This window comes from Diceros bicornis, chromosome 38 (genome assembly GCF_020826845.1).
Source record: "Diceros bicornis minor isolate mBicDic1 chromosome 38, mDicBic1.mat.cur, whole genome shotgun sequence".
Classification (NCBI taxonomy): domain Eukaryota; kingdom Metazoa; phylum Chordata; class Mammalia; order Perissodactyla; family Rhinocerotidae; genus Diceros; species Diceros bicornis.
Window position 1 is genome coordinate 12,307,810 of NC_080777.1, and position 121,896 is coordinate 12,429,705.

At 42.9% G+C, this 121,896-nt stretch overlaps 2 protein-coding genes and 1 non-coding gene across 4 annotated transcripts; all 3 read right to left on the minus strand.

Moving 5' to 3' along the window:
* Positions 1-37,348: 37,348 nt before the first annotated feature.
* LOC131399605 (U6atac minor spliceosomal RNA) lies at positions 37,349-37,471 on the minus strand. Its single transcript, XR_009217164.1, has one exon. It is a non-coding gene; the product is annotated as a U6atac minor spliceosomal RNA (small nuclear RNA).
* A 9,300-nt stretch (positions 37,472-46,771) lies between these two features.
* On the minus strand, positions 46,772-78,522 carry MTARC1 (mitochondrial amidoxime reducing component 1). The gene is made up of 7 exons (XM_058533673.1): positions 78,103-78,522; positions 74,551-74,724; positions 64,085-64,247; positions 62,751-62,891; positions 55,743-55,804; positions 55,581-55,652; positions 46,772-48,260 (listed from the first exon to the last, which is right to left on the minus strand). The coding sequence occupies exons 1-7, from the start codon at positions 78,372-78,374 to the stop codon at positions 48,134-48,136; spliced, it is 1,011 nt and encodes a 336-aa protein (XP_058389656.1). The 5' UTR covers positions 78,375-78,522; the 3' UTR covers positions 46,772-48,133.
* A 5,300-nt stretch (positions 78,523-83,822) lies between these two features.
* MTARC2 (mitochondrial amidoxime reducing component 2) lies at positions 83,823-121,616 on the minus strand. Of its 2 annotated transcripts, XM_058533675.1 has the most exons (8): positions 120,999-121,613; positions 115,820-115,993; positions 109,000-109,165; positions 107,159-107,299; positions 92,571-92,632; positions 92,414-92,485; positions 91,099-91,253; positions 84,590-84,670 (listed from the first exon to the last, which is right to left on the minus strand). In XM_058533675.1, exons 1-7 carry the CDS (start codon positions 121,268-121,270, stop codon positions 91,127-91,129), a joined length of 1,014 nt encoding a protein of 337 aa, XP_058389658.1. In that variant the 5' UTR covers positions 121,271-121,613; the 3' UTR covers positions 84,590-84,670; positions 91,099-91,126. The 2 variants fall into 2 exon arrangements, with proteins under 2 accessions (XP_058389659.1, XP_058389658.1); XM_058533676.1 differs by lacking the exon at positions 91,099-91,253 and having other exon boundaries at positions 83,823-84,670; positions 120,999-121,616.
* Between the last annotated feature and the right edge of the window lie 280 nt (positions 121,617-121,896).

Genomic DNA, 121,896 nt, shown 5'->3' on the forward strand with positions numbered 1-121,896 from the left:
AGCCAAGAAGAACTGAGAGAGGGAGTCTTGCTGTCAACATCTGACCTTCTGTGTGCGGCTGGGGCTCATGGCCGCCCGTTGCCAACTTCACTATTGCTCTATTTATTTCCAGGGTTTTGTTGCTCCTGTTGAAAATCATGAGCCTTAATTTAATTTTTCCTTCACTGCTCGTTGCCTTTTATTTGCATAATATTGCATAATGTGAATGTATGATAATATATAATTCCTGAATTGATGGGCATTTCCTAGGTTTCCAGTTGTTTTCCACTATGATCCATGATCACTTCTGCAATAAGCACTCTTGTGTGTTGGTCTTTATATACTGGTTACTCGATTTTTATAAAAGAGATTTCCCAAAAGTGGGATTGCTGGACTAAAGGGGATATATATATGTGCACACACATACATATACATGTATATCCATATCCATATATAAATTACGTAAGTCATGTCAGATTGCTTCCTCAAAAGACTGTGTCACATTTCCACTGTCAGTTACAACATTGTTCTTCTTCCCCACATCCCCACCGGCAATAGATGTTATTGGTCCTTTTCACTTTTGCCAATATGATGGATATATAAACTGATATCTCATTATTATCTCAATTTGCATTCCCCTGACGTCTGGTAAGAGTGCCCGAATCTTCTGCTCTCGCACACCGTAGACGTTCGCAGTCTTTCACTTCTGCCACTCTAATTGGTAAAAACACAATAACTCTTCAAGTGCACCCCTGTTTCAACATGCCCTTGTCAGGAGAAATCTCAAACCCCACAGGCCCCCCACACTAGCCTGAAGCCTCTTCTCTCTCCAGCATTCAATGCACAGGCTTCGTTGCCTCCCACCTTTGGTGTCAGACTGCACAATCAGAATTCCATCAGTGGCATAAGACTGTGCCCATTGCACATGTGCAAATGAAAAGAAATCCCTCTGTTTATACTCAGCTGTCTGTGCACCATTAAAAGTGAATCACCCCAAACATTTAAAATATTCAACAAACTAGGTACAGCTTGGAAAACAGGTCTAGAAAGGCATTTATCCAAACCATCTAACCCTCTGCTCTTACCCTCGATCATAAGACCTTTTGCTAATGCAACTCCAGAGTGGAGTCTATTTCGGTTACCGGCAGAGCCCCAACTCCAGCTCCATGACCCTCTGGCTCTGAGAAGGCCTCTCAGATTCAAATGTTTCCTCCTTTCTCTGGTACCCACGGCACCTCTCCCCACCCCACCCATCTTTCCACAGCAGCCACGTGTGATGGAGAATTCCACAGGAAAGGTGGCATCTGAGGTCCTCAAGAGACAGCAGCCCAAGAAGCTTGGGAGTGGGTTTTAAGAGGCTTCTATGCAGGCGCCCAGAAGCAGGCGTCTCGGACAGCAGGGAGCCGCAACGCAGACATAGCCTGGCCTGTTATCCCAATCAGCCGGGAGGTAAAAGATTTCAGCTCCCTCTCCCTTCCTTTGCCTTTCTTTTCCCTCCCCTATAACATGTACAATTTAGTCATCAAGGGCATGGAGACACTTCTTCGGAAATTTCCCTTAAAATATACCGACCTCCCTGGTTCAGAGTCTCTTTGTTTCATGCCCAGATAGATAAAAATAATGAGTACTGAGGACCAGCACTCTGCTTAGCCCTTACAGACATTATCTCACTTGATTCTAAAAACAAGCCCAGGAAGGAGCTATCGTTAGTATTTCCATTTTACTTGGGAAAATGGAGTTTTAAATGGTTCAGTAATTTGCTTAAGGTCACAGTTAGTAAGTGGTGCACACACTGGATTTGAACCTGCTTTTTTGGGTGCTAGGGCCCTTGTTCATTCCTTCGGCCTCTCTTTGTTCTTTTTCTTTCTATAGATGATGAGCCAGAATGTTCTTTCCCAGGCACCATTGCCCCCATGATGAGAAAACAGCTATTTTGAGTTGCTGCCTAGGCATTTTACAGTATGACAAGCCTGCTCACACCCAGAGTCTGGACACTGAGATAAGGACCCTAGCTTAGGATTCTTGCCACAAGTTCCCGCTTTGCTTTTCCTGGGGCACTCTTTAAAATAATCACTTAAAGTTGAGCCCATGAAAAGTTAGTAACCTCCGTCCCAACCACCTTGTAAGTAAGAGATGCTTGCTACTCGCTCTCTGTCTCCTGCTTGCTCACGACCTAGGACAGAGGACTGACCTTCTCCTGGCTCATTTTGCCTCCCTCATTCTGGGATCTGTAAGTAACAAATATTGTGACTTGACTTCCTTCGTGTGAGTGTATTGAAACTGCACCTTCAATCAAAACAACCCCGGGGTTTTCACTTACCCAAAGTGGGAGCTCGGATGCTGAGGGAGCTACCTGCAGACCCCATGTGGGTGGTTTCTGCCTCCTCATTCAGCAGGTCATAATCTGCATATTCCTAATTTAACACATCAGCTACAGGCCCCCCAACACAGCCCCTTGGACAGCAGTACCCTGTTCAAGAATCTTTTCCAGCCTTTTGTATCTGAAATCCTCCATCTCTATTGACTCAGCCTGATTCCCCCTACCCAATCAAATCTGTTCTCCTCTGCTCCACTCTCTCCCGCCTGGGAATGCTTTGATGCATAGGACCCCACCTGATCTGGCCCTTTGATTTCTTTTTTTGTTTTTTTAATTTTTTATTTATTTATTTATTTTTTTCCCCAAAGCCCCAGTAGATAGTTGTAAGTCATAGTTGCACAGCCTTCTAGTTGCTGTATGTGGGACGCGGCCTCAGCATGGCCAGAGAAGCGGTGCATCGGTGCGCGCCTGGGATCTGAACCCCGGGCTGCCGGTAGCAGAGCGCACGCACTTAATCACTAAGCCACGGGGCTGGCCCTGGCCCTTTGATTTCATCTCCTTTCCTTCTCTCTCATTCACTGTGCTTCGGCCTCATTGGCCTTCTTTCTGTCCCTACAACATGCTAAGCTCAGTGACTTTTCACTGATGTTCCTTCTGCTTAGGATACCCTTCCCTGAGTTTTGCATGACTGTCTACTTTGTGTCACTCAGAGCTCAATTCAACTGTTTTTTTTTTAATAATTTTATTTATTTATTTATTTTTCCCCCCAAAGCCCCAGTAGATAGTTGTATGTCATAGCTGCACATCCTTCTAGTTGCTGTATGTGGGACGCAGCCTCAGCATGGCTGGAGAAGCTGTGCGTCGGTGCACACCCGGGATCCGAACCCAGGCCGCCAGCAGCAGAGCGCGCGCACTTAACCGCTAAGCCATGGGGCCGGCCCTCAACTCAACTCTTATAAAAGAGGCTATCTCTGAAACCCATTTGTTACTTTCTATAACACTGCCCTATTTCATTTTCTTCAGAGCATTTATAAACACCTGGAACTGTGTTATTTATTTTTCACACATTTTTATTGTCTGTCTATCCCAACTGGACTGTAAACTCCATGAGAACAAGTCTTTATCTGCAGGCTCACCTCTACGTCTCCTATAAACTTCACCAGGCCCATAGTAAATGTTGAACACCTATTTGTTGGTTGACTGATAACCAGAAAGCATCTTAGTGTCTTGCTCATTCTATCATCCCCCCTCAAATAGTTCCATCCTCCCAAACCTACATCCACCACGTCTTTCACAATGCAAACTAAGATCCCTTATGCTATGAAGCTCATCTTTATTAGTCCCTCCTAGTGATGTCTATTCAATATCCCTTTTCCAAAAATCTACAGAAATGCTCTCATTCCATGCTCGCCACTTTTCTTGTGTGTCACTTTTCTGATGCCATTCCATAAGTGCCACTATTTATTTTGTGCATTCTATATCTTGTAGGTGCTCTTTCTCCAATAATCCAAGAAGATGAGACATATTATGTGGTTTAAAAGGAAAATATAGATATAGTCATCAAAGCAGCTTGTCTACGGCTTTGAATCCAAACTCCAAGAAGCCCTGTAGGCCTCGATCCTTTATTCGAAAAACTAAAGTGACAGGATATTGGTTGATCTCAAATGCCCTACCATGCCCCATATTCTATTAAGTCTGTGATTCTCAGGCTTTGGTAGAGGATGTTCAGAAAATGCAAAAGGCCCAATGTCTTTAGTTCTACATCATAACCAGTGTCAATAACAGGTGACTCCAAATTCTAAGGGGTTACATTGAGTTAGCAAAACACTGGAGAGAAAGCTGTGCTTCCCTAACCTGCTTTCTTATATTACCAATAAATATTCAATGATTAAATGAACTCTCAGTATTTCCTGGAGAAAAAATTTAAGTACAGTCCACAGAGCTGAGAATGAGAGCTAAATTTGTAAACGGTTACACTAAGTTAGTATAGGCTCAGTAACAAGAGAAGAATCAATTTATAGGATTGATCAATGTATTTCTCAATTTGGCAAATTTCCTTATTAGATCATACACATTAATTAATGAAAGTCAGATCTGGTTTTCTCTCTATATTTGCCCAGAATTTACTTGGAATTTGCCTCAAACCTATGGTGTATTAGTTTTCTATACTGCGTAACAAATTACCACAAATCAAATGCTTTAAAATAAAACACGTCTTATTAGGCTAACGTGTTTCTCAAGGCCACTATTTTAATTCTGTATTTGATCTGTCATAAAATTGACATTTTCACATGGTTTTTAGTTGTTTTTAATTTCCTTTATCTAAATTGTCTTTCCTTGGTCTCCACTCACTTCTTTCTCATGAGATTTGAATGTTTTCTTATCAGTAGCTATGAACTTCCATGTATTGAAGATGCGTTATGACTTGTTTGTCATATTTCCTTTTTCCCAGTTTTGGCTTGCCTTGACTTGCTGGGGCTCTGTCTCTTAACCTCTCCGAGAGCTTGGGGCCTTGCTGGACAGGCCTGGATGTCAAAGAGTCCATGCCCTCCTTATGGCCATTGCTATGCTCCCTACACTTGGGGGACAACCCCCTCCTTCCTTGTTAGCCTCTCCAGTGACATCTGATTTCCTGTGCTGCCACCTATTGTCTGAGGTCACAGCTTCTGCACGTAGCAACAGCCTGCTGTGCCTAGTTTTCCTGGTTGCTGAGACTTTAATCTGCTTAGTTTTCATTTCACCCCTTCTCAGTTAACCCTTCAAGGCTGAACAGATCGATAACATAAAAAAGGGGGAGGGGCAGTGACACAACCTACCCCCAACCAAAAATCTACAGCCAATTCTATGATGAGCAGTAATTGGTGGCCACCATTCGTTATAGTTTGCTTTGAAAGATATGTTTAACATAATTGTTTATTAAATTTGGTTGTAATGTTATTTTTATTGTGTTAACTGAATTATTTTCAAGAAATTCCCCTTTTTAATGCTTTCAATATAAGCTTCACCAGAAGAGCTGTTTGTTTCTTTGTTGGAAGCAGGAATGTCTCAGTACTTTGTTAATTTGCACATTACCTAAGAACTAGAGAAAAATCTCTCGTATTTTTAGAGAAAAACGAAAATTTTAGAGAAAAACATCTAGAAAAAAAATGTAGGTGTTTATAGAACTAGCACATGAACAGTGTAACTTCAATCCAATGAAGAGAGACTGTAAGGGGAAACATGTCTCAGAAGGGATGGAAGATTCTCAAAGCAAAGTCCAGACTTAACAGTTGTACAGAACCCCAGTGGAAGAAGGGAAGACATCCAAGAAAACAACATGACTGCATGGGCAGGTGGGGTGCTCTTCAATAGGCTTCATTTTTTGTTTGTTTTTTTAGTTTTTTAAATTTTTTTTAAATTGAGATATAATTTACATATGACATTATATTAGCTTCAGGCATACAACATAATGATTCGATATTTGCTTATACTGGGAAACGATCACCACAATAAGTCTAGTTAACATCCACCACCACACATAGTTACATACTTTTTTCTTGTGATGAGAACTTTTAAGATCTACCCTCTTATCAACTTTCAAATATACAATACAGTATTATTATTTTTTTATTGAGGTCCCATTGGTTTATAACATTTTATAAGTTCCAGGTATACATCATTATATTTTGACTTCTGTATAGACTGCATCATGTTCACCACCAAAACTAGGCTTCAGTTTCTTAAAAATCATGTACTGAAGCTTGAAGTTACCAAGATCAAGTCCAAAGGAGTGACAGAAACCTCTAAGTGCAGTTGCAGAATGGCTGGAGCCCATGGTGAAGTTAGATTTCTAAAATATGTGATTGGTAACAAATACAGCTTCTAAATCTATGCCTAAAAAGAAGGATGAAAAAGCACCAGGCTTCAGTGAAAATCATGTGATATCAGCTGATAACAGAGAGAAGTCAAAATTATTCAACTCTTATTTTATTCAAATCTTCTACAAGGAGAATGGTTTTCAAACCGCAAATAATTTTTAAACAGTTGATGTAAATTTGAAGTTCCAAAACAATACACTCTTCTACTATCTCCTCTTCCTTGAAGGTACTAAAAAAAAAAGTTACTTTAAATTAGTTCAGTCCTTGAGCTCAGATTTACTATGTCCCAAAGTGCTAAAAAGCATTCAAATATGAACTTAGATTAATCAACTATATCTTTGGAATTTGTGAAGAATGGGAGAGGTTCCAAAACCTAGAGGAAAACCAGGCCAAATTTTAAAGGATTTTTGAATTTCAGACTAGTAAATATGACATTATTCTCTAGAAATTCTGCACTGGAATATCAAGTTGATAATTTGTCTGATTTTTTAAAAGCATATAGGATTCCACTGAAGCAACATGGATTTTTTTTTTAAGAGCAAGTCATTTTTTCTAAAAAGTTATTAAGTTGATAAGATAATTCATTCATTTTATTAACAAATATTTATTGAGCCAAGAACTACATGTCAGAAACTCTTCAAGATAACTCTTCTAGGCAACCTAGCAGAACAAAACAGATGAATCTTTGCTTTAAAGAAGCGTGCATTCCAGTGGTGAGGCAGGCAAAAACTAAATAGATGTATCATATGTTAATGACAATAAACGCTGTGGAGAAAAATAAAGCAGGATAAGGGGATAAAAAGTAAGAGGAATAATACTGAAAAACTGCATTTTGATATAAGCAAAACAGTCAACAGAAGCTGTGTAATATACTTTAGGACAAGACAGTGAAATGTGGATTAATGATATGATGCTGGTTGATTGATTCTTTAACTCTGACACCCAGTAGTTGACATAGACACAGACAGGTTGGTTGAGGAATATACCTCAGACTGTTTCTGGTTCAGTCCTGATCAACACTGGTATCTACAATTTACATGGAGATGTAGAAGACACCTTATCAAATACGCAGTGCAACAAAGCTAGGAAGAACAATTGGACAAAACCAATAGAAAACCAAAGAAGAGCAAAATGATGTCATAAGGAGCTCTGAAAATCCACTCCTGCATAAAACAACAAGAACATTGACAAAAACACTCAAAAGCAATTTTTTCAGAACTCTAGAAATTAACCAAAGCCTTGCAACAATTTGAGAAGTACATATTTGAGAAAAATGGCTGAATCTTGTTAATAATAGTGAGCTTTGTGGTACTTAAGCTTGCCCCATTCTGATCCAGCTCTCCCCAGTTATGCAGTAGCCATGAAAACCAACAACTTCCCAGTCATAGTACCATGAAAACCAGCAGCCTAGTAGCCATTAGAATAAGCTGGGTCCAGCCTCGTGGCTTAGCAGTTAAGTGCGCGTGGTCCGCTACTGGAGACCTGGGTTCGGATCCCGGGCACACACCGACACACCACTTCTCCGGCCATGCTGAGGCCATGTCCCACATACAGCAACTAGAAGGATGTGCAACTATGACATACAACTATCTACTGGGGCTTTGGGGGAAAAAAAGGAGGAGGATTGGCAATAGATGTTAGCTCAGAGCTGGTCTTCCTCAGCAAAAAGAGGAGGATTAGCAGGGATGTTAGCTCAGGGCTGATCTTCCTCACACACAAAAAAAGAGCAAGCTGAATAATTTTGGAGAACCTCAAAAGTCCCATCCCCAAAGAAATGTCACTATTTGACCTCTCTGGTAGTTCACTAGAAACCTCCACTCACAGGGCTGACCTTTATTTCACCTGATTCAGAGTTCACTCAGTGTGAACAGCCTTTTCCTGGGGGCGTTTATCAAAACAATCAGCAACAACTGTTTAACATCACAGCTACCCAAGGCTGCAATGAGAGTTGGGGAAAACAAGAACCTGACCAAAAAATTGAAAGGAAAGGCTGGAAAATGGATGTTCATAGGGGGCTTTGTAAAGCTCTGATGTATTCTTGGGAATCTATAAGGCAATGCACATATGCAGGGGTGGCATATGCCCAGGAAAACGTAAGGAGGCCCTAATCTCTCACTTCCGGCTGAACTTGAGGCTCTGCAAAACCAGGAAATGAAGGCTAAAGTATAATTGTAAATTGCCTGCCAGAGTATTAAAGATGCATTCCTAACACACACACAGAGCCTCTTGGCAAAGGCAGGAAGACTTATTATTGCAAGGCATATAAGAAAATCTCTCTCCAATCACCAGTTGACCACTAAGCTAACCAGGCAGAAACTTCAGTGACTATACACAATGAAGAATAAAGACTTTACATAATTAGTTCAGGAAAGCCACTTAAAAAACAGGCAATAACAGCTACAACAACAAACAGAAAAGACAGCAAAGCATGTTGAGGGGTGGAATCTGAAATCCAGAGTTGCCACAATATATTGTTTAAAATGTCAAGTTGAAATTAAAGTAAAAATTACAAGATGCAAAGAAACAGAAAAGTACATCCCATACTCAAGCAAAAAAAGTAGTCAATGGAAATTGTGTCAGAAAAACTCCATATTTTGGACTTTCTAGACAAAGACTAAAATCAGCTAGCATGAATATGTTCAAAGAACTAAAGGAAACTATGTTTAAACAACTAAAGGAAAATATGAGAATAGTGTATCACCAAATAAAGAATGTCAATAAAAAAATAGAAATTACTTTAAAGAATCAAATAGAAATTTTGGAATTGAAAAATACAATAGCACATTTTTTTAAAAATTCACTGGAGGGATTCAAGAGCAGATTTGAGTTGGCAGAATAAAGAAATAGTGAACTTCACAAAAGGTCAATTGAGGTTACCAGTCTGAGGAACAGAAACAAAACAAAGCAGAACAAAACAGAAACAAAAATGAATGAAGAAAAATGAACAGAAACTCAGAGACTTGTGGGACATCACCAATCGCACCAAAATATGCACAATGGGAGTCCAAGAAGGAAAGGGAGGAAACAGCAGGAAAAAATATTTGAAGAAATAATGGCTGAGGGCCGGCCCCGTGGCTTAATGATTAGGTGCACACACTCCGCTGCTGGCGGCCCGGGTTCAGATCCTGGGAGTGCACCAACGCACCGCTTCTCCGGCCATGCTGAGGCCACGTCCCACATACAGCAACTAGAAGGATGTGCAGCTATGACATACAACTATCTACTGGGGCTTTGGGGGGAAAAAAAAAAAGGAGGAGGATTGGCAACAGATGTTAGCTCAGAGCCGGTGAAAAAGAGGAGGATTAGCATGGATGTTAGCTCAGGGCTGATCTTCCTCACAAAAAAAAAAAAAAAAAGAAGAGAAATAATGGCTGAAAACTTCCCAAATTTGATTTTTTTTAAAAAAACACATTTATCTACCCATCCAAAAAGCTCCTGGAACTGCAAGTAGGATAAATGTAAAGAGATCTACACCTAGACACATCACAATACAACTGTTGAGGGGCCAGGCCGGTGGCACAGTGATTAAGTTCATGCACTCTGCTTCGGTGTCTCCGGGTTCACAAGTTTGAATCCTGGGCGTGGACCTAGGCACTGCCTATCAAGCCATGCTGTAGCAGGTGTCCCACATACAAAGTAGAGGAAGATGGACACAGATGTTAGCCCAGGGCCAATCTTCCTCAGCAAAAAGGGGGAGGATTGGCAATGGTTGTTAGCTCAGGGCTGATCTTCCTCAAAAATCAAAAAATAAAGTAGAAATTAAGACATTTCTAGATAAATAAAAGTTGAGAGAATCATTGCTAGCAGGCATACCCCACAAAAAATACTAAATGGGGTCCTTCAGGCTAAAATGAAAGGACACTACACAGTAATTGAATCCACATGAAAAAATGAAAAGCACTGATAAAGATAACTACATAAATAAATATAAAAGACAGTGTAAATGTAATTTTGGTTTGTAACTTTTTTCTTCTCCTATCTGATTTAAATGATAGCCACATAAAGGAATAATTATAAAACTGTGTTGAGGGGCTTATAATATATTGGATGTAATTTGTATGATAATGATACCACAAAGGAGAGATATATAGGAGCAAAATTTTGGAATACTATTGAAAATTAAGTTGGTATTAATCCAAACTAGTTGGTTATAAATTAAGATGCTAATTGTAATCCCCAAGGCAATCACTAAGAAAATAACTTAATGTGTGTATGTATATATATATATATAAAATGACAAGAGAACTAAAATAGTGTACTAGAAAATGTCTGACACAAAATAAGGCAATAATGGAGGAATAGAGGAACAAAAACAACATGAGACATGTAGACAACAAAAAAAAAAATTGAAAATGGAAATCTTACCTTATCAGTAATTCTATTAAATGGAAATGGATTAAACATTCCAATCAAAAGTCAGATATTGGCAGATTGGGTTTAAAAAAATGATCAAACTATGCCGTCTACAAAACACTTGAGATTCAAAGACAAAAACAAATTGAAAGTAAAAAAGTTGTAAAAGATATATCATGCAAACAATACCAAAAGAAAGATGGAGTGGCTATACTAATATCAGACAAAATAGACATTAAGAAAAAAATTATTACTAGAACCAAAGAAAGACATTTTATGATGATAAAAGAGTCAATCCATCAAGAAGACATAATTATAATCAGATATGCACTTAACAACAGAGCTCCAAAATACCCATAGCAAAATCTGGCAGAATTGAAGGAAGAAATAAATAATTCAACAGTAATAGTTGAAGGCTTCACTGCCCTACTTTTTAACAATGGATAGAACTAGACAGAAGATCAATGAAAAAACTGAAGACTTGAATAACACTGTAAATCAACTAGACCTAACACATATCTATAAAACATTCAACCCAACAACAGAGAATATACATTCTTCTCAAGAGCACATGGAATATCCTCCAAGACAGACCACATGTTAGGCCATAAAACATGTCCTAATAAATTTAAAAGGATTTAAGTCATAAAAAGTACATTCTTCAACTACATGAAACTAGAAATCACTAACAGAAAGAAATTTGGGAAATTCACTAATACATGAAAATTAAACAACACACTCCTAAACAACCAATCGGTAAAAAAACTGAAATCACAAAGGAAAATAGAGAATATTTTGAGATGATTGAAAATGAAAACACAAGATACCAAAACTTAAGAAGTATTGCATAAGTGGTGCTTAGAGGGAAATGTATAGCTGTAAACATCTATATTTTTAAAAAAGAAAGATCTCGAATCAATAACCTAATCTTTCACCTGAAGACACTGGAAAGAAAAGAGAAAACTAAATCCAAACCTAGCAGAAGGTGGAAAATAATAAAGATTAAAGCAGAAATAAATTAAGTAGAAAATAGAAAAATAATAGAGAAAATCAATGAAACCAAAGGCTGGCTCCTTGAAAGGATCAATAAAAATTGACAAGCCTTTAGGTAGACTCACCAATAAAAAAAGAAAAAAGTCTTAAATTACTAAAATCAGGAATGAAAGTCGTGACATTACTACCGACCTTACAGAAATAAAAAGAATTATAAGAGAATATTATGAACAACTATATGCCAACAAATTAGATAAAATAAATGAAATGGAAAGAGGCCTAGAAAGACATAACTACCAAAACTGTCTCAAGAAGAAATAGAAAATTTGAATACAGTCATGCACTGCATAACAACGTTTCAGTCAATGACAGACCACATGTATGACAGTGGTCCCATAAGATTAGTACCATGTAGCTTAGGTGTGCAGTAGGCTATACCATCTAGGTTTGTGTAAGTACCATAGGAGAGGAAGAAATTTTCCTCTACTCCGCTAGGTTCTTTTGGCTGATGTAAGAATCAAATTGACATGCGACAGATTAACAAGAGAAAAACAAACAAAAGTTTAAGAACATGTATACGTGGGAGAAACCCATGAAAACCGAGTAACTCATCAAAATGGCCAAAGCCCTCACCTTAAACACCATCCTCAGCTAAAGACAAAAGATGTTGGGGGTGGGGAGAGTCAAGGACTTCAAAGGGAAGGAAGGCAATTCACAGGTAGGTGAAAAGGAGTGAATGTTTGGAAACAAGTGTTTGGCCACAGAAACAGAAGAACACAGGGTCGGCCCCGTGGCTTAGCGGTTGAGTTCGCGCTCTCCGCTGCTGGCAGCCCCGGTTGGATCCCGGGCACGCGCTGAGGCCGCGTCCCACATACAGCAACTAGAGGGATGTGCAGCTATGACCTACAACTATCTGCTGGGGCTTTGGGGGAAAAAATAAATAAATAAAATTATTAAAAATTTTTAATTTTTTAAATTAAAATTTAATTTTAATTAAATTTTAAAGAGGGGAGCCCAACAAACAGGCTTTTCCAGGTTCCTCCCTGTCTACCACCTAGTTCATGTTGTGCTAAGGTGAGAGCTTGTTTCCTGAGACAGGTTTTTTTATGTGAATTCTTTTAGACAGTTAAGGGGGAGGTAGCAAGAAAAACTTTCTGAGTCTTTTGTTTCTTAAAAGTAATCAGCCTCAAATAATCCTCATGTTAAAGAGAAACATTTTGGGGGGGGCAAATTTTGTTCCCCTTCAGTATGCTCTGGTGTTCACATAATGACAAAATCACCTAACAATGCATTTCTCAGTATGTATCCCTATCGTTAAGCAAAGTATGACTGTAGATGTATAATAAGTAAAGAGATTGAATTAGCAATAAAAAACTTCCCACAAAAAAACTTGTCACAAAGGCTCAGGTGACATCATTGGCGAATTCTATCAGGAAGAATTAACACCGGTCCTTCAAAAACTCTTCAAAAAAATAAAAAAAGAGATTACACTTCCCAACTTATTCTATGAGGCCAATAGTACCTTGAAATCAAAATCAGACAAAGATATCACAAGAAAAGTACACATCCCTTACAAATATAGACGCAAAAATACTAGCAAACATAATCCAGCAACATATAAATAGGATTATACACTATGACCATGTGGAATTTATCCCAGGAATGCAAAGTTGGTACAACATGTGAAAATAAAACAAGGTAATACATTCTAATTGTAGAATGAAGGGGAAAAAAATATATGATAATCTCAATAGACAAACAGCCTTGAAAAAGAAGAATAAATATGGAGGGCCACACTTCGTGATTGATTTTAAATCTTACTACAAAGCTACAGTAATCAAGACATTGTGGTACTGGCACAAAGACAGACATATAGACCAATGGAACAGAACTGGGAGTACAGAAATAAATCCTTACACTAGTCAATAGGTGTTTTAAAATAGTGCCAATTCAATTCAACAGAAAAACAATAGTCTTTTCAACAAAGGATATGGGACAACTGGATAGTCACATGGAAAAGAATGAAGCTGTTGCCTTACCTCACACCATATATAAAAATTAATTCAAAATTGATCAATGACCTAAATGTAAGAGACAAAACTATAAAACTCTTAGAAGAAAACATAGAACTAAATCTTTGTGATCTTGTATTAGGCAATGGTTTCTTAGATGTGACATCAAAACACATTCAACAAAAGAAAAACTAGACCAAGTAGACTTCATCAAAATTATAACTTTTGTGCTTCAAAGGACACCATCAATAAAGTGAAAGACCACCCATGGAATGGGAGAAAATATTTGCAAATCATATGTCAGATGAGAAACTTGTATAAAGAATATATAAAGAACTCTTATGATCAACAATAGAAAGACAAACAACCCAATTTAAAAATGGGCAAAAGATGCAAATAGACATTTCCCGTAAGAAGATAAGCATATAGCCAATAAGCACATGAAAAGATGTTCAACATCATTAGTCATTAGGGAAATACAAATCAAAACGACAGTGAGATGTCACTTCACATCTATTAGAACGGCTGAAATAAAAAAGACAGACAATAATAAGGGTTGTTGAGGATGTGCAGAAATTGGAATCCTCATAGATTGCTGATGGGATTGTAAAATGGGGATCCACTTTGGAAAACAATTTGTCAGTTCATCAAAATGTTAAACATAGAGTTCCCACATGACCTAGCAATTCCACTCCTAGGTATTTACCCAAGAAAGTTGAAAACATATGTCCACACAAAAAAGTTTACATAAATGTTCATAGCAGCATTTTTCATAATAGCTAAAAAATGGAAACAGTCCAAATGTCCATTAAATGATGAATGGATAAACAAAATGTGGAATACCTATACAATGGAATATTATTCTGCCATAAAAATAAACAAATTACTGATATATACTACAACATGGATGAACCTTAAAACACTATGTTAAGTGAAAGAAGCCAGACATAAAAGGCTACAAATTGTATGATTTCATTTAAAATGTGTGATTCAGGGCCGGCCCCGTGGCTTAGCGGTTAAGTGCACGTGCTCCGCTGCTGGCGGCCCGGGTTCGGATCCCAGGCGCGCACCGACGCACCGCTTGTCTGGCCATGCTGAGGCCGTGTCCCACATACAGCAACTAGAAGGATGTGCAGCTATGACATACAACTATCTACTGGGGCTTTGGGGAAAAAATAAATAAATAAAATTATTAAAAAAAAAATAAAAAATAAATAAAATAAAATAAAATGTGTGATTCATATAAAATGTCTAGAATAGGCAAATCCATCAGGACAGAAAGTAGATGAAGTGGTTTCCAAGGGCTGAGGGGAAGGGATATGATTGTGGTAATGACTGCACAACTTTGTGAATATACTAAAAATCACGGAATTGTACACATTAGAGGACTGAATTTTATTGTGTGTAAATTAAATATCAATAAAGCTGTTATTTAAAATGAAATGGCAAGGCTTATATTTCAGTTTAAAAACTACTTGTACAAGTACAGATGAGGGCTATTTGTTTTAGTGGAAGTTCATGTAAGGAAATTCTGTGAGTCAACCGCTTGACACTTCTGAAAGCAAGATGTTTCCCCTCATTTTGTTGCATTGGCACTTTCTGTATTTTCTCTCTGGAGTATTCTTCAAACCTACTCACACTCCATGTTCCTGACTAGCTCCTGCTTGTCCTTCAGAGCTCATCCTACATGACCCTTCTTTCTGAAAGCCTTCCCTGACCTCATTCTCATTCTCTATTTAATCCATACTGGGAACTTCCTTCTGGAGTTCCAGAGCAATTTCTGTTCACCTTGGTCACAGCCTCTAGCACCCTATGTTACAATTGCCCCTCCACACATACCTCTGGCTAAGAGTCCTTTCCAGACAGAGATTACCTTATTCATTCTGTATCCTCCATACCTAGCACTTGGACTGACAGAAAACATGCTCAGTAAATGGTTTTCAATGACATATTGAGCCAACAGTGCTATTGAAACAACAAATAATAGAGTTACAATACACAAAAAACTGACTGCATTAAAAATACTAAGTGAAGGGGCCGGCCCCGTGGCTTAGCGGTTAAGTGCTCGTGCTCCGATACTGGCGGCCCTGGTTCGGATCCCGGGTGCTCATCAACACACCACTTGTCCGGCCACGCTGAGGCGGCGTCCCACATACAGCAACTAGAAGGATGTGCAACTATGACATACAACTCTCTACTGGGGTTTTGGGGAGAAAAAGGGAAAAAAAGGAGGAGGATTGGCAATAGATGTTAGCTCAGGGCCAGTCCGCCTCAGCAAAAAGAGGAGGATTGGCATGGATGTTAGCTCAGGACTGATCTTCCTCACTAAAAAAAACACACTAAGTGTAGAAATCATTTGCTGAACTGTGCATTGACCAAACCAGATAGATTCCCACAAAAACAGAAGAATAACGGCAAATGATGGAAGGCTCAGGGAATCACATAGAAGGTAGAAGACCTGGATTCCATCTCACAGAAGGAAAAGATAAACAACTGGGCAAGTTGAGCCTGATGAGAGAAGCAAAAACTACTTACAGGCATGACGGCCATCTTATTTGGCCATATATTTGAAAAAGCGGCCTAAATAAAAAACAGTAGACTGATTCCAGGTTTTGAGATTAGCGGAGTGGCGACAAGGAGCGGAGACAACCAGCAATAGAATTAATGAGACAAAGGTAATCTGAAAGCAGATGTCAGTCCAGTAAATCAATTTTTTTTAAATCAAAGTGATCTTCTTTGTGATTTCCCTGTCATTACACACACAAAATTACTGGCAATAATAATAGCTAAATAGTACTTAGTCTGGTGCCAGGCACTGCATCACATCCTTTACATGCATTATATCATTTAATCCTAGTAATATTTTGTGCAAAACACACCAGAAATCGTCCTTACTGATACTTTCTTTAAATAGATATTTGACAGTGTCCATTTTAATGTATTCTAAAGAAGAAATCCCCCTAAAAACAGTAATTTCCTTTTAAAATGGTTGAATATGTATAATGGTTGAATATGTAAAAAATATTAATGTTTTTCTACTATATTATTTTCTTCTTTTATACATATTAACTTTGTTATTGTTATTACTCCTGAGTTGAATGTTTTGATTATTTTTTAATCTTTCATTTTCTAAAAAAGAGATAAATGCATTTTAAAACTACAAAATTTCCTCTGAGTATTGCTTTAGCTGTATCTCCTTTGGTGTGATAACTAGCCTTCTTATAATTTATTTCTAAATAGCTTTGATTTTAAACCCAAGAATTTAGAAGGATATTTTAAACTTTCCAAGTGGAGAGATTTATATGTGTGGAGAGAGATGTATTTATCATTTTTGTTAATTTTTATTTTCATTGCATTGCACACAGAGAATGCAGCTTGTATGATTCCATTCATTTTGGAATTTGTTGATGTTATCTCTGTGGCTCAACGTATGTTCTAATTTTGTGGGTGTTTTTCAAAATAATATATCTTGTCTCTGTTGAATACCAAGTTTTACACATATCCATTAGCTATATATATGTTATTCAAAAGCCATTATTACATTATTACTTTTTTTTGTATATTTAATCTTATTTTTGTGTACCTTTATCAGTTTCTCCTTGCATTCTTATTGGTTTTATTTTGCATATTTTGAAGTTGTTGTAAGGTGCTGAGGTTAACAACTTCTTGGTGGACTGTACTTTCAATCAATATGAACCTGTCTCCTTTTTGTTTTTTTATTGTTTTTTGCATTATTTTTTGGGTGTGTGAGGAAGGTTAGTCCTGAGCTAACATCTGTTGCCAATCCTCCTCTTTTTTTTGCAGAGGAAGATTGGCCCTGGACTAACATCCATGCCCATCTTCCTCTACTTTACATGGGACGTGGCCACAGCATGGCTTAATGAGCGATGCGTAGGTCCGCACCTAGAATGCAAAACTGTGAACCCCGGGACACGGAAGCAGAGTGCGCAGACTTAACCAATACACCACCAGGCCGGCCCCTGTTTATTTTATTTTTATTTTATTGAAGTCACATTGGCTTATAAGATTATGTAAATTTCAAGTGCTCATCATATTTTGGCTTCTATATAGACTGCATCATGTTCACCACCAAAAGTCTAGTTTTTATCTATCACCATATGTATGTTGCCCTTTACTCCTTTCACCCTCCCCCTACCCTCTTCCCCTCTAGTAACCACCAATCTGTTCTCTGTATCTATGTGCTTATTTGTTTGTTTATCTTCCACATTTGAATGAATGAAATACAGTATTTGTCTTTCTCTTCCTGACATTTTACTTAACATAATGTCCTTGAGGTCCATCCACGTTGTCTCAAATGGCACGATTTCATCTTTTTTATGGCTGAGTGGTATTCCATTGCATGTATATACTAAATCTTCTTTATCCATTCATCTATTGATGGGCACTCAGGTTGCTTCCAAGTCTGGGCTATTGTGGATAATGCTACAATGATCCAGCTCTTCCACTTCTGGGTATTTTTCCCAAGAATATGAAAACACTAATTCAAAAAGATATATGCACCCCTATGTTCCTTTTTCCTTTTAATATTTTTGGCCTTAAATTTCATCTTATCTTATATTAATACTCTAATACTAGATGATTTAAATTTAACTTTAAAATTTTGAATAGTGTTATATTTACATATTCCAACCTTGAAAAGAACCAAAAGCATATGCAGAGAAGTGGGCTTTTCGCTCTGGTTTTCCTCAGCCACAGAATTTCCCTCTGCAAACACATATTAGTGTATGAATGTGTGTCTGGATTTGGGAACGGGCAGGGATGGCAGGCTCACACGCTTAAGCTGCCATCTTGATTCAGTCTCTAGATATTATTCCACTGTGTAAATGCAGCTAGAATTGCGTCAGTCTAGAACTGCAAATTCTCGCCTTAGACCCAAAGACAACTTCTTGTGATCTATCCACCTTGGGGCTTGTGGTCTAGGGAAGCCCTTCCATGTTGCAGGACCTAGAGTTTTTCTAGCTTGTTCGTGGGGAGGAGAGAGAGGAAGGGATAGTGAGCGTGGATGTGTTGACATAGGTTTGAGCCTTGACTTAGCTCATCTTGAAGAAGTTTTCCAGTTTTTCTCTCTTGAAATGCCCCCACATGAGAGACTTCCTGACATTTCAAGACTATGGGACTCTATCAATTAATCAATCAATCAACGAACAGTTTTGACTGACAGTTATTGTCTTAATGTGGATAATCATTATAGACACAAGCCAGTTCCTACCCTCGGGGAGCTCAAAATTTAGATGGGGCTAAAAATATCCATGAAACAAGTAATAATATGAAAAACATAAAACCAGGTGTATCCTCAGGATGATCCTGTTGGTCTTAGAAAAGTGCTATGGGGATAGTTTACAGAACTGTTAGATGATAGATGGATGGATAGATAGATAGATAGATAGATAGATAGATAGATAGATAGATAGATAGATAGATAGATAGATAGATATGGTAGACAGATATAGTTATATACTTGTACATAGTTATATATATAATATATATTATATAATGTTATTGAGCATATGTGTGTGTGTATATATATATATATATTTCATGGAACTCTAATATATATCTTTAAATGGAGAATTACTTCCTGCTGGCTGTTCCTTGCATATAGCATTTGCAAAACAGCCCCTCGATGTTAATGGGAATCACATCCAAAGCATGATTTATATTAACCCATATTAACCCCCCATGTACAGTTGCTAAGGAGAATTAACTCTTCTCTTTTTCATGTATCACTTTCTTAATTTTTCCCCCATTCATAATCTTGTTTTGTCTTTTCTTTCTCTCTATCTCCCTCTCTCTTTCCTTTCTTTCTCCACTATCCTTCTCCCACTAGGTTTGACGAAGCATTCCCAACATGCACTCTGAAGAAATCCTCCTCTGTGGCCCTCCCTCCTGAGAAATTAGGTGGCTATGTCAATGCCTCTGATGCCTATTTTTACACTTGTGTTTGTCCGGAGTCTGACGTGGTTTATCACAGTCTCTCCAAAGGCCCATTGTTCAACACTTCAAGAAGAATGTTGTTATATTGACTGTTAGTGCGTCAGCCCGGCTCTCTCTGGAGGAGCTCTTGGATGAAATTAGATAATTTCCATTAGGAGACCATGCATTATTAGTCCCCAGTGCCAAACTGGAGAATGAGCCAAGATGACTATTTCTGGCCAGGCTCACCTCAGGAAGGAACCTTCTGGGCTTTAATGGGATTTTGCTATTGTTGGTTGCCTTCTGTTTGACACCAGGCCAGCCCAGGGTTGGATATTGTTTAGAAAGCTGCATGAAATATAATAGAACCCCAGCCATTTGCTGAGGCACATTCCTGCACAATGTTTACTTTGAAGAAGGGAAAAAAATATATTGTCCTTGGCAGACAACAATAAAAAAAAACAAGCAGTAACTTGAATCTCTGACCATATGCTTCTTGTTGTCAGTTGTGTTTAAAAACTCCCTGCTGGTATCAGATAATTTCACACCGAAGTGATAAATCTCTGGTAATATTTATAAGCATCTTCATTACAGAACCAGGAAGATATTTAAAGTCATCAAGGCCTTCAAGGCTGAGGCTGTTTGGAATGGGTGGATGAGGAGGAGGCAATGGGGACTGAAAGAATATTCCAGGCTCACACTGGTCCCCGTCTAGGTCCAAATATCAAGTCCACAAAAATCTCTCTGCCCTGTTGTCTGGTCAAAACCTTTCTCACTCAGCTGTAGGAGCTGAGATTTTGTGAGCTGGTTGTGTTCTGAGCAGAGTTAATCATAGAAGCAGTGGAGGGTGGTAGGAATAAACTCCTCTTCAGTCTTGAGGACATTGTAAAGATCAGCCTTTGATCAGAATGGTGGGGCTTTCTGTTTGGTTTTGGTTTTTGTTTTTGTTCAGTAAAAGCTGGCTCACCATCAGAGTTGACTTTGGAGCAAAAGTTGTCTCTATTTTGGCAGTACTATTGCATGAACTGTCAAAGGATATTGAAATGTTGGACATTTTTAAATGAGATTGAAATCCCTAAATTGCTTTCTTACAAATTTTCTTAGTGTCACAGGGTTGGCCTTCTTCTGTTGTCGAATCTTTTTTGGGCTAAGTGTGTGTGCATGACAATGGTAAAAGAACAAAACAAAATAAAACCAAAAAAAAGAAAAACCCAAGGTGGGGTCTCAATAGACAACCCTTGAAAAAGCAATCAAAATCCACTTATAAAAGTTCCTTGGTTGAATTAAAATACAGTTTCCCAAGACTGTTTAAAGATAAAATCTTCAAGTCTAGAAGCTGATTCCATCAACTGACATTTAGCTGTCCTCAGACACGTTGCTTCCTTTCGATTATTTGGCGTTAGCCTTGGCCTTTTCCTCTTTAGCTCTTTCAATAAATAATATGAACAACTAAGTCTTGACTGTCAACAACAATGGGGGTGAGGGGAAGCAGAGATAATTAAAAGATAATCACCAAAACTAATCACCAAATCAACTTTAGACATAAATGTCACCCTTTTCCCATGAAATCTTTCATCAGAAATGCTGACTCATGGCCAAAACTGACTGATGGGGGGTAGATGAGCCCTGCACGAGAGGAAAGAATTCCAAAGTACATGCAGCTCATAGACAGACTCTGCTCTGGCCCTGCCTAGAAAATAGGGACCTGTTTTAACCCAAAGGAGGCCAACTCACCCACAGCTCCAGGAATGAGTTCCATGTGGCAGGTAGAATTCTAAGATGGTCCCCAAATTCCACTCCCCAGATGTAGATGTCCTGTATAATCTCCTCCCCTGAATGTGGACAGGACCTGTAAATAAGGTAGGAATTCACTCTTGTGATTAGGGTACATTATATAGCAAAAATGAAGAGATTTTGCAGATGTAATTGAGATCTCAAATCAGTTAGCTTTGAGTTAATCAAAAGGGAGATTACTTTGAGTGTATCTGTCTTAATCAAGTGAAAGCCCTTAAAAGGGGGACTGAGTCCTTCCTCAGAAAAGAGACATCCTCCTATTGGCTTTGAAGAAGCAAATAACTATGTTGTGAACTGCCTATGGAGAGGGGCATGTCTTAGAGCCGAGGAGACCCACAACTGCAGGGAACCGAAATCTGCCAACAATCTGCAAGAGCTTGGAAGTGGAGCCTGAGCTCCAGATGAGAATGCAGCAGGCCAACACTTTGATTGCAGCCTTGTGAGACCCTGAGCAGAGGACCCAGCTAAGCTATGTCCAAACTCCTGACACACAGAAACTGTGAGATAGTAATGGGTATTGTTTTAAGCCACTAAATTTGTAGTGTTTTGTTACACTGCCATAGACAACTAATACAACTGCCCCAATGGACAACTTGACCAGTTCTGAAGTGCTAGAAGCTCTACCTGAAGTCTGCTATTGCTGCAGGTCTACAGGTGGCAGTTCCTCTGTGGGGACATACCTATAGTGGGCTGGAGACTTTTCAGGGTCCATGCCTGAGATCTCCTAATTGCCTTGAGCTGGACATGACTGCCTTCATGGAGTTCCTGAGGCCCTGAGGGACCATTGGCCTTTTTCTTCTTGAGGCAGCACTGTGGATGAGGGAAAAATGACGTATTTTGAGACCACACCTGCCTGGGTTTGAATGCCCCTTTTGATATTTACTAGCCATGTAACTTGGTCAAGTCATTTAATTTATTTGAGTCTCAGATTTGTAAAACAGGGATAGTAATATAATTTCCAGAGTTATCACAAGAAGTAAATGAATTATCCATATGAAACACCTGGCCCAGAGACTGGACTATATCATGTACTAAATATCTTAATTTTCTTCAAGATTTAGCTTAAGCTCTGTTGGGCTGCCAGCCTCGATTCTGCCTCTGCTCCTTGATGGTAGGTTACTTAACTTCTCTCTGTTTCCATATTATCACGAGTAAAGTGAAAATAGCATTAGTACTTATTGTATATGGTTATTGTAAGGATTAAATAAAAGTAAAGCACTTATCACCTGCATGGCACATAGTAATGTGAGTTTGTGTTATTATCATTCCCCTCCCAATTCCCAAAATGGAATGCATCACTTCCTTCTCCATGGTCTCATGAACTTTGATTGGATCTCTAAGATAGCACTTCTCATATTTTCAAATATTTGTTTTGTAGGAAATTACATGCATTTCTTTCTCTCCCATTCCACCTTTTGCTTTTTGAGGGCAGGAGCCATGATTAATTCATTTCTGCAATTCACCCAAATCCTTGTCCATTGCCTTCCACATAGTGGATGATCAAGAGTTGTTGTCTTGACTGAATTTTCAATTGAATTGAACTGAGCCAAATCAGCTAGGAGCTAATTACGGAACCCAAGAAACAGTAGTGACCTTGTAGAATCTTTGGATCCTTCCTTCTAGGTAGATCAAGTCAGTCAAGATAACGTGTCTCTAGCCTTGGTTGAAAGATTTCTGTGTAAGGAGTTGCCCATACCATTCATTCATCCATCAACCAATCAAGCATTTCTTTTCTGGGAACACGTGTATCTAGTAGATGCTGTGGTGGTGCAAACCAAGAGGCAGAAGATAGATTCCTGCCCTCAGGAATCTTCATGCTATGGCAGGGAACATACCCCACTAGACCAGGGACCCTTTTTCACTCTGCTATCCCTCTCTGCTGCTGAAGTTCTGCTCACACCCTCTCCTCTGAACTCAGAAGAGACTCCCAAGAACAGCTGCTTGCCATCCTCAGCCACATGACCCTCACATATTTAAGGCCCATTACTGAATCACCCTTCAGCCCTTGCCTCACTTAAGCCCTGCCTCTAAAGCAGGGATATTGATGACGACCCGCCTGGTAGGGCGACTGTGAGAAATAACTCATTAAAATGGCTGCACGGTGCAATGAAAAGGCCAGAGGATGAGGCCGAGCAGCTTTCCCCAGCACTCCATTCATTTTCAAGGGAAAACAATTCTGGATCAGATCTATAAAAAGAACGCTGAAGATAAAGTGGGCCTCTCTCCCCACCACGAGCTATTTGTTTTTGGTGAGGACCCAGGCACTTTTTCAGCCTTTATCATAGCACATTTCTCATCTGCTCTTTTATTCATGCTGGGTCATTTTCATTGTCTCCTGCTCAGAAATGTTTGATAAGAATCTAGCCGAGTGGCATTAGGAAAATCCGCTATTCAACAAAGGAACCTGCCATTGTGCCCCAGGCACTTCAAAGCTCTCATAATATCTTATTTTTATTATTTCTTCTTTTTCTTTTTTTTTTTCCAAAAGTATGAACAATGCTTTTTGCATCCTAGACTGTCTGTGGGAAAATATATTTCTCGTTAGTTGGATCCTGAGCTTCTGACAACTAACGAAAAGAGAATTCATGCTAAGATTTGTAAAATGATTTCAATCCTTGTTTCTCCTAAATAGTGTACAATAGCACTGATTAGACCTCTCTGCTAATAGAAACCAAGGGTCAGGATGTTGCAATGAGGTTATTCCAGGCTTATTGTTAGCACATCTTTAATTATTAATTCAATATAACTGAGTATTATGATAGGTGTGAGGAGAGTGGAAAGAGCCTATATTCTCATAGGAAGGGCCTGACACGTCTTCCAGATTCCATAGCAAGAGACAGTACCAAGGGACCAATAAATGATATGGACAATGAGCATGATGTTCAAGTGGATTCTAAACCTTCCTAAGTCAGCCCTCACAATTTTACAGATCGCTCTTCACCATACATAGTGCTAGTTTAACAGATCAAGTTAATCAAAACAAAACTGATAATACATTACAGACACCAGGGAGTAAGAGAGAATACTGCAAATGGCAAGGCAGTGTAAATTGAGGGAAAATAATAAAGTGTCTTCTGTGATCCATTCATAGATATAGAACTAATAGTGCAAACTCAACAAAAACTAGTTATTCTGGCCTTTCTTCATTCCAGACACCACCCATGGCCTTCTCCAGTGACATATGATTAACATTCATTCATCTGGGTTAGTTTCCTGGAATATCAAGTGAGGGCAGGGGATGTTCCGATCTTATTCAAACTGTCAGACTGTTCCAATCTTGTTCAAAAATCCAGCAAGCCGTGTGTGTTGTAGGAATGGATTGATGAACAAAAATCTGAGTCTAAGAGCCATCTTAAAAGGGCTTCAAGAGTTCTTTTCCTTTCTTCCATCAACTCTTATTTGAGGGGGACCCCAGTGGCAAATATTTAAATTAATCATATTTCTCTGTCCATGTCACCCTGTCATCATCAGTCTTTGCAAGTCTCCACTGTTATTTTAATTTTACTTTGTTATTTCTCCCCCAATTCCTCCAGCCCAACTCCCATTTCTCTCTCCCCCATAAGAACCCATCACAGAGTATCTAATTTATGTCTTTAGTTATGTGTATACTTATTAATATCATGGTATTGTTGTCGTATGTGTGTTTAATTTACACAAATACTATTTAGCTGTGGATCTCATTCTATGTCTTACTTTTTTCATGCAATAGTACATTTTAAAGATCTAGTCAAAATTAATCATTAATTGTGAAAAAAAAGATCTAGTCATGTTGTTATATTCATAGATATATATTTATTAATTCTGACTACTGCATTGTATTCCATTATTTGTGTACACCATTGTATACTTATCTATTCCTTCAGGAATGGATATATGATTGCCTTTTACTCCTTGCTATTTCAATTACTAAACAATCAATACTTTCCCCATTGATTTTGTTGATAACATAATTTTGATATAACTTCAAACATACAGAAAAATTGAAAAAATAGTACAAGAAACTCCCATATACTCTACCTAGAGTCACCAATTGTTCTTATTTTGCCCCTTTTACCTTATCATTATTTATCTACATTTATCAGTGTGCATTTTTCATTATTTAAGAGTAAGTTTGAGATATCATCAGGCCACTTTGTCCCGAAATGTTTTAGTGTTTATTTCCTTAGGAGTGAGAACATTCTCTTTTATATATCACAGTTCTATTATCAAAATCAGGATATTTAACGTCGATACCATACTATTATCTAATCCGGAGTGCATATTCAAATTTCATCAATTGTCCCAATAATGGCCATAGAGCTATTTTGCTTTCCCAACCTAGTATCCAATCCAGGATCATGCCTTGTGTTGTGTTGGCATGTCTTTTAAATCTCCTTTTATCTGGAATAGTTCTCAGCCCTTTTTCTCAACTTTGACATTTTTGAAGAGTATAGATCAGTTATTTTGTAACATATTCTTCAGTTTGGGTTTATCTATGGTTTCTTGATGTAACGTGGTGTCTGCCATGCTTCTCCACTGTAGTGGTAGTACTTTTTCCTTTGTAAATAATAAGTAGTATATTGGAAGGTCCTCTGAGACTATATAAATATTCTTTTCTTCACCAAACTTTCACTCATTAGTTTTAGCATCCATTGATTATTTTCTAACTCAATCATTCCTTCCATTGTGAAAAAGAGCTTGCTCTTTACCCACATTTATGTATTTATTTATGTTTATTAACATCAACATGGATTGGTGGATTCTTATTTTATTTAATGAGTCTTATCCATTACTATTATTTATTTTGATTATAAAATTGTCATAGATTTGGACAGTGACAGCCACTTCAAACTACTCCAATATCCTTTTGATATATCTGCATTACTGTTTGAACATTTCCTGAATTTCTGTCACAATAAGATATTCCAGGCTCATCTTAGACTTTTCCTGTCCCAGCCCTGGAATCAGCATTTCCTCCAAGGAACACTTATTTGTTTTAATGGAAAGTGATATTCAGAAACCAAGATCTGGGCATTAGATGGAATCATTGCTACTGGTGTGCCATGGCCTCCAGGTCCTCTCAGAGGACAGAGGCTAGGAAATATATATAACGTGTAATAGATGATATATTTTGTCATACTGATGTTCATACTAATACCTCTAATCTCGATTCAACCACACAGAGTATATTCTATACTTCCTTCTTGCTATATTTGTAACTCTAACAATGGGAAACATGGCCCCCTTTATCCTCAATATATTTACTCATTTGCTAATCCATACCACTTCAATAAGTAATCTTCCTAATTAGTTTAATAAAATTTTCTTTTTTTTAATAATTTTATTTATTTATGTTTTCCCCCAAAGCCCCAGTAGATAGTTGTATATCATAGCTGCACATCCTTCTAATTGCTGTATGTGGGACGCGGCCTCAGCATGGCCGGACAAGCATTGCACCAGTGCACGCCCGGGATCCGAACCAGGACCGCCAGCAGCGGAGCGTGTGCACTTAACCGCTAAGCCACGGGGCCGGCCCCTAAAGTTCTTTTCTAATATAAAATTTTCATGAGTGAAATGCACAAATCTTAAGTGTACAGTTTGATGAGTAGTGGCGAATGAATACACCCATCTAATCCACACAACTATCAAGATAAAAAACATTTCTATCACCCCAGAAAGTTCCCTCATTGACAAACTTCCCACCACTGGCAAGCATTTTTTAGGGTCTTTTGGGGGGATTTTGGTGAGGAAGATTGGCCCTGAGCTAACATCTGTTGCCAACATTCCTCTATTTTGTATATGGGATGCCGCCACAGCATGGCTTGATGAGCAGCATGTAGGTCCACATCCAGGATCTGAACTGGCGAACCTCAGGCCACCAAAGCAGAGCATGAGAACTTAACCACTACACTACTGGGCCAGCCCGTTTTAGAGTTTTTTGTTTTTGTTTTTTGTTTTTTGTGTGTGAGGAAGATCAGCTCTGAGCTAACATCTATTGCCAATCCTCCTCCTTTTTGTTTTCTCCCCCAAAGCCCCAGTAGATAGTTGTATGTCATAGTTGCACATCCTTCTAGTTGCTGTATGTGGGACGCAGCCTCAGCATGGCCGGAGAAGCAGTGCGTCAGTGCACGCCCGGAATCCAAACCCGTGCTGCCAGTAGCGGAGCACGCGCACTTAACCGCTAAGCCACAGGGCCGGCCCTAGAGTTTTTTGCACTACAGATTTTTGTTTATTTTTTTTTTTTTCGTGAGGAGATCAGCCCTGAGCTAACATCAGCCAATCCTCCTCTTTTTTTTTTTTTTGCTGAGGAAGACGGCCCTGGGCTAACATCTGTGCCTATCTTCCTCCACTTTATATGGGACGCCGCCACAGCATGACTTACCAAGCAGTGCGTCGGTGCGCGCCCGGGATCCGAACCAGTGAACCCCGGGCCGCCGCAGCAGAGCGCGCGCACTTAACCGTTTGCGCCACCGGGCCGGCCCCAGATTTTTGTTTATTTGTCTGTTCTTGGTCTCATATAAATGGAATCACATAGCATCTGCTCCTCTGGGTTTGGCTTCTCTTGCTCAGCATATCTGAGCGATTCATCCATGTCACTGTGTGTGTTAGTTGTTCTGGCCTTTTTGTTGTTCAGTAGTATTTCATTATATGAATATACCCAATGGATTTATCTATTCTTCTACCCATAGACCTTTGGGTTGTTTCCAGTTGCTGTCTATTATGAACAAAGCTGCTATGAACATTCTTATAAAAGTATTTTTGTGGACATATGATTCATTTCTTTAATCTTTTAAAAGAACCAGTTTTGGGTTTTGTTAATCATCTCTACTTTTTCCCCCACCTTTTATGTCACTGATTTCTTCTCCTATCCCTATTATTTATTTCCTTCTATTTACTATGGGTTTAATTTGCTCTTCTTTTTCTAGTTTTGTAAAGTGGAAATAGGTTTTACATTAGGTCTTTTTCCAATATAAGTATTAAAACTATATATATCTTAATATATATTATATATATACTTGTAAAATATATATAATTACATAATATATATAATTGATAATGATTCTTGACATAATTACATTGTGATAAAAAATGCTCTGTAATGTTTCAATCTTTTGAAATTTATTCAGATTTATTACATAGTCCAGCATATTGTCTATCTTAGTAAATGTTCCATACACACTTGAAAAGAATGTGTTATCTACAGATGTTGGTTTTAATGTTCTATAAGTGTCATTCAAATCAAGATGTATTGATAACATTGTTCAGATCTTCTGTATCCTTAATGATTTTTTTGTTTAGTTGTTCTATCAATTTCTGAAAGAGAAGTAAAAGTATCTCCAATCAGATTGTGAGATTGTTTCTCCTTTTAGTTCTATCAGTTTTTGCTCAATTTATTTTGTAGCTCTGTTATTACACACATATATGTTTAGGATTATTATGTTTTCCTGATGAATTCACTATTTTATTATGAAATGTCTCTCTTATCTCTGACATTATGTCTTGCCTTGAAGTCTATTTTGCCTGATATTAATATAGCCATTCCACCTTCCTTATGCTTATTATTTGCATTGTATATCATTTTCTATTCTTTTACTTTCAATCTATCAGTGTTCTTATATTGAAGGTACCTCTCTTGTAGACAGCAGATAGTTTGGTCTTGTTTTCTTATCTAGTCTGACCTCTGCCTATTAAATTTATCCCTTTACATTTAGTTTAATTACTGTTATTTTGGATTCAGGTCTACTATTTGCTCTTTGTTACTCAAATTTCTCCCATTTGTTTTCTATTTCTCTGTTCTTCCTTTTCTGCCTTCTTTTAGGTTGATTGAATGTTTTTTTAGCATTCCATTCCTCTATTAGCTTTTTAGCTTTACCTCCTTGCACTTTTGGTTAGTAATTGTTTTAGGAATTACATATGCATCCTTAACTAATCACTTAAAGTTAATATTGCATGAAATATAAGAACATCACAACAATATAGTTCCATTTATCCACCCCCCAGCCTTTGTGCTATTGTTACATATCTATTACAACTCTATACATTATAAATCTCCAGAGTACTATAATTTTTGTTTTTAAAAGTCATGTGTTTTAAAGAAAGTAACAGAAGAAAAAAAGTACTTTCAACCTAACCACTGAGTTCTTTATTTCTACTATTATATTTTTTATATTCAGTATTTCCATTTGGCTCATATTCATAAGTTATTATTCCTGCTTCATGTTTCCAATATCCTTTGTTAGAGCTTTGAAGACACTTGTTAAGTTTATTTTACATTCCTCTTCTTCTCCCTTCATTAATTCTGCTTCCTCTAGTGTATGTTGTTCGGTTTTTGGCCTTTCTCTCATGATAATTGTGTTCCTTGGAGGTCTCACTTTTTTCTTCCAAACTAATATCCACTGGAGACTCAAAAGCCTACATCTCGATTTTATGGCTTCCGAGTGAGTGGAGAGGGTGCATGCCTCAAGGCACTGCAGGATGATGTTACAATTCCACTATAATCACTATCTAATTAACCTTGCCCCTCAAGGAAAGACCTAGAACCTCCACCCTGGCACTGCTCTTTTTCAGCACTCTCTTTCTTTTTGGTAATCACCCAGCCCAAAGCAGAGGTGTTTTGGTAAGACAATACTCAGAGAGGGCTATCTAGCCACCTCTACTTACCACCTCAGGCAGAATCTAGAATCTTATTTTGCTACCTTTGAGATGCACAATTATTTTCCTGTCTTATAAGGTCCATGCAGTAAACAGTGATTCACCCAAGTCAATAGAAAGGAGGGAAAAGAACCCAATTGGAAAGCACTCCCCAAGCACAATTCCTATGCCTTACAGGGTTCTCCAAAGAAAACAGGACATATATATATAGAGAGAGAGAGAGATTATAAGGAATTGGCTCACGCAATTATGGAGGCTAATAAGTCCCAAGATCTGCAGTTGGCAAGATAGACATCCAGGAGAGCTGATGTGTAGATGTAGTCCAAGCCCAAAGCCCTGAGAACCAAGAGAGCCAGGAGTGTAAGTTCCAGTCCAAAATCTGGCAGACTTGAGACCCAAGAAGAGCTGCTATTTTAGTTCAAGTCTCAAGACCAAAAAAAAAGCTGATGTCCCAGCTCAGGCCAATGGCCCAGCTCAAGCAAACAGGCAGAAGGAGTTTCCTCTTACTCAGCCTTTTTCGTTCTGTTCAGGTCTTTGATGGGATGAGACCCATCCAATTAGGGAGGGCAATCTGCTTTACTCCGTCTACTGATTCAGTTGTTAAGCTCATCAGGAGACATTCCCACAGACATACCCTGAATAATGTTGGACCAAATGTCTGGGCTCCCCACGGCCCAGTCAAGTTGACATGTAGAATTAATCATCACACTCTGTCGGTGACACTTTGCCTTCTTCCACTCTGTATTGCTGTCTCCCACCCTCACCGCAATCCCTACAGTTTTTCTCTTAGGTTCCAGGATCCATCAACTCCCTCTCACTTCTCCAAGTTTGGATTCTGGGAGGAAGTGGCACCCTGTGCTAGTTTACCATCACTTGTAGAACAGGAAGCCGTCAAAGCATTTAATTTCCAGCGTATAGGAAACCTCTAATTGTGGCATTGCACTAAGACATTTCTTAAAAAGGTGTGGAAGCCTCAGTAGCAACTTTCTTTACACTTCTCTGATCTTAAAGAAATTTAAGAGGAAAACATGGGCTTGTTATTTACCAAGTTTTGTTGGTTTGATTGCGGTTTTTTTGTACTTTTTTTAAATAAATGAGTTCTAATAGTTGAAATTCAATATACTAGTCATATGAGAAATACAACAGGCCATGGGCCAAAAGAAGTCAACTATAGGAAGTGGAAATTCTGAATAAGACAATTAACGAGATTCACTGCGTGATAAATATAGTGCCTCAAGTGAGCTTTTAATCCCAGAGGAAAATGATTTTATAGATGCAACGTTACTGATGGTGCCAGATTTCCTCTTCCCCCCAGGAAGCATTTCCCGGCCCCTCATCCAAACCTGGCCTTGCTCCCCCACGCTCCTTTTCCTAATAGATATCTCCAGTTAAAAAACACTGCAGCATGAATGGAGAGGTGCAGAGTTTCAGCCCAAAAAACCTGAAATCCAGACGAATACGCCAAGCACCAAAGTGCTGTTAAAACCTTGAGCTGGGCTCTGGGGTGGTCTGTTTGTGTTTTATGTTACATTTCAATACGTTTGAACCACTCCCTTAGTTCTCAAGGAAGAGGAAAGGAGGTGAGATTTCCACTGCACCATTATTCATTCTCTTGTCCTGTGGAGAGCAGAGCTCTGGCCACTAGGCATACGTAGGTTTGTTCACATATTTCTTTATGTTTTTCTCCCTGCCAGGCTAGGCGGTCTCAGAAAAGGCAATTGGTTGCCAGAAATCACAAGCCACGAAAGCCAGAAGTCACTCTGGAAATCCTCTAATCACCTCTCGTTTTACAGAGGGAGGGAAACTGAGGCCTAGATGGAGTCAATAGTTTGCTCAAGCTCTCACAGTGGTACAGGTGGACTAGAAGCTGGGTGATCTGACACCTAAACCAGCAGTTTTCCCACTACACTGAGACTTCACATGGATATTGATTTGTAAAATCTGCCCTTTAAGGCTCTTTTCTGTTAAATGGAGTTATGTTACTCAACCTTACATTTTTTTTTTTCCTGAGGAAGATTGTCCCTGAGCTAACATCCATGCCAATCTTCCTCTATTTCGTATGTGGATCCTCGCCACAGCTTGGCTGTCAACGAGCGTTGTGTGTCCACACCTGGGAACCGAGCCTAGGCTGCTGAAGCGGAGCACGCCGAACCTAAACGCTAGGCCAGGGGGCGGCCCCATCTTGACATTTTTTGAATGAATGAGTGACCTTGGCTTTCAGAGATAATACTTTTTATCAACAATAATAAACCATATTTCTATGGTTTTGCTTCTTTACCTTATTTTTTTTCTTGGTGTGGGGGGTAAGAAATAAAGTAGCCTAATGTGGAACAATTAGCATTAACCTTTTTTTGATGAAAAAGTTTCCAAACCCAAGGTTGAGAGGGAGATAGAGGTAAGGCACTGGGGGACCCTCCTTGCTTTCACACCCCTGAATGATACACGATCAGTGGGTTGTTTACTCACAGTATTGTCAGTCAATACACTTTTCTGGAGCCACTATGATGTGTCAGCTTCTATTAGACACTGAGCGTATAGAACTAAAGTACATGGTTCTGGTTGTCAGGGAGCTAGGAAGACACAGCCCAGCAAATCATGAATTTCTAGCCAGTGTGTTAAGTGCCCGATGGAGGTACGCACAGGTGCTGTGGGAGCACAGAGCAGAGATGCCTAACCCAACTGGGCAATAATCATGTCATACTGGCTTTCCCTATTTATGAATATGTTGCATCTTCATTACCTATTCTCCCTAGCTCCCTATGGTGGTACTAGCCCATAGTAGGTGACCAATTATTATCACACGAATGAGTGCACAGAGAAGTTTCACAGATTTTGTAAATACTGTGTAGATAGTATAAAGGACCCAATACCTTGCCTACACACACAGGCAGCAAACCAGCAGCCACAGGTTAAAGCTGACCCACAGACTTTGTCCTTGGCTCGTGTCACGATTTTTAAAATTCGAGCCACGGTTGAGTTTAAAATACTGACGTCCAACTTCTCTCTTCAAAGATCAGCAGAATATCTGGCAACACTGCGCACTTACTCCAGAATGAGTCAGCTGGTCAGAGCTAAGTGGAACTTTGTCCCCTTGGATGGAACGCGAGTCCTGAGGTAGCCGTGTCCACTCTGGGTCTGTGCACCTCACCCAGACATCTCTCACTTGTGTTACAGACTTGGATCCTGGAGGCATTTAATTCTAGGTCTGGACATTCACAGGAGTGAAGACTCATGGAATCCAGGTGTACCAGGGAAAACTAGGGAAGGATTTCTGAAGTTCTAGAGGTCTGTAGAAGTACACTGTGGTGAATGTGGAATAAGGCAAGCTGGAGAGAGGGAGGCTGGCCTCGGGGGAAGAGGGCCTTTACAGATACCTAAATTGGCTCCACCAAGGTGACCTCTGAGGACGAGGAAGGCCTTGCCTCCGCTTTCCCTCTTGAAGAAGGAGATTTTCAATTGACCCTGGATTTTTGTATGGGACTTGGAGCTGCTGAATGAACTGCTTATTTGTTGAGGTTCTCCCATGAGAACCAAGGAATGCTAGAGTTCCAAGAAAACCTGAGTGCTGCGATTCATCCCCAAATTTTACATTTGAAGAAACTAAGGCTGAGAGAGGGGAAGTGCCTTGGCCAAGGTCACACAGCAAGGCCAGAAGCAAGATCAACTCCTTTTCTATTTTGCTTATTACTACATCAGAGAAATAAAGAAAAAAGAGAATGAGGGAGAAGAGACAGATGTGGGGAGACAATATGAAAACAGAGAACAAGTGCTCTGCTTTTAGAATAATCAGAACTTTGAATTCAGAGAGTTTCTTCTCTTGTTTTAAGAAAGAAATATGTTTTTATAATCCTACTTCATGGCTGGTGGGAAAAAAGTCCTTCAAGTCCCCAAGGAATGTTAGGAAAACCTCCATTAAATTCTAGTCTTCAAATCTGTCTGAGTCACGATAACTATAATAAACTCTGGGAGCGTGTGTTTTCTTAGAGTTTCTCGTTTGGCCAGTTATGTAACGGGTAGGAAGAGGGCAGTAAAAAGCAATAGGCAAGTTTTACAAGTATAATAAGAAAATGTACAAATTGGGATGATTTCATAAGTAAGCAGAGCCTCTCCGTGTCTAGTCAGGAAACTGTATTTGCAGAGTTCCAGAGGAATAAGGTGTTAGGATGAGGGAGTAGGGTTGGGTTGAGGGTAGGTAGATATGAATGGAATTAAGTCCCTTCCGATGGAGGAGTATGTCCATGTGTATGTTCCCTCTGCTGGGAATGCTTTTCCCCACTTCTGACCCTACCAGCGCCACACCCTTCACTGGGCTGAGGTGGTTATCCTTCAGGGCTCAGCTGAAATGTTTCCTTGGCACCCCGCACTTTCTCTTAGTAGCATTCATCACTCTTGCAACTAGTTGTTTGTGTCATTAGTTTCTTCATGCTAGGCTTCCCTCCATGAATGACTACAATGCCTGCACCCGTTTTGCTCATGACTAACGGTGCCTGGCCCATAGTAGGTGCTCAATAAATCTATAAGTATTTAGCGAACAGCTTTAAGACCTCTTCCCTGCCTCTAATCCCTCACGATCTTTATGGATCCCATTCAGACGGCAGCTAAGCTGTAGAGAGGCTTTCAACATGGTTGTTCCTGGCCTCCTCTCCCTCTCGATACTACCCTGGAATGTCACGTCTTCAAAGTGAAGAGTGTGCTTGAAGAGGCAGGTCTAGCAGAGAGGGAGTTCATTGGCCTGGGTTTAAATGAGCAATGTAGAAATAACTTCTCAAGGCGTTGACTGCTGTGGAAGAAGCGAGTCCCGTGTGGCAATCCCCTCGCTGGTGTGGACATGTGGCTGAGCAGGATGGAAATGCCCCAGGGGTGGACTGAGAACCTAGTGATTTCAGATGTGAGCCCCAAAATGCCATCCCAAGGACTTGGTTTTCTGTTGAGCTGCTTCTCTCTTAAGTAACTCAACAGCATGAGCTCATGGCAAGTGGTGGAGGTAAACTGATTGAATCAGAGCAACGATGCTCCGTAAAGATTCTCTAAAGGAAAAGGAAACCATTTGCAAACTGGTGTTCTTTGAGTTCTTGGTAGCAGCTTACTTTCCACACACCTCATAGCACACTGCCTGACAACTCCTCCAGAGAACTAATCTTTAGGCACTCTGCAGTTTACAACATGCTTTTGACATACATGCTATCAGATCGTCACATATATGTGAGGTGTTATCATCATCATGTGATATATGTTGTATTATCATCATCATACCTATTTTATGGATGATTGAATCAAGGCCCACAAAGATTAGGAAACCTCCCCTGTTACACAGCCAGCGGAGCCAGAGTTGGGGTATAGACAGGCTGCTCTCCCGGCCACCTGCCAGTTCTCTCTCACTCCTCTCATGAGGTCCAAAATCTTTCCAAGGGAACCGGTTGATGTTGATATTGGAACCTGGAGCATTGCCTTTTGGCAGGCAGGTAGACCAGGACACTAGCACTTCAGCATGGGGCCAAGCTGATCATTTCCAGTTGTGATCCAAGAAAAGGAAAACCTCTCCACAGGTCAACAACATTGTTATTAAGCTCTCTTGACCCAGCTACCCCACAGTGACCCCAACACTTGGTCTCTCCAGGGTGTGGGGGTGCGAGGGGTCCAGCTGGGCAGGTAGCCTTGTGCTCCTCGCACTCATAGAGGTGGGAGCAGGGGTGTGAACTTGTGGAAACACGGTGTAGGGGCAGGCTCTGGGAAGCACGTCCAGTGGCCATGTGGAAGTCCACTGCGGAGGGCTGGGTACAGGGCAAGGAGGTAGGAGCCACGCCTGGTTTTCAAAATTAACCTCCAGCCTGTTGTTCCCAGAAGATGAGATCTCAGGGGAGACCACAGGCCTGAGCACAAAACAAAAGGATAATAGGGAGGAAGAAAATGAAGTTGTTTATCTCATTTATTTATTTTTCCTCCCCCATTTCCGCTTATGTTGCTCCAAGCGAAATCCCCCTCGCCTCTGGTTTCCCGGCCACTATTTGGCTAACAACCTCCCACATTCTCATTCTCAGCCCCTCTCTGCTCCCCGTAATCTCTTCTCCAGGCTTTGCTGAGGGCTGTATTTACCACCACACAGGATTTCCGTAGGTGATAACTGCTGGGCCTGGTCACTCTAGAGTTGTCCCTCTGCTCCGTGTGGGTGTCTATTTACAGCGAGGGAAGAATTCTAATCTCTCCCAAGAATGTGACTGTCTTGGGTGTCTCACCTACACCAACAGCTGAGTGAGCCTCTTGGTAAGCAACAGTTCCCTCTCCCATCCCTCCTTCTCTGGTCTCTGTGTGTGGGGGTGTCCCAAATGGAGAGACAGATATAAAGTATGAGGAAGAATGTTCTGAGGTGGGTCACTCACTCACATATCTCTAGTCTGAAGATTGTGGGGAGGGGCCTCCTTGTCAATCCAGGTCCCACAGGAAGGGGATACAGCGCCCCCTAGCAGCCGTCCTCAGAGAACATGCACCCACCTCACTGCATTCACTCACTCCAGGACTGAGAGCTTCACCTTCAAAAATTATGCACCTCACAGAGGGATTTGTTTTTTGTTTTTTACCTTTTTGTATTGATATGTAACGCACATTCAGAGAAGTACACAAGTCACAAGTTCCATAAAGTTTCACAAAGTGCACACCCTGAGGTAACCAGCGCCCAGATCAATATCAGAGTATTTCCCACATCCAGAAGCGCTTTCCTATGCCGCAACCCACCCACTACACACCTCCTCCCCACCCCCAGCCCCCGGAACCACTGTCCTGACTTCTAACACCATAGATCGATTTTGCCTTATGCAGTTTCCTTTTAAGAAGTTGGATTCCAGAGATGCACAGAAAAGACTAATTTTTCTTAATCAACAATATCTGGGAGGCGAGGGGCTTGTTGAGCCTGATCAGGGTGTTCTACTTTGTTTTCAACTGTCAAGATCCCTAACTCCTTAACACCACATAAACTGTGAGGAATTTTAGGGAAAGAGTCGTCTTAGTGAGAAACCTAGCAGCGGGCAGAATGCCAAGTGTGGAGGAAAAGTGGAATGAGATAAACAAGACGAAGTCGTTGTGAAGAGATAGGGGCTACGTGAAGCTGAGGCCTCCAGGGGAGCTGCAAGGATGGCAGGAAACTGAAACACATGTTAATATTTTTACCAAAGAGAGAGAGAAGAGATTTCCAACTTCTCCTAGCAGTCTTCAACCCATCCTTGTCTCTTTCCACTTTTTTCCCTATTTCTAGAGACACTGTATTCAGCAAAGCCACATGCCCACCTCTTTACTTTAAACAAGCATTGAACAACAGAAGTATAACGTGAGCCACATATGTAGTTTTTTTATTGTGGTAAAATACACATGACAGAAAATTCACCATTAGTGACATGGAATACATTCACGATACTGTGCAACCATCACTGCTATCTAGATCACGCCAGAAGAAAACCTCATGCCCACGAAGCAGTCACTCTCCTTTCTCAAAATCATGTGATGCCACCAAGGAGGTGGCAATGCCTTCACTGCTTGTGTGATGTACAGGGCTGAGGGCCTCTTCCATCCTCACTAAGAGGACTGCTAATCTTCTCTCCTTTATACAACATCTGCATATATAATTTAATCTAGTAGCCACATTAAAAAGGGAAAAAGAAATAGATGAAATTAATTCTAATAACTTATTTAACCCAATATATTCCAACTGTTATCATTTTAACATATCATCATTATAAAAATGATTGCTGAGATATCTTACACTCTTTTATTTGTGCTAAGTCCTTGAAATCTGGTGTGTATTTTATACATATAGCATACTTCCAGTTGGACCACATTTCAATAGCCCCATCTGGCTAATGGCTACCATGTTGGACACTGTGGCTCTAGACAATTTGTACAATGCTATCAATATTCAAAATTATCTTTTTAAAAGATGACTATTAAATACACAAATATTCTGAGGCTATAGTTTTATTTTAAGTATAAATTTTCTTAATTATAAGAAATACTATATTTGGAAACTACAGAAAGAAAAATTACCCATAAGCACCAACACAAGAAAAACTATGATGACTTTTTAGCACCGCGTGTGTTATGACTTCTTTGTAGTTGTCTTCTCATCTTTGTCTGCACCACATAGAGGCATTACCACCACTTTGAGGTGGAAAACTGAAGGTCAACATGACTACTCACCAGAGGCAAACGTGCAGGTTTCCCCAGGGTCATGATTGTCTGTCATTCCACAGTCCCGGGCAGTGACCCCTGAGGACAGCTTCAGGTTTGTCGTGTGGGTGACAACCCTCCTGTTCCATCAGCAGTTCTCTAGCAAAGCAAGAGGTCATAGAAGTCCAACCTAGAAAAGTGGACTTGAATTCACTGCTCTGTCAAAACTCCTTCCAACCTTCAGATCCTTATGGCTCTCTCTCTCACACACATTTGACCTTAAGTTTGAAAACATGACCTGGGTAATGAGGAGTTTGGTGAACTAGCTTGTGTCTAAGAACTCTTTAGACCTGAACATTCCAGGGTGCTAGGATGCCACTCATTCCCTCCACCAAACAGACACACACGGACACACAAACAGACACACACATACACCCACGCACACGCTGCCCAAGTGTCCAGTTCCAGCCCATAGAAGAGCCCACAGAAGAGTAAGAACACCTCTGTTCAGCCTTGCTAACTGGCTGGGAAAACCCAGAGAGCTAAACAGAAGCACATTTTTTTAGCATTCATGCTCAGAAAGAAGAAAACCTAGCAGAGACCAGACTTAGTATCCAAGAATGCAAAAACATTTTTTTTAGATTCCCAGAAGCTTCATGCCACAATGCCCCAAGTTGGAAAAAAAATGTGCCATTTCATATGTTTATAACAACATCTGATTTAATATTATACAGTTTTGCTTAGTCACAAACCAGAACAAATACTTTCAGATTTATTACATCCTTCTATTCAGAGACTTAAGTAATCATAGTTAATAATGCAGCCATTCCACAGCCCAAGGAAAAGGTTTATAATTCTTTGGGATCGAAGATTCCTGAGAGACAGGTTATTTTCAAGAAGGATTTAGGTTTTAAAGCTCTTAATGAAGCTTGAAATTCATCTTTTCCAGTTCACATGAAAAGAGTTTCCTCTGAAGCTTGGCTGGCAGGTAGAAAGAGAGGAAAACCAGTTGGCGCACAGAATCTCCCTGAGCTCTTAGAGAGTGTGCCAATCACTCATCAGCATTCCTGATCCTTACCTTGTCTTTACAATAAAAACAAGAAACAAAAACAAAAAACCATACCATTGGCTCCCATGCTCTTTGTCAATGCTGTATCTTGGCCCTCCTTCCTATTTGTTGATTCATTAAAAGGTACTAATTGATTTAAAATGGAAGCAAATGTTCTTACAAAACATACTCTCTCATTTATTCCCCCACACATACATGCACACACAGGCATTTGTTACACAATTTGTACACAATTGTGCAAGGCCCAAGCATTGCCCCTTGCTGGCTAATTAATTCAGGATTAGTTGATGATGTGGTAGTTAACTCAGTTGCTTGGAGGTCCAGGTCATAGGTTCAGTGCCTCCAGAGCTTTGCTCTCTTTCAGGGCACAGGGGGTCCTCCTCTGCATCCCGAAGTGGATCCTGTGGTCCCCTGAGCGCTGGGGGATGTGTTTGGACCATACAAAATGGGCACATCCCTGTTTAACCATGATGTATTCTAGTGAGCTCTATTTTGCTAAGAAAGCGAGGATTTGTCACACCATTCTTGACACACCATTAAAGAGAATGTCAACCTTAACGTGGGGTGAGAACGTGTGAGTGAGAACTTGGTCTACAGAAAACCAGGTAAGAGTTTATAAGAGTTTGGGATCCTTATAAAAATGAGGATTCCTAGGTCCCATGGCAGACCCACCACACTGGGATATCTGGGTGTCAGATACAGGAATATCCACTTTAAACAAGGTTCCCCGGTGATTCACAGACACACTACAGCTTACATACACTAGTCTTAAAGTTCCCTTCAGTGAGTCATAAGCAAATGTTTCAAAACTAGATTGTAGGATTAAACCAATTTCCAGTTGAAAATATTATCACTCAATTAATTCTTGCCAACTTAGTTTTTAGAAGCACATTGCCAGAAGTCAAAGCCTTGAGTTCTAATTCTAACCCATCGCCTATAACATGAACTTAACCTTCTAAAACCTCGCTGACATGAGTTATGAAATCAGGGATAAGGGTGATTATAACACTGAAGCGGCTTACAAAATGCTGTCCCGTCCATCCGACTGCACTGGATTGTCAGGAAGATCAAACAGCACGTAGTGGGTGAAGTGCTCTACAGACTTCATGGTATTCCACAAACGCAAGGGACAATTAGAATGTAGATGTAGTTTTAGAAAAAAAGTCCTATTTATTTTTTTCAGATCAAAATATCTGTTTTTGATAAAATCTAGGCTGGAAGATGTGGTTTAGCAATAGAGAAGCAATGGAATTTCTAATACTGAATCCCAGTACTGAATTTATCCACCCAACCTCAGGCAGCACCTCTACCAACTAGTGCAGGGTTTTTCTGCCAAGCTCGCCACCTGGACCAAAGAGACCTGAGTCCCAGCAACTTGAAGGCAGGCAGAGCCCAAAAAGAAACGGGGAGGAGGAGAAGCAGAGCTCAACTGTTGCTCCCAAATTTACCAATCAGATCTCTCCTGAGTAGAAGAATGTGAGAAGGCAGAGAGGGACCAAGACTAACTCATGCCCCTTCACTGGATACATTAGGGATAAGTGTGATTATAATACTAAAGAAGCTTGCAAGGAAGCTACCACCTCTCCCCCAAAATTCCCCAATTTTTTGTTCTTTGAACCCATTATGCTTAACCATTATGTCTATGGTCAACTGGAAGTGAAGACAGCATCTTCAGAAAGGAAATTAGCCCCCATTCCCCACACCAGCCACTGCTCCATTATAGATCTTCCCAGGCAGGCAGTATGGATTTTTGCCCCATAAGGTTCTGAGATGGGTCAGTAGAGTAATTATGTTCTTCAAGGCCTTTCTAGTCATCATGGAAAATGCAGATGCTCTTCTATTTTCCAATTCAAATGATTTCCAGCCACATTAACCAACATAACCCATCAGAGGTTATGCAGTAAAATCCAATGATATCATAAAGGCACCCCAAAAATAAAATGCCAACAATAAGACATTCTACACTTGATCTTAACTCCCCTCTCAATATCAAATTACCAGGGAGTCCCAAGTCCGAAATTAAATCCCCTTACAAGTTAAGGTCCAAACAAGTTAAAACAAGAAATTAAAGTCTGAAGTTAAATTATCTCACCCTCAATCAAGATTAAGTTCAAAGACATGACATTTCAGTTTATTGTTCTCTGTAGTCTCAGCAAGAAGAGTTTTTCATGTTCTGGGTGGAGTTTCTCTTTCAGTGGCTGCAGCCTGGGCTGTCTTTCCAGGAAGGGGCCTTAGAGTTTGGATTAAATCAACTCCAAGTCTCTGATGTGCCTCACTCTTTTTCTCCTTTTTTATTATTATTTTTTAATTGTGGCAAAATACACATAATTTAAAATTTACCCTCTTAACCCTTTATAAGTTTACACTTCAGTAGTATTAAGTATATTCACATTGTTGTGCAACCATCACCACCATCCATCTCCAGAACTCTTTCCATCTTGCAAAACTGAAACTCTGTACCCATTAAACAATAACTCCCATTCTCCTTTCCCCCAGCCCCTGGCAATCACCATTCTACTTTCTGTTTCTATTAGTTTGACTACACTAGTTACCTCATATGAATGGAATCATACAGTATTTGTCCTTTTGTAATTGGCTTATTGCACTCAGCATAATGTCCTCAAGGTTCATCCATGTTGTAGCACGTCATAATTTCCTTCCTTTTTGAGGCTGAATAATATTCTATAGTATGCATACACCACGTTTTGTCTATTCATTAGTCTGTTGATGGACACTTGGGTTGCTTCCACCTTTTGGCTATTGTGAATAGTGCTACTATGAACATGAGTGTATGTGCCTCACTTTTTAAATAGATCAAAAAGTTTAAACCACACAGTACTGTCCCTATACCAACAAAATTTAGAAAATAATCTAATCCCCAGTACCAGAGAAGTTTTCCAGGCAAAATCACATTTCTAAAGCCCAGTATATGGTGCTGCCAAAGGCCATAGCAGATTCAGAAGCAAAGATTCTTCTTAGAAGACTCTTCTAAGGGAAGAAGGGTAAATGGTTTTATTTGAAGTGCTCATCGATCATTGCTAGGTGACTATAATCCACACTGAGGTTAATTATGGCACAGTGTTTACCATATGTGGGGGAGATGAACTCATGTCTGTAAACAGTCTGCTCCCTCAGCGAGTCGCATTTGAGACATTACTGCCTTAAACACATTTTTATTGTTCAAAATAAAAGCACGATTAAAAAGGGTTTCTTAAACAAGGATTTAGTTCCTGCCTGAGAAGCTTAAAATGTGGACAACACCCCATAAAGGCCAACACTTCTGAGTGAGGCATAATGAAGAGGAAGACAAAGTGTTCAAGCCATCCTACCGCTCATGCCCAGAACATCATCTGCCAACATATGGGTTGCCAACAGGAATGATGCAAAATATCAGACACACATCTGTGGAAAGGGACTCCTCCCACAGGCAGCATGGTGGTGGGGCAGGAGGGATTAATATAATTAAAACTTTAAGACGCAGTCTAACTCAGGAAAATGTGGTTGAGCAACACATTGCTAAAACTTGAAATCCTTACTTTATTTCTTTTCAAAAGCCCTGTGAGTATAATGAGAATACGCCTTTAAGAACTAAGATTCACCCCACCAGGCATTAATGGCGTCCAGAAACTATGTGAACAATCTTACTCGACATCCCCAAGACGTTTATATCTGTCCAACGCAAAACCAGAGGGGAAACATGTTAATTTTCTCAGGCTTTTGATAGCACGTATACAAGATCTCTTAGCCCCACAAAAAGCTCCAAATATATTCTCTAGGACTTCAACTGCCTTAAAATATAGACTTACATTTATCTTGGCCACATTAACGAGATCTGTTTGACCAATACATTTATATTTATGATGACTAAGGGCAGATTATGGTTGTTAAAATTTGTCCTTGGGACATGAAAACACTCCTCTGTCATTAATACATTTTGTAATATAAACTATGATGTCAGGTCAACGTAAAGGGTAAAAACGTTCCTAAAGTATGCACACATCATTTTTTAAAGCAATTGAGCCTAATGGAATAACAAAGGTCATCATAACAAACCATTACAGCCTTGGTCTTGGCAACTCTGGCCACAGAAGAATCTCCAAGAAACGATCATCATTCCTCCAATGTTATGGCATCCAGACGACAGGAATGGCTCGCAAATGAGTCATACGGGCTCAGATCCTCGGTAGCTATGTGAGCACTGGACAATCAATTATTCATGTGTTTACAAAGAGCTTTCGTGGTTGATGTTAACCAGAGCTGCTTGCGAAGAAGAGCTCTCCAGCTGTCCTCGGCCGTCCTGGGCCTCCGACTAACAAGCTGCTCTAATTGCTGGGCAAGTCATCTGGAAGGTGCCCCTCCCCTAGACCAAGGAAACTCAGTTTTTTATTGTGTAAAAATATTAATCAGAAATAATTATGACAATAATACTTTATTTACAGTACTCCTAGAAAATCCCAAAGAGATAGAGAGAGAGAAGTTAGACTTGACTTAGATCCACAAGGCTCCACCAGGACTGGAGTCTGGACCCTTGAAGACACAGATGAGGGATTGGTAAAGGGTACAGAGAAGAGAAAAAAGAGACAGAATCAGGGGCTGTAGGCTTCATGAAGGAGGAAGGAGGAAGGACTCTAGAATGCTCTGTGAAGGTACAGGAGCATGACTGAGGACCACCAAGGGTGAATAGATTAAATTGGTCAATAGCCCAACATGAGTGAACTTGACACAGCCATTAAAATCAGCCTTGGAAGACGCTGGATGGGAAGTCACTTCTTAGCCCCTTTTGTTACTTAATACAACTTACAGCCTGTCCAGGAGGACTAATATGTGATGAAGGCCAACTCCTATCTCTGAGCTAGGCTGAAGAGCATGGGACCAGGTGGCCCCACAGGTCTTCTATCAGCTGTGTTTCAAGGGAGAGCAGGATTGTAGTCAAAACTGTGGCGTGGGCCTCTTCCTCTGAAGATTGTGCAATCAGAGCAGACAAAGGGATATCTCAGGTACATTTTTATTATCCTAATTCCAGGAACGTTGGTCATACTGAGCCAGAATCTTCTCCTTGCTTGAAACTGGGTAACTTCAGGTGCTATCATAACTCACTTGTCCATTTCTAAGAAAGTGGTAGAAGCCAACAATGTCTGTTCTTGCGAATATGAGATCATAGTATAAAGTGAATATATATGTATGGTCAGGGGCAGTAGGACCTGTGGAGTAATTCTGCTTAATGTGGTGGGAAACAACTCCCATTGAGAGGAGCTGCAATAGAAAGATAAAGTTAGCAGATGGAAAGATGGTGCCCCTCCCCAGAGCATGAAGCATCCTGGAGCACTATTACTATGTGGCACTGTTCTAAGGCCAGGACTAGAGAGTCTGTGCTCCCCTGCCCACTCTAATCCACCCTCTCCATCCATGAATGCAGGTTTGGAAATGAGTCCAAAGAAAGGGACTGCTTCTCCCCAAGAACCATAATAGGAGAGCTGATCTAAGACACCCTCTCCACGCCTCCTCTAACTTCCTAAGCCCCAGTCCCATCCTTCTGCCCCAGTCAGAGGGATGAGAGAGAAGACAAGAGGAAGCATCCCAAGAGAGGCCTCCTCCATGTAGCAAGGGGCCCTTTTAGCTTCTTTAACCTTCCTATGAAGGTATCTCTCCTGCTAATTACACTTCATTGCCACTGGCTGGCGCTCCCTCTAGAGATCAGGGCAGTGTTGCTCAAAAGGTGGTTAGAAATAGAACTTTGGGGAGGGTGCTGTTCAACACTAATAGAATTCTTCACCGCAGGTCTCCAGAGCCTTCCACAGTCTGCTGGGCCTCTGAAGAGGAGTGAGGCATGTAGGACTTGCCAAAGTTGTTGGTCCATGGAACTCTTTTTTAGGAGCATCCCTCCAGGAACACTTGCAGAATTCTATGGACCAATAAAACTTAGGGTGGTGCAGTGCTAGGGTGTGGCACCAACATCCTGCTTAGATCTAATATTGAGACCTGGTCTGAGAGCTGCTCTAGCACCTTTGAGAGACTCTCATATATCTGCTCTCTGCCATCACGGATTGCTTTAATTCGTCACCCTCTCAGAATTCTGGGGGCACCTGCCTGGCACTCCATCACTATGGGTAACAGCCTCATAGATGGGTTCCCAAGCTCATACTCGGCCAGTCAAGCTTGTCTGGGCTCCACCCACACTCTTACCAAATCGGCAGGCCTCCCACAAGCGCATTTCCTCACCCTGCCCCCATATCACCAAAGAAAGAAGGAGAAAAGGAGTATATTTCATTGCCAGACACCTGCCTTATTTCCATCAGGCCCACCCTGATTTCTTTCTGCTCTGTGTGTATAAGTTGCTGCTTTTATCCCCTGGTTGTAAAGTTCTACCTTTTCTGTGGAAGAGTCAAGAAAGTGAGCCTTTAAGCAGACAGCCAGGAATCTTTCCCACACTGCCCCTTTCAAGATCTCCAGCTCTGGACTCGTAACTCTCTGCTGTGACTGCAGTACAAAGTTGTCACCCAGAATGAAACACTCACCAAGGTGGGTGTTTTGGCTTCAACTTGAATGTCCATCACCTGCCATAAAGAGACCTCTCTGAGGGTCTGTCATGGTCTATATTCCTGATCCTATATTTCAAGCGGAATTGTGTGCAAATGTTCAGTATCCAAAATAAACAAGACATCAATCCTTTGGCATTAACCAACTCATTAAATATAAAGTAAACACAAGGAAAGGCTTTTAAATCTCACTGACAGAAAGCTTGGCAACTACTCTGAGATTCTAGAGGTCACTGGAACTTCTCTCTTCAAACAGGAATCTTCCTCACACTATGAGGAGCAGAAGGAGACTCCCCACAAATGAGGAGGGTGTTAGGGTACCCCTTCCATGTGAGGATTGCCCTGCAATGCAGAGAATGACAGGGTCTGTATGAAGTGTGGCCTTTGACAGACATCGGATCACTGGGGAAGTGGATGTTTTTGCAAGGGTTAGACTTTCAGGTCTAAGGCCTTCAGCTTGCCACTGATTACAAATATCTAGGGATAGCTACCAAACCAACCTTGAGTTTCTCATCAGTGCCTAATTATCGGCTGCTCTCAGAACCTACATTCACACGGTTTCCTAAATCCTGTGTGCATTCTGCCGTGGGTTCCTGAGGTCCCATTAGTAACGTTACTTGCTGAACTCTTATCTTTGCCTCCATCTATCTGTAATTTCAGCAGAAAGTAGATTTATTGGGGAAGGCGATGGGCCAGGTTATCGGATTAGTTGTTTTAACTCTCCACGCCAAGTGTACAGAAAACGAATTGCAATAATCCACCAACCAGAAAACATATACGCATGCACTTGTTCATTTGTAATTTTATTTCAGAGCTAGGCTAGATTCCAGTGATTACTAACCTCTTTTGTAAAATCGAAGTGAAAAATGCCAAGCATTTGGTAAAAAGCATGTTTACTTAACAGTCCTTCAAAGATGGGTGTTCACCTGGGGATGCTCGTGTGTGAGCGGGTCCATCCGTAAGAGACTCAGCTCTGGTCCGGCAGCAGAATTACTGGCTTTGCCCATTCACATCAGTCAGCTTCAAAGTCTGACTTTGTGCCAAGAAATTAGTAATATCTGAAAGTATTCAAAGTAGCTTCCATTTATTTATGGTTTTGAAACATTTTTTCACGATTTAGTCAGCTTCCTAATACAAAAGATATACTTCGCCCAATCTTAGATCATTAAATCAGTAGAAAAATTAGATGTTGGTTTTTAAATGAACTGACATATGTTTTCCTTTTCTTCTTTGAAAGGTTTTCGGTGGTTTATTTTAAATCACACAATCACGTAGTTCTTCTCATCCATGGGCTTTAGAACTTTTCACCCTGAATTTGAGGAGGAACACTCAGCCACGAGTTCATGGGACCAGTAGGATCTAGGAGGACTTCATGACTGTACGGCTACCCTTTTAGGAAATCAAAGGCCTATGGGCAGAGAAGCAGAGAGCTCCTGAAAATTACCCCACCTGCTTTTTCAAAAAAAAAATTTCTAGGATAGAAAACTAAACCCCAACCATAGGTTTCAATCTTTTCGACAGCATGGGCTGAACTGACATTTAACACCACTAGATGGCATCATCTCCTTTCAAGATCGTTTCTTTTTGCTCTGCTATTAAGAAGGGCACCATCATTTCCCTGCGCACCATTGAACAGCATCTCAGACCACATCAAACTTTCCCTCTCTAGTGCTACTGTCCACTCTCATACATTGGGGAAAGTTTTGGATCACAAATGGGATATATTTGATATTTTGTTTCACCGCAAGGAAGTTTTTGTCTGTCTTGCTTTTCACATGTTCCGTCTCACAGTCTGACAGCAACATTGCTCTCAGGAGTTGATTTTCTACCTTGACGTTTCTGCTGCCCTATAGCCCAGAGGCACTGCGTGCGATAAAGGATCCATCAAATCCTCATGGATGCTGTCTGAGAGGCAATAGTGCCAGATCTGAGCTGATTGATGGAAAATTAACATCTGAAGTGTTTCCTGAGGGTCAGGCTCTTTGTGCCCTTTCAAAAGCTAGTCTAGGGCTTGAGGTGAAAAGGGAAGTAACATTCCAGCCTTGTTTGGGGAGCTACTTAATTTCCATTGCATGCCCCATGCACAAGGTAATAAAACATTCCAGAACATTCTTCTCCCTTGCCCACTCTTCCTTTTTCTCTTCTCTTCTCTTTCCCTAAGAAGTGGTAATGAGATGATGTAGGTTAGCCCTCTGGGTAGGTGAATGGAGAAAGAGAAAGAATTATTTACATCCACACTCATAGTTAAACAAGAGATCTTCAGAATCCTGTCTTGTCATTTAAGTGACTTACTGAAGTCCTATTAAGTTATCAAGACTATATTTCTTTGTTTTGTGCACTGCGACACATTGAGATGCAAGGAAGTCCAAAGGACGAAAAACTTGGAGATCACAGATCTACAAAAAATGCTGAAGTGTGAGTTCCAAAACACTGCACTTCAAGTGTTGGCCTTTTTGAGGATATTTTTTTTTAGGCATCTGATACTCCAGGACATAGGATTCCTATTACTGGCCCAGCAGGTACACAGGGTCTCCCACTTGGATTGTCCCTGGGTTTTCCAGAACAAAATATTGTCCAAAGAGAGGTGATTTTCCATATAACTTTTGTTCAGCAGGGTCACAGAGGCGATAACTGCAGAAGGAGAAAGATCGTGATGAGTCACTGCCAAACAGAAGCAAGACCTCAAACAGCATGTGGTTTCTTCTCAGCTGAGGTAAGCATCCACCCCACACAGGGCTGCCATGTTACCCAGCTCCAGAGAGCACCATTGCCATGAGAGTCTAACAGAACAGCACTTTCTGGAATTGTGTAGTGAACAGCCTGTCCAGTGCACAAACTACAGAAACATAACCAGTGGCCGTATCCCCACATCTTTTCTCCATGTAATGTTCCCTTTTTCAGCATTAAGAGATGAGTACTCAATATGCTGAGACACATTAGATTACCTTCCTTCTCTCTAAGCATCTCTCCTCCTGCCGCCTCCATGTCTATCACTAGAACCACCATCCCATCAGTTACTCAAGCTTGGAGCCCTAGAGACATCCTTTACACCTTCTCCCTCACTTTCCATAGATGCCAAGTCCTGAGGCTCTTCCTGCACCACATCATTTGAATTTGCTCACTTTTTCTCCATCACAAGTTTGCTTCAAGCATGCTCCAAGCATGCTCTGACTATTGTAATAACTTCTTAACCAACCTCTCTTCCTCATTCTCCCTTCCCCCCCTTTCAATTCATTGTTGACACTACACTATATTACTTCCTTAATTTTGCTCTGGTCTTATCATTCCTAGGCTCAGAAACTTTCAACGGCTCCCCAGTGCCTAAAGAATAACATTCCAACTCTTCAGCCTGGCGTGCAAGGCTCTCTATCTGGCCCCAGCCAGCTTTTTCAAACCTGTCACCCTCTGCCCCTTATATGCACCTACACAGCACTCCACTGGATTCATCAACATCCTTTCACCTTTACATTTTACCGGCTCGGTGACTCCTCTGAGATTCCTGTGGGATGCCCCTCCTCCAGTTTCCAATGCATTAGAATTCTACCTCTTCCTCAAGGCCCAGCTCGAACGCCACATCTCCAAGGAAGATAGCCCAGGATCCCCCAGCCAGGAGTCATTTCCCCCTCCTCAATATTCTCTGCCTGCCCCTCAAACACTCACACGCCATGCCCTGTAGTGTCAGGGCACACGTCTATCTGTTCTCTAAGACAGGGAGTCCCTGGAGAGCAGGAACTGTGTGTAACTCTCTTGTACTGCTTACACTCAATGTTGGGTCACATACGTCACCGGTTACCCACAGTCGTTCGTTAAATGGAGGAACGTGTTGGTGAGTAAAACCCTCTATTAGAAGCAGTATGAACATCTTTGTCAGGCAGAAAACCACAAGAAGCCCCAGGAAGAATGCACACAAGCAAATATGTGGGAATAACATGGCGAGATTCTCTCTTCTCTGCCCCACCCTCCACTAGGAGAAAGTTTTCCTTCAGTTTCTCATTTAAGCTAACTCCAATTTTACTTCCTTTTTATATTTAAGGCATTTTTATAGAAAGCATTAAATTTCCTTCTACCATGCTTAAAAAAAAAAAAAAAAACTATTGCAACAACTTGGTCCTAATTTTGTTCTTCAACTCAAAAACGGCCAATAAGAAAACGGAGAGGGTCATATCTAGAGCCTCCTTCTGGAGAGCTTAGCTCCTCCCCAGACTGCAGGCTCCACGTTCGAAGGCACCATGTCTGTTTTGTTCATTGCTGTATTCGTACAGCTTTGTATGGTGCCTGCTACACTGCAGCCACTCAAAAAAAAAGTTGGTCGAGCAGGGGCCGCCCGGTGGCGCAAGCGGTTAAGTGTGCGCGCTCCGCTTCGGCGGCCCAGTGTTCACAGGTTCGGATCCCAGGCTCGCACCGACCACCGCTTGGTAAGCCATGCTGTGGCGGTGTCCCATATAAAGTAGAGGAAGATGGGCAGGGATGTTAGCTCAGGGCCACACTTCCTCAAGAAAAAAGGGGAGGATTGCCATCGGATGTTAGCTCAGGGCTAGTCCTCCTCCTCACAAAAAAAAAAAAAGTTGGTTGAGCAAACAAATGAATAAGTCAACCAATGAATAAAAACCACGATCTGCTGACCCAGTCTGCCCCACCTTGCCAAGAGGACTCCCTCACTCCGTAGTCACATGTCTTCAGTGACCTTGGACCCTGGGAACCCAGGCACCCCTCCTAGCCCACCTCTCTGCTGCCCCCATGCAATACCAGGGACATTTGGGGATCTGTGTCTGTCGGAGGGTGGCCTCTTCAGGATCGGGGCAGATCAGCTACTTTTATGGCTTGAAATATGGCTTGTTGCTGCCAAGCCCCGTAGCCAGGGGTCCTGGGCTCAGATTATCCCAGGAGGGAATTGAGAGTCAGAGTTCTGTGCATTGACAGTTTGTAAACAACATCGCATATATTATCCCTTTCCGTCCTTACAACAAGCCTATGTGGGACTTTGTATTATCCCCACTTTCCAGGTGGGTCTCAGAGAAGTAACCCATGTGCCCAAGATCACAGATCTAAGTGGTCAGGCTGGGGCCAGAACCCAGGTCTGGCTGCCTGCAGAGTCAGGACTCTTCCCACCCAGGATGTGACCCTGGCCATTTATATACCTCCTGAGGGCACACACAAGCCTCAGAATTGAGGGGGTTAATACCTACCCTTCTTCACAGAGGTTTAGTCTCTTATGGGTTTCACCTGCCCCTTCCATCAACCACTCACATACACACTCACTCCCCCACCACTTGGGACCCAAAGGAGCCACCGGCCCTCCTGGTCCAGCCCTTTAAACTGCGCGGGGGTGGGGCGAGGGGGTGGTTCCTACGAGCGCAGCTTTGGGCACCTGGTTCGGCAGGTGGCAGTCCCGTTTCGCTGTCGAAGAATTGAAGCGGTAAGCGCTCTGGGAGTGGAGAAGTGGCTCTCGGCTGGCCCAGCCTGCCAGGGCTCCCAGCGGCCGCAGGGGCGTGGCTGCCGGCTGGCCCTCCAGCCCCCCAACTCCTGTCCCACCTCCAGCTCCTGCTAACACCGCCCCTGCAGGGCCCCGGGAAGACTCGATAAATGAAATCACCAGCGACCCCTTGTGGGCCTGATGAGGTGTTGCAAGCGGTTATGAATTCAGGTGCAAACCAAGCTTTGCGCAACAGACTGAACACACTGTATTGTCTCCTACACGGATCTTCTATGATTTTTTTCAAATATATATATATGTTTCTGTTGGGATTAATAAATTACAAACTCATTTAAAAGCTCATTTCTTAGTGAATTTTCTCTATGAAAATGAAACATACAACTACTCTAACAAGCAGGAGGCTCAAACCATTTTATTTAACCTAAACAGAGGTCTCCATACTGAAAAGGTGTAGTGTGAATGGAAACACTGTAATGTGCTGTGCACCAGTGAGGCCTGCTCATTACTTACTCTGCCTGGTTTACTCACTTACTGGTCAATGCCCAGGCCATGACTACGGGCAGGGTGTCTGGTCACTGCCGGGTCCCCAGTGAGAGGCACAGGCCACTCCTGAGGCCTCACAATCTACTACTCCTACAGCCAGGTTAAGAAATAAATCACACCGTGAATGTCCACGGACGGAGGAGCACTACAGGCTGAGCGGCTTTGGGTTGGGTTTCATTTATGCAGCCTCAGCGTCTTGATGCCTCAGTTTTTTTATTTGTAAAAACTGGGCTAATAATACCTCTCCTGGTTGACCAGAATAAGGCAAAAAGTATGATTTTTTAATAGATGATAAAATACTGTACACAATGACCATGTAGGCTATGGTCATTGATAGTCTCAGTATATACACTTGACACCTTCTGGGAGAAGGAGAAGCCTAAAGACATTTCCCTCCATACTCTAAGTGACTTGCCAATGTCACACAATTAGCAGGAGTAGAGCTAGATAGGGGTGATGGTGTCTGTCTCCTCCCACAGTATTACCACCACTATATCCTTCTGTCTTTAGCTCAGCATAGCACAGCCTAACACATGTGGCTGGTAGCAAACACCCTTATCGTCAAAGGATTCGTGCATCCTACAGAACTTTTGCATCTACAGAGCTAACATGCTTTATTCTTTCTATGAGGAGCAAGACGTTATGGAAGGAACCATGACAGACTCCCACCACTCCTTAAGTCGTGGAAATCGGTGTGGAAGTCACTCTGTCTTAAGAAAGAAAAGAGTAATTCCATCTTCATATTCTGCTAGCACAGAGGCCTCGTGCCTCTGGCCTGCAGATGTTCAGCAGTGCCACACATTTCTTTTTCTCTCATTGCTTTGCCACCCTTCGCTCTGCCTGTGGGTGACAGACATCAGTAGGTAAGGCCAGCAGAGAGGTCTGCCTGCTGAGAACCCACATTCCGAAAGCAATACAGCCCTCGGGCACTGGGAGGACACAAGATGGAAAGCCGTGCAGCTCCCAGCAGCCTGCCGGAGAGCAGAGAGGGTGTTTGTGACACCAGTTAGTTTGCTTCACTTCCCATGATTTATGTCACGTGGCCAGGCCTTTCTCTTCTCGATTTATGGCTACCTGTCCTGGGGAGAACATAAATTACGACATCTATGGCAATTTAAATCTCAGGAAGAGATAGGAGAAGACACCTAGGCTGGCTGCTCCATCTCCTGGGGTATTAGAAGCAATTAGGGTGGGATTGTCGGGCTGCAGAAAGCCTGCAGAAGATAGGATTGCTGTGCAGCTCCCCGTGACCCCCGCCTGCCTGCCCTCACTCTGTGTTTGGAGTCAATTATCCTCCTTCTGTAAACACAGGCTCCCAATGGAGGGAGGGCGCCCAAGATTCAGAAGATTCAGAGGATCGGCCTAAACACATGGAAAGCTTTCAGAAGGCTGCTTCTGCAAGCACAGAACTTTCTGAATCCAGAGGGAAAGGTACCAGGCACCAAGCAATGTGTTGAGGGGAGAGAGAGAACAAGATGTATAAGCAAGGATGAACATCCATTCCCAAAATCACTTGGCCTGTTTGCAAATAGAATCTTCAAGATCTGAGCCAGCCCTGATGGCCCCGTAGTTAAAGTTTGGCACACTCCACTTCAGCAGCCTAGGTTCGGTTCCTGGGTACGGAACCACACCACTCGTCTATCAGTAGCCATGCTGTGGCAGTGGCTCACATAGAAGAACTAGAATAACTTACAACTAGAATATACAACTACGTACTGGGGTTTTGGGAAGGGAAAAAATTATTTAAAAAAAAAGAATCATCAAGATCTGCCGTGTCCCGGCTTATTTCATAGGGAACACCCACAGCCTGAGCGAGAGGGGACCTGTTGATCACAAGTCATGTGTCTCCTCCTTGTAGCTCCTCTGGGGCCACAGGAAAGTAGAGAGATGGAATTCTGGTTTGTTCTGATGGAGAGTGAGTGAGCGCGTTTTGAGGACCAGCTATAGTCTATCATTGCTGCATCTCGAAACCCTGCTCCCCGCACAAGTATTCCACCACACGTGGGAACTCTTCCCTTAACATTTTATGATGACAACTCTCAAACAGACAAACAAGTTACAAGAATGTCACAGCGAACACCCATTGACCAATCAATCACTTGGACTCTACACACGACTTTTTAGTATATTTCCTTTATCACGAATTTATCTACCCATTGACCCATCGTCATTTTTTTGCATTTCCAAGTAAGTTGCAGACACCAGTAAACTTCACACCTAAACAGTTCAGCTGGCATATCATTTCCTAGGGTTAAAATGTGCTTTACTTTTTGGGGGGAGTAAAATTTACATGGAGTGAAATGTACAGATCCTAAGTGTTCCATCGTATTGACTTTTTACGGAAAAGTTAATTAATGTTGTTTTGAGTGTTGAGAAATACACAACATCCCTAAAAATGATGGGATTTGCCTTAAGCTGGTCTGTAGCCCTCTCTTTGAATGTTCCTGCAAATCCAGACCCAGTGCGGGGAACCAGATGGAAAGTGGCCACTTGCTCTTCACCTCAGGAATTCCTCTCCTTAACCCCCCTCCACCTACCTTGTTCGACTTCACTCCTGACTCCCTCTCTCTGCCTTGTGGCCTGGCCTCTTGCACACCAGCTGTCTGCCTTGCTGTAGCCTGGCCCTCATGCAGGACGCTGGTCTCCATGGACTACAGTGCTGGCCACACAGGCCAGGCCCATTACGCCTAGGGGTAATGTGCGGGCTGGAACGACAGCACTCACCCCAGGGCTTCAGCTTGCCCAGGGAGGGGGCCAGATAGTAGCTTCTGGAACAACAGGATCGGCAGAGAGAGATTGGTGCTCATCAAAGAAAACTAAATTGTTGGCCCAAATAAGGGCCACAAACTTGGTGAGAGATGCAAGGAAGGGGAGGCAGCAGGACTCACATTGCTGGGGGCACGACTGGTCGCACAAACCCAAGCATAACCCCCCTGTAATGTGCCCTTTCATGATGGTTTTGACACCAGGTGGCCACACTTCAACGGCACTCCTTCCCCCAGTCTTCCAGGGCTTTGCCCAAAGCAGTTGTCACAACCTCCCTGCCTCGTCCCGCCCCCTCTACAAGTGACACCTGGGGACACAAGTCAGGGTCAAGGCCGAGGGTCTCAGGGGCTGCAGTGATGAGACCTGACACCCCACCTGTGACCTTGCCTTCAAAGTGGGAGGGACCAATGAAGATGAGCATCATTAGTTCACTGTCAGAGTTTCAGCAATATCCCAGCCAAGATTTGGCAGATACCAGCACTGAAGTGCACGAGTCCCGAACTGTTGTTTTAGCAAAAGTAATGCAGGTTGATTATAGCACATTTAGAGACTACATATAAGAATATATCTATTTTTCCCCATAATTCCATTACCAAAAGGCACTGGTAATTCCATTAACATTTTGGCTTAAAGCCTTCCAGCCTTTTATCTACTCATGTGCATTTATATTTTTTAAAAAGTAAAATGGTAAATTTTTTTATTATGAAAATTTTTAAGTCAACATAAAGTAGAAAGAATAGTGCAATGAATTCCCACATATTATCACCCAGATTCTATTTATCAAGATTTTGACAAATTTTTGCACGTGTGTTTTTTCTTTTTGCTAAAATAATATACAGCACCTCCCAGACATGGTGTCACATCACTCCTATATACTTCAACACGCTTCTCCAAAATATACAGACATTTCTTATATCACCACAATGCCATTATCATACCTAATAAATTTTTGGTGTCATCTAATACTCAGTCCATAATAAAGTTTGACAAAATATCTAAACGATGTTTTTTTAAAAAATTGGTTTGTTCGAATCATGAATTTTAAATGAAAAATAAAGTTATTTGTGCAAGCAGGTTTTATGGGGACCAAAACACCCAGCAATGTTTCCGACATTACCCAGTCACTAGGAGCCCCTTCAGCTTCAAGACCGTATGCGCGTGGAGTTTTCACTGCTTTCTCTTGAAGACATTAAGCTGCCTAGACCTACCTCTTCAGGGTCTCCAGTGGCTCCTTCCTGTCCATGATGCCGGTGTCTGGATCCACGGTGGTTAAAATGCACCTGGACACACACACAGAGCATCATTCAAGGGACAAAGCTGAGTGACCTTGGCCGTCCTCCCTCTCCCCCACAGGTGTGGAGGAGCCTTACCTGGAACAAGCCATCACCCTTTTCAGTTCCACGTCACCAATAAGAAGCTCATTCCATGAATCCTAGGGGATAAAAGCACAAAATTCACATGAGCACTTCTGAGCCTCAGCCCTGACACATCTGTGTAGGGACTTCACATGAGTTGACACCTAATGAAGCCACTTACATCAAAGATGGCCAACTTGTACATCCGTCCTGAGAAGCCACACACCTTCCTCGTCCCTCTCTGCCTTTGATATATCAGTCCATTCCCCCAAAATGAAATGCTCCCTCTCCTCTACATGTAAAACCGGGACTGAAACTCACCTCCTACAGGAAGCCTCCCTGACTGATCCCACTTGACTCAAGGCAGGGGCGGGGGGGGTAGGGGGGCATGGGGATAGAGGGGACGGAGGGAGTAGGTGAAAGAGAGCAAGGGTATGGAGAGGGGGGATTACTCTAGGTTGTATCAGATCCCCTCGTGCAAGCCTAAAGTGGATTAAGATCCTTAAGTCATTGTGCATGTGTATCTTGTATCTACCCTGGCCAGATATGCACAAATTAAGAGCAGGCCCAAAAGCCTTGTTTCTCTTTGCATCTCCACTGGCGCTTTTACAAAGCACTCCAGCCCAGGAAGCTCCTTGGGCCTTTGCCTATGGCCTGGGTCACTGGTGCCTACCTTTTAAGACAAATGAAATCAATGCACTGCAGCCCTTCAAACCCAGCAGGGGAGATACGACATACATATATGAAATGTTCATGATCAGTATTCTTTTAAAAAGGCCCAGAAATTTTGAGAAAAAGCCTAATGAGGCAGCACACTGTGTCACTACAATTGTGCAGACAAGAATTATTCTGGCCCTTTAGAGAACAAATCTTCAGGCTGCTCTGGTTGGGGGAGGTTTATGGAACAGCTGGGATCTGAACTGAGTCTTACAGGATGGAGATTCCGAGAGGCACAAATGAAGGGTCAGGGGACTCCATGCAGAGGGGGCTATCATTAGAAGGAAGGACACTGAGGAGACCAAGGACATCCCATTGTCGTCCTGACCTTCTTACCCTCAAGAGAGAAGAGCTGGCTGGCTGAGGACTAGAGACAAAAATCCGTGAGTTAAAACAAATCTGCCCAGTCCTGTTGATCACAAGCCAGAGGTAGACTTGCAGACTCAGACATTGACTTCTGATAGTGTGTATTGTTTTTGATATATGTTTTGCATATACATATTTTTTTAATCATAAAATGGGTCTCAACCGCATGTTTCGCAACAGTAAAGCTGGACACGTGGGATTACAGCAGCCCCAGCCTGTTCTGTGTACATTTCTCCACTAGGGGGCACTGTCGTCAAAAAAAACATACTAGAACCATAAGGAGAGAAAGGAGGGTTCCAGTTAGGAAATTAATTTATTATTCATTTAAGAAATATTTCCAGAGCCCCTTTTATGTGCAATAAAAACTGTTGGAGATTGAGTCACAGATAAAAAAGAGGTAAAAATTCCACCGTAAGGAAAGTATCCTTATTTGGCAGGGGAGGAAAAGAAGAAACTACTATGTTGAATACATGCTGTGGGCCAGAACTGTGTTAAATCCTGGAGAAGAGTCCTTGAAAGTCTTCCTACCAGAACACACTACCTGGTGATGATACGAAATTTAAATAGCACAAGCCGGATATGGGAGAGGCACAGACACAGCAGTGGGTGGCTTTAGAGAAGGGAGGCGGCTCTTCTGGGTCTGGCCATCAGCAGACTTCATAGGGGAGGTGGCTGTTCATCTGGGCTTTTAAAGAAGACCGGGGGTTTCTAAATGGGACAAGGGGCAAGATTTGAGGCGACCAGGAAACAGGAGAATATATATTAGGTTCTCAGTCCAGTTTGCAGTTCAGAGCTTTTACTGGAAATAAAGGCTGGGAACACAAATTGTGGAGAGATTTGAATGATGGAGTGGGGACTTCAGACCTTTTAAGAAATGGGGAGCCACAGAAGACTTTTGAGCAAGGCACTAACATTGACTATTTGTCACAACTTTTTAGAGTAGAAGAGTTCACACGGGTGCTCTGGGAGGCGTGGCTGTGGTAACAGGGACCATTCGGTGGTCCAGACTTGAGGTTATGAAGGTGCGATCTAGTTGCTGTGCAAAAACAGAAAGGGAGCAGATGTGGTTGGGGCTGAAAGGAACATGAGAGAGGGAGGGGCCAGGGGTGACTTAGAAGCTCCAAGCCAGGGTAAAAGAAAGAATGTGGTGTCTGTGACAGCGCCAATTGTGGAGTGGAGAGCAGGATTTTGGGGAAGTGATGGGGCTATGGGGTGGGGAGCATGTACGTCTGATATGTCAACATATGAAAATACCCCACAGAGAGTTGCGAATGTGGGCTCAGCACTCCAGAGGGAGTCCACGGTTGGACATTTGGGAAGGATCTACACAAGGGTGATGGACGGTGAAGCTGCAAGAGAGGGTGTGATCACCAAGGGGAGAAAGAGAGAGAGGAGGGTCAAGGCTAGAGATTTTGGAAGCCCCTATCTAAGTGAGGAGGAGAAGGATAAACAGCAAAGGAGCAAGGGAGGGCAGTCAAGGGCAGTGCAGCCAGGGAGAGAAAAGTTCCCAGAAGTAGTACCCGTAGTCGAAACGGCAGGGTGACGACAACCAGCAGAAGGTCACTGAATGTGATGGGGGTGGGGGGAAGGGTGGCATAGGTTTCCCCACCGGGGCACGGGGCAGAATGGCAGGCTTAGGAAGTGAGGGTCAGGCGTGCGAATGACGGGAGTGAAGGGAAGCAGAGAAGGACCACAATTACTGAGAGGCAGGTTCTGAGATGATGACTGGGTTCACTTTCCAGAAGCCTCCGTGCAGATCCTTAGCTTCCCTCCTGGCTGTGACAGCCTGCTCTCCCCAGCTGCACTGGCACCACCTCTCCTAATCCTTCTCTAGACCCCGCCACAGGCAGACTTGTGCGATGCAAATCGGTTTCTGTCACTCTCTTGCCTAAAATCCTTCCCAGACCCCCCAAAACCTGACACCAAAGACCTTTGCTGTCAGCCCCACTCCTCTCATGAACACCAGTCCTGCAAGACAGCAGTTCTCCGGTGCCTCCATAGTGCCACACGTGTTCCTTCTCCCTCGATGCCACCTCCTTCTTCTCCACCAGGCTAATCTCAACTCATTCATTCAATTAACAAAGAATTAGTGGGTGCTTACTATGTGCCGGGCTCTATTCCAGGATCTGGGGGTACAGCAGTGGTCAAGTCCTGTCCTCAAGGAACGTGTATAGGAGAAATGGACAATAAACAAATACTCGACTAAACACGGCATGTCAGGTGGTGACATATGCTGGAGGGGACTAGGGTTTGCAGGCAAAGCCAGGTACTGGGAGGTTAGAGAAGGCCTCACCAAAGGGGAGGAAAAGGCCTCAGCAGGTAAGTGAAAGAGACAAGGGAGTGAGCCATGCAGATATGTGAGGGAAAGTATGCTAGGCAGAGGCACCAGCAAGTGCAAAGGTCCTGGGGTGAGGAGCCAGCGTGGCTGGAGGAGAGTGAGAGAGAAGGGGAGAGAGATAGGAAATGGACCCCTGGGTTTAGCAGGGAATGCGGCCTTGACAGTCATCATAAGGATCCCACTGTTTACTTACAGAGAGTTGGAGAACTCTGAGAGTGTTTTGAGTAGAAAAATTATGATGTGAGTTACATTTACCGGATTACTTTGACCGATGTGCTAAGAATAGACCATGTGTGATGGTGGGGGTCAGTCAAAGGCAGAAGCAAGGAGACCAGTGAAGAGAGGCTGTCACAAGAAACCATGAGAGAGGGTGGGGACGGCCCAGGGAGAGAGTGGAGGACAATGGGAAGAGGACACAGCCACCGAGATTTCTCCATTGTTTTAATGTGGGAAGTGAGAGAAAGAGAAGAACAAGGGTGGTTCCCAGTTTGGGGCCTGAGCAACCGGAAGTCAGAGCTGCCATCTGCTGAGATGGGCAAGCCTGGGTAGAGCAGGCTTGGGAGGGGAAATTTAGCCCTCAATTTTGGACATGCTGAAGCTGAGATCAGACATCCAAGTGGAAACACGGAGAAGGCAGTGGGAGAGTTCTGGTGTTAGGATATTGGCTAGGGAGTCCTCAGCGTAGAGAAGGTTTTGAAAAACGTAGACTAGAACCATGAGTAGAGATAGATTGCTACAGACTGAATGTTCATGTCCTCCCAAAATTCATATGTTGAAACCTAATCCTCAGTGTGACGATGTTTGGAGGTGGGGCCTTTGGGAGGTGATCAGCTCGTGAGAGTGGAGCCTCCATGATGGGATTAGTGATCTTATAACAGAGGCCCCAGAGACCTCCCTCACCCCTTCTGCCACGTGAGGACACAGCAAGTCATCTATAAATCAGGCAGCGGGCTCTGACCAGACACCGAATCTGCTGGCGCTTTGATCTCCGGCGTCCCTGCCTCCAGAACTGTGAGAAATAAATTTCTATTGTTTATAAGCCCTGAGGTGCTCAGACCTCGAGTGCACATCTCACTGTCCTGTGGTCCCATCTCCCACCTCTGTTAATAACGTCCCCGTGGGTGGTCACCTAATACACCGAGCTCACCACCTTCCCAGCCGGTCTCATGGGGCTGTAACTGCCCGTTCACGATCTGATGACCCTGGACCCTGGACTTCCTTAGGAGAAGCACCTGTGTCTCATTTTCCTACTTGTCTCTTCACAGTGCGTGGGACCCAGGGGCACTCACCCGCTGTGTGATGAGTGAAATATTGTTACAAAAAATGAGACCCACTCAGCCACAGTGTTGTATTAACATCCAACTTAAAATACAAAATGTTCCCAATTAGGAACCACTCGGAGTTAGAGAGAGAGAGACAGACAGAGCCTTCTAGGACAAGATTCAGTTCAAAGAAATGTCCTATCTCCTACAGGGGAGGTCCTACTCTGAGCCATCTCCTCTCATCTCATCTTACCATCTCAGAACTTTCGGGGAGCAATGTCTTCAACATGACCCGTGACACGAAGATCATACGAGTGGGGGAGCTTAAAGGGGGCCACAGTCAGGGGGAAAGCTATTGTCTGAGCCAAGCTCCTTTATTCTGATCACAGGAATGAAACAATTGCCCACCTCTCCATGGCACTTTCTATGTCTTAGAGCTTTTCCACAAATTGTTATCGACCTTGATTCTCACGTTTCAACTGGGGAAGGGCCTGTTGAAATTATCCACACTTTAAAAGTGTAAGAAGCAGAGGCCTCAAGGGGTTCAAGACTTGTCCAGGGTCATAGCGCCACTTATTGAAGCAGGTGGATTCGAATCCAGGTGTACCAACCTTATGCACGCCCCCCAGAATGCTCAGAGTTCCTTTGGCCTGTGGTATAGTCTGGATTTGAGACCCGGCTCCCCCACTTCCTGCTGTAGTGTAGGCTTGGGCAACCCATTTCACCTCCCGAGGCCTCCCCCTTCTTCCTTGTAAAACAGGAATGATAACTTTCATCTCCCAGGTCTGCTGCGAGGAATAAAAGAGAGAGCGTATGCGAAGCACAATGCGAGCACTAAATAGAAATCCTCTCCCTCACTTCTCTTTTCCTAGAAGGAAAACCCTCAGGAGAAATGGCTTTCCTGGCCACAGCTGGTGTGAGATGAATATCAATGAGATAGTCCGAGGCAACCAACCCTGATCTTCCCCTCTAGTCTAAGTCAGGCTGACTCATGGTGGACACGAGCAAGTACAGACAGCTCCCTTGTCACACTGAACACGGAGGGACAGCCCATCCAGGCTCTTGAGGGATAATGCACACAGTCCACCCGCTTCACACAAGGAGCTGGCTTGCCATCTTGAGAAGAAATGATATGCTTGGAGGGTTGGGACTGAGCACAGAGTATTTCATATAAAATGTCGGGGCGGATTTGGCGGTACTTTTATTACCTTCCATTGGTTGACACTGAATTTGTACTTTTCATCAGTTACCTTACCCAAATTGATCCTTTAACAAACCTCTAAGGTAATACTAGGCAGCAACGATGGCCCCATTTTCCAGGCAGGTAAGCGAGACTTAGAGGGACTACACAGAGTCATGCAGGGGTCAGGGAGGAAGCTGAAGGCAGGCCTCAGAGCCTCTGGTTTGAATGTGGGAATCAAATTCCTAGAATGCTTCTCTTTCAGCACAGCTTGCTGCCTCCTCACAGCAAAACTGAAAGAATTTGTCCCCCTGAGTATAAGGGATTAGAACTCGGTCACCCAGACTCAATTCCTCCAGTTGCAAAAGGAGTGGGCAGAGATGAGGATCACTCTCCTGTGTCCTTTACCTCTCCCTTCCCATCTACAAACATGGCGTAACCAGGACTCGTGAACTCCCATCTGAGGGCTAGCGCCTCAGTCAAGCATCCACAGCTGGGTGGTCGCTACTCACCAAGCCTCTAGGCCACCAACTTCTGCCCTCATGGTAGATGAGGAGAGAATCAAATTAGACCTCCAAAGACAATTATGAGGGTGAACTGCCAGATCACATGGCACATTGAGAACCCTTCATGCTAAATCATAGTTCAGACATCCAGGGAGGGATTGAAGGTGGCGCTGGAAGAGTTGTAGGACAGCCCCATCTCAGCTTGGGGAAAAGGCCCCACCAACCCTCACCTCCTAGCAGCCATGCTGCAAATGCCTGTCCTCCCCAATGGAGCCATAGACTAAACAGGAAAGTCATCTTCAACAAGACATGAGCACGCTCTGTCTTTGTTCCATGGCCCACACAGATTGTGTATTCTATGCTAAGCAAATTTGGCTCAAAAACTAATCTGCCTCCTTGGACTTCTCCTTAGAAGCCTCAGGCCCTAAACTGCTCCTCGACACCAGCGTCTCCGCCTCATCTCTATTTGTATCCTCCACAGAGAAGTCTGCACTGGTCGGGTACTCAAGAAATTCAAACATTGAATTGTTGGGTAATGTAGGTCCAATAAATAACGCATTCTTTGGAATAAACTAATCCAACGTCGAAGACTCTCATACCTTAAAACAAAAAGTTAAATCCCCAAGGTAAAGAGCAAGGAAGGCACAGTGTTACCTCTGCAAAGACACCACACCCTGAAATTACGATATTGGGCCTGAAGTTAGTGGCTTTAACTTTCTTCTCTAGCCTGGAGTTGAGATCCGCCAACGATGCTTCAGAAAGGATCAAGAACGGGCTGGCATCTGGGTAAGCAATCTGGTAAGGAAATAGAAATTGTTATAATGTGGCACACAAAGGAATTTCTCAGAGGCCACGTCTGTCTAGTTCCTGGAACCCCCTTCGCTCCCTCCCCCTCACCACACACACACACACACACACACACACACACACACACACACAGAGTCCTTCTAAGTACAGTCATGCACTGCATAACGACATTCGGTCAATGATGGACCACATATACATCAGTGGGTCCATAAGATTAGTACCATATAGCCTAGATATGTAGTAAGCTATACCATCTAGGTTTACGTAGTACACTCCATGATGTTTGTACAATGACGAAATTGCCTAATGACACATTTCTCAGGACTATCCCCGTTGTTAAGACGTGCGACCGTATTTCTTTAGTTCTTTGTATAGAAAAGTCGCAGTGATTCAGAAGACTCAAACAGTCTTGCAGATAACAGGAATTACATGATGGAGTGAAGAGAATGTGGCCTTGGGATCCTAGAGCTGCCACTGGGCAAGAGCCCTTGGGGAAGTCACTTCACCTTTCTAGGCATCCAATTTCTCAAATGTTTAGCAAGGTGGCTGGATTTGATGACCTCATTATGTGTGATAAAAAATATTCACCGATTCTGTGGATATTGATTTTTTATGCAACCTGCAAATCAATGTTAAGTATTTATGTTGACCATAATTTTTTTTTTAAATGGCCATAGTAATTGTGCTACATAGCCTTGTGCTACCAACCCTACTTTTATGATGAATCCTCACAGCCTTGTTCCCTGAAGGGCCAGTCTGGTCATTTTAGGTCTGTGGATCTCCACACACACAGTCATTTGCTCAACTGTGATCTGACACACAATTGTAATCGCACTGTAAAAAGGTTGGACTCCACATGCAATTACAGAACGGAGTGGAAAAGATACTGGTGTAAAACAGTATGGAAACCCTATTGGCACCAAACATAGGAAGGTAGACGTTCACAGGCAAAAATGCAAGAGTCCCCCAAATCAAGAAACACAGCTGATGCTCCCAAGGGAGGGGCTTTATTTTTGCCTATTGCTTGTCCAGGCTGAGCCACCTGGGGGCCGCCTGGCAAAATGACACAGCTGAGCAGCAGACATGCCACCCTGCCTGATGGGCTATAGACAACTGCTCTGCAACCCTGAGGAAGGCTGCCTTCCACAGGGCACACCAAAGCCAAGGGATGCTCCTCTGACCTGGTCTGTGGGCCGGAACACGTCCTTTACTTGGTGAGAATTTCTCGGTCGCATGTGAGGCTCAAAGTGCACCAGGCGGAAGGGCTGTGTCTTCAGGAATCTGGTTATCCACTGGGCCGCAGCCTCGCCACAGTCCCTGCCCTCAATCTCCAGGCTGTGCACTCTGCAGGCGGTGGCAGGAGCAAAGAATGGACATAGCTTTGAAAATCTGGGTACCCTACCATGAGCTACACATATCAGAAGAGCTGCACCAAGCTGTGATGTCACTGTAATTCCTTAGTTATCAGGAGAACTTTAGCCTGGCCCTGCCTCTGAACCACTAAACCTAAATGAAGGCACATTTCAAGCCTTGCTTTCTCCAGTTTTAAAACAGAATGATGCATAGCTGTGCCTCTCTACCTGGAAGGAATGCAGAGAGGACACAATAAGATAATATGTTTGAAAAGATACTGAGTTCTCCAGAAGAAAACTGATGTATCAGTACACTTAAAATTACTGCAAAATCTGGTTTACCCACCTCGATAGCAACCAGAAATCTTTACTAATAGGCCTGGTTATACTTTATTAGTATGATAATAAAACTGGATACAGCAATGTATGTGAAAATGTTCTACAAAATCTAAAATGTTATAGATAACAACAATCTAATTTGATTTGACTGCTAGTAATAACTCTGTAGGATTTGAAGTCCCCCCTCCCTGACACACAGTGTAGGTCCTTCCCAAGAGTAGGACCATTACCACTGTGGGAATTCAAGACAACTGTAGGGGGTGCCTGGGTACCACCTGAGATAATGTGATTGCACAGAGAGAGAATGATTCTCTTCAGTTTAGTGATAGTAAATCTTTAACTTCTAGCAACACGTGAGAATAACCCCCTTTAAAAAAGAAAGAACCAACCTCAGGTCCAGACACCTCTGTAGGCAATAGCTTCTAGTTAGAATTAGGTAGCATTTTCTCTGTAGCACATTTATCATTTCAGCTACCTTCTACATCTGCAAATTGCACAGGTACCCATATAAGGCTTCCTTCTTTTTTTTTTTGTGAGGAAGGTCAGCCCTGAGCTAACATCCATGCCAATCCTCCTTTTTTTGCTGAGGAAGACTGGCCCTGGGCTAACATCTGTGCCTATCTTCCTCCACTTTATATGGGACACCGCCACAGCATGGCCTGACAAGTGGTGCATCGGTGCACGCCCAGGATCCGAACCCGGGCCACCAGCAACAGAGCGCGCACACTTAACCGATACGCCACAGGGCCGGCCCCTAAGTCTTCCTTTTTAAATAAATATGTTTAAGGTTTCTTAAAAAGCTGAATCCATTTAAAGAAAAACCTTAAGTAAATAAGAGTAGAGGTGGTTTTCGATTTGGCATAAATCACAGTTGCATTATGCAAACGCCTGAAGTTTGGGACAGGGGAGGAGTCAGTAGACCTACTGGGTGTGCATCCTGTTTCCACAAATGATGAGCTCAGTGACTCTGGGGATGTTTCTGATCTTGGGCCTTAGTTGCTTCATCTATAAAGTGGGGATAAAATCACAACCTTCTTGTGAGGATTAGGGATAATCTATACGACGTCCCCAAACAATTTTTAGGTTTGGGATGCACTCAGTGATGGTAGTAATTACACTAGTTTTGTTTCCAGTTATTTCAAGTCATCTTTGTATAGTTACTCCATAAGTGAAATATTTAATTAAATAAAAGTATCTATTCTCTAATAATAATATATAAATCTATTATAAAATATATTAAAAATTGTATATTTTTAAAATATATACTTGTATATATTTCTATAGAATTTTTCATAGCTTTATTGACATATAACATTGTATAAGTTTAAAATGTACAACGTATTATTGATTCAATTCATTTATATATTAAGAAACGATTACCTTGGGCCGGCCCGGTGGCTCAGCGGTTAAGTGCGCGCACTCCGCTACTGGTGACCCGGGTTCGGATCCCGGGCGCGCACCGACGCACCGCTTCTCCGGCCATGCTGAGGGCACGTCCCACATACAGCAACTAGAAGGATGTGCAGCTATGACATACAACTATCTACTGGGGCTTTGGGGAAGAAAAAAAGGAGGAGGATTGGCAATAGATGTTAGCTCAGAGCTGGTCTTCCTCAGCAAAAAGAGAAGGATTAGCACGGATGTTAGCTCAGGGCTGACCTCCCTCACAAAAAAAAAAAAGAAATGATTACCTCAGTAATGTTAGTTAACACTTGTATCACTTCACATAATTACCACTTCTTTTCTGTGGTGAGAACATTTAAGATCTACTCTCTTAGCAACTTTCAAGTATATAATACAGTATTGTTAACTATAATCACCATGTTGTACATTAGATCCCCAGAACTTATTCATCTTTTAACTCGAGTTTATACCTTTGACCAACATCTTCTCGTTTCCCCCACCCGCAGGTAATCACTATTCTACTCTCTGTTTCTCTGAGTTCAGCTTTTTCAGATAATATCACAAAGTATTTGTCTTTCTCTCTGACTTATTTCACTTAGTATAATGCCCTCAAGGTCCATCCATGCTATCAAAAAAGGCAGGATTTCCTTCTTTCTCATGGCTGAATATATTCCACTGAATATATACACCACATCTTCTTTATCCATCCTTGAGATGGACACTCCAATTGTTTCCATATCTTGGCTACTGTGAATAACGCTGCAATGAACATGGGAGCGCAGATATCTCTTAGAGATTCTAATTTTGTTTCCTTTGAAAATATATACCCAGAAGTGAGATTGCTGGATCATATGGTAATTCTGTTTTTAATTTTTTGAGGAACCTCCATACTGTTTTCCATGGTGGCTACACCAATTTACATTCCCACCAACGGTGCACAAGGGTTCCCTTTTCTCCACATCCTTGTCAACAATTGCTAGCTCTTGTCTTTTTGATGATACCAACCTAACAGGTGTAAGGTGATATCTCATCGTGGTTCTGATTTGTATTTCCCTGATGATTAATGATGTTGCATATCTTTTCATGTATCTGTTCACCATCTGCATGTCTTCTTCAGAAAAAATATCTATCTAGTTCCTCCACCCGCTTTTTAACTGGAATGCTTGGTTTTTTGCTATTGAGTTGTATGAGCTCCTTATATATTTTGGATAGTAACCCCTTATCACATAAATGGTTTGCAAATATTTTCTCCCATAGCACAGATTATCTTTTCATTTTGTTAATTACTCCTGCTCTGATCTTTGTTATTTCCTTCATTATGCTAACTTTGGGCTCACTTTGTTCTTCTTTTCCTAGTTCCTTGAGGTGTAAAGTTAGGCTATTTACTTGAGATCTTTCTTTTTTCTTAATACAGGCATTTAGCACTATAAACTTCTCTCTTAAAACTGCTTTCGCTGCATCTCATAGGTTTTGGTGTATTGTGTTTCCATTTTCATTCGTGTCAACATTTTTTTTTTATTTCCTTTTTGATTTCCTCTTTGACTCGTTGGTTGTTCAGCAGCATGTTGTTCAATTTCTACATGTTTGTGAATTTTCCAGTTTTCCTCCTGTTTTGATTTCTAGTTTCATACAATTGTGGTTGGGAAAGATAGGTGGTGTGATTTCAATCTTCTTAAATTTGCTAAGGCTTGTATTCTGACAGGATATGATCTATTCCCGAGAATGTTCCTTGTGCAACTGAGAAGAATATGTATTCTGTTGCTGTTGAATAGAATGCTCTATAAATGTCTGTTAGGTCTACTTGGTCTAAAGTCTGGTTTAAGTCCAATGTTTCCTTGTTGATTTTCTCTCTGGGTGATCTATCCATTGTTGACAGTGAGATACTGAAGTCCTCTACTATTGTCTATTCCTGTTAGTATTTGCTTAATATACTTAGGAGCTCCAATGTTAGGTGCATATATATTTATGATTGTTATATATCCTTGATGAATTTTCCCTTTTATCATTATATAATGACCTTCTTTGTCTCTTGTTACAATTTTTGGCTGAAAGTCTATTTTGTCTGATATTAGAATAGCTACCCCTGCTCTCTTTTGATTTCCACTTGCATGGAATGTCTTTTTCCATTTCTTCACTTTTAGCCTATGTGTGTCCTTAAAGCTGAAGTGGGTCTCTTGTAGGCAGCATATAGTTGGGTCTTGTTTATCCAGCCAGCCAGTCTATGCCTTTTGATTGGAGAATTTAATCTATTTACATTTAGAGTAATAATTGATAGGTAAAGGTTAGAGCAATAATTGATAGGTAAGGACTTACCAATGTCATCTTATTATTTTCTGGCTGTTTTGTAGTTCCGTTGTTCCCTTCTTGCTCTCTTGCTGCCTTCCTTTGTGCACTGATGATTTTCCATAGTGGTATGCTTTGATTCCCTTCTCTTTATCTTTTGTATACCTACCATGAGCTTTTGCTTTGTGGTTACCATAAGGCTTACATAAAATATTTTATAGATATAACAGTCTATTTTATGTTGATAACAACTTAACTTCAATCTCATACAAAAACTCTACCCTTTTATTCCCCCACTTTTGTTTTTGATGTCACAATTTAGCTGTTTTTGTATTGTGTATTCATTAAAAAATTATTGTAGCTATAGTTATTTTTAATACTCTTGTCTTTTAACCTTTATACTAGTTAGGTAACTGACACACCACCACATTAGAGTATTCTGAATTTGATTGTGTACTTTCCTTTACCAGTGTGTTGTATATTTTCATGTGTTTTCATTTTACTAATTAGCATCCCTTCTCTTCAGCTTGACGAACTCCTTTCAACATTTCTTGTAAGGAAGGTTTAGTGGTGACGAACTCCCTCAGCTTTTGTAAGTCTGGGAAAGTCTTTCTCGTTCATTTCTAAAGGACAATGTTGCTGGATAGAGTATTCTTGGTTGGCATTTTTTTCCTTCAGCATTTTAAACATATCATCCTACCCTCTCCGGGCCTGTAAGGTTTCTGCTGAGAAATTTGGTGATAGCCTTTGTGAGTTACAAGCTTCTTTTCTCTTGCAGCTTTTAAGATTCTCCCTTTTTCTTTGATTTTTGACAATTTTATTATAATGTGTCTTGGATAGGGTCTCTTTAAGTTGAGTCTGTTTGGTGACCTATGAGCTTCATGGACTTGGATGTGCAAATCTCTCCCCAGATCTGGGAAGTTCTCAGCCATTATTTCTTTAAATAAGTTTCTACTTCTCTTCTCCTTCTGGAACTCCAATAATTCAGAAATTATTTCTTTTAATGGTATCACATGGATCACGTTGGCTTTATTCACTCATTTGCATTCTTTCTTCTTTGTTCTCCTCCGACCGCATCATTTCAGAGGACCTGTCTTCAATCTCACAAATTCTTTCTTTTGCTTGATCCATTCTGATGTTGATGCTCTCTATTGCACTTTTCATTTCACTCATTTTATTCTTCAGCTCAGTTTGGTTCTTTTTTATGATTTCTATCTCTTGCTTAACTCATTTTGTCCATTTATTGTTTTCATGATTTCATTACATTTTCTTTCTTTGTTTTCTTGTGTCTCATTGGGTTTCCTTAAAAACAGCTATTTTGAATTCTTTACTGGGTAAATCACAGATCTCCTTGGCCTTGGGATAGGTTACTGGAAGATTATTATAATCCTTTGGCAATGTCATGTTTCACTATTTCATATTTCTTGGAGTTTTGTGTAGCTGTCTTCACATTTGAGGTAGCAGTCACCTCCTCCAGTCTTCACTAACTGCCTTCAGGAGAGAACTACCTCATGTCAGCCCTGCTAGGAATTCTGAGACTTTCTCAGACCTTCTATGGATGGACCTGCTCCATGCTTCTTTCCCCCTCTTGTGGCATTATTCTTAAGCTTGTGTGCTTTCTCTCAGTCCTGGAACACACCAGGCCAAGTGCTGACAGCTTCACTTTTTTTTCCACAAAAGTGATGCTAAAGATCAAGTTTGTGGTCTTTCTCTGGCCCACAGATTGGGGCCAGCTTTCTGTGCATGCTCACGAGCTGTCTGCCAAAGCTCGTCATAGGAATTGCACACAGGGAGCTGGCCAGGGAGTAGGGTGTGGTGTGGGTGAGGCATGCTGAGAGTTGGAGGCTCCCGTGAGCCAGTTAGGGGAATCCATGGCTGAAGTGTCCCCAATGGCTCATGGGCATGCTTCTTGATGGAGTCTACAATGCAGTTAGTAGGATCCGTGTCCCTTTAATGCCCTCCAAGAGTCCTATTGAGAGTTCTCCCAGCCTCTTCCCCCCCTAGTCACGCAGCTCATGATTCAATACTCTGGATGGGGCAAGAGAGAAATGAGCCTCTTGGGCAACAATCCACACGGCTGAGGAAGCCAGATGTTCACTCACACACTCTTACTCTCCCCCACAGGAGAAATCATGGGCCAAGAAGATCTTCACCCTAAGCTGTGCTGCCTTGGGGGAAGGATGAGATGAATAAAGTCAAAATCTTCCTCTTACCCTCTCCATGGCATCCAAACTCATAATTTTTTTGCTCCAACGGTGTGTTGGAATTTCTCCACTAGAAACCTGGACTTCCAGAAGGGCTCTCTCATCTGTGGGTGATTGTCTAAGACTATTTTCCAGGGGTCCCCAGACTTTAGCCAAGAGGGGCTGAAGCCAATTCACAGGCCACTGCAGGGCCCACAGCTGGGACCAAGGTCTGTAAGCTTATTACCCAATGCACAGGTGGGTGAGACTCCTCTCGAGTCCCTTGGTATATGATGCCGGGTCCCACAGCTCCCACAAAGACACTTCTATCCCTGGATGGATGCCAAATTGTTGTTGTCGAGGGGAGGAACATGAACAAGGGATGTCTTATTCACCCATGATGCTGACGTCACTCCTATATAATTTTATTTAATTGTTCTTCGTATTAAATGAGAAATTATTATTAACAGTGTCAGGGTTACTACATTAAGCAGTGAGATTAGTTCTACTCAAAGCTTTCATGAATTTTTAAGCCTTTGTATTGAAGTATAATATTCACATAGAAAGCGCACTGTCATAAGTATATGGTTTGATGCATTTTCACACACTTCCATCCCACTCATTCTAAATTAACCTCCCTAAGAGTCCGAGGGCTGAAGTACACAAGCTATGTCTGCAGAGTAATGAGACTCTTTTATCAATAAACACCAAAAGCCTCTATCTGCCTTACTCTTTTCTGGGTCAAAATGAAGAACAAATGAAATAAAAATGCCAAAACTCATACATCCAAATGGGTATTTCCTTCCAAAGGAATCACCTTGGGAGGCAATATAATCATTCTAACATTAATTATAACCAACCTAGAAGACTCACAAGAAGGAAACCTCACTACTTCTAAGTCTAATCTCATTTTCTAAACCAAAAATTCGTCTTACGTAACTTGATCCCCTTATTCACCAGACTTAGCTCCAAATGACTTTTTCACTTGCTCCAAAAATTAAATCCACCATAAGTGGGTGAAGATTTCCAGAACTGAACGTGCCTGAGAGGGTCAGCCTGTGTGTACATGTATGTGTGTGTGTGAGCGTGTGTGTAAGTAGTGGAATGTCTGAAATGTTCATTTCTGAAGCATCCTGAGCAATGGCAGCATTACCAAAATCTGTATGGAGACAGCCTTGAAGGTCATTCCTTGTTAAATGCCTTTTTGCTGGTACCTATGCAAAAAATCAGCCCCCTTTGTCCAGAGTCAAATCCTTACAGCCATCAAGGACCCGTTTCAGTCCTGGGAAAAGCCCAGGGCTTATCCTTAGCTGCTTTTATGGGAGGGGGGAAAGGCAAGCAGCAGAGGAGATAGAGAGGAAAGCTGCTTAGGACTTGGGTTGACAATAATTATCTTTACTAAGTTAAAGCATTTGCATCTCTCTTGGGTCATTACAAAAATATAAACATCTTCCCTCTTGACCTGACACTTATTTCCTTTGCAGCCCCTATGTGTAGGTTTTGGGGTTCGGGCTCATAAATGCTGGAACTCGAGGCCTTTAAATGAGCAGAATCTTGTTCTCTGCCTTCTTCCTTCTCCTCCCACCTCTCTCCTGTGTTCTGAGCAGCCTCTGCTGTGTCACTGGGTCCAGCATTCCTCTGACACATTGTTCCAAAGAATTCAAACAAAAAAACATCCAAATGTTTCTAAAACCTTTGATACAGATAACATAGGTATGGTTTGTGGCTTGCTTTCCTGAATAATCCATATAAAGGCCCTAATTCTCTGCAACCCATTAGCGGCTGGCATGGTTTGTGCAAAAATCAAGTAACAACCTCAACGTGAAAACAGGTGCATTGGCTAGGATCATGACCTTTTGAAGGTGACCTTAGGGCCCCAAGAACTCATCAGAAATCTTTAGGAAACTGTGGGCTGAGGTTACAACTCCTTCACAAGAGAATGGCCCGGGCTGCCAAAGGAAACCCAAGTCCAAAGGGTCCTTGACATCTTTACCCTAAGAGTCTGTAGACTTTTGTAGCAGATCTAAGCTCCCTCATTTTGCAATTTGCAAACATGCCCTTATTTAGTCTTTGGGGCATGGACAAAAAAGCCTGTATGGAACCATGGAAAAAGTTTCCACATAGTTCCAAATGAATTAATAATTAAATGAAAAAAATTTAACCACAAGAAAGTATGGGTAAATTTCTAACCATGGCAGACAAATAGGATCCAGGATATAGAAAAACATGAGATACAAATTGAAATAGGCTTATTAAAAAGTTTGCTGCATGCGCGCGCTCCGCTGCGGCGGCCCGGGGTTCGCTGGTTCGGATCCCGGGCGCGCACCGACGCACTGCTTGGTAGGCCATGCTGTGGCGGCGTCCCATATAAAGTGGAGGAAGATGGGCACCGATGTTAGCCCAGGGCCGTCTTCCTCAGCAAAAAAAAAAAAAAAAAAAAAAAAAAAAAAAGAGGAGGATTGGCGGATGTTAGCTCAGGGCTGATCTCCTCACAAAAAAAAAAAAAAAAAAAAAAAAAAAAAAAAAAAAAGTTTGCTGCAGACAATCATTAATGCAAATTAAATCGACAAGAAATTACCATTTTTTTCCCCATAAAAATGGCAAAATATTTTGGAATCTAATGATCAGAATGTAATTAGACAGTATGCTGGTAGTATACGGCTGATATAACCAACCTGCAAAACAATTTAGCAACATATATCCAAAGTCCATACCCTTCTTTCTAGCAAAACTACCACTAAAATTTTTTCTCTAAGGAAATAAGAGATACGATCAAAGATTTATGCCAAGATATTCATCACATTCTTCTGCACACCTGGAAAAAATTGAAAACAATCCAATTTTTTGGACTTAATCCTGGGCACATGTTAAAATGCATTTGAGGACACCCACAAAATGAAATATTATCCCAACATGAAAAATGATATTTTTGAAGATTTTTTTAACAACTGAAAAAATACTCAACATATCAACTTAAGCATATAGCAGTATTCAAGACTCTAGTTTTTGTATTCCTTCAATTTTGTTTTTAAAGGATTAGCCACAGAGACAGAAAGAAAATATGTCAAAATGTTACTTATAGTTCTCAGATGGTTTTTGTGTTCCTCTTTTTTTTTTTGTATTTTCCAAGTTTTCAACTATGAATAGGTATTACTTTTATAATCAGAAAAACCATCAAATTAAAATAAAAACACATTATGTTTAAAACTCTAAGATATTACAAAAATTATATTGGTATTTCATTTTATGACTTTTGGGGGGTCTTCAGACATTTTTCAGCTAACTCAGATCTACATTTTTTGATGTGATGCCATTTTCCATGATAGGCTATGCATATATCTAGCATTCACATTGCATTTTAATTCAAAATGCAGAAACTGTAACAAGAGTATAATTAGACCAAATTTTAATTTTCCCATAATAGGATAAAAAATCAACTGTAGACATGATTTCTGAGAAGCAAAGCTAGTTTTCTTGGAATAATTGCTTTCTTGCAGCCTTTCTGACGTTGGGGAAAGAGCCTCTGTCCAGAGTGGCCTCCTGGCTGAACCCCACCCTCACTATGATGTAGAGCCTTGGGCACCTGCAGGTCCCATCCCTCGTCTGGTTGCAGCTGTTCTTTTCTATTTGGGACTTCCTGTCCTGAGAACTAAATGTCACGGTCACATAGCCATTTGCAACTCCTTTCCTAACTCAGATTTGGAAGATTCCAGGTCTTTCCAGGCAAAATAGGGCAAGTCCTATGGTAAAGCTTAATCTCACCTCTTCCAGTACACTCTCCTCGGTCACTCCCACCCCAATTTTGTCCTTTATCCTTTGGTGGTGCTGTCTCCTGCTGACGTATCAACATGCTTTTGTTCCCATGGTTTTCTACATAGGACCTTTATGTCTCTCAACCCCACATCCACACATTTTTCTGAAGCTGCTTCTTTGTTCCTCCCTTAGATCGTCATGATGTTGAGCACTTGCGCTTACATATGGTGCATTTGCAATCAAGGGTTAATTATGGATGCTGTTTCTGAAGATTCCCTCCATAGTTCGCTCTTTCTCGAAACTGCATGAATAAATACTCAGGCCAGGGCTTACCTGCACTTGTGCACCGGATTTGTGGGGGGTGTCTTGAGGGGCAGCTGCAGGTCCTGCGTGTAGGGTGCACTGAGGGTCAAGGTGTCACCCTCACAGGTCAGGGAAATCAGGACCAGGCGAGGTTCCTGTCGAGCAGTAACCATGTTCCCATTCTCATTGATCACAAGCCAAAACCTGCCATTTTCAAAACACAAGAAAGGCATGGACCACCATGACAGGCAGCCGTCACTGCTGGAGCCATCAGTTACCCACACTCATCTCTGATTTCCTCACCGTAAGCCTGGTGTGTATGACTTTGTGTGTGTCTGTCTGTGTCTGTCCTCAACATCAACTCGGCAGCACAGCAAGACTGAGTCTGTCAGTTAATTTCAAAGGATTTACTAACCACTCAAGCGTCCAACACAGTATCTGCAGAACATTTTGAGCTCCTAGGTCCCATAGAAATCAAAGATGTTGATTATATTTTCATCTCAATTGCCAGGAAGTCTGCTCACTTTCACTAAACATGCCTCAAGGAGATGACAAGAATCTGTTTCACAGAAAGACTTTAAGGGCACAAGGAGGCACAGTGCCTGGCACACCGTGGGCACTGGGCTCCCGCTGATCGAAACAAGATTGTTGCTGTATTGTTTGCAGAGCACGGAGTTCAGCTGAGCAACATGCAATGCTACTCACGCCTTGCCAAATCCACCCCCAACTTTCCAAAAAAATTAATGTTTCAAAATTTAGAGCTGTGAATTCTGCAATTTGCTAAAAGGACAATATTTTTTCTGGCCCCGTACTCCTGGTCTAGAGGTACTTCCCAGAAAAAAAGATAAACGGAGAAGTAAGAGTAATAGATAGAATCAATTCCAAAAAACAAACAATGGGTTTGTGTAGGTTACCTCTCAGCTACCGAGGAAGCTCAACATATTGAAATTTTGGTGATTTCAGTTCACACTGGATCAAATGATTACAGTTACAGAAGCGAGCTTGTGCTTTGGGGACCCATGGACACAAGAAAAAAATATGGCAGATACTTTAGGTCATTACCTCCAGCAGGTCATCATGGTTGAGTTGTGCAGCCACACTAGAAAACTAAGGTTAGCGTAAACCCCTTCCCGAACTACCCTTTTATCAGCCCTTCATCCTGGACACAGACAGAGCTCTGCCCTGCTCCAAATCCTTGCTACCAGCACATGAATATTCTTTCTAGTAACTCTTCCTAGTAATATTGGTAGTTTGATCTTTCTCAAATACATATCTGATCGTGTCACCGCGTCTTGCAAAATCCCTCCATGGTTCCTGCTTTCCTGACTCTTCAGCAAGGCAGGCAAGGCCCTTCACAATCCAGCTGCTCTCCCAGCCATTCTCACCGCCCTGCGCCCTCACACACACCAGCCTTTCTTTCTCTTTTTAATTTTTTTATTGCAGTAAAATATATATAAATATACCTGGCATACTCTTAGGTTTATACTCAAAAGAATTGAAAGCAGGATTCAAACAGATACTTGTACACCCATGTTGGTAGCAGTATTATTCACAAGCCAAAAGGCAGAAGCAACCCAAGTGTCCATTAACAGAGAAAGGATATGAGACACAAATGTGATTTTAACCATTTTTAAGTGCACAATTCAGCGGCATTAATTACATTCACAATGTTGTGCAACCATCACCACTATCTATATCCAAAAACTTTTCATCATCCCAAATAGAAACTCTGTACCTATTAAGCAATAACTCCCTTTCCCCTCTCCCCTCAGCCCCTGGCAACCTCTAATCCACTTTCTGTCTCTATAAATTTGCCTATTCTAGATATTTCACCTAATTGGACATACAATGTTTGTCCTCTTGCCTCTGGCCGATTTCACTTAATGTTTTCAAAATTTCTCTTTGCCATAGCATGTATCAGAACTTCATTCCGTAGTGTTTATGTAAAACACTGTTTATCCATTCATCTGTTGATAGACATTTGGGTTGATTCCCGCTTTGGGCTACTGTGAATAACGCCACAGTGAACACTGGTGTACACGGATCTACTCAAGTCCCTGTTTTCAATTCCTTTTGATAAATACCTCACAATGCACAGCCTTGTCCCCAGCATGCCTGTCCTCCAATCCCAGTGTCTTTACCCAGTTTATTCCCACTCTCTAGAATGGTCCCCTCCCAACTTACTTGCTTGGAAAATTCATAATCACTTTTAATTTTCAGTTCAAGCTCTGAAGTCATTTCTGACCACCCCAGTTTCTGGTGCTCCTTTCTCTGTGCTCCCTGGCACTTATCACATTGAGTCAGCTATCACATAGAACTGAAAGCCTCGTTTGCTTCTCTTGATCACACTTTCTGGTAGTGTGATGACAAAAATAAAGAATGTACCATAGTGTCTGGTACAAATGCCAGCTCTTATTATTATCTATTTTAATATGAGCTCAATACATGGTATATATAGTAGTATACACATATGTTACTATACATACCATATATAGTATATATGGGTAAAATATGGTATAATTAGTAAATTATATACTACATATAGTATATATAGTAAAATTACAATGCTTTTTGCCTCTGGGGCCTACAAAAACAAATAAACTCAATAAACTCTATCATCTTTCAGAGTCCACTGTACAAACCACGGAATATCTAAGATTCTTGGCTTCCTTCCTCAAGCAAAGACGCATAGCATAGCTCACCTTTCAATTATGTCATGAATGGCCCTCTGTCTGGGGAGCTGGAAAGGGGGCAAGTTACAGCCCCCATCAGTCCTGTGTGTTACCTGCAGAAGCTGTGGGGGCGGGTCTGGGAGGAAGGAGTTTGAAAAGCAGCCTTACAATGAGGCCCAGAAGAGGACAAGGCGGCTTGCTCTGGGCCTTGGCCACCTTAGCTGAACCCCAGGAATTCACACAGATCGTGACTACCCACATAGGGCACTAATAAACCCACTATTTACAAAGCGCCTGTCTGGTAATGAAAACAGGAGCCCTGGTTCCACTGCTGTGTGGCTCTGAACCTCAGTTTCTTTATCCATAAAAGAGCGCTTGAGAGAATTAGGGAAAATAATATATGCAATAGCACTTTTTAATCTGCAAGAAGCTAAACCTTCAATTGCTGTGATTACGCTTCTGTGCTCCGCCTTGGTGCGCCCTTTGAGGGCTGGGCTCCGAGACTCCAACTTTCCCCACGTTCTCAAGAGACAACTACTAAAAATAAAGTGGCGGGGAGCAACCGCGTGAAGCTCGCCGCCTCCGCTAGACGGAGTTTAGAAAGTCGGCTTGCGCCCTGGCAGACACCTGGGGACGGAAACCACACCTCGTCTGGAGCGCAAGAAGCGAAAGAGTCCGTGGGTGATGTGAAATACAGCCAGCTCGCGAAAGCGGGTCGGGACGCAGGCTCCCGGCCCCTAGGGTCTGCTGTCGGGAGGTGATGGCCCCTTTTTCTCTTTTTCCTTGCCCCATCCAGCTCCCAGTTTCTTTACAAGGGGAGGAAGGGCCTGTGAGCGGACTCCAAACCTCCCTCGCTTCCGTCCGCATCCCGCGCGCATCCCGCGCTGCCCGCGCCCGGGCCCGGCTGTACCTGTCGCGCAGGTGGCCGCTGCGCAGCCCCATGGCCGTGCACTCGGCCGCGCTCACCGGCACCCCCTTGCAGGACTTGACCGGGTAGATCCACAGCTGCGCCACGGTGCCCACCTGCTGCAGCCGCCCGCGCCGCCGGGGCCTCGCGCGGCGCCAGGCCACGGCCCCCAGCGCCACGGCGGCCAGTCCCAGCGCGGCCACCCCCAGCCAGCCGGGCCGGGGCCGCGCGGGGAGGCCGAGGCGGGCCAGCGCCGACGAGCCGGCGGCGCCCATGGCCGAGCGAGCGCGAGCGCGGCGAGAGCTCTGCCCGGACCCAGCGCCGGTGCGCGCGCTCCGCCGCCCGGGGCTGCTCGCGGACGTGTGGACCTTGGCCCCGAGGCCAAAGGGAAGGCAGCTCCTGACTCCTTCCGGGCGGATCAGAGGGCATCGCGTTTATCTCTGGAGGGGTGGCCCTGGGGCGCTCAGCTTCAACACGGCCTTTGTCCCGCTGTCTTCTCCACTTCCGCCGCCTGAGGCTGCAAGGCGAGATACCCACCCCCGTGATCGCTGCAAATGACCAGTTTATTTATTCACGTATTTGTGGGTTGTTTAACCTAAAATAGACAAAAATGCAAAATTTGCAGGACAACGCGTCATTTCTAAATCAGAAACCAGGCAGCGGGAAGATCCCTCGCTTGGGGATAGCGAGTGGCGCGTGGGCACAGCGCGGCCCATGCGGAGTGCCCAGCGCCCTCCGCCGCCCTTCCCGCCTGCCACGCAGGGGCGAGGGAGCTTGGGGCAGTGGGAATCTGAGGGCGCGGGGATGCGACCAGGTCCTCAGGGTCCGCGAGCCGGAGCCTGTGAGAAGCAGGCGGTCCCAGGTTCTCCTGGCCGCAGCAGCAGCTCAGAGCGCAATGGGCAGCGGAGAGCGCCCCCTACAAGTCTCTGAATTTGGTCCCTTCCTCCTGGCCGGAAGGCTCAGAGATGGAGCTGCATTCTCCAGGGCCGTGACTGGGAAGGTTGGTGCTGGCACAAGGTCCGAGGCTTCTTCAGGCCAGAGGGAGTGTGACCCGCCTGCAGGGACTGCCCTCAGTCACTGCCATTTCCAAATCAGGTCTTATTTCAAAACAACAAGGTCAGCCAGTAGGGTCAGTGTGGTTTAGGAGCCTTAAGCTCTTGTTTGCTGCGCCAGAAAAAATTATTCTGACACTTGTTAAAACGGTAAGGAAGACTTTATTCAAGACTACTACTGCTCTGATATCAGGAACAAGTCGAGGATGCCCACTCTTGCTCCTTTTATTCAGCATAGTATTGGAAATTCTAGCCAGAGCAGTTAGGCAAGAAAAATAAATGAGACACCCAAATTGCAAGGAAGAAGTAAAACTGTCTCTTTTTGCAGATGACATGATGTTATGTATAGAAAATCGTGGGCCTGCCCGTGGCTTGGCGGTTGAGTGCGCGCGCTCCTCTGCTGGCGGCCCCTGGTTTGGGCCCAGGCCGGCGCCCACGCGCTGCTTCTCCAGCCATGGTGGGGCCGCGTGCCATAAGCAGCAACTGGAGGGATGTGAAACTATGATGTACAGCTGTCTGCTGGGGCTTTGGGGGGAAAAAAATAAATTAAAAAAAAGAAAATCATAAAGTCTCCACCAGAGAACTGTTAGAACTAATAACTGAATTCAGTAAAGTTGCAGGATACAAAATCAGTGTACAAAAATCAGTTGCATTTCTATACACTAACAAGGAACTATCAGAAAGAGAAATTAAGGGGAAAAAAGCCCATTTACAATTGCATCAAAAAGAATAAAATACCTAAGAGTAAATTTAACCGTGGAGGTGAAAGATCTGTATGCTGAAAACTATAAGACTGATCAAAGAAATGGAAGAAAGAAATAAATGGAAAGACATTCTGTGCTTATGGACTGGAGGAATTAATATTGTCAAAATGTCCAACTACCCAAAGCAATCTACAGATTCAATGCAATCCCTATCAAAATTACAATGGCATTTTTCACAGATATAGAAAAAACAATTCTGAAATTTGTATGGAACCACAAAAGACCCAAAATAGCCAAAGCAATCTTGAGACCAAAGAACAAAGCTGGAAGCATCACACTTCCTGATTTTAAAGTATATTACAAAGCTATAGTAATCACAACAATATGGTATTGGCATAAAACCAGACTCATAGATCAATGGAACAGAATAGAGAGCCCAGAAATAAACCCATGCAAATATGGTCAATTAATTTACAACAAAGGAAGCAAGAATTTACAATGGGAAAATGACAATCTCTTCAGTAAATGATGTTGGGAAAACTGGACAGCCACATGCAAAAGAATAAAACTGGACCCCCCCATCTTACACCATACACAAAAGTCAACTCAAAATGTATTAAGAACTTGAATGTAAGATCTGAAACCATAAAACTCCTAGAAGAAAACATAGATGGTAAGCTCCCTGACATCAGTCTTGGGGGTGATTTTTTGGATTTGACACCAAAAGCAAAGGCAACAAAAGCAAAACTAAACAAATGGGACTACATCAAACTAAAAAGCTTTTTCACAGCAAAGGAAACCATCAGCAAAATGAAAAGGCAACTGAATGGGAGAAAATATTTGCAAATCATATACCTGATAAGGGGTTAATATCCAAAATATAAAAGAACTCACACAACTCAATAGCCAAAACAAACAAACAAAAAATCTGATTTAAAAATGGGCAGAGTAACTAAATAGACATTTTTCCAGAGAAGACATACGAATGGCCAACAGGTACATGTAAAGGTGCTCAGCATCACTAATCATCGGGGAAATGCAAATCAAAACCACAATGAGGGGCCAGCCCCGCGGCGTAGCAGTTAAATGTGCGAGCTCCGCTGCTGGTGGCCTGGGTTGGGATCCCGGGCGCGCACCAACGCACTGGTTGTCGGGCCATGCTGTGGCAGCGTCCCACATAAAGTGGAGGAAGATGGGCAGGGATGTTAGCCCAGGGCCAGTCTTCCTCAGCAAAAAAAAAGAGGAGGATTGGCAGATGTTAGCTCAGGGCCGATCTTCCTCAAAAAAAAAAAATTAAGAATAGAACTACCATATGATCCAGCAACACCACTTCTGGGTATTTATCTAAAGGAAATGAAAACAGTAACTTGAAGAGATATCTGCACCCCCATGTTCACTGCAGCATTATTTACAATAGCCAAGACACGGAAACAATGTAAGTGTCCATCAGTGGATGAATGGGTGAAGAAAACATAGTATATATATACAATGGAATATTATTCAGACATAACAAAAGAAGGAAATCCTGCCATTTGCAACAACATGGGTGGACCTTGAGGGCGTTATGCTAAGTGAAATAAGCCAGATAGAGAAACACAAATACTGTATGATCTCATTTATTTGTGGAATCTAAAAAAACCAAACTCATAGATATAGAGAACAGATTGGTGGTTGCCAGAAGCATGGGAAGTGGGCGAAGTGGGTGAAGGAGGTCAATAAGTACAAACTTCCAGTTATAAGATGAATAAATTCTGGGGGTGTAATGTACAGCATGGTGACGGTCGTTAACAATACTGTGTTGTATATTTAAATAAGTTGCTAAGAGATTAGATCTTAAAAATTCTCACCACAAGGAAAAAACTGTTACTATGTGAAGTGATGGATGTTAACTTATTGTGTTAATCATTTCATAGTATATACATGTATCAAATCATGTGGTACACCTTAAACTAATACAATGTTATACGTCAATTAAAAAAAAAGACTATTACAATGGAGACATTACAATAGGGCTCAACTCTGAATACAGCAAAGACACGTGGGGATTTACAGCCCAGGAGCAGAGTGACGGGATCAAGTGGATGGAAAAATTACTAAGAGGAGACATCAAGGGTAGGAGGATTCTTACTGACTTAACAGGATTCTTGCTGAAGGCAGGTTAAGCTCTTAGATGTCATAGGTGGGGGTGAAGAACTTGATCAGATAATGAGAGTGATCAAATATAAAGGGTAGAGATTCTCTCTAAAGTGACTTAGTAGGATTCTTGCAAAACTGGGCTATGCAGGTGTGGCAAAGCTAGGGGCAAGGTCGAGGCCTAGTCAAGAAAAGGGCTCAGAGGAGCCTTACTAAAGTTTGGTCAAGGGGAGAGTCATTATCAGGTCCAGCTCCGCACATGGGCCAGGACTGTACAATTCAAGACCCCACCAGAATCATCCACGCAGATGGAGGGTGTCTTATATCAGAGAAGGGAGAGTCCCCAAAAGGGAATCAATCCCCTTTCCCCAGCTGGCAACACACTTCAGGGCCCTTTGGTGCTCAGGGAAGATCTGTCCTTGAACGTTGTTCCTCGCCATAAATATTTGGGTCTGAACAGATTATATCTGTCCTATTTGTTTCTCTTCCAACCCCAGGATTCCAACCCATTCCCCCCTCCTGTGAAATCCAGGAATTGTGTTCAGAGTCCAGAGGTCAGTGTTGCTTCAGCTGTTGGGGTACATAATGATCTCACCTCTTTCAGGAATGAGCTGGAGGGAAAAGGGGCTTGGAGTAAACCCAGCTTCCCCAGAAGAAATGTTGATTGATGGTGATGTGTGCCATGGGGGAACAGAGTGAGGAGCAGCACGTCTCAGCGTGACACAAGAGCACCGTACTCTCCACGGAAAAGACAGCTCAGGGGCACTAAATTTGTGTATTTCAGTTGATCTCTCTCCCTCATTTCTCTTCAGAAATTTAAAAGGAAAAATTTGATTCTCTATTTTAATGGTTGACATTAAAGTTAGTATCATTTTTCAATTTCATCATTTCCAAAATTTACCCAGGTATAGAGCTAACTTAACAGTTTTACCTCACAGGGTGCTGGGAATGGAGGTTAATTTTGTTACCAAACCAGGCTCATTTTGCCCACCACGTGGTGTACCAGTCACCAAGATGATGAGTTCTCAGCAGAGAAAGGGTTTATTCACAAGGCAGCCAAATGAGGAGATGAGAGAATAAGTCTCCAATCTGCCTCCTCGAAAATGGGGATTAGGAATATTTATGGGATAATGGGGCATGGTGGTGTGAAGTGGGGAGAGATGATTGGAGGTAAGGAGAAGTGAGGTCATTGACAGTAGTATTCAAGCTTCGTGGCTCTTTGTAGGATGCATGTTCACAAAATGGTGGCATCAGCATGATGAGAGTGGAGTTTTCAGACCCCTGACATCAAAGGGCCACCTATGGATCACTGGCCTAGGCCCAGTTAATGAGCCAGTGGTCTTAACTGGCCTGAACTGGACAAGGAGTTGACTCTCAGTTCCCGAAAAACTCAAGCACCGGTTACCATGGTAACTCAAGCATCAGAGATGTTATCTATAGGGCAGGTTTTAGTAAGGCATTATCTAACTACTTTTGCAAACAGACAACTGATTGAGTATAGTTAAAACAAGTTGGCCCCTGGTTTCAATTTCAGTCCCAGAACCCAGCAAAGGAAAATGGAGAAGGAAGATCAGCTGCTCCTCACTGGCCACTGGGCAGTCTCTCAGTCACTGGCCATCAGGCCTGAGATGGGCCATCTGTGTGGTTCATGATACCCACCCCCAGCCCCCACCAATGACAGGAGGTAACGTTTGTGGAGTCTGATTGTGTCTCTGGAGAGAAGCCCTCTGCTCAGTAATCACAAAGGGTAAAGAACAATGAATGACAGTGACTGAAGTTCTAATATAAAATGAGAAAAGCCCGGGAAGCTGACTCATAAATACCGAAGAAAAAGTACAATTGAGATTCATATTTATTAGTAGTAAAGAAACCACAAATTATAAGTGGGTTAATTCATTCACATGTTACTTCAGAGAGAATTTTTGTTTACTCATACCAAAATAGTTCATTTCTCTGTTACAAAAAAAATTTACACCTAAAAAGATATGTTCATGCTTCCTTCCTCCCAATCCTACTCTCAAAATTTCATTCTAAGTCCCATTCTCTTCTTTATCATAGTTGGAATTCCAGGTGGTGTATCTGGCAATTACACACAAATTACTTTTATATGGCTTAATAGAGGCATAATCAACTATAAAAAGAAGGTCTATAAAATAATTTCCATACTCAAGTACAACCTGATTCCATAATAGCAAGGTCAAAACTGAATGAAAAGTTGATAGGACTCAATAGCCATGTAAAAATCAACTAATAGGAATTTCTGGCTGTGTTAACATGTAAAAGTACGTCAGGAAACCTGTTGTTTTCCATGCAATGATAGGTAATAAAATGTAGACGTTTTCCTAAAATTGTGTAGCTGTTTAGCTGATTCTTTAAGCTTTCTTTACTCATCAATATTGTCAGGGACTGAAGAAGTGTAATAGGTACAGTAACATTCAAAATAATTTTACAGGCAAGCTTATTTATTTAAAAACTCTTCATTACCTAAAATTTGTATACTTTCTTATTCCCAAATCAAATCTAATACTTTCCTTGCATTAACTTGGAGCATACATAACTCCAAAAAGTCAAAAATAGAGATTTATTTCCAGGGTGAAGATGGTCAAAGGCTGATAATAATGATTCGCCGAGGTGGTGCTGCTGTCATCAAAATCCTCATCAATGTCTCCGGGACGCTGAAACCTGAAATAAATGACAAGAATCTCTGATTATTTGGTTATTTCTCCTGCCAGTCATAAATAACTCAAACATCTACAAAACAGTCACTTATTGAGGTTAAAATGCAAGAAATATAAACTATGTCCTGCACCAAATTACCTTAATAGAGAAAAGCAGCCTTAAGACGGAGTCACCCGGGGCCAGCCCAGTGGTGAAAGCAGTTAAGTGCACGCGCTCCACTGCCGCAGCCCGGGGTTCGTGGGTTCGGAACCTGGGCGCACACAGACGCACTGCTTGGCAAGCCATGCTGTGGCGGCGTCCCATATAAAGTGGAGGAAAATGGGCATGGATGTTAGCCCAGGGCCAGTCTTCCTCAGCAAAAAAAAGAGGGGGATTGGCAGATAGGCATAGGGCTGATCTCCTCACAAAAAAAAAAAAAAAAAAAAAACTGAGTCACCCACCTCGTTCTGGCAACAGCCCAAAGCAAGGGACGTCTCTCACATGCCATGTGGGGGTGCCCACGGCAGAGCGCTTCTGAGAGCAATTGGTCCAGCTGCTGAAAAATATGCCTACACCCCACGAGTCAACAATTCCACTTTAGGAATCTAACTTACAGGAAAACACTTAATTTTAAAATGCTCTGCATACAATGATATATACTACAATATTATTTATAACAAAATTAGATATAGTCCTAGTGTCAAATATTGTAAAATGGTGTTTAAAAAGTGTCATATTTATACAATGTACTGTTATGAGCCATCAAAAATGACATTTGAATAGATTGGAGGGCTATTAGAGTGCTTATGATATATACTTCTGTATTATATATAATATGATATATGATATACATATGATAAATATATCATGTCTGTACATATGATATATACATGATATATATCAATATATAAATTATATATCATAAAGATATATTTATCTATATAAATTATATTGATTATATAGAAATAAACTATATATAAATTAGATATATATCTGTATGATACATATAATTATATATGTGTATATATAATTATATATGTATATATAATTATATATGTATGATATAATATATCATACATATTTTATATCATACGGATCAGTACATTAAACAAACAGAAAACAACCAGAATAAAATTTATAAACAGTGACAATGAGTGATTTTTCTCTTCTACTTTTCTGGTATTTTCTAAATTTGCCATGATGAACATATATTGCATTTATAATGGAACAGATGAACTTTTATATAATTAAATTTTAAATAGATAAATAAACAACTCAAGGAACCCTGATGCAAGAATTAACTGCTGGGGCCGGCCTGGTGGCACAAGCGGTTAAGTGCGTGTGCTCTGCTGCGGCGGCCTGGCGTTCGCCAGTTTGGATCCCGGGCGCGATCCCGGGTGCGCACCCACGCACTGCTTGGCAAGCCATGCTGTGGCGGCATCCCATATCAAGTGGAGGAAGATGAGCACGGATGTTAGCCCAGGGCCAGTCTTCCTCAGCAAAAAAAAGAGGAGGATTGGCAGATGTTAACACAGGGCTGATCTCCTCACAAAGAAAAAAAAAGAATTAACTGCTATTTTTTGTAAAGGTTTTAATCCACCTGTCATATAAAGGAGATCCCCCAGAATGCAGAAACAGTAGTAGGCTCACTTAAAGTAAATGAGTAACATTGCTGTTATTTTTAAAGCCCAACAGAAATGCATCACCAGACAGGAAACTTCTCGCTGCTTCTGGGGGGACTGGGGTCAGGGAGACTTGATACAAAGTTCCACAGGTGGAACTCTTAGGGCTGGCACGCAGGGAAGAGAAGCATGTTCAGAGCAGAGAAGCGGGAAAAGTGCCCAGGGTGGGTGTGCAGGGAGTGGCAGATAATAATGCTGAAAGAAAGCTTGGGGCCAAATGGCAAAGAGCATCTATGCCACACTGAGGGCCTGGGCATGCCACACTTCCCTCTCCACCCCCACAACTTCCACCTCCTTAAATCACATGCCGTCCCCTGCCCCCAGCCTTTCCCCTCTACTGTCCACCCCACTCTGGTCCATCCCACACCTGGCTCTCAGCACATTCTTCCAAAAGCACAGTTTTGATCATGATTCGGGCTTAAACAAGTTCCACAGCTACCTTCACCTGCAAACTAACTCACAAGAACCTACAGTATCTGGCTTCACCCCTCCTCTCCCCTCCTCTCCCCTCCTCTCCACTCCAGTGTCCTCCCAGGTCCCTACAGTAGCTTGGCCCTTCTAGGAGCTTCCATCACAGTAGATCCCTGGAGCGTTCTCCTAACTTTCCTTCCTCAGCGAGTCCAGGTTCCATAGCTACCCTCAAGCTTTCCTCCACCACCCTACCCAGAAAGGATTTATTTCTCCTCTGAACCCATGAAGCACTGCATCTCTCCCTGAGTTGTAGTTATTTTTTTATCGATGTCATAATAGTTTATAACATTTTGAAATTTCATTATTGTTTGTCAGTCACCATATAAATGTGTCCCTTCACCCTTGTGCCCACCCTCCAATCCCCTACCCCCTGGTAACCACCAAACTGTTCTCTCTGTCCATGTGTTAGTTTATATTCCATATATGAGTGAAATCATGCAGTGTTTGCCTTTCTCCATCTGACTTATTTCGCTTAACATAATACCCTCAAGTTCCATCCATGTTGTTGCAAATGGGACAATTTTGTCTTTTTTTTATGGCTGAGTAGTATTCCATTGTATATATATACCACATCTTCTTTATCCAATCATCAGTCAAGGGACACTTGGGTTGCTTCCATGTCTTGGCTATAGTGAGTAATGCTGCAATAAACATAGGCGTGCATTATCCTCTTTGGCTTGTTGATTTCAGGTTCTTTAGATAAATACCCAATAGTGGATAGCTGGATCATAGGGTATTTCTATTTTTAATTTTTTGAGGAATCTCCATACTGCTTTCCATAGAGATTGCACCAGTTTGCATTCCCACTAGCAGTGAATGAGGGTTCCCGTTTCTCCACAACCTCTCCAACATTTGTTATTTTTTGTCTTGGTGATTATAGCCATTCTAACGAGTGTAAGGTGATATCTTAGTGTGGTTTTCATTTGCATTTCCCTGATGATTAGTGATGTTGAACATCTTTTCATGTGCTTATTGGCCGTCTGTATATCTTCCTTGAAAAAAATATCTCTTCACATCCTCTGCCCTTTTTTTGATTGAGTTGTTTGTTTGTTTTTCAGTTGTGTGACTTCTTTACATATTATGGAGATTAACCTCTTGTTGGATGTATGATTTGCAAATATTTTCTCCCAGCTGGTGAGTTGTCTTTTCATTTTGATCCTTGCTTCCTTTACCTTACAGAAGCTCTTTAGTCTGATGAAGTCCCACTTGTTTATTTTTTCCTTTTGTTTCCCTTGTCTGAGTAGATATGGAATTCGAAAAGATCCCTCTAAGACCAATGTCAAAGAGTGCACTGTCTATATTTTCTTCCAGGAGTTCTATAGTTTCAGGTTTTACCTTCAGGTCTTTGAGCCATTGTGAGTTAATTTTTGTGTATGGTGAAAGATAATCGTCTACTTTCATTCTTTTGCATATGGTTGTCCAGTTTTCTCAGCACCATTTATTGAAGAGATTTTCCTTTCTCCATTGTATGTTCTGAGCTCCTTTGTCAAAGATTAGCTGTCCATAGATGTGTGGTTTTATTTCTGGGCTTTCAACTCTGTTCCATTGATCTGTGTGACTGTTTTTGTGCCAGTACCATGCTGTTTTGATTACTATAGCTTTGTAGTATATTTTGAAGTCAGGGATTGTAATGCCTCCAGCTTTGTTCTTTTTTCTCAGGATTGCTTTAGCTATTCGGAGTCTTTTGTTGCCCCATATGAATTTTAGGATTCTTTGTTCTATTTCTATAAAGAATGTCATTGGGATTCTGACTGGGATTGCATTGAATCTGTAGATTGCTTTAGGTAGTATGGACATTTTAACTATGTTTATTCTTCTAATCCATGTTCATGGGATATCTTTCCATTTCTTTATGTCATCATCGATTTCTTTCAATAATGTCTTATAGTTTTCATTGTATAGGTCTTTCACCTCTTTGGTTAAATTTATTTTTAGATATTTTATTCTTTTTGTTGTGATTGTAAATGGGATTGTATTCTTAAGTACTCTTTATGTTAGTTCGCTATTAGAGGATAGAAATGCAACTGATTTGTAAGTTGATTTGGTACCCTGCAATTTTGCTCTAGTTGTTGATTATTTCTAATAGTTTTCCAATGGGCTCTTTTCTATATATAAAATCATGTCGTCTGCAAACAGCACAAGTTTCACTTCTTCGTTGCCTATTTGGATTCCTTTTATTCCTTTTTCTTGTCTAACTGCTCTGGCCAAAACCTCCAGTACTATGTTGAATAAGAGTGGGGGGAGTGGGCACCCTTGTCTTGTTCCTATTCTCAGAGGAATGGCTTTCAGTTTTTCCTCATTGAGTATGATGTCGGCTGTGGGTTTGTCAAATATGGCTTTTATTATGTTGAGGTACCTTCCTTCTATACCCATTTTGTCGAGATTTTCCATCATATATGGATGTTGGATACGAGTTGTAGTTATTTTTTTACACACAAACACGTGTGGCATACGGCTGTGCAAAGAGCCTCTTCGCTCTACCTCTCATCAGCTCCTCGGCCCTCAGTCAGTTGACCTATCTGAGCCTTTGTTTCCTGTCCTTGCAGAGGCTGATTATCACATCTATCTCACAGAGACTCCAAAAGGATTACAAAAGATAACACTCGGGCTCTTCAATGCACAAAGACTCCTGGGAGCTGAAATGACTGAAAATTGGCTGAGTCAGAGTGAACCACGGGTGTTCCTTGCCTCAATCTACTGCAAAACAGGATCCGACTGAGTGGATTTGAGACTGAGCAATACAGGGGACACCTATTTGTTAAGTTAGCTCAGCAGCCACTGGGCTCCCTGGAATCAGATGACGTATCAAAGAGCTTGGCTCACGCACTGACCCAGATCCAGTCAACTGTGGCCTGAGCAGCAAGAGCACAGGATCAGTTTCACTCAAGCCAGACGGCTCAGGCTTGGGTCCACGTTCCCCAGATGGGGCTTTAAGAAATGGCAGGCACTTAAGAACTTCTAAGTTTTCTCTCTAGTGCTTATTCATTTCACCAAATGCAAGACACATCAATCCAAAGATGCACCACTATTGTATGCATGATTAAGATTTTTCAAAGAGGCATCCTGAATGTTACAAGGAACTTTCTGATTTCAGAGACGTTAAAATGTGGAAAAAAAATAGGCGTTTTAGAACTGACGAAATACAGTTATGGTTATGTAAACGCCTGATTGTAACATGTAGCCAATAGAAGTTTCTTTCCTCTTCACCCACCTCGAAGGCAAAGCCTGTCTCATCTTCATATCCACTATGGCATCTAAGACTGGGCCCTACATGGGGTAGTTGTTGCAATGATAACAATAAAAGTCATAGCTGTTATTTACTGAGCACTTTCCATGTTTCTGTTGCAATGCTGCAACTTTATATGAATTAATCCTCAAAATAACTTTTATTGGTTGTTCTGGTGAATAATATTATTATTCCCACTTTGCAGAGAGGATACTGAGGCTGGGAGGGCTGAAATAACTCAACCAAGTTAGGAAATGGAGCTGCTAGGATGACAAGCCCAAGTCTATCTAATGCTAGCTCTGGACCCTCTGAACCCCTATCCTATGTTGTCCTGAGGATGGTCAGGCGAGAAGGTGAGGAGGTCAGGCCAGAACTAGACAGAAGGATGGTCAAAAGTCTTGGAGGTGAGGTGACTGTAAGAACTGGGTTATGGATTTTATGAGAAGAGTTACTTAAAAACCTCAATCTGAGGTCTTCTGACTGACTTTCTCATTCCTATAATTTGGGGGTTCGGTATTATGCTCCAGGAGGCAGAGTTTTATGTGGCTTGGTGAAATCAAGGTGAGAGCATTATTTTCTACCTCGTGATTCAGAATCTAGGCACCTTGATGTCTTGATTTTTTTTTTCAAACTTTAAATCATATTTAAAAAATACACTTGATAAAAGCATTTGATTTAATGGTTTTCCCCAAGCTGATTTTGAATAATTTAAACATTTCCCCTTCACTTTTCCATCAGAGACAGAAAAAATAAATATAGAACTCTCAAGAATGGCTCGCCTTCATTTGTTTATTCCTGAATGGTATTTCCTAATGAACTGGGGACATAAACCTGCCTTTCTGCTGAGGATCTTGCATCAGCATTTTATAATTGGATGGGAAAGTGGGATGGAGAAGTCCGGAAGAATACAGATTACTGAGGGGAAGAAAAATAAAGGGCATTTTCCAACTCTGAAGATCAGAACACAAACTGCTCATTAACCCAAGAGTTACGGCAACAAAATGTAAAAATATCTCAACACAAGAAAACGTGGCAGTGTCTTCCAGGCACCGCATTCTAGAAGTGAAGCTGACCCTTTATCGTGTCACCATAGTGGATCCGTCACTGTACCATCCGATACACGGGGTCACCAACTTTTAGGCTTCCAATTTTCTCCACTGAATAATAGATCCCAAAAAGTGGGGACGTCTTGTATATTTGCTTCTCGGAAGGATCACAGAGGCGGTAGCTGAAAAAAGCATCAGGCACAAAAAAGAAATAATCTAAGTGCTCTCATTAGAATTCAAGTCTTCATTCTCAGGTTATCTATAAATAAATAGCAAGCCTTTTCTCCAATGTTGACAGAGAGGCCTGCGAGCAATTAGTCAACCTTCAAATAATCCTAGTTTTTCTAGAAGTATCCTGAGAGTCTAAACAATTTTTCTATGGCTTCAGTTTGAGGCCAAAAGGAAAAAAAACTTGTGTTACTTAAAATAAATACTTTGTTTACATGTGTACCTCCAACTTCATAACCCATTGAAACAAATGCTCGTACAGTCTCAAAACGGAAATGCCCTGAACTCCCCTAACCTTCCGTTTAATGCATGGAACCACAATGCTTTCTACCCCTCCAAGTTTAGAAGCCCCAAACGAGGGTTCTTTCGTGAACAAAGCTGAAGATAGAGATGCAGTTGACAGGAGGGCTGGACTACTGCTGAAGTTAATTTTTTTCAAAAGCCCTGTCTAAAAAAAAAAATTCACTTCACTGCATCTTAAAAATCAAAAAAAAATCCCAGAATTGTAAACCTGAAGACTTCAAGCAATAACCTCTTCTCTAACTTAAACCCATTAGAAACAAAAAAAAAAAAAAAAAAAGAGGAAAGGGAAATAAAACAGGATACATCTCCCAAAAAATGTTAACTTAGATTTAAAACCACATTCTATATTCAGAACTCAAGTCAGCCAAAATTCTTTAAATAAACACATGGCATAAAAGCAGCTCCTGGATAAATAAACTCTGACCACTGATTACCTTCCAATTTTTCTAATGGTTCATTATACAACTTCAATTATTCTCATATTCCTTGATATTGATTCTAACAAAGAAATTTGAGTTGCAATAAAATTAAAGTATTTGAGGTCTTCATTTGGAAATACACATGTAAATGTTATTAAAAATTGATGTGAGAGAGATGAAAATTTCAAAACATAGTCTTATACAATTAAAATTTGGTCAAAAGCAATAGAAGATCCATCCAGACAAAAAGAGGAAGCAACAAGCACTCACATTAACCAACAGACACAAACCAACCAGAAGGCAGAGTGGAAGGTGCTCAGAGCACCCACACCCACAGGTAGTTCTCGGATGGGGATAATATTAAAAATACATTGGATACATTGACATTCTACCTCTTCAGGGTTTCCAGTGGCTCCTTCCTGTCTATCACTCCAGTATCTGGGTCTACAGTGGTCAAAATGCACCTGTCATGCAATAACCAAAGGTTAGGTGACCCTAACCCAACGAGCCAGCCACACCCCCGAGGTCCCGTCTCAAGAGAATCCTTACCTGGGGCAAGCCAAAACCTTTTTCATTTCTACGTTGCCAATTAGGAGTTCATCCCAGGTATCCTAGGAGAAAAGGAAAAGTTATCTTTTGAATTAAGGCTTCACTAGTCTTGAAAGCAGTTTACTCTTTGGCTGGTACTAACTCTGCAGGTAGCAGAAAAGAGCAGTGCAAGAAGATGCCACGCACAACCTCCCAAAAGGACTCCAAGGGAGGCAGCATGTTGGTGAGTCCAGGATCCACCTCTTGACTCACAGCCTCAGAAACCTGACTCTGTTGGCACAGCAAGAACAGACCTCCTCTGGGGCGCGGTTTGCCACGAGAATCCTAAATTAACTAGAAGGCCAATTTATTGACATATAATGAGAAACGCATAGCTTGCAAGACGAGCCCACTTTTTCCTTACAGCTAAGCCATAACAGAAGCCAGGTTAAAATCTGACGGTTCTTTGACGAGCTGGACATCACCCAAGGGAAGTCAGTTATAAGATTCACACATTCAACACTTCGCCTCCACAGAGACGCAGCCTGCCTCGGGGTCCCGGCATTCCACAGCCGCTGGCCCCGCTCTGCCCTCCCACCCTTGAACAGCGGCACTGCCAACGTCTGCCCCAGAGCTTTCATCAACCCGCACAACTTAGAGGAGGGTACCGTTATGATCTCCATCGCACACAAAGAAACGGAGGCCTAGTCTGACGGCAAAATTTGCTCAGGGTCACAGCAGCTAGGTTTGAAGACTTTTTGGATTCTGAAGGCAGGACTTTTAACCACCCAGCTTTTAACCACATCTGTATCTATCTATCTACACACACACATATACATACACATATATACACATATATGGAGGTTATATAAATTACATTACAGATACATATATAGATGTCCCTCTGTATCCGCGGGGGATTGGTTCCAAGAACCCCCGCGGATACCAAAATCCGCGAATGCTCAAGTCCCTTACATAAAATGGCCTAATACAGTGAATACAGTCGGCCCTCCGTATCCGCGGATGAGAAACTCGCGGACAAGGAGGGCCGGCTGTATACATACATATACATATTCATATATATATACACACACATATATATGAGGACGGTACGTTCCAGGCCTCTCTTGCTGATAGGGAAGCCATCTATGAAGTTTGAATTTCACGGGACAATCCTTTGTCCAGGCCTCAGGGGGAGAGGCGGGAGGCGTTGGGGATGGGGCCTCACTGCAGGTTCCATAAAGCAAAAACAGTATCTATAATCAGATGCAAAAAAGTGTCCCTTGAAAAACTGTTTCCTGCCCTCGACCCAAGTGCGGTTTTTGAAGACCACGGGTCTGAGGGATCTGGCGAGAAATCAGTCTCCCAGTGAGGAAACGAGGCGTCTATTCCTCTCACCTGGTTGCTTCACACCTCCTTGGGGGCATGAGAGAGGACCACGTGTGTTTCTGCAGGGGGCAGGGCAGAGCAAGCAGGAGGGGCTAACGCAACGTTTCCCCTCCCGCCGTTGGTGACCAGGGTCCGGTCACGCCCTGGTCCTCTTTCCGGGGTACACTGACCCCCCAGGGTCTCTGGGGGTGATTTAGCAAACACACGACGGGTACTCCAGTACCTAACTGGATCTCCCCAACTCAGATATCTCCCACAGGATATGACACAGCTACCAGACTGAGCTAAAGAGGTCTTTGTGGATGCCCTGGGTTCCCACCCATCATTTATGAAACTTTTCTGGGTGGAAACTTTCTGGTTGTTTCTGGTTCCAAACAACCAGTTGACGGATGAATTATGGAACCCTTGTAAGAGGCAAGGACACACCATGAAACCAATCGAATCTCTATTTCCGAGCCAGGACTTATAATCAGCACTGTTCGAACAGCAAAACTTCAAGACGACCATCGCGGGTGGCTCACCTCCCGGCGGAATGCGACCTCCCATGGGGTATGACCAGTTAGTCATGTGGCTCCTGTCCCAGGAAGGCGGGTGATGGGGCGGCCTGGAGGCGGCCAAAACGGCTGGACGCATTTGACCACACGAGGGCGCTGCGGCCACAGGAATGTGAGCCCATCAGTTCAGCGGAGGGCTGAACCCTGAGGTCTGCAAGCACCTTCCGTTCAATTTCTTTTTACAAGTGATGATGAATTTCATATCTCAAAGCCACATATCTGTGGAAATTCTGCCTCATGACTATGATAGAAAGCAGGTAAGTCTGAAAAGTTCAGTTAGGTTTCCTACCTTAACAAAACAGATTTAATCTGCTCTCACACTATTAGACAACTGCAGGACCCAGTTTAGAATAACAAATTGTCCGGATTCATACGAATTGTCTGAAGCCCCCCCATAAGCCAGGTCTGATTACCTCCTAAAACATTAATCACTTGATATAATGATGTCACCCATCCTAATCTGATCATTGGCAGCATTTTGGTGTAAAGCATTATTTGCAGTAAAAAAAAAAAAAAAAAAACCTAAATAATTAAGTTTAAATGTAATTATTAATTCAGTTATTAGAGGAAAATAATAATACGTTTTAAGTTATTGAAAAAATGAATTTAAATTAATAATGCATGAAATTAAAATTTCCGTTACATTCTACTAGACACGCAAAATTCCAATGTCTTCCCTAAACACAAAAACAGCTCCCCCTGCTGGTGAGCGGTCTCTCTGCAGCCTGGCAAAATCCAGGATCCTATGACATTTACGTCAAGTGAAGGGATAAAGCCATGGAGTTTTTGAGGTGGAGGAAGAAAGGAAAGGAAGAGAGAAAGGCAAGGGGAAAAGGGAAAGAGCTATAGATAATGAGTTCAGCTCTGGAATAATCCCGAGAAATCACTGAATTTGCAGACATCTTGTAAACACTAAATTAAGACTCGGTGGTTTCCCATCACAAGCAGCACCCAGAGAAAGATATAAAATAAGGGGTAGGGGGGGTTATTGTGGAACACACAGAACAGCACAGATGAGGCGTCTGCTTATTTAAGACCATCACTCGAGTCCATATAGGTCTTTGCCAAGTAAAAAATTCAATGTATGAAACTTAAATATCATGACCTGTACAGGAGAGTCTCCCTTTTCTTTCTCTCTCTCTCTGTAGTTATACACATATATTCATATGACTATACACACACACATACACATGGCTATATACATATATTTAGAGAGAAGTCATAGATATACACAAAGAGAATATATATATATTCCATCTTTTTTCTATATATATGTTATAGTCATATATACGGTTATATGCATATATACATATGGCTATACGCATACACACACATATGGCTATATACATATATTTAGAGAGAGGAATTAGAGAGAGAGTATATATGTCTATATATTCCATCTTTATACAGTCGTGTGCCACATAACGATGTTTTGGTCAACAGTAGACTGCATATACAACAGTGGTCCCATAAGATTAGTACCACATAGCCTAGATGTATAGTAGGCTATACCATCTAGGTTTGTGTAAGTGCACTCTATGGTGTTCCCACAATGACGAAATCGCCTAATAACACGTTTCGCAGAACACATGCATGACTGTATATATATAGAGAGAGAGAGAGAGAGAGGGGTGGGGAGAGAGACACAGGAGAGCAACAGCTGAGGAAGGAGGCCAAGGTGGCCTCTTGAATGCCAACTAACCACAGAAGGGCAAGAAGACATCTGAGCATAAGATGGAAAGTCAGCAGGAGCCTGAGTGGTCTGCTGTTGCAACGGGCTATAACCGGACCTATCCTGAAGAGCACAGTCAGATCAGCAATCCCCATCATAACGACAGCTACAGAGCCTTCGGGCACCAGTCCTCAGGCCCTGCTCTCTTACACCGCTCGAGCCCTTTCACCTCCTGAATCTCAATCTCTTTGCTCCTGAATTTCTAATTGCTATTCATAAGTTCATTATATTGTGTCATACATATAATTGTTAGAAGCAATTTTAAGCTATGTTGGGATAAACTGAGAGAATGAATATGTAAATAAACAAAATTGTTGTTTAGAAATCTTTAGCACTTTTTCTGGTTTGGCATCAATGACCCTACAAGATTACAGTAAGCTCAGAAAGTCATCTACCAGAGACTGGCTATATACATACGGGATGTATATACAATGATCACTGTTTGGGCATTAGGAAGTGGGATGGGAATCTATATTTATTAACACTGAATAATGTTCAGATGTTGCTGAGTGCAAAAAGCACATCTCTATACAAACTACATGTAGGATGACGTCATTTATGTAAAAAAATCTGTATATATAGCTAGGTGTACATGTTAATAGCAATATATTTAGAAGGCTCCTGAAGTTTAAACAATATTATTTGTTTTTTTATAATAAATTTTTATTTTCTTCTTTTTCCTTTTTTGCTTTATTTTTATAAGAAGTGTGATAACCCCAATAACACATTTTAAAATTCCTTTTAGTCTAGAAAGTTTCTCAGATTCTTTCTGATACCAAATACATGGTGTCTTTTCCAACACCAATTCTGCAATTTTCTGCTGTCTAGCAATTTAAGTCAACACTAACTGCCCAAAAGTTGGCCCAGACCCCATGGGTTAAGGGTTCAGTCCCACAAGACTGCCCCCACTTCAGATGCCAATTGCAAGTCCCAGGTCTCCCATATTTCTGACCAACCAGCTATTAATCCAGGGTTCCCATGACCCCCTCCTCAGGTTCAATATTTTGCCAGAAAAGTTCACAGGACTCAGAATTTACGATTACCAGTTCATTAGAAAAGAGACAACTCAGGAACAGGCAAGTGGAAGAAATGCACAGGGCAGGGTATGGGGGAGGTTCCGGAGCTTCCATGCCCTCTCTGGGCACCCCACCCTCCCAGCACCTTGACGTGCTCACCAACTTGGGAGCTTTCCAAACCCCATCATGAGGGGTTCTTACGGGGGTTGCATTACTTGGACATGACTGATGAAATCACTGGCCGTTTGTAACTAAACTCCAACTCCAGCCCCTGCCTCCTCCCTGGAGGTCTGGGGGTGGGGCTAAAAGCTCCAACCCTCTAACCATGGCTTAGTCTTTCTGGTGACCAACCTCCATCCTAAAGCCATCTACCCCCAGCCTCCTGCCACTCACCTCATTAGCATAAACTCAGGAACGACTGAAGGGGGCTTGTTATTAATAACAACAAAAAAAGCTCCCATCACTCAGGAAATTCCAAGCGTTTTAGGAGCTGTGCCAGGAACTGGGGACAAAGACCAAACATACATTTCTCACTACACCATACGGTTAAACTATCTCAAACCAAAAATCGTTTTTCAAACGATTCCAAAATTCCAAGTTCCAAAATTTAATCTCTCTCCCTATGAAGAAACCCCATGGCATTCTTCCTACAGTTGGATCCCTATACACACACATATGCTGAGTGCTCCTTTCTCTGGGCTTCTGCGTGTGGTTACGTATCTCAGCTGTTAGCAGTACCACAACCTTCCAGCTGCTGAGGCCTCCACCCTGCTTCGTCCTGGGACCCTTGCAGGCAGACACAGTGAGTTCATTTCCATAATCTTAGCTTCTATCTCAGAGACTACAACCAGTCAGCTCTCAATAAACGTTTGTTGCCATCACGAATGTTCCAGAATCTTGCCCAGTGTATGAAGTTGCAGGAAATCAGTCTCCGTAGCTGAAGTAAAACTCTACCTCACGGCTAAATTTCCTGCACAGACAGACGAACACAGGATGCCATACACTAAGCATTACCAACTTACACAAGACACGACTTTTCACTTACCAAATTAGTACAGATTGTAGGCATCAATGCTGGCAGGAGTACAAGAAAAAGGGCATGTTTCTATCTGGCTTGTGGGAATATAAATTGGTACAGGTTTCTGCAAAACAATCTGGCAATATACATGGAAAGCCTTTAAAATGCTGAGTTAGCATTTCCTAAGAATAACTTTAGAAATGTCGACAAAGACTGTTTACAAAGCTCTTCATTATTTATGTAAGGGAAAATAGCCCAAATGCCCAATGGTAAGGGAATGGCTAAGCAAGTTATTGCATAGTCTATGATGGACTAATATGGGACCATGAATACCATGCTAATGAAGAATTTGTAAAGAAAGAGACGTATTTGCCATATAACATTAACTGAAAATGGTGAAATTCAGGACTATCCATGCAGCATCATAGCGACAATATTAGAAACACAACAAAATGTTATCATGGGCTACTTTTTGATGGCAGGATCGCAAGGGATTTTTATTCCTTCCTTTAAATTTTCTGTATTTTTCAAACTGTACACAGATGCTGTGTTACTTTAAAAAATTACTTTTATAATCAGAAAAAAATTAACTTTATCTGAAAAAGATTCTTGAATTGAATCATTAAAAAGCTTCCACATCTCTGCAGCTCTGCTTCCAGATTCCCTCGAGGCTTTCTCGTGCCCCCGTGTTTGGGCAACGCTGTGTAGAGAAGCAATGTACTTTATCCTTAAAGTGGAAGTCTCCTCCTGTTACACAGGGGCTGCTGTGTGTTCCTACAGAATCGCAGGAGTCACGTTTCTGTAAAGCTAAATGCATGATAAATGTGCCAGGAAGAATTGCTGTCTGGGGCACTTGGACCCAACAGTCCAGGGAGAAGGGAAGGACAGAAGCCTAAGGCTTTCTGCAAAGCCAGCTTCCTTTCCCTGGAGGCCTCTACTCATAGGAACCCCAGTATCAGGCTACAAAAAGGGAACGAAGAGACCTAGAGATGTGGCTGTTTCTCTATCTCTGAAGTGTGTTCACTGAGTTGGATACTCTGTGGAGCTGATGTGGCTGAATGTGTCCCACCATATACCAGGCTCCTCTTGGGGAGGTTAGAGCTACGAAGATTCCAGTGCCTCATGGACATAAGAGATCCAAGCCTCCCCTGGGGTGGGGAGCTCCCAACTGAGATGCTGAGGGGGTCCCACGCCCACCAATGGCAGAGTCTGGGAGAGGCAGCCACCGACCCCAATTCCCAAAGGCAGCAGCCTGGGCTGCTCTTCAGTCCCTTGGTCCAGGTGTGAATCACGGTCCTCCAGAGGACATTGAGAGAGGGGGATGGGTGTGGCGGGGTCCCGCAGACGACTCCTACCCACCTCCACTCTTCCATCTTCACTTCAACATCTATATCTGACGGGCTCGTTTCAAGGGTAGCTTTGTAAGCCAACGGCCACCCCTTACTTGTGATGTATAAACGTTTGTGTTCCTGTGATGGTATCTGCTCAAAGGGAATACCCATCGAAAGCTTTTATCTCCTCCTTGATCTGAAAAGTAACCTATTTAGAGGCGGGTAAGATATGATAAACACAATTCAATGGCCAAATCCCTGTTGGAACAGGGGCCGGCCCGGTGGCGCAAGCGGTTAAGTGCGTGCGCTCCGCTGCGGCGGCTGGGGGTTCGCAGGTTCGGATCCCGGGCGCGCCCCGCCGCACTGCTCGTCAAGCCATGCTGTGGCGGCGTCCCATATAAAGTAGAGGAAGATGGGCATGGATCTTAGCTCAGGGCCCATCTGCCTCGAGAGGAGGCAAAAAAAAAAAAAGAGGAGGATTGGCATCAGATGTTAACTCAGGGCTGATCTTCCTCACACACAAAAAAAAGTTGGAACATAGTGTGTGTGCAATATAAGTGTTTGTTAAGAAAAAAAAAAAGCCAACAAAGAGGTCACGTCAGAGAGGGGGTCTAAGAGACATTTGCGATCCAGTGCCTTTGTTGACCGCACACACACACACAACACAGAGAGAAGAGGCAAAGGAAATTATACAACTTTAGGACTGCAAAGAACTTTTAAAATCCTTCAAAACCTGCCAACTTAAAGATCAGAAAATAAGGCTCAGAGAGTTGAGGGCAAGCTCACAAGGACAGAAAGACCGTGTGGCTCCTGGTCTTCAGGCACACGGGCAGCGTCTGCTGGTTATCACCTGGTTCCCAAGGAAAACCCCAGGCCAGAGGCTCCCGCTGGCTCCCGCTAGAATCACCTGGGGAGCTTTAGAAGCTCCTCTGCCCACCTGCACCTGGGACCCAGGATCAGGACTTCAAATCTCCCCCTGATGCAACGTGCAGCCAGCGTGGGAACTCAACCCAGGCAGATCTCAAAACACTCCCTCTTACTCTAACTCCACTTATCTTCCCGGCCATGGACCTCCCGGGGGTGTCTTATTTACTCAGTGGGTGCAGTGGTGGAAAAAGCTGGGGGGGGGGGTGCGGAATCCCACAGAAGCATTCTCCTTACTTCTTCTTGACATGAAATGGGCTGAAGCTCGCTAGGGTTCGGCTCCACATTCTTCATCTCCCTCTCTCCCAGCCCGTAAAAGTCTCTGTGGTAAATATTTCAAGTTACTTTTTCATTTGCTGAAAAGCAAATGTGTAAGCAGATCTCTTTAAGGAAGGTACTAATTCTGTCGGCAAATTCTTTAGAAACATGAATGCATTACTACTCCCTCTGCCCAGACTCTGTCCCCCACGTTTTCATCATTTTGGCTTTTCCAAATCAGGACCAACCTGACCAAGGTCCTGGCTTAAGGCTCCTAACGAACTGCACATGTCAGAAAAGCTCCCCGGACGAGAGCGTGGGGCTCCTTATTTGAAAGGTGTGCCAGAAACGCCTACACCCCCGCAGTCCACCAGGCCTCTCCAGAGGCGTTCTCCAGGCCTCTTCTCGGTGCTTCTCATTCACTCAGGAAGGAAAATGACTTGTAGATGCTTTGAGCTTGCTTCCAGCAAAGTCAATAAACATGAAATTTGGTCTATTCTTCACTCTGCCAAAGCTGATGCCTGCTCCTTCTCTCCATTTTTATTGACATCAACTGTCTTGCTTCTTCCAGAAGCAGAGACCTCATCTCCCTGACCCCACAAGGAGTGGGGGCTCAGTGCAGTTCTGCTAAATGGCCTGGTAGCGGCTTGAAGAAGGGAGGATAGTGTAAAGGGCTTAAATTCATGGACTTCTGACAGCCAGCCAGAGCCCAAATCCTCACCTGGCCACACACTAGCTGTGTGACATTGGGCAAGTAACTCAACTTCTCTGAGTCTCAGTTTCCACAAGCGAAAGGAGGAGTGAAAACACTACTCGCCTCAGTGAGTATTAAACATTTTCCACCATGAACCCAGGAAAAAAATTACATTTTATAATTACCAAAACTTGGAAGCAACCAAGATGTCCTTCAGTAGGTGAATAGATAAACGAACCGTGATACCTCCAGACAACGGAATATTGTTCAGCACTAAAAATGAATGCGCTATTAAGCCATGAAAAGACATGGAGAAATCTCAAATGCATATTGCTAACCGAAAGAAGCTAGTCTGAGAAGTCTACATACTGTATGATTCCAAATACATGACATTCTGGAAGAGGCAAAACTATGGCGACAATAAAAAGATCAGTGATTGTCGGAGGTAGGGTGGGCAGAGATGAATAGGTGGAACACAGAGGATTTTTAGGGCAGCAAAAATACTCTGAATGATATTAGAATAATGGATATAAGTCATTATACATTTGTCCAAACCCACACAATGTACAACACCAAGAGTGAACCATAATGTAAACTATGGACTATGGGTGATTATCATGTGTCAATGTAAGTTCATCTTTGGTAAAAAGTGTGCCCCTCTGGTGAGTGCTGTCACTAATGAGGGAGGCTTTGTATGTGTGGGGGCCAGGGGTATATGGGAAATCTCTATACCTTCCTCTCAATTTTATTATAAACCTATAACTTCTCTAAAAAAATAGTCTTTTTAAAAAACTACATATTACATTGTTTCCTAATACTCTCTCTCACACACACACCCCAGATATAACTTAAACAAAAGTTTTGCAAAACAATCTTAACCTTTCTACATGTAGTTTACTCTGATATCTTTTACTCTATTCAAGCCTTTTTTTTTTTTTTTTAATGCTGGTCAGGACCCAGCTGATATTATGACCCAATGATGGGTTGTGACCTGCGGTCTGGAAAGCATAAGTAGGATTAAATGAGATAATGCACATAAAGGAGCTGACACAGAGTTTGCTACATAGTAAGCATTTGATAATTGTGAGCCATGGTTGTTATTGTTAATTTTGTTATTGTTTTAGATATTGTTATTATTATCATGGCTACTTCACACACTCCTGAAGCCAGGCAAAGACTTCTTATCTGAGCATCCAAATGAAATCCTAACTCATCTCAACTCAGGTTTGGGACTGAAAAGTCTGGTAATGATGATTTGCAAAAATTTTGTTTTTGGGGGCTGGCCCGGTGGTGTAGTGGTTAAGTTTGAGTGCTCCACTTCGGCAGCCCAGAGTTCGGGGGTTTGGATCTCGGGCACGGACCTACACCACTCGTCAAGCCATGCTGTGGCAGCGTCCCACATACAAACTAGAGGGAGGTTGGCACAGATGTTAGTTCAGCAAAAATCTTTCTCAAGCAAAAAGAGGAAGATTGGCAACAGATGTTAGCTCAGGGCTAATCTTCCTCACCAAAGGAAAAAAACAATTTCTTTTTCAACAGCCGCAAAGGATAGTACTAGAGGACCCAATTCACACAGCCAGGGAGCAGGGGGGCTGGGATTCAAACCACAGCAGTCTGGCTTCAAAATCTACTGCCTCTCTAGAAGCTTCTCGGAGAAGCACTTCCCGAGTGACAGATAACACACTGAGCGTTTTCTGCAAGCTTCTCCACAGTTCTTTCATAATGTGGAGGGAGGAATGACACAAACAAGACATTCCAAAAAAACGTCAAGTCCTGCCCACCAGGACAGCGAGCCAAGTTCGGGAAACACACTCCCCACAATGGTCAACTACAGAGATAAGAAGCATTGGTCAATTTTATTATTTTTAAACTTCACTGCTCTGCATTCCCAGAACTCAAACACACCACGATGGCCCAAGAGAAGCCGCCTTTGAAAATCTGCTTAATATTCTGTTATGTGGAAAAAGTACAAAGTCCTTCGGGTCACAGAGAAAATGTTGCACAATACATTCTCCTATTGCTCTACATTTTTGCAATCAATAATGGCCTAAACTTTTGCACCGTGCTTAGGTTTGCTATTTTTCTTGTCATTAGTTGGTCTATTAAATATTTATGTGCATTGTCATTTTACATTAATATTTAACAGAGTCCCACTAATCGAAAGTCATAGTTGTGTCACGGTGCCAGGTAGGCAGGTTAATGCATCAGGCCCCTAACTATTGGGTTTCCTAATTTAACGGAGAATAAATCAGCAACATTAACATCATTTTATAGTAAGCCTTTTTTATTTTTTATTTTTTATTTTATTTTTTTATTTTTTGTGAGGAAGATCAGCCCTGAGCTAACATCCATGCTAATCCTCCTCTTTTTGCTGAGGAAGACCGGCTCTGAGCTAACATCTATTGCCAATCCTCCTCCTTTCTTTCCCCCAAAGCCCCAGTAGATAGTTGTATGTCATAGGTGCACATCCTTCTAGTTGCTGTATGTGGGATGCGGCCTCAGCATGGCCGGAGAAGCGGTGCATGGGTGCGCGCCTGGGATCCGAACCCGGGCCGCCAGTAGCGGAGCGCGCGCACTTAACCGCCAAGCCATGGGGCCGGCCCAGTAAGGATTTTTTTTAATGTGCATTACTAGAGGACTCTCCTAGAAAAATAAGAGTGTTCTACCTTACTATTTCTGTAAGCCCATCGCCATGCAGGAATAAAACAACAAATGGACTTGGCAGCACGAGGTCCCTTCACATTTTTTGACAAAAAACGAGACTCCACCCACTCAAATTACCTAAGAGAACACAACTGGCTTACATTCGCCTTAGGGTCAGTTTGGCAAGTTATAGGAGAGCAAAATTCTTTAGCCAAGACTGAGAGTATCTTTTCTCTTATTCCCCGGGTTCAGTATCTTAAACTAAAATTAATATCTTCAGTGGAGACAAATCAAGAAAAATTTTATTCCCTAAAAGAAAGTTTCTCAGAAAATCAGGGACCAGTTACAGGATTCCTGTGAAAGGATTTTTGCTTCATGGACTAATTTCTAATCTAATCTTTAGTAACATGCATTATTAACACTGAACCCTAACTCGGCATTTAACAAGCATCTAATGACTCCATACTTAGGAACACTCTACTAGAAAGCACGGGGAAGTCGAACAGGGGAGAAACAGGCAGGTTTACTAGGAAGCTAACGAGGCTTGAGCCTCAGGCCCTTCCCTAGCACCGGCCCCCTTTGAGGCCCTGCACCTAATTCTGTCTTTATTATTCTCTTTTCTTAAAGAGGCCCCCCAAGTTGTATAAACTTCAGGTCCTGTCAAATCTAGATTTATTCCTGGGGAAAAAAATCGAGTCTCTTCCCTCAAGGAGCTGATGGCCTGAGAGTGTCAGCACCCCTTCCTCTCCTACCCCTTCCGTGACCATCCACATCTCTCACCCCCCAAGTCAGTGCTTCTTTGGGCGCCGTTTGCACGACTGAGCTGGGAGGGTGCTGCCAACGCAGCGTCAGAGGCCTTATCACAATTCCGATGTCGGTTTTAGGTAAGGCCTGCTAATCTGCAGCTTTTCAAAAAGACCCTATGGTGTTTCCGCCTCAGGTTTCCCTACCTCTCGATACACATTCCAGAGAGTTGCCAGAGTAATATCGTGCCTGGCACACTGTGGGCATTCAGCAATATTTGTTGGATGAATGCAAATCATAATTATTTCCTTGTTCAAAATCATTACCAGCTCCTCAACATCCACAATATAAAATCCAAACTCCTTGGCATGGTGGCCTCCAGCCAGCTCGGGGTACAGCCTCCTGCTGTCACTTCGCCCCCAGTGTGATTCTGAAATGCCCCTAGGCACCCCTTCATGTCATGGCTTCTTTTAAGCCTTCCAACTGGCTGCCTCCTTTACCAACAATGACTCTCACTCACCCTCGCCAACAGATACAGCATGCACACCTACACACATACACAGCATGGCTTCTGGGTAGGATGATCTGACCCCACCCCACCCCACGCCTCCCTTCTCCTGGCAGATTTAGGCATTTCTACTTCCCAGCATCCTTGGACCTGCTAAGAATGTCCACAAAACACGCTGGGCTGTCACTGTTTCGTGGCCATTCCTCTCATGTCGGGAACTCTGAAGGGCAGGATCTGTCTTTTTTCATCTTTGTATCCAGAGTTCTTGGGCACAGTGCCTGGCCCATATTAGATGATCAATTAAAGAAAAATTTTAACAAATATAAAGAGAAATTAAAGAAAATAGATACCAAATGCCAGGATAAAGTCAACAAGTAGACAACTTCTGTATACACTGCTACTGTTCTTTGCTGGGAAAGATTCTCCCTGAGCTAACATCTGTTGCCAATCTCCCTCTTTTTTTTCCTCCCCAAAGCCCCAATACACAGTTAGACATTCTAGTTGTAATCTTTCTAGCTCTTCCACGTGAGCCGCTGTCACAGCATAGCTACTGACAGACGAGTGGTGTGGTTCTGCACCCGGGAACCAAACCGGGCCACCAAAGCAGAGTGCGCCAAACTTTAACCACTAGGCCACCAGGGCTGGCTCTACCCTGCTATCTTTTCAATTATCAAATAATATGAAGTGCCTACACATGTAAGGATTTATACTAGGCTCTGTGCAAAGCTTTATCCTAAAGGAAAATGTTTACCAGCAAATAGAGGCACATTTTACTCACACAAAAGGAAATGCGGGCACCTAAGGGAGCAAAGAATTGAGAAGGTCTTCAAGAGCCTCTCCCCTCAGTTGATGACTTGGGATCCCTAAATCAAAACCAAGACCTCAACACCTCAGAAGCTGGAGTTGCAGGTCTTGGGTTCTAAGCCAGAGCCACCACTTACACACCTAACAGTTGTGTAACACCTCCCGGCTTCGGTTTCCTTACAAAAAGGAGAGAATACTACAGACTTCTACAGGATCAAATAAAGCAATTTGTATGAAGTGATTCATTAGTTCAGTGCCTGGCATCCAGTAAACACCAATAAATAGTATTTGTGGTTGTTACTTCCAGTGCTCATAAAACTTAGCCCAGCCTCAATGCTTCATATGATTGCTGATGGTTCTTATTACAAAGCAACACCCAGCTATAGGTATTTCATGTACAGATCGCAGGTTAAAACTGGTTCCGATGTGGTTGTACCTTCAGCGCTACAAGGGACTATGTCTAGAGAGGGTGCAAATTTCTGGAGTCAGCCCCACAGGAGAGCAGGGCGGTGCTCTGGGAGAGAACTCAGGCCACAGCGTGGAACGTCTCCAGGGCCTCGTTCACAGGCAGGTCTCCTCTATCTCCTCTTGGCCTCCACCTTGGGGTCTGAGGCTTCCACGGGTCTCAAATCTTTGAGCACTCCCGGGTGGTACAGAAAAGGGAGAGATGGCTGTTCTCATCTCCATTTCCCTTTAGTTATCTCTGAGCTATGACTATATATTCTAGCCTAGTCCCAGACTCGCCACAGTCTGGAGCTCTGATTGCTTGCTTTGGGGCCCAGTACTGAAGGGTGAGCAGCGTCCCCTGGAGGCTAGCGAAGTGATGGCGGCAGCCATTGAACAACTCCGCAGGGTTAAGTGACCCTCGGGGAAGGAGAGTCTCCCCCACTGCCACCCTGGAGGGTCTGAGTTGGCGCCTGCTAGAGGAGACAGTTCCGTTAGTGTCTTGGACAGCATCTCTGGGCACAACGCACAAAAGCATTGAGCCACTTACCTCCTCAAAAGCATCACAGCCTGTCACCACGATATTTGGCCTGAAATTCTCCATTTTCACTTTCTTCTCCAGCCTGGTATTCAGATCTGCCAGGGAGGCTTCCGAGAGGATCATGACAGGGCTGCAGTCCGGGTAGGCCACCTGTGCAAAGAACACAGCATGGTCAGGCCTCACTGCCCCGTGAAATTCCTGGGACCAACAGCAAAGCTGAGCCAAGTCCAGAAGACAAGCACCCAAGTGCCGGAAGGCGACAGTGGTGTTCGGGAAGGAGAGGTGGCATGGCGGGCTTGGAAACGGCCAAGTCAGTGCTGGGGCACGGTCCCTGTCTGCAGGGCTTCGGGGGGGCTCCCGTTCACCCGCTGACGGCAGCAGCCAGGGCTCGGTCCCAGCGTTACCCTCCAGGCTCATCTTTCTCATTCCTCGCTGAAGCACCCAGCAATGACCCCCTCCCACATCAGCATCGTCACACAGGGGCAGGGGCTGCTGCTGTCAGCTATACTCTCGTAATGATTTCCTGCAGCAGCATCTCTTCACTCGATATGCATTTATTAAGCACCAGTTGTGTATCAGGCACTGTTTTACGCGGGAAATAGGACAAAGCAGAGAAAGCCCTGCATTCCAGGAGCTTGTACTTAGGGAGTGTGGGGAGAACTCCCTGAGGCGCTTGCGTTTTAAATCTTATCTCCCTGCAGACTCAAAGGCTTTGGTCTTTGGCCTGTAACTGGCACAGAGGGCAGTTTTCTTCAGGAGGGACGTGCCTTCTCAGCGCTTGACGTAACCAGACCACACCGCTGCGGGGGAAGCGCTTGCAGAAAGTCTGCTTCTGTCATTGTAGGAAACCTGGATTTAGTCCCAAACCAAGCTCTAACTTTCGCCTCCCCGACTCACTTTCTCCTGGGAGTCACCCCTGGCTTCTCCCTCTACAGTACAGTAGTCCCTCCTCATCCAAGGTTTCACTTTTTGCGGTTTCAATTACCCGTGGTCAACTGCGGTCCGAAAATATTAAATGGAAAATTCCGGAAATAATACATAAGTTTTAAGTGGTGCGCCGTTCTGAGCAGCATGATGAGATCTCACGCTGTCCCTCTCTGTCCCGTCTAGGGCATGAATCATCCCTTTGTCCAGCGCATTCAAGCTGTGTACAGCACCCACCCATGAGTCATTTAGTAGCCGTCTAGGTTATTAGACTGACTGTCGCAGTACCACAGTGCTTGTGTTCAAGTCACCCTTATTTTACTTAATAATGGCCCCACAGTGCAAAAGTAGTGATGCTGGCAATTCGGATATGCCAAAAAGACGCCATCAAGTGCTTCCTATAAGTGAAAAGGTAAAAGTTCTCGACTTAATAAGGGAAAAAAACAAATCGTGTGCTGAGGTTGCGAAGATCTACGGTAACAATGAATCTTCTGTAGGTGAAACAGTGAAAAACGAAAAGAATTCATGCTGGTTGTGCCGTCACACCTCAAACAGCAAAAGTCATGGCCACAGTGTGTGAAAAGTGCTTAGTGTAGAAAAAAACATAGTATATATAAGGTTTGGTACTATCTGAGGTTTCTGGCATCCAGTGGAGGTCTTGGAATGTAACCCCTGAGGACAAGGGGGGGACCACTGTGTCTCTCATATTCTATCCCCCACATATCCTGGAGACCCCACTAGGCTCTCATATCCACTTCCCTCTCCATCCCCAATACCTGCCCAGGTCGCGGCCTCAGTACCACTCACCTGGGCCATCACTACACTTTCCTAACTGGGGTCCTCAGAGAGGCTCTCTGTGGGCCAAAAAGGAAGCCAGAAAGAGAAGAGTGTCTGGTAGAAGCAAAAACAGCTCTCTGTAAACTCACCTGGTAATAATTCTGTACAAAATCAGGGAAAATTTCCCCCGACGGTCTTCCCTTCATGTTCTTTTCAAACTGAACCAGCCTGAAAGCTTCTGTTTTCAAGAAGTTGGTGAACCATTGAGCTGCCTCATCGCCACAGTCCCTGCCCTTAATGTCAAGACCAAATAGCCTGGAAGGGTCACAAGAGGGCACCAGGGTTACTTTCTTGCATCAAGACACTGAGTGATGGCATCAAGGCAGAACACTAAACTGTTGGGACCTGACTATCCCACATGGCCAGTAAGTGGTCCTCGGATCAGAGCTGGGCAGAAGCAGAGGGGGAGGGAGAACGTGCTCCAGTAAAGAGCTTGTCAAACCCTGATATGCTTGCAACTCACCCTGATCTTGTTAAAATGAAGGTTCTGGTTCAGTAGGTCTGGGTTGGAGCCTGAAGTTCTGCATTCCTAACAAGCTTCAGGATGCCTAAGCTGCTGGTCCATGGGCCACATTTTGAGTAGCAAGGATTTAGGATCCTTTTAGAAAGAGAGAAGGCCTGCAGGGTGGTAAATGCGCCCTGAGCTTGGAGTCTGGCAGATCTAGTTCAATTCAGACCTCTGCCATTCTCCAGCCTGTGACCTTTAGCAAATCATTTAATTCCTCTGGCCTTCTGTCTCCAGTTGTAAATCGGAGATAATAACATAGTACCTACTCAACATGGTGGGCACAGATTCCATTAGATAACACAGTGGTCTTCAAGCTCTGACTGTTAGACACGCCTATCCTATCTACTGTCAAATCTTGATGCTATTCTTCTAACGTTTCTTGGACCTTTTCCTTCTCTCCAAACCTCCTTCTTGGGGCCATTGTTTGGTCTGTGATTAATTCTTGGCTCGGTTCCCAAACCTTCTCATGGTCCTCTCTCTCACCGCCTTCAGCCGTTCCCCTAAAACTCTCCTCAACCCACCAGTCTACTACTTCAAACAGATTTGATCCCACTATCCCCCAGTTCCTCAAGCGTCTGCGCCAAGGTTGAGCTCTTCCCTCCACCCCTTCACAACAGCACTCATATGTAAATGCTCACAGCCCTGCCTCTCAGCTTCCATCCACCCCGGTGAGCTCAGTGTCGGCACTCTGAAAGGTAGGCAGCACCCAACGGGGTGAGGGAACGCCGTTATCCAGTGCCGCCTCCCCACTCCTGAAAGTCACCCCTCCACTGATCCTCACTCTCTATTCCCTGCAACAGACTGCATCCATCCCTCTGTCATGCCCCTTCTTCAGTTCTTTCAGAATTTTATGCAAAGTCCACTTTCTTCCACATTTTGACACAAAATGTCCCATCATCAACAACCCATAGAAAAAAAATTGACTCTTCCTGTGTGAATACAATAGAACTTCATTAGTTAGTAATCTACTAATTTGCAAAGCAAAATAACCTGCTAAAAAAACTGAAGAAGACATAAAAACTTGAACGGATTTTTTTTTTTAATAATTTTATTTATTTATTTATTTTTCCTCCCAAAGCCCCAGTAGATAGTTGTATGTCATAGCTGGACATCCTTCTAGTTACTGTATGTGGGACGCGGCCACAGCATGGCCAGAGAAGCAGTGCGTCGGTGTGCGCCCAGGACCCGAACCCGGGCCACCAACAGCAGAGCGCCCGCACTTAACCGCTAAGCCACGGGGCCAGCCCTGAACGGATTATTACAAAGCAAATCCGGACAGTTTTACTGGAATGTTCTACCAATAATCAAAGGATAAAAACTACCAATCTTACACAGAAAAAAAATTTTAATTGTCATTTAAAATAGGAACAAAAAGATAAGATATCTAGGACTAAATCTAACAAAAGATGTACAATTCCATTACAGAGAAAATTATAAAACTATATTAAAGTAAAATAAGACACAAATAAGTGAAGAGAGATAACACATTCATGAAGAGGGAAGCTCCATACAATAAAGATGATAGTAGCTATTTAAGGCTAACATTTATTTAAGCACCTGCTATGAACCAGGCATTCTTCCACTTTTTTTTTTTTTTGGTGAGGAAGATTGGCCCTGAGCTAAAATCTGTGCCCATCTTCCTTTATTTTATATATGGGATGCTGCCACAGCATGGCTTGATGAGCGATGCATAGGTCCACGCCCGGGATCTGAACCTGCCAACCCCGGGCCGCCGAAGCAGAGCCCGTGAACTTAACCACTATGCCACTGGGCCGGCCCCCCAAATGTTTTATATATATATATATATAAACTCATTTTGATTTTCTCTAAATTGAGCCACAAATTCAATGCAATTCCGATCAAAATCCCAAAAGGATTTTACATGGATTGACAAGCTGATTCTAAAATTTATGGAAGAATGAAGACCAAGAAGAGTCAGAACACTTTCGAAGACGAATAAAATAATGAGTAGACTTTTCCTACTAGACATCAAGATACAAAGTTAAAGTAACTAAGGCGGTATAGTATAGGATCAGGAATTGATAAATAAACCAGTGCAACTGAGTCAAGAGTTGAGAAAAAGGTTGACACTTCTTAAGGATCCTGATATACAATGGAGGCGGCATTACAGGTCAGTGGGAAACGTATGGATTATTCACTAAAGTGCTGGAACAATTGATAACTGTATTAAAAAAAATCATACTGGACTGCAACCTCAAACTACATGCAAAAATAAACTCTAGATGCAATGCAGACATAAATGAAAAAGGCAAAGTTTCAATAGTTTTAGGAAAAACATAGTAGGAGAATATATTTAGAACTTTGGAGTGGAGTATATTTCTTAAGACACAAAGAAAGTGCTAATCCAAAAAAAAAAAACAATCTGAATATAATAAAATTAAGAATGTCTATTTATCAGAAGATACCATAAAAAAGATAAAAGATAAGCCACAAAGCAGGATATTTGCATCTCATATTTTTGACCAAAGATTTGTATAGAGCCAATGAAAGAATAACTCCCCGTCAATAAGGGAAAACTTGGGAATAAAATATGAAAAATATTTCAGAGACCAGAAAACATAAGGAACCAATAATCATAAAGAAAAAAAATTCAACCTTATTAGAAACCCAAGAAATGCAAATTAAAACCACAAAGATATACCACCTGACTCATTTTAAAGATATTTACAGAATTTAAAGTGTAAGAGAATCCAAATGATGAGGACTAGTAACAAGAAACCCAGCTGATAAGGACATGAGAGAATGGACCCTTACCCCGATGAAGTAGATTTGGTAAAACAGTTTGGGGAAACAATTTGGCGTTTTCTGAATTCAGTCATTCTACTCCTAAGTTCAGGCCTTAAAGAATTAAAAACACTAGGCCGGCCCCGTGGCTTGGTGGTTAAGTGCGTGCGCTCCGCTACTGGCGGCCCGGGGTTCGGATCCCGGGTGCGCACTGACGCACCGCTTCTCCGGCCATGCTGAGGCCGAGTCCCACATACAGCAACTAGAAGGATGTGCAGCTATGACATACAACTATCTACTGGGGCTTTGGGGGAAAAATAAATAAATAAAATTATTAAAAAGTAAAAGAAGAATTAAAGACACGTCCAAGAACCTTCAGAGAACATTGTTCGTATTAGGAAAAAGATCGCAAACATTTGTATGAGCGTGGACAAGAGAATGAATAAGTAAATTACAGCAAATTCATACAATGGAAACTACACAGCAGCGAAAACAAGTGAACCACAGCCACCAGCTATAAGCAACACATGGATGAATCTTAGAAACAGAATGTTGAGAAAAATAGGAAGCTGCAGAATACGTACAGCACAATAACATTTTGATAAACTTTAAAACTAAGCAAAATTTAACCATATACTATTTAGGAGCACATACATATGTAGAAAGACTATTTAAAGTAGCAGAGGAATGAGGGGGAGAGAGAAATTCAGGATACTGGTTACCTCTGAAGGGTAGAATAGCAGGAAGGTATCTGAAATATTTCTGTTCATGTTATATTTCTTAAATTGTGTACTGTGCTACAGGTGTTTGTTTCATTATTATGTTTTATAACTTACATGTACATTACATGTGTTGTTTTGTGATGTATTGAATATTTAAGTATATAATATTATCAATAGTCAATATAATTTGTAACTGAATGAAACCCAGCTGGAGAAATTGCTTCCTTTTCAAGAGGAACTATTATTTCAGTTACAAAGAAATAAAACTTCCAGTGGACTGTCCTGGTTTGAAGTCATTTCTTACTTCCTCTCACTTTAAAACATAAACTTGGACCTTTTAGACAATAATTACTCATAAATCTTTGCGATAATTAAAAAGCTCTACTGGTCTATAATTACCATCAAACAATTTAACACCACGCAGGGTGAACAGGGAAAGCTGATTCAAGAAATTAACAATAAAAATTTTAAAAATTAAAATAAGGGGCCGGCCCGGTGGCGTAGTGGTTAAGTTTGTGCACTCCGCTTCAGCGGCCTAGAGTTCGAAGGTTAGGATCCCGGGCACAGACCTATGCACCACTTATCAAGCCATGCTGTGGCAGGCGACCCACACATAAAGTAGAGGAAGATAGGCACGGATGTTAGCCCAGGGCCAATCTTCCTCAGCAAAAAGAGGAAGATTGGCAACAGATGTTAGCTCAGGGCTAATATTCCCCACAAAAAAAAAAAAAAATTAAAATAAGACCCATGACATACCCTCCTTGTCCATATGGCTGTGTTAAGGGATTTTCTTTCCTTTTTTTCCACTTGAGGTTGTTGGTTTATTTTATCTTATTTTAGGCTCTGGTGAGCTGGCTGTGGTAATCACTGTCACTTACCACCTACTTTATATCATTTCTTCAGTTTTTAGCAGTCTCCATGGCAACCAATCCATTAAAAATAATTTATAAATACAGGCCGCACTACTTATAGCATGTCTAACCAGCTGGAGAGGGTGGAATGCTGATTACATTCCCTTCCTCTCTGTGTTGATCTAAACACAGCACCCAGTGGCTGGTTTCTCCAAACTCCCAGATTCTCCATTCCCACCTTATCCAGAAACACGATGTGTAGAATAGAATTATATGACAGGCTTCACTTGGTGCCTTTTTCAGGCTAGCTCAATCCCCCTATAGGATCCTCCTCTCTCCATCTGGGAGGGTTTGTGTCCCCCGAGAGTTCTGCCTGCTGAGCAAGGCAAAGAGGGGGAAACCTTGCTTACTGTTGTGACAAAGTGAGTCTGCCAGGCAACATCGGTACCTGTCACTCATCACATGTCAACTAAGCATTTACTCATGAGCTGTGACTGTCCTCCAATCAAGTTGAGATGGCTACAGTTTTTTTCTTCAATGAATTTCTTCGCTCAAAACCTGTAATATGTGGAATAGCTTTTCTCCTCCCCGTGTGCAGGCATTAAAAGCAAACGCCGAGGAGGCAGGTGGGTTCAAATTCCACCTCTGCCTGGCGTGCCAGTGATCTAAGTCTTGGTTTCCCCATTTGTAAAGTGGAATTAATGGTATCCACCTCATAAGCTTGCTGAGATCATGAACTGAAATATAGTATTCAGTGAATCACTGCTTCGGGCTTTTGAAAGTTTGAAACCTTGAGTGATGGATTTCAGCTCAGATACTTCGCTTGTAAAAGCATATGATCAGGGCACAGGGAGCAATCTGTGGCTCTCTTCTGAATCTTGGGACCTCTGGACAACCCCAATTTCCATATGCTGAAAATGCCCAGGTGGTTAAAAAGGGAGCCAGAACACCCATGACCAGTGTCTAAGCCTCTGAGACTTCCTGATAGCACAGGACAAGACCCCGGTGAGCCATGGAACTGGACAGCCCTGCAGGGGTCCCACAGACTGCAAGGAAGCCCAGGCCTGAGGCACATCTCTGACCAGAGTTAGAAGTCTCTTACATGTGACTCCTTCCAGAGACGCCTCAGTCTCAATCTCAGACCTCAGAGGTTGCAGAGTCACCTTGAAAGGCCTCATCCACTCACACCTGACCACTGGCTCCAGCATCCTTATCAGCCAATCCTGAGACACAGGTGGCAACGTCTCCACTAACTCCCTTGTCTGCTGGCTGGAGGGCTGGCAATTCTGAATAGAAGTGCATCTGACTTGAATTAAAGGAGACAAACCCTAAAGATTGGCCCTTTCTACCCCCTCTATATTTGTATTAATCATGCTTTTTTATTTTCTGTATTTTTGATGCTTTGACATCTTGGGGCTTTGCTGACACTGAAGGAACTGCCCTTCCCAGGACTAGTCAATTCCTCGAGATAAACCACTCACCTGATGAGCCTTTCATACTACCAACCAATCCAGAGCCCCCACCCAACCACCTCCTCTGTTGGGCTCTTCCCCTCTGGACCACTATTCACCTGCCCTACTCACTCAGTGCCAAGTATCAGACAACTAGGGACAGCACCTATGCCCAGAGGCCACTGAAATTATTCCAACTAGCCAATCCTAAGCCTGTTTATCCTTCCTCACCTGGTGCTTCCTACAGAAACCACCATAAAGACCCTTGCTCATGTTTTTCTCCATTCCCTCTGCCTCCTGACCGACCCTGGTGCTTCCTGATGTGGCCCTGCACGGCATGGGCCTCTGGTTTTTAGGGATCTGTGAACATAAAAAACGTCTTTCTTCATGACAGTCATTTCTGTGTCTGCATGTCTTACCATATCTGATTAAAACAGTATATCTTTGAAGCAATACACTGCCTCATCCACTCACACCTGACCACTGGCTCCATCCCAACCCAGACTAGACTTCTCCTGAATATTTCCTTCACCAATCTCATCACCTTCTGTACAAACTGTAGTTAGAGCGCAGGGAGGAGCCTAAAGAATATCAGGTCTGTGGCAGGTCCCCAGAGGCCCCCAGCAGAGCACCTGCAGTCGTGGACCTCGTTTGAGGAAGGCAGCTTGCTCGGCAAAACCAGCTGGTCCATGCTCGGAGCCCTGAGGATCAGGCGATCGTCCTCGTAGGTGATGGAGACCAGCACAAGGCGAGGCTCCTGCCGGGCAGTGACCATGTGTCCATCTTCCTTAATCACCAGCCAAAACCTGCCGAGAAACAAACAGGCTCATGCTCAGAAAATCGTCCTCCACCCTCTCAAGAGCTTCCCGCGTGCTTCTAGTTCATCAAAATCCTCCCCCTGCCTCGACTCGAGACCCAACCATTTCTTCTAGACAATTATCCAGGTCTGGCCAAATTCTTTGGGTCTGAAAGTTGGTGCCCCCAAAAGGAGCTCATTTGGCAGAAAAGGCCCGGAGAGAGAACGTCTGGCCAACATATGAACATTCTCAATTCTGAAACTCCAGAAAACGAGGCCTGTTTAGGGACCTTCCCTTACAGCCTAGGCAACTACGTTGCTTCCTTTAGGATTCTGCTTGGGTCAGAAATTTCCCCGGGGCCTATTAAACATGTCTCTAAGCTCTTGATTGAAGCAAAAAGCCTTCCAGGTCTTTTTTCTGTGAAACAAGATGAGGTTGAAGCAAAACAACTGGCTTTAGGGAACTGAAACCCTAGACAAAGGTCTTGTAATGTTCGTGACCCCAAGAGAACCCAAACCAGCCTCTACTCCGTTTAACTCGCTGTGGCATGCGGATCCTAATTAAGAAGGCCCTAACTAGCCTTTCAGGCACACATTCTGACTCAGAAAACAAAGATTCACACAAATTATGCGTTCGATAAGAAGTCCACTGACCTCTGAGAAAGCACACTGTTCTAGGCTCAGTTTTCACACTCTGGATATCATATCCATGGGGAGAATGGGGGGAGTGAAGAAGGGAAAGGAGACTGAACTGGTTAGGTTGGTTACGCTTTTATTTATAGCAGAGCATATATCTTGGGTTACACCACATAAATGTTCTGATTAGTAAGAAGAAAGACTGTGCCACCCCAAGGGGAAATAAGTTTCGACATCATTATTTTAGACAGAACACAGAACTGGCAGACAAGCGCAGTGGGTGAAGAACTCTGAGGTCATTAACGAATGAACAAGTGAAAGGTGGGGCTTTGCAAACGTGAGCAGGATAAAAAGGACAGCCCCTTGCAGAATGAGGGGCAGCTCCTCCAAGGGAGACATTTCAAAGTATGACTGGGGCCAAACGGGAATGTCTGAGAAGACCTGGTGGAGACATCTAACATCAGAGCTCAGGGAGCTCAGTCTCTGCCTTCTCCTGACCCTGGTAGCTAGACTCACTTCTGGAACCTCCCAGTGAGGCAACCTATTCTTGTTCAGGTGCTGGATAAACTGTCCCTTCCCTGCAACCAAGCCAGCAGACAGCGGCTGGCACAAATGCCCTGCTCACAGGCATGTGTGGGTGTGAGGGTGTAGCAGGGGTGGCGGTGACAGGGTAAAGACATTTTAGGAATTGTCTTGGCTATTCCTCCCCAGAGCTTGTGATGCTGGGCAGTAGCAGGCCCCCACCCCTCTGAGGACTTCACCTTTTTCCTTCTAGGCGTCTTTGGTTCCCAGGGTTCTCTGTCTTACTCACCTGTGGGGCGAGGGTGGGTTCTGGAATCCAGGGAAATCCTGCCTACTTTGTTACAGCCCTGTTCCCTCGGGGCTGGGCCCTGTTCCCTATTTCCAGCCTCATTCTTGGGGTGTAGAGTTCTGGATGACCCTGCTCTGGTTACCACGCCTGCATCCTGAACTTCCTGTCCCCAGACACGACTTCCTCTGAGATCTGCACACAACCAGACACATGTCCAAACAGGACTCACGCCCCTGCTTGCACGTTATTTCTGACAGTTAGCTCCCCCGGGCTAAGACTTCTCATCTCCCATCCATCCCTCAACCTTAGCCCTTCACTCTGGCTCACAACCCCGCCATTAACTCCATTCTGTTGTATAATCACATGGGAGTTAACCCGTGGGGCCTTAACAGCAAAAAGCAGTAGCTAGAGGTTTTGTGCTAACCCCTGCACCTCAAGAGGCAAGAGGCAACTTGCAAGCATTCTCACGCTGGGATAGGACAGAAACAAAATAAAAGGTCAAAGGTTGCTCTCTGTAACATACCCCAACCACCCTCATTACCCCATCAACCGGGTAATCAGATTTTTCACCTCTTGCACACAAAAGATGCCCAGTAAATAAATAATTTGCTCTGTTCTGCCAGATCTGAGAAAGAAAGAACAAGCCTGGAGTATGGATTTTTTCATGACCAAGTTATCCCAACCAAGTCTGCCAAACTAAAAGCCAGCACCTTCATTTGACACACAAAACATTGAGTATGTGGTGTGGGCATCGATGCAGAAGCCCAGCTCAGATTCTCCAAAATACAACAGTGCCCTGAGCTCCCAACGGTGATGGGGAAGAACCAGCCCAAGACAGCTGGAAAAATCTCATTTCTAAACTTATAAATTGGCCAGGGAAGCAGGAACGACCGGGCCTGAAAAGGTGGGTAACAGGGACTCCACCACAGAGAGTAGGAGGGTAAAGGAGAAGGAATCCAGGAAGTAATGACACAAGATAACAAACTTAGGCAATTCATTTCTCCACGAGACAACAGTCTGTGCAGAAGACACAAAGGGCTGGCTTCAGAAAGGGTCTGGACACATTTATAAACGGTCGGGTCATATACGGCTGCTAAGGAGAGGGGGGATTTACAAGATCAAGGAGGGCAGCCATGCCCTCCCAGCATCTATGCCAGACAGTCAATGCCAATGCCAGCGTTCTGCTGGGTGGACTTTAAACGAGCTCACAGCTCAGGGTGCTCAAGCCAAAGATTTCACAAATATGTTAAGAGCTTTGAACAAAATAGTTCTAGAGATTTGAGGCACAGAGCACAAACAGAGGAAGATCCCAGCTTCTTAGACGAGTTCCAAAGACACGGGTTCAAAATCAATTAAATAAAGCAGGCCTTTCCTACATTCAGACTATCGCAGTTTTGTAATTGAAGTTTCAGGTTGGGAGAACAATAGCATTCATTCAGTAGAGCTCTTTCCAGCTTGCTTTCGAGTTTCAATTACCCTTTAATAAATAAAATCTAGATGAGATAGAGTCTTAGAGATCATCAAGGTCAACCTTTCTTTCGCAAATGAAAAAAATGATGCTCTGAGAGGTTAAATGACTTTGCCCAAGTTCTCAGTGCAATCGTGCACTTCCGAATCACATGCTAGTTTCATAGAAAGAGCATAAGTGTTGCCCTCACAGAGATCTGAGTTCAAATGCCTCCAGCCCATAATGGTTTTGTGATGTTGGGTGAGATACATCCTTTCTGATAGCGTTTCTTTATTTGCCAAGTGGAGATAATATCCAGCCCAGAAGATTGTTATGAGGCTTAAATAAGACCATCTATGTGACAGGACTTAGAGTTCAGTGCCTGCTGCATATGAAGCACTGAATAAATGTTTGTTCCATGCCTTTCCCTCCCCCCTATCCCAAGCATTTATTGCTCAAAACAAGGTCAAGTTAACAGCTCCATTTATTTTAGGATGCCCACGGAAGCAGAAAAGCAAAGGACAAATATTTTCTTTCCATGGAAGCAACAGTCACAGCAAAGTAGTCACAACGAGAAGTGAAAAAGCAACAGTCACTCAGATGATCACAGGAAATACAGACAAGAATTGGAAATCTCTCTGTGAAATAAACTCAATCCTTCAAGTGAGTAAGAAAGCAGCACGATGCCATTTCTCTGGATGTGCATCATGAGAATTTGCCTCGCCCAAATTTTTGGAGGGTGTCCACTACCAATGGGCCTGAAGTCTTCCCAGACCGCTTTTCTAAGAAGGCTTTTCTAATCCCTCATATTTGAATAAGCTCTAAACATGCCTTAACTATAGCATCAGAATCACCTGGGAAGACTTAAACACTCTACACGAGTTAGCTTCACTCTTGGTGATTCTGATTCCACAGGTCTGGGATGAGAATCTCAGGAAATTATAGTTTTAAAAAACTTTCCAGAATCAGAAATCTGGGGTGGAGGGGTACGCAAAATCCCCCATGAGTTACATAGTCTGCATACACAACACTTCTCTAAAGCAAGTTGAAGTATTCCAATGCCGTGGAAGCCCACATTTCTTTAAGAGGACAGCAGTCTTCAGAGAAGAGTGAACACACGTGTCCTGGAGGGAACACAGGGCAGCAGCCTCTGCTAGCAGGTTCCTTGAACGAACAACTTGGAAACCTCCTTCCCCCTAGACACAAGACCACAGCTAAACCATCCCAGCCAGATTGGAAGGCATGTTAATCCTAAGGAAGCAAAGAAGGAGATTCCGTTCTTCCTTGATCACTCTTTCTAGGATTTAGCATCCTTCACTGTCAAGAGAGCCTTCCCAATATCCAGCTGCATAATTCTATGTCAATGAGTGTGTCTGCAGCCTCACCTTGGGGGTGACTTAAATGACAGGGCACCTTTTCTGTTCTGAGGGAAGGGAATGAAATTTCTATGTGCCAGGCCCTATGTGAGAAGAGACTTGACCCAAAGTTCTTCACTGAGAATCACTCTGCATCGGGGAGGAGGGGACACGCTATTCCCTTAATGGCAAATATTATACGTGCAGTTCCCCGGACACCCCCTCTCCCCAACAGAAGACTTCACTCTGCTCATTCCTCATTAAAGTGAATCAGGTCTCCCCATCTCCTGGGTCTCCCAGGCACCTTCCCCAGGACTCCAGACCTGTGAGGAACAAGCCCCAGCAAGGCCAAAGCCAGTGTCTTTGAACAAGACTTGGTTTCAGCGTTGCTCCCGTCTGCCCACTAGCGCCAATGCATTTTATTTTTCTACTCTTGTGCCATATACTAAGATAGAATCAGAAAGCGTAGAACTTGCAGGAGCCTTGGAGATAACCAGGTCAGATCCCGTTCCTTTCACAGGAGGAACCTCTCATCCAGAGAGAGACAGCGGTTTACCTCTACCTACATTTCCAAATCAGAATCAGACATGAACTTGACCTTCCCGGCTAAAGGATCAGAGACAGAGGGTCCTACAAGCAGCCCAGGAAATCCAGATGGTAAACCTCTATTCTCCTTCACCGAGACAGGGTCACCTCCCCCTACCCCCCTACCTTGACCCTATCCCCAGCAGGTCCCCTGCTGCCCAGCGCCCGGGCCCGGCTGTACCTGTCGCGCAGGTGGCCGCTGCGCAGCCCCATGGCCGTGCACTCGGCCGCGCTCACCGGCACCCCCTTGCAGGACTTGACCGGGTAGATCCACAGCTGCGCCACGGTGCCCACCTGCTGCAGCCGCCCGCGCCGCCGGGGCCTCGCGCGGCGCCAGGCCACGGCCCCCAGCGCCACGGCGGCCAGTCCCAGCGCGGCCACCCCCAGCCAGCCGGGCCGGGGCCGCGCGGGGAGGCCGAGGCGGGCCAGCGCCGACGAGCCGGCGGCGCCCATGGCCGAGCGAGCGCGGGGCTGAGCACGGACGAGCGAACCCGGAGGGCGCGGAGGCGCTCACTGCTCCCCGCCGGAGGAGGAGCCAGACTTGGCTCACCCGCTGGCCCTGGCGCCCTGGCCGCGCGCCGCGGTGGCCGCACGGGTTACGCGTAAACGCGGCGGCAGGCGCTACGCAGTGATGGGGGAAGCCAGGCAGAGAGGGGCCGGGGTACTCAGGCGCCGCCGAGAGGCCACTGGGACGCCCAAGGCAAGAGGGCCACCCGCCCACTCTCTCTGGCGTGGTCCCTTTCGCTTTGCTGCTGCTTCTTCCCGGGCCCCTGCGACAATCACCCAACCAGTGTAGCCCCTCGCCCGCCCACACAGCACCCCCGCTCTCTGCTGCCCCCCTCTCTTCTCATACTGCCCCCTTAGGCGCTCGACTGGAGCACAGGGAACAGTGAGGGTGGATCGTGGGTTGCAGACGGGAAGATTTTAAAACGTTTAGGAACTACTTTTTCTGGCAGAACGCGCTGAGAACTTTTGGCCCTTAATGCACTCCCCGGAAACTTCTGCGCTAGGACCGAACTCGAGCATGGCTTCTGGCAGCGTGAGGCCAAGTCCCAAGAATGCCCCGCCCATCCCCGCAC

Bases quoted from the DNA above. Each gene is read 5' to 3' on its own strand.
- MTARC2 (XM_058533675.1), bottom strand. From the start codon at position 121,270: ATGGGCGCCGCCGGCTCGTCGGCGCTGGCCCGCCTCGGCCTCCCCGCG. The intron at 107,300-108,999 runs GTGAGTTTACAG...TTCTTTGCACAG, and splicing joins TTGTACAGAATTATTACCAG to GTGGCCTACCCGGACTGCAG. The intron at 92,486-92,570 runs GTAAGGATTCTC...ATTGCATGACAG, and splicing joins AAGGTTTTGGCTTGCCCCAG to GTGCATTTTGACCACTGTAG.
- MTARC1 (XM_058533673.1), bottom strand. From the start codon at position 78,374: ATGGGCGCCGCCGGCTCGTCGGCGCTGGCCCGCCTCGGCCTCCCCGCG. The intron at 55,653-55,742 runs GTAAGGCTCCTC...GTGTGTGTCCAG, and splicing joins AGGGTGATGGCTTGTTCCAG to GTGCATTTTAACCACCGTGG. The intron at 48,261-55,580 runs GTAGGTCTAGGC...CTCCTTCTGCAG, and splicing joins CCACTGGAGACCCTGAAGAG to TTATCGCCTCTGTGACCCTG.